Genomic DNA, 121896 nt, shown 5'->3' on the forward strand with positions numbered 1-121896 from the left:
TGATTTTTCAGCATTTATATTTTGTTATTAGAGCGTATTATGCTTAGATTGTTGGTCAGTGTGTTATCAGCTGTCCTGACAGCACTGAAAGCGTGTACCCTGGGTTTTCCCACAATGAAAGCAAACGTTTCTAGGGCATAAGTAAAAGGTGCTTAGTGGTAGTGAAGCATCCAGAATGCACTAAACATTTCTTAAGAAAATCATGTGACAGGATCGAAACAGAATAAGGCATATTGTGCTTTATTCTTCATCTCTGGTGGTTAATACTTACTTGCTGTGCAATCAGTGCCGGGGTCAGGCATTGTGTAGCGACATTGTACAGATTCTAAGTAAAAAATCATTGAATATAATCACTTTTTTGGCATGTTTACTTGTTGACGAAATACTATGTTACAAGAATTTGTTTTCTTGTTTTGACTAACCAGGCACCCGAAAACGTTTTGGACAAACTGTTTGTCTAGGCGATAACCAGGTCGTTCAAATCACTCTGACGTGGCAAACACTATTGCACCTGTCGTAGGGGAGGAGCACAGAATATAAAAAAACAGTTGTTGCACCGGCGAGCGTAAACATTGTGAGTACCACTCTGACGTCATCAAAACACTCGGCGACCATAGAAGCTGTGACGTCAGTTAAAAAAACGGTTCGTTTCATATGTGCGGATCCTTTGAGTAAAAGGTGAGCGCGGAGGTCTGTGAAAAAAAGCGAGGATTCATACAGTGACTTGATCGGCAACTTGGTCTCTCCCTTAAAAGCCACGAACGTGTCAACAACCGGCGAACCGAATAGCTAGTGGCGATGTCGCTGCTTGAGCTGTGCTCGGCAGACCGTATCAAACAGCTGAAAATGAATGCTGCACCTATGCTAAAAGCAAATATCTAAGTTGAAGGAGAGTTCTCTTCTAAAGTGCTTTCAGAATATTTGCTAGCGCAGGACATACGGACAAATGAACAAGTTTCAAACACCAGACACCCCCGTCTTTCCTTTTGTGTGTAGGCATGTGAAATTTCCAGTCCTGTAGTCCTTTTTTAAAAAATCACCGAACTGGTTGAGCTTATTCAAAAACAAGTAAATGTACTTGATGGAGACACGCAGCCAAGCGCATGCAACAACGATTACCGATATTGAGGGCGAAATGAAAGGAATTTTTCTTTCAAATTCATCTGGTGCACTACTTGCCTTTTTGGGGGGTGGGATCAGTCAGTCTTTTGTGGCCAAGGACCCATTTTTAGCATGGTTTTTTTTTTCTTAGTATGTTTTTATGATGAGAATCATTTATAAGTTGAAATCCTATGGTATTCGAAGCAAAACTTGAAAACATCATGTAGGCCACGTCGTCATGACAGCATCAGATACAAGAGAGCACAACGGCTGTCATGAAGTATAACTCCACATACCATTGCTAATCCTTATCAGGTGTGCTTTGTTTTTGTACTGAAAGTAATATTTTCCACAAAAAAAGCGTGCTCCAGGTATGACACCAGCGCCCACTAAAGTCACATGACACTTCCAAACTGTGCATACCAGTGTCAGGACGAGCTGTGAGATTAATGTGTATTTCCACTGGTCGTAAACCATTACTGAACAACCTCTACCAAAAAAAGAACTTAACGTCATCTATAAAACAAAGACTGCTGAATACCAGTAGATATACACCCAAGTAATTGTTATCAAGAAGTGAAATTTCAAAGGGATATGTCGTATAAATCTTCTTTGCATCAAAAACCTGTCAAAATGAAAGAGCTCACGACACGAACCTAACTGCAAGCACTTAAAAAAATTCGCCAGAAATTAAACTGTTTCGAGAATTGTTTTCTTTGTGGGGTGATGCATTTATCTTTTTTAAACTTCAGTGTTTTACAAGTGGTAGTAGCAGTAATGTTGATTTCTATAGCGCCATTGCTCGACATGAAAGAGCACACAAAAAACAACATCACACAATAATAATAACAACAACAAAGTCGTCAGTTCTGGAGTAGAGGAAATATGAGTTATTATAAAGAAGTCGAAAAACATTCCATGGTGGGCAAAGGGGGCAGCTGTTCCCTCAGAAAAAAAAAAGATACTGAGGAGCCAGAATGTGAATGTCGTTGACTGTCAGCTTGAAGTCCTCCCCCTTTAAGCTGAGCATATGGCGGACAGTGTAGAAAAGAAATACAAGTTGTACATCAGAAATACTAGGTTTGTTGCAGAGTTATGGAGACAAGAAACTATACAGCGAAAAACATTTGCACAAGATGGCCCAGACGAACAATAGGCTGTAGAGACTGTTCAGGTAGAAACAACTTGTCGCAGGCATAGAACAATTAAAACATAGGTACACCACACAGCAAAAATGACAATGCAGCAGAAAACACTAACATCGAAGTAGATCCATGGACATGAACAAGAAAGAAAGAAATCCTCTCAAGCCATCTTAGTAACGCACCTGTTTTCACCGTTAGTCCGTAACCACAGGTCTTGCACTGGATATCGCCTCTCCTGGTAAGTCTGTGATTGTGTAGAGAAATGCGATCTTTACTAATGAGAAATTATAAATGAGATCGTTAGCAGCGATTCTGGCAGACACATGAGGTTTAAAGTGGCAACAGCAAGCACAATGTCCTAATTGCACATGATGGTTGCCATACACTGCTCAGGTCACAAAGACAATAGCAGATGCTGACTCATCGTGTTATCTTCTGTATGTAGTTCGACACTGAGTTTGGGGAGAGGGGTGGGCGCATGTTGATGTTGTCTCCGGATCTTCGTGTAGTGTAAACACACGGGCTCCATATTTAATAACTCCTAAGCCTTACTCTGTCCCTTGTCTTACAGGCTTTGGTATCTGAGTGAGTGTAATGCGTGTCAGTGCGTTTTGTGTTTGTCACTGTGTGTGAGAGAGAGAGAGAAAGAGATGGGTATGGGTGTGGGATGTGGGTGAGTGGGTAGGTGTGTGTGGGTGAGTGAGTGGGGATGGTGGATATGTGAGTAAATCGGTTAGTGGTGGCATGCTTTCATATTGCAATTTGCATTGCTGATATTCCATTTCATCTCCATATCTATATAAGATGATAACTATTAGTTATATTTTTACAAATACACACACACGCACGCACGTCCATAGATATAGACACAGATGTATACCACATATCTCCAGTGCTTAGTGAAGGCGCTTGCACAGTCGTGTGTCTTTGCCTAGTGTTTTAGGTGTAAAATCTGAGGTAGGATTGTATTTAGTATATATTAATACCCTACTATTAAGGTAACGGTCATAAAGTGAACGCGTGGGCTAAAGAATGTTTCTACTGGGCGTAACACGTGTTTCAAACAGGAGTTCCCTCTAGAAACATCGAACTGTAAATCTGTTCCATAAACACTCAACGTTGGCAAGGAACTGTTAGGGTTTGGTAGTCGTCAGGGCCTGTAGTTCACTAGCCCACACTACAATCAAATTGCAGATGAAGTTCTAGTACAGAAACATCAAACGTTTGATGTTTGCAGTAGTGACATACAATGACACACGAAGCTTTCTTGTTCTGGTGTTACTTGACTTTTTGTAATTTAAATTTTGTTGGTTTTTTTTTTGTTTTTTTTGCAAAACAAGAGTATGGAATCTCTGAAGGTAAAAGAGGGGAAAAAATGTTCTCTCGCGAATATACCTGTCTCCGCTTGAACCCTTACGCTAACCCTGACACTGATGCTAGAAAGAAATATGAGTATCTACATCCTGAAGTGGACCGGATTTCCGCACGTGTGACGTCAGAAGGTAGCTAACGGCTTGTGCTGGGGCGACCTGAACACTTCTCTGCCTTTCATGTCCTGCCGACGCCAGGTACCCATCCCTTTGACATTCACATGCGATATGTTTCGGACACGGTGGTAGCTCCCAAAAAGCAGGCGATCAAATATCAGCAAGTCTCACTTTCCAACTACACTCCTTCATCTGGGTGTGCTGCATAAGATTCATAGTATAACAAAGAATACGAAGAAGAATTGATGGGTATGATGGTTGGTGGGGTTAGCAACGAAGTTCTAAGAAACTTCGAGAGATCCCAGTACTGTTGATTATTACGGGTGCCCCTTCAGACGGCTAGAGACATTTCGCTGAAGTCGTTTGGGGGAAGGTGTGGCGTTTTGGGGCTTAGCGCCCAATAATCAAAACAGGTTGCTATATTTAGGCGGGTATATAAACAGCTGTCACCACCTACTGAGGTGTCTGTGTGACGGAACTAACCAGAAGGAACCGTTCTTACTCTCACTTACATTTGTGACTGAAGCCTTCAGCTAAATTATTTTCATGGCATCAATTGTACTGAAGCTTTCAGTCCATCTGAGATTTTTATGACGATACTGAATACTTAAACTTTCAGTCGTCCTGACAGATTTTCATGTCTTTTGTGGCTGGCTAGCCAAAATTTACCGTGAGAAATTTAGATATTTTTGTCTAAGCTACGTTGAATAATTCCCATAAACCATATCCTTTTTTATGTCTAAAAAAATTAAACTTTATTTTTTTAAGTCATGCTTTTTACTGCGACTAATGAAATAATACTATTGGTTAATTCAATGTATTATCTGGCGCTATGTATATTTAACATAATGAAAGATAAGAGGAATTGTTTATCGTTAGTATAAAACTGTAATGGTCGATTGTGAGGAAAGCAATGTCCTCAGAAGATATTTGTGTTTAGCAGTTTAGCCTCAGTTGTTGTAGCTATAGCCAAAGCCTTGCTGTAGATGTAACTCAAAGCTTTTCTGTAGCTCAGACCAAGCTGCACCCCTGGCATTTTCATTGATGTACCCGAACCGAGATCCTTGTAGCCAGATTCTTGTTGCAGCCAAAGTCTTGCTGAAACTTTGTTGTAATACCAGTACCTCTCTGTAGATGTCACCCAAGCTTTGCTGTAGTACAGTCTCACTGTAGATGTCACTCAAGCTTTGTTGTAGTACAGTCTCACTGTAGATGTCACTTAAGCTTTGTTGTAGTACAGTCTTTCTGTAGATGTCACCCAAGCTTTGTTGTAGTACAGCCTCACTGTAGATGTCCCCCAAGCTTTGTTGTAGTACGAGTCTCACTGTAGATGTCACCCAAGCTTTGTTGTAGTACAGTCTTTCTGTAGATGTCACCCAAGCTTTGCTTTAGTACGAGTCTCACTGTAGATGTCACACAAGCTTTGTTGTAGTACGAGTCTCACTGTAGATGTCACCCAAGCTTTGTTGTAGTACAGCCTCACTGTAGATGTCACCCAAGCTTTGCTGTAGTACAGTCTCACTGTAGATGTCACCCAAGCAATGTAAGTTCTATCGTGCATTGCACAGTGCTGTCTATACATTCAAAGATTCAAGCAGTGTGGGTCCAATTATTGGAGCTATTGTCGGCAGTATTGGTTGAAGTGTTGCTGTTTTTTTTTTCAGGGTGTGAGGTGAATTTTATTCATGAGATATCGACAACCCCAAGCACCCTGTAAACAACCCACAACTACTGGCTTGTCACACCCGTTACAAACAGTATCTAATCCAGACCCTCCTTCAGGCTCGAGTTGCCCCAGAACCTGTGGAGCTCCTTCTTGAAGCGTTGCCTGTCATTGTACATGTATTATTTTTGTGTTTCTGGAACTTTTGTCTTGCAATACTGTATTCCACAACTGCGACCCTAAAGAAATATGTGAACTAGATTGCGTGCTGTAATATATTTTATTTTTTGTGCAGCGCTTTGAGCTTGCTCATAGGGCAGAGATAAGGAGCTAAAGAAACTTTTTAAATTTATTTTTTATTTAAATTTATTATTATTATTATTATTTGAAACAAAGTGCTCACGTCTGCCAGTTGACGTCACTGTTATTGTTTTGTTGTTTCTGGAGTGAATTGAAGAATATACAGGATATAGGTAGACAATACAATATATATATATAGTATATTGTGTGATTAACGTGACATGAACTTATTGTCTACGTGCCTCTGAGCGTACTTGTCATCTTGAACATCTCTTTTCTGCTGAAGTTTATTGAGGAGGATGGGTCGTGTTAAGAATGTATAACTTACTGTTGCACATTCCATAATTCGAAAGAAGGTTTTTTGGTTGGGGGAGGAGAGGGAGAGGGAAATCCTCTCACTCCATTTGCTGCTGTATGTTCTCTTGGTTTTGATAGTAGTTTTACTTGCACACTTCGATCGAACTAAGTGGACATCAAATGACAAATTAAGTGAACGAAAACCCAGAAAACATTTTACATTCCGATGTAAGAAGACGAAAACAGCTAAAATACGATATTATTTGTGCTAATGGGTTTTGGTCCTGTTCTTCGCCTATATTTTGTAAACTAAATTTTATGAACTTTTTGTTATTGTTTGCAATTTGAATAACACCAAATACCATTCTAATTGTTTTTTTTTTAAATTCAGATTATGACTATTTTATTTTTAAGAATGATTTGGTAATTGATACAGTATGTTTGAAACAGTTTCAGCGTTCAAATTTTTTGTCTCATTATAATTTATTTTGTCTTTTGTACTTATTACATTATGATCAGTGAAGCAGCTTTCACAAACTTTTTCTCAGAGGTTCGTTGAAAATAGAACTCCATAATTATTTTGTCAAGTCGTCTCTTTAGATTGTTGGAGAAAAATTAATCATCTCTCGATCCCCTCCCCCCTCCACGCCAAATTTCTAGCACTTACATCTGTCACGTGATTATTGTTACCATAGACAAGCGATTCTTATTGAGCAAGAAAGTTTTTCCCGGCCATGAGTCAGTAAATAAACATCCTTCTTTAGAGAGAAATGTTAAACCTGATCTTGTAGAAAATGTTACCTCTGTGTAACGGAGGCCTGTTTTCAGTAGAATATGAAATAGAAGTCTGACGTTCCTTCAATGAGGAAAGTAATATGCATGCGACACCAAATGTCGAATAAAACATTATGCTTTTTCACACAAATAATTAATGCAGTCTGATTCTATGATGTTGTACGACACGACAGTTAAATATTGTTCATTCAAGTGGAAGACGTCTCTGATGATATGTTAACCTCGACACCTTCCTAATTCATGAAGGTTTCTTTATAGAATCTTGTGAAACAAAAGAAAAAGAACGTATGGGAGGTTTCTTCTTCTTCTCTCTCTCTCTTACGAGAAGTATATGTCTGTAGGTTGGCATGCATATATGTACCTTTCTTAACCTGCTAAAACATTGCAGGGAGAAAAGACATTAAAAAGATAAGCACAAGTAAGTCGATCGCATTAAAATCCTTGTTATCCAAAGAAAAACTATCTTCATTTCTTCCCGAGAAACGGATTTTGCAGTGAAGAAAAGCGTTTATAAATACATAGCGGGATGGACACACCCGCAGCTGAATGGAGGGGTCAAGGGTCGCTTGATGGGTGTCGTTCATCACGGTCTGGCTTTTAACTTAACTTTGTTGACCGATGTCTTCCTTTCTTTAGCCAACGCGAAAGTAAACGTTCGCGAGCCCCACCCTGTGTGAGCCATGACGCGAGCGTGGCCATGCCTGACAACCGCGAGGTGACAGACGTTGGCGGGCCTGGCGACAGCAACAAGCGAAACAGCGCGAGTAGGTTAACAGGGGGAGTGGGAGGGGATCCTTTTGAGACCGCAAAAAATTATTTATGGAGGCTGTCAGTAGAGCAGACACGAAAAAAGCCCTCTCTCCCCCCTAACGCTGCGTGTTTACATTGTTTGCGCATGCGTTCAGCACACGCGCTGGTTCCTCCGGCTGTTTTGTAGCCGTTGACACGTCCACTAAGTACACCAAGACATCTCTTACATCGTATATCTGTTGTGACCACCGGTAAACAACCTGTGTCGGCGTTTGTTGTGGGCACCGATCAACACACCTGTTTGCCAGGGCGATGTATGGCAACGGTAGCCAGTACACAAACATGGTCTCAGGGGGTAGTGGCGTGGCCTAGCCTGTCTCACATATTAACTCTTTTTTGGCAAGCTCGTTTACATATTTTTAAATACATCTGATCAGCCTCGGGACTTTGAAGTGCACGAGTCGCGCGATTAGCGGACTGTACTTCATGACCGGGTCTCACATTCAGGGTAGAAAATTACTTACTATAAGACACCAGCTCCTCCCTTTCACACCTCCTCTTTACCGTTATCGGGATGCAAATATTGGGATTCGGTCTCCATAATCATTATTTCAGTTCAGTTGAGCAACATATTCTAATTATTGATACTTCGCTGTTATTAACTCTGATTATCACTATAATACCGATAACTGTTTTTTTTTTTTTTTTCTGAAAGACTGTTGTCAAGGGGAGTAGTTTTCTACCTCGGCCACCACTGGGAGACTGGACAGCCTGCAGACGACAACATCACTCACGGACGAGTTATTGCCGGCGTGCATCTCATGTCACGTGTCTGCGTGTCGGGCGGGATGCTGTAAATATAGTGAAGCAGTGTCGGGTCCGGCACGGACGTCTATTAATACAAGTTTGGTGCCAGTCTCTTGGATTTATAGAGGCTGGGCTCAAATAAAGTAGTCCAACAGAGTGGGAAACAGTGTAGACGGTGTGCTCAACCCCATAGCATCTCGCTTCTAGGCTCTCAGTCAAGCAGTCCTTCTCTCGGGGATCTCGGCAATTCCAAATTTTTGTTTATTCTTTTCAAAAATGTTCATCTTAGTTTTGGAATAGCAATTTCATGATATCTTATTTCGCTTTTTTGTAAATCAAGTAACGAAGTCGCCTGGAAATAGATTGAGAATTCACATCTGTGTTATTTGAAACACGTGGTTATTTTCCTATGATGAGAAAATTTGTCAGCTCTGTCTTCAATTAACAACTATATGCAGTGGCTACACAAATGTTTGAAGGCTAGTTCATTCCTACTTAAATCCATATGTACAATGCTGCTCAAGCAGCATGTCTGAAAACGTGTAATTGAAAAGTTAAATATGCCGAACGACACATTCAAGTAACATTGGGAAGTTCAATAAAATGTTCAAAGTGGCCATGGTTTAGCAAGAAATAGTAAAGGATCTTCTATCGTCTAAGTAAAAAAAAAATCCCAATGATAATAATTCATGTACACTGTGTATTAAAGTTGATCTCGCTCTCTCTTTCTCTCCCCACCCCCCAACACGCACGCACGTGCTCACGTACACGCGCACATACAGAGACTTCGTTCCCCGACTGTGAAAATAACACATGGTTTGAGCACTTTTAACTGAAAATGTAGAGGCTTCGACCCTTTCTGTAATGCTTATGCAACAATACACTGTTGTAAATAGAAGTGACAGACAGAAAAACATGCTGAAATCTAGGTAAACATAGCAGGCAAGCAGTCAGACAGGCAGACAAGAAGACAGATTGAGTGTGATGTGTTTTACTCAGTTCAGTCTATCATATAAGAAAAGACTACTACATCGATAGACGCAGTGCATGATGTGACTGACTACTATAAATTAGCATATTAAAATGGCGCACCTCTCTCAGCCACACGTGCTTAATCAGAGGGCGTTGTCAGTCCTGTCACTCACACCAACCCGGGGTCATCATAAATAGCTTCTATATAAGGACCGACGGAGCATCTGGATCTCTACTAGTGCCAAGCTGAAACTTCCGTCAGGTGTCCTGTCGGTCACACATCTGCACCATTTCGGTCTATGCATACACCTGTCACACGATTGTAGTTTCTATAATTGTTAATGAATTTAGAGAATGCTGAAACGAAAACAATAATACTTCTTGCGTGCGTCCATAATGTCCATAATACTGTCACAAAAAACAGTTGTGCAGAACATACATAGTGGCCTGCGTAGAGGAAAAAATCAATACTATATCAATCAATAGATTAATAACTCTCTTTGTATAAGAAGTGTGTGTAGACATGCTATTTATTCTATTTGTGATTAAACAAGAAAGAGATATGGGGACGATAGAACTAAGAGCACAAATTAAATTACAGTAAATACAGATAACAGCGAGCTGTCAAGTAGTCCACATCAAATTACTGATGTGAGAATGTGAGAAGAAGTTTAATGACAGGAAAGAAGACTTCATAGAATTAATAATGTTATGTAGACATTATAAAAAACTGATTTAAATTAGGCGTGTGTTGATTGTAGATGTGGATTTTCTCTACAAAAAATAATTATTTGAACTAAAAATTCTAAAGTTCAGACAATATTGATGTGACGTAGACGTTACATGAATACTGAAGTCAGGTGTAGTTTCAGGAATACTGATATAAAATAATGTTGTGCTATAAAAACAGATAAGCGGACTGGAAGCCACAGAAAAGCCCGGATGTGGACAGCACGCTGGACCACCAACCAGATGATCGTGAGGTTGAAGTTCGTCCTGCCAGTGAGCGGGAAAGGGCTGAAAGAGAGTTTGGCTCCTCCTTGCCCGCCATCAGGATCTGAGGCTAGTACACCAGTCAGGGCGTAAACAGAAACGCTTGTATGACAGATGCCAATGGTGTCCCGAATAAAGACCAGCTAACCATCAGAGCGGGGAAATAGAATTACTGACAAGCCCAAAGTTGACGGACAAGTTCATCATGTGGGTATCACAATAATCCCGGACTCAGCAGATCCTGTTACTTATATTTCATTATAAAGACTAACAAAACAGACTCGCCTTCACACCTTAGCAGGTGTCCTCTCGCTCTTGGTGATAGGTTTTTGTGATAAATGTTTACATACTGCGTGGCTGGTATATCTTTTAGGTGCTATTTGCACATCGGGAATACTCAGTCATCACTAGCTGTGGGAATACTCAATCATTCCTAGTTTTAGCAGCCGCTCAAAGTCGCCTTCGATGCTTCAGCTAATCCCCGCCATGACGATTGGCTGATGCCCTGACATGAAGATTACAAAAAGGAAAAAACAAAACACATTTTATGACACTTCTTATTATTGTAACATGCTTTGAGTGGACTATGAGAACACTCGAATGCTTGGTGTGTTGCAGGTCTAGTGGAGTGAGTAATGGAAACACTCAAACACTTCGGGAGTCACAGATCTATTGAGATATTTTTTAATGAGAGGATAAAGCTGAAATATAATAAATAAAGTCTACTAACATCACTATAGATATATATATATATTATCACAACAACATATAAATGTCTTCCATCACTCAGTCATCCATCCCTTGACAAGCGCAACCTCTGTCACAACTTCGCAGACTTTAAAAAGGCTTTCGACCGAGTCTGGCACGACGGGAAATGCTATCTGATGAGAAAGTTTCCCATCAAAGAAGGCCTTCCAACATCACAATATATTTTATGGATACGTGTACAAACAATACTATATATATATATGTGTGTTGACTAGCAGTACTATCTCTGACAACATCACGCCATGTAGCATGCACACCAGCACACGTCGACCAACATCAACATGTACAGAAAAGAAACGTGATGTTATACTTGTTCACTAATTAATACGATAATATCATAATATGATCTATCAAAATTACAATAACGTTTGTTTATAGATATGTCTAATCAACACATGGTCTCAGCTCCAGAGTTAACAGAGTTTAGTGTATGTATGCTAGGTTAGGTGGCGCTCTACACGAAAGAAACAAATGCTATTCCCTCCACCATCTCTCCCCACTCCGCGAAAAAAACATGAAATACAGCCAATTATATAATCGTCAAAGTTAATTTATATGGCTCTAAAACATTTGGACATAAACATGTCCATAGAGTTATCCCCCCCCCCTCCAACTAAAGAAGTATATTAGTCTTAATATACATGAGCCCTTAACTAGCTAATTTCGGTATTTTGCCAATAAAATCAAAACAAATAAACACCACGTTTTGACAATTAAGCATAATACACCCACTGAACAAAGAATGTTAATAAATGTGCAAACAATTTCTTTACGATAGTGAGTCACAACAGTAAATGCAAATTGAAGGATGTCAATCATGATGAAGGTAAACGATGTGATGCTTGTCACTATTTTCTTTAATATCAACTGAACCTACCTTAATATTTGTTTTTTATAACTTTAAAGCTCTTATTAACTAATAATGCGGTTGATGTCATTCACTGTGTACTCAGGATCAAAGTTTATTATTTAAAAATATAAGCATAAACTGACATAACCAAGCAGATAAAGGAGTAATAAAACTGTGTCGGTGTGTTGTTGAAGACTGCTGATGGTTTCCTTTGCATGAGGCACGAAACTGCTTCTGACTGAGTGAAAACGTGCGAAAGAAGAGGCAGGCACGTGGTCCGACTACGTGAGGGGTCAGGGTCAACCTCTACCTCCCCCGCCTCCATTTCCTCCTCCCTTACCCTCTGGCATGGAAATGTGGAACCTTAAGGTACCTTGACGTCCACAGATTCTGTCAGACTGAAAAGCTCGCATGTGAAGTTAATGTGCAAGCAGCGGCAATCCTTCCTGCAAGTGTAATGCAATGAGAAAAATAGTTTTCCCTAATATTATTCATGGATTAAAAAAAGTATCCCTGCACCCTACTCAGTGTTTGTGCTCTCGGCAACCACCTCGCCTGCCTCTTGGTGGAGCTAGGTCCGAGTGTCACCTGTTGTGTCACTAGTGTCAGCAAAGTTTCCTTGACGTATTCAGTCTGAGGAAACACCAAGAGCACAGCCTCGCCCAGTCCAAGTCAGATGATCACCGTTGATACACGTGTCACTTCACCTAAACGGGTGTTTAAAATGGCATCAGCGGCTTTGCAAGTTACCGAAGGTGGCTTGGTGTCTGTCGTCCGATGTACATTTTTAGCAGAATACTGTCGTCCACAACACTAAATCGGAACAATACTTATAGACTGCAGCCACCTGCATCTCGACACCGTTGACTTACATGTCACACTGTCAACAGAAAGTGCCGCGGCATATTTGAAGTGACACACTCATTAATCAAGCGTTTCTCCAGTCGACTGAATTCGTTTTAAAAGCTGACGTGCCTTGAAGAGATATAAGATTTTAATGCAAAACATTCTAAGTGTAAGCTAGGTATACTATACCATGGCGACTCAATCTCAGCAAGCTCAAATAAAGTCTGATGAGCGATGGGATACTGGAACTTTTCCACTTGTTGATTGTAGCCTCTTTCTCTTTCGTCGACTGTGGAACTTGAGAGGGTTCCACAAAATAGTTACACGCTCTGCTTCCTATCCGTGGGTGGTCAAATACCGGATCTCCTTTTCTGCCCACTACACTTTTGATTCTTATAATTTCAGCCACTTTAATTTTGCAAGTGAGGTTTTTTGTCAAAAGATTTACAAGCCATTGCGCATAAAGTACAACAGAGTTTCCTGCCTTTTGTCAAGAGGACGCGAAGGGAGGCAACGCCTGAAGGAGGGTGGCAGAGAGGTGAATCAAAGGTCGCGGGTCAGAGTGTAACTTTGCCTTCATAGGACGAACATTGCTTTTAAAGAAGTGGATGATAGTGTCAGGGAAACATTACTTAGAGATAAAGAGAATATTTACCTTTTTAAGTCAATCACCTGCCCAATACTAAGTTTTCAGACTCTGAACGAGCCACTGATTTTCTAAAAATGTGTCTGACACTGCTATAGGACCAGGAGGACAGTCTTTGGCGGGTAGGAGAGCACTAACTTCAATAAATAAAAGATAAATATTGTTTATTGATATACTGCCTTACTCCAACATCTAAGGCTTTTCAACCGCGCTTTTCATACATGCACGAAGGCTTGTGAGAATCGACCTTTGAGTTCATCTATATATATACACACTTAAGAATTACGTCAGACACACTCATGATACTATATATATACACAGTTATTACGTCAGACGCACTTATGACACTATACACACAAAGTTTTTAAGTCAGACACACTCATGAGACTTTATCGTGTTACTGACAGCAGAAAGATGTAAGTCTGTGAGTAGACTAAACATACAAAGCTACTTACTCAGTACTGCCTTCATTCACACCAGCACTTTGATTAAAATACAAAATGTCACCGCGTGGTGAACAATCTGTTTTATACTCGGTGGATCCTACACGAAATAGCTATGTAACATGTAAAAATTCTTATTATTATAAACAGAGCTATTCTTGTGAGTAGCTGTGAGTAATCAATACCACCATGAAAGGACGTAACCGTACTTAAAACATGTTATATTTACAAGTAAAAAACAGGCTTTGGCACGATTTCTAAGGATACACATTAAAAAGATGTTTTACATGAAAGGCACTACTCTTTGCTTTAGGAGGGACATAAACATTTTATGATCGTTTGAGTGTTTGAAACTTGCCTGGTGAAAACCCACAGACCAGCCTTACTCTCACAGAGTGCACACAGGTTTACAGATGTTTATAGACTATTTATTTCACAGAATGCCATTGTATATAAGCACTCATATTTCAGCAAACGATCTGCGGAATCAAATAGTTTAAAACAGATTTATCTTGTAAATTTTATCAATCTGTTTCAATGCTTGTCTAAAAACAACGTGGTTATCTTTCTCTTATTTGCCAACTCTTTGGCTCCTGAGAAGAACTCTGTGGAGCGGTGACCAAGGAGCGAAGTCATCTGTCACAAAACATTGATGTACAGATTTCTTCAGGAGTTTTGTTCGCGGAGATATCCTCCATAAAACATTCGTAGTGGTGACCAAAGAAAATCCACTTGGAATGCTATGTGCAAATAACTGAATTTTTAAAAAAAAAGTAATTTAGATTGCTTGAAAAATATGTGTTTGTATATGAATGCGCATTTTACCAACTGTTTCTCGATGGCAACTGGACACTGCTTATATACTTATATATATATACTTAAATAAGTCCTTATATACACTGTGTCCCCTTTACAATTCCTTGTTATTATAAAACAAAATCGTGGTGTTGAATAGCATGTGATTCGTGATACACTTAAGATCATAAACAAGCGTAATTGTCAGACTAAGTAAAGGCCCAGAGTTAACGAAAGAAACAGTGCTCTTGATATGATACCCTTGAGGGTCTGGCGAACCTTTCACCTCCAAAGCAGGTCAGCGGGTTGCCGAGGTACGTGCGGCCATTCAACAGTCTGACGATAAGTCGCAAACTGCACTCGATAACCTGCAGTGGATGCCTGCCGGTCCGTGAAGAAATGGCGCCACTCAGTTTACAGAATTACAGACGGTCGGTATGTACCTGTAAGGCGACATCTACTGCCATCAGCCAACACATCATACAAGAGCAAACATGAAAGGGGAGCCGACCTTTCTTGAAAGCACAGGTAACTAGCCGTGCTTGCCTGACAGCTATGAGTGATGTTGACGAACGACTGACCTCTGGCACAGCTGCTAGTCACGCCATCACACGGCAGACTATAGCGTGTACGTCACCCGTAGTATAGCGTGTACGTCATCCGTAGTATAGCGTTTACGTCATCCATACTACTGCGTGAACGTCACCCGTACTATAGCGTGTACGTCCCGCGTGTGTGTGTGGAGCTGTAGGAGGACTGTGGCATGTACACACTGCGTGGTGGACACATGGATCAGCGCCGTGCCCCTAATTTCGAAAACTTCTCAAGTGGCCCTACCACAGGGTGACTTTAAGTGAATCTTTGTCATATTAGAGGTAGCACACAGTAAAAGTCAGGTAAGGTAGAGTATCAAGTCTGGCATAACAAATACGTTGCGACTACAGCGACTCACAAACTAGCATTACTGGACTGCTGGCAGAGGATTTTTTTTTTCCGGTTAACTACTAAAACGAGGAAGGTGTGTACAAAGTTTCCGGTTTGGTCATATTTCAGATTAACTACTAAAACGAGGCTGGTGTATACAAAGCTTCCGGTTTAGTCACATTCATGGTTTGGGCTCGCCGAGACTAACAGTGGACAACTTCGCAAGAGGCTAAGCCGTAGTCTCGGCAGACAGACAGCAGTCCACCTACACACGTCCGTGAGCTGACTGTGTCGGATGGTTTCACCTGTTGAGTATTACAGTCAGCAGGAAATCTAACCTGTCTGTGACCGTTTCTCCTTCTTCGCACTGGCGATCACAATCGAAATATGTATTTTGTTACATAGTTAATATAATCACAGAGTTAAGCGAAAGCTACAAAGCTTGAATTTCGTATAAAGACTGCAAGGGAACTTGACACGACGAGACTATTTGGTCTGGGGAGTTCCTTGTCACCTTACTCGTGCTTTCCGTTTATCTTCCACGTCGATAAAGATTTATTTGGTTCGTCAGTAAGTCAGTTGGTTGGCCATAAATATTTCATATCCATCGTTTTTACGAATGCGTTTGTCGCGAGTATTCTTGTGGAGGGCTAATAAAGCTATAGCCCGGTATTCACTTATGGCTGTGAAATGTGGACACCTGGAAAAGATACGGGCTTTGATCTACATCTAAAATTACAACATTAACAAGTTAATATTACATCCATAACGGGGACCTCTGTGTATCATCCCCACCAACTATTTTTAATGGGGGCTGCTCCGTTGTTCTGGGATTGGTCCCCAAGATATCCACCGCCCAAAATATCTGGGAGCCGCTCGACCTGAACAAGAAAGATGGCACCTCGACATCCCACATACAGGGTCGCTCCCTTTTCCCCGAAATGCCATGTGAGCCACGGGCTTTTGTTACAAATGACAGAGTGAAGACACAAAAGCCAGAAGACAGCAGCGGATAAATAACACAAGACTACACTTTACAATCTGCAACACTACTTTATTAACATTATTACAAACAATTAACACGCAAGTCCGCTCCTCAACTTTAACCTAAATACCTGCATCTACAATGTGGATATCTTTCAAAAGCTGACATCCTCCCTGCAGCTCTCATCCCTCCGCAACGCGCATGACTGTCGTCGCCACATCTCTGTGTCTCTCAAGCGTAAGAGTAAAAACGAGAGAAAGTGGGCCGAGTGCTTCCTGTGTTTTTTAATTACTATTTACACGTCCAGGATGCCCTTCCTTCCTCACAAAATGTGTTTTGTACAACTCAAGCTATATTGGGATTTGCTTTTGAACTGTCTGTAGTTTAAATTGCACACAGAAGTAAAAGAAGCATACACTAAATAAAACGGTCTAAAATTATAAAATATTATTACTGCAATTTAAAAAATAGAATTTACATTACCAAAATTAGTGTCAGTGAAGTATTAAATCATTTCTTTTCTTTAATTGATATTATAGCTGAAAATTGCTGACGCAGTGTTGAGCACTGAAATGCAGGTGTAGATGGTTGTTCTCTTTATTCATGAATGCTTTCAAAATCACGACCATCATTTTGACCGCTGTTCTTCGAGTTTTTTGGCCGGATCATGCCATTTTACATGACTGCGCATTTCTTTATCAAGTTTCGTTTTTCAGAAACGAAAAAAAAAATCGGGTAGCGGGTGTGTCAACCCGCCGCACAGTATATTTCAGACACTGCAATGCTTGCTCTTCGTCTGCTCCTATCCTAAGTAGTCACAGAGTAAATATGTCCAGAGATCTGTGGACATGGCTGTAGCTGATTTTTTAACAAATAATGATGTACCTTTCCTCACAAAAAAACTATGTCATCATTTAACTTTGAGTTTTTAGCTTCGAGAAGAACATTTGTAAACTCTGAAATTATATCAATGACAAATCATGGACAAACTGAATTTGAAAAGATTGAAATCTCCCAACTATCGGAAGATATCTTTCTAAGTAAACACAAAAGATTGTCGAGCAAAATTTGATCCACCAGGAGTTTTGCACTTTAGTTGCTTTGTGGATAGTGGGAACGGTTCCTTGGCGACAGAGTCAAGAGTACACAGTCTTATCAGGCGAGGTTGTGAACGCAGGCCCTGAGTGAAAGACAAATATCGCGCACACACACACACACCTCCATAGAAAGGTGATCCATTTATCAACAAAAGTATTGTAATAATTATCTTTTTAGGCTTAACTTTAATTTCTTAACGGAACGTTTAAACAATAAATCTTGGCTTATATATTACCAGTAATGACTGTTCTTGGTCTGTCTCCGACCTCATCAGATTTGTGCGACAATACTAAACAATTCTTAAAGAACGATTTGGTGACAAATTAGCGCCTATAATCTAGCTGATTGTGATACAGTCGGACCTCGATAAGTCGAACTCAAAGGGACCCGACAAAAAATTCGACTTACGGAGTTTTCGAGTTAGGGAAAATGGCATAATAGACGCAGGTATTTGACCGGGAACTAATAATTAATTCGATATAGGGAGGTCGACTTAACGAGGTCAGATTGTATTTCTTTTCCACACAATAGCACTAGCCAGAATATCCACCCACACTTAGTTTTTTTCTCTTGCCCTCCCACCTACATACCACACCAAACCTGATTGTCACCTGACAGAGGTCTAGACTGAGACGGATGTTGGCCCAATGGAATGATATTCAATGAGTTAAAACACCGTAACTCAACCACTTGCGTCCATGAAAGGTAGTGTAAGAAATAAGGAAATCAAATTTAGGTAAAGAGACAAATAGTGTTAATAAAATATACACAGCTATATGACTTCGTGTATAAAAATCACTCAAACTTATTTTTACAAACTCTCATGGCGGTGTGACTGTAGGACCACGGATGTGTATCCACTGTTAAATCTTGATTCATTCACTTTTCTCTTTGGGACACAGTCTAGTCGACAAATATATTTGTACCTCACAAACTACTCCACATTTATACTTTTACAGAGTAAAAGCTCAGTTCAGTTCACATACATTTTCTTATAGCACAGTTAAGTACACAAATCTTCTGAAAGACCTGTAAGGACGCAGTCTTGCAAGGACAATAGCTCCAAGCGCCCTGTAATTGATGTATCAGTACCTTTCCCGCTAAACTATTCGCTTTAATCTTTCTCTACTCTTTTTCTCATCTTACAGACGAACAATCAGAGCACCTCGGTATCCGGCCTGATGCGCATGATAGCGTTTGTCGTGCCCCTTGTACCCACCCTACTACTCCCACTTGGGAATAACCTACCCTAATACCCATTCCACCAAGAATATTTACAATAAGAAAGTGACCTTTTCAAGATCATAAGTAACTAGAGTAAGAACGGAACTATATGGGCGTCAAATCTCCATCCCTAGTCAAGTCCGCTGTGCACAGCCCTGACGAGAGAACAAGTTCGTGACAAAGTATTGAATAAATTGATCTAAAATTTGTCCAGAAAAATAGTATATTATTTTAATTCAAGTTACTATTTAGGTATTTGTTTCTTGAATACTTTACTACTCTAATTAACTGACAATGCGATCGCGAATTAACAAAGTGCTCATCTCTGGCTCAAACTTCGTAAGTTAACCAAATGAGTATAAAACAGTTGACATAACAGAAGAAAAAATTTGTGTAACAAAATTGTGAGGTTGTCCCTGAATTCTGCTGTAGTTTTCCCTATGACTAAGTGTGGAGCTTCTTCCGACTTCCGGAAAGAGGAGCGAAAGGTCAGGTCGTCAGGAGTTTCCGTCCATTCTAGGGGTCCGCCCTCGACCTGCCACCTAACGCCGCTCCTCCCCACCCTCCTCCCCTTCGCACACCACGGCCTACACTTCCTCACTGGTTACTTTGTCACTTCAAATGCGATTTCTTAACTAACCTCGCCTAGACACCCTCACATGATGGCGCTTTCCTGCAATATACTACTGAGACTCGAGTGGTGAAGTCAACCTAAAGTAGAGGAAAGGTTTCCTGCAAATGTCATATTATGAAAATGACTGTTTTCCCTAACATCACTCATCGCTTTAAAAAATAATACAGCAGGCCATCCTTATCGTAGGCGACGGCCAAGTTCGTCCAGTCAGTCTAATGATAGAAAAGGCCCTGGTTCTTGTACACAAAATCGTCACAGCAGTTCAGCGTTGACCACCCACTTGAGTCTGTGTTTGCAACGGAAGGCCACACAGTGTGCCAACATTTTGCTAAGAAAAAGGTTTAACCGAAAGTTAACAGCAACAATAACAGCAGCAGTAGCAACATGTAGCAACAGGTATCAGCAATATACTTCATGGTGTGAACATTGACATCAGCTCATTCAACATTCATCTAGAAAAAAATATTGCCTTAAGGATAATTTGTACAAGACACCCGTTCAACACAGCCTACATGGAACTAAGACGGTTTTGTTTATAGCCTTCTGATTGAAACGGAGCAAATTCATGCCATTTCTGTACTTAGTTACCCGGGAATAAACGCATCTCGCGATAACATCATAAAAGCCTTCATAGCAAAGAAGGGTAAACCATGAAACGGGTGTCTAACAGTCACACCAACTGTTGATACAAAGGCCACAACACGAGTGCGTGAGAATCTTTGGGTACGACTTGAATACTGTATTTGAACAGATGCTTTTACTGCCCTCGGCAGTAGAGTCTCGGACAGGAGATTTCAGTTTCATTAAATTTGGAATGTCTTTAACTTTAATTTTCTATCATTCTCATACAAACAAATAAATAAATAAGTGGTGTGTAAAGTTTGGCTGAAGAGGATGGGGGCCAGCCAGCGGTAAGCGCAGTAAGTTTCGACGTTGTGTTTGTTGCGACCTTTGAACCTGTCGTGAATTATAGACAAAAATAACCATGTAATCACGATAATGACATGATGACATGTTACAAGGTGTTCTCGCGACTCTCCATGCTGCCATCCCATTGTCTGATGAGAGAAACACAAAGCTAATGTAAGTAGCTTTTATTTGTAATATCCATAAAGCTGGGAAAATGAAAATAATAAGAATAGTGACAAACCTCGGCACCTATTGTTTTCTTATTATTGTGACACACAATTTCGCCTCGGTGGAACTGTCAGGAGGCTGAGAAGATGGCTGACAAACGTCTGTACCTACTGCTGTCTTTCCAGCCCCTTGGCGGATGATGGTGTGTCACTAATCTTGTCAACCCCTGACACCAACCGACTGAATGTGTTAGCAGTTCTGTCAACTCCTGGCAGCTGCCCTCTCTGGTTGTGATGTATTGTAAGTCTTGCCAGCTACTGACTGACAGATTCCATCTCAGGCTGAAGGTGTCTTGCCAGTCCCTGACAGCTGCTGTCTCTGGGACTTGCTGATGATGCTGTGAAAACTGTCATGGTTCCTGCGTTCTCCTTTCTGGTTTTCTGCTTGAAGTCTCTTGATCCTCTCTCCTTTATTTTTCCCCTCTCTTTATTTGCGCCTTCTTCCCTCGAGCCTTTTCCTTTCTCCCAGCCCGTACGATCTGCTGAACCGGACCCGAAGCCTACACTCTTTCGTTCGTGCTTGTGTGTGTGTGGGTTTGTGTGTGCGATTTATGAAATGTCTAGTGATTAATTTATGAAGTGTCCTTCTATTAAGTAACTTCAAAATTTTTGTAATCATTTGACCCTTGTGAATTTCAAGCTAGAAACTTGGACGTCATTTAATCTGTTTAAAGCAGGACAGTTGATTCCAGCTTGTCAGGTGTCTCAAATTATAAATAATATCATACATAAATATATATACCACACATATTTTTTCTTATCACGAAAGGGCGGAAAACCCAACATTTCACATTGCAGCTCTTGGGAAGGCAGTATGAAGTTCTGCAACCTTATAAGTTTGAGATTTATTTAATTTCAAAGCTTCCTGAGTTTTCTGTGTCACTGCCTTGTTATGGTATACTTTTATGGAGAAGGTAAGAAGGTAACAAGATTGACTCTCGATATTCCAAAGAGCTAACTCTCCTGGGTCTCGCCCCATTGTATGCAAAGACTTCATTGATATTTTTCTTGTTTTTCTACGGAGAGGTGCGACAACCTGGTTCATATACCTGCTCGCTCTTTTGAAAAGGAACCGTGGGAACTGTACATTTTGTACGCGCACGACAATCGCCGTCAATCCCGTTCTTTTGTTCACGTGGCAGGGCTCCCCTCGTTCGCTGGCGTATAACCTTTTCAAGGCAAATACATGTTCTCGCTGCTTAGAAAATAAAAAAGTGGAGTGGCCGGTCATATTCAACGGGACTGTGTCAACACCACACAGTTCGAACAGGACAACCTCCACTGTGTGCCAGTTTAGAGCCACTACCACCCCTCCGTCTGTCCGTTTTCTTGACTGAAGTAGAAAACTGGGCCCGTTAATACGTCAACATTTTTATCGTCTACGAATCAACCTGTTTTGCAAAGAGCATTTTGACAACACGAGAAAAAAATATACTGAAACAGCAATCTTCTTCCTGTCTGGGTATAAAAATTGTGTTTGTGTAATAATGATATCAGCAAGCATAGAATTTACACTTTACATGTTTGAGAACACTTTTTGGTGATTCGTGAAGAGCTTATGTCACTTCGTTCGGTTTTAAGACTTCAATAAAACATTGCATTAACTATGAAATTTAATGAGTTATTAATGATAAAACTTATCGCAGTCACAATAGCTATATCCCCCAAAAATGTGTCTTTATCATAGATCTGAGTGTCTTAATTAAGATAACAATTATCACTCGGCTCTCTTCCTGTGAAATATTAGGGTTAGGTGAGATAGTTGAGAAAGACGGTGACAGGTGTGGAGACAACGCTGCGTGAACAACAATAATGTCCCTCCCAAGATGTTAGGTCTGTTTTCCTGCCCTGACGTGGGTGTCGTCGCTGGTGTCGTGGATTAACGCCGTAGGAGAGTTTCCCACGCAACACGGGCTCCGCCCTGCGGGCCTTCATAATTTGTCGTGATTCCATGGTGACCAGGTTCTTTATCAATCTTCAGCAAACAGGTGACACTCTAGAACCTGTGTCAACCTGCAACAGAAATGTATCGAGTGATCACATCAGACTCGTCCTTACTTAGCTTTCTGGTGATAGAACATAACTGTGTTTCCGTGCTTGCGTACTTTCGTATGCGTCATCATGTTTCTGCCTGACATATGTTTATTACACGCTTGACTAACTCCGTCTGTTTATTACACGCTTGGCTGACGCCTGTTCTTTGTGCATGTTCGGACCTCGCCTGTTTGTGTGTCATAGTTGTGAAGCGTCAAGGCGTTCTCCGAGTGTTGAGGTCAGTGTCGAAGGTGGAAAACAACACACAATGCGCGTGCAGAAAAACAGTTGTGGAATATTTCTTTCACCTCAACCTGTTTGTACAGCACAGGAAATTCCAATAAACTCTCCACGTCTCCTAGAATTTCCTTCCCTAAGGAATGCAAACCCTGATCCTTCCACATATTAGTTCAATGTTCAATAGCTATATAGTGTAACATTTTCGTTTCTTCATTAAATGCCTCTTGTAATGTATTTTACACAGTAAGCCGTACTGCAATGTATTCTGGGATTGTTTTACTTAACTCAGCAGGCGTTCAAGTGATAAGTTTCATAACTCATGAAGTAATGAGCCCAACACTTCGGGTATTTTTGACGTCATTGTAATGCTTTTCCGTCACTCAGAATCTCTTGCCCAATCGTGACGTCAAACTGTAATGCTTTTTCTTCTCAGAATGGCCTGCTAATTCGTGACGTCAAAGTGTAATGGTTTCCTTCGCTCAGAATGTCCTGCTCAATCGTGACGTCAAATTGTTTTTTTTTTCATCACTCAGAATGTTCCGCTCAATCGTGACGTCAAATTGTATTTTTTTTCATCACTCAGAATGTCCTGCTCAATCGTGACGTCAAATTGTAATTTATTCATCACTCAGAATGTCCTGCAGCAATACACCTTATGCGCAAGCAAGTTCAGCTCCAACGTTCATCGCCGCTATACTGTCGATGTCGGATGTTATGATCATGTCTTTGATATGCTGATAGTTACATTATTTTACGATTGTTGTGTTTATACCTGGTCGTAATTATTTATTGCTTTGAATAAATTTGCATTTTTGAGTGACCCTGTTTATCATACAGCTTTAGGCTATCGCAAGTATGTTTGTCAATGCACGGTGATGTTCGCTGTTATTCTTTTTCCCCTGCCTTCTCTCTCCGTTCTCTCTCTCTCTCTGTGTTCTGTCTCTATTTCTCTCTGTTTCTTCTTATCAGAAATGTTCCTGTGTATTTTAAATGCACGCGTGTGTTCGTAGTTCTTCGCATTTACGAGCGCATTTATATGCGTTTTGATGCGTGCATGTAGTTGTGCTTGATTTGGCACGCGCTTTGTGTACAAATGTCCGCATCTTTGTGCATTCTTGTGCTTATTTGCATAATGAGATGACGATCCTCATCAGTACCTTTCCCTGAGGAGAGAGCTCTTACAAATGAAAAACAATACGGCCCTTATACATCTCCGACTGCCTACTGATATATATCATATATACACTATGCACCTCTTTCCTACCGACCAGCTGACTCACCTGTGTGTGCGTGGGCAGGTGATTGTGTGTGTGTAAAGAGAGTTTGCTGTGTGCATGCTGAGTTTTCTTGTTGATTTTTTATGTTTGCATGTTTTCTCTGTCCTTCAGGATGTAAAAGAGTGGCAGTAGCGACATGTTTACATGTTTGTGGGCGTCGTTTTGCTTCATGTCTGTCATGTTACTTCTTAATAATGGGATGCTAGGACTGGGTGCCCCTGGCTGCGCGAATTTCGTAACTTCTCTTCCAAATTTATTCTCTTTTCTTTTCACCTCTGTGCAAAAAATACTGTGCAATATTTACTTTCAGAAAAACTCCCTTTGAACTGTCTGCAACATGGACATACCCGCACCAACATTTACACCAGTACCTAGTAATACACCCCCACATTGTGCACTAGTACCCTATGATACACCTCCACAATTACACCAGTACCTTGTAACACACACACACAAGTACACTAGTATCCTGTAACATGCTGCTACATTTACACCCATACCCAGTAACATTTTCCTAAATTTACACAGTCATCTTGTCGTGACGTATTGTTTCGTGTGTGTGCGCGCCCCCAAGCGTTCTTCTGTTTCTGCTCGCTGTGTGAGACTATACATCACACGTCACATGAGTGTCATTTAAAAGCTGATCCTTCTGACTCCAGTCCCACCCTCAATGCACGTTATCAGTTGCTGGCGCAGGGCCTCGCCTCCTTCACTACAGTATCCGGTGCTGCTATATAGTGCAATGCAGGCGAAAGGTCTGATTTCTTACATTGAACCGAGAGGACTGGCTAAGCGGGTGCTGCTACCCCGCCAGCGTCACTGCTCGCGCACGGTGTTATTGCCCTGCTCCACCCTTTTGCCCTACCCTTCTATCGCCGTCGTATTTGGAGTGACGTCACGCACCTTTGTCATGTAAAAAACGGCGATTTGAAAAGACTTCAAATTTGGAATGCTATATAAAAGGTGGTAGGCCCCATCATGGTTCCCCGGGTGGGACATGTTTTAGCAACTTGCAGTGGCATGGTGAGACTCATTTGACTGTGGCCTGCCCTGCTGATCACATGTGTTATGGATAGGTAGTTAGTATCTTAGACTGCTGCAGTGTACCCACGTGTGGATTAAAGGCTTGTGTGGATTACTTGGATGTCATTCTCTTCCATGTATCTGAGGATTATCATTATTTCTGCGCTTATTTCTTTGAGCCGTGCAGGTAGGTTTTATGTCTGAAAAATTCCCGAGTTTTTAATTAGTTGTTTTTTGTTTGGTTTTTGTTTGTTTTTGTTTGTTTTTTTTTTTTTTTTTTGTTTTGTTTTTTTTTTTTTTTTTTTTTTTTTGTTTTTTTTTTTTTTTAGTGTCCTATGTTTAAATGCTGAAAATTTTCTTCTTACGAAACATTTTTACGGACTAGTGTTTAACAACTCGTGTTCTTTATTTTAAACAGTAGTAATATATTTTTGTTTGTTGTCTGTTCTATCGTTACTCGCCACTTTCTCAGTTTTGCTGTGATAGAAGTACTCACAGTTTTATTTAAGTGGACAGTTTTATTATACTTGTGGTTTTATTATGGTACAAGCATAGTTTTCAGTTTGGTATGAGTATTGTTTTATTAATATACAGGTATAGTTTGATTATGAAATAAGTAAACATTTTCTAATTGAGGAAAAAAAGTCTTAACATTGTTACACATAGCGATCAACAATAGTGTTAAGCTTAAGTAGTTATGATAATTGTATAAGCAAACACAATGTTATAATTTAACCAAATTTTATTAACTTTAGAAGATTCAGATATAGCGAGTACTTTTATTGTTATGTCAAGCTGGTTTGAGAACTAGAAAGTAGGAGCGAGAAAGCAGGAGAGCAGGAAAGCAGGGTGGAGAAAGAGAAAAGACGGTGTAAGCAGTAAATCGCGATATGTCTCCTTCGTGAAATTATAATCATCAGACCCTCGTAGCTACACTAATTTTATTTCTTTTGCACACATTGAATTATCATTCAAAGCTCGCAAGCTAACCTCAAAGACAGTTGAAGCTCTCATGCTTTTGTTGCCCTGACAAGTGTATCTGTGTTGATTAATTAGCGCACGCACAACCATAATTATTCGCATTCTCTCCGCTACACTTTTCGTTGTCGAGAGTGATAACTACGGTATGCGAGTTAATATACTCAGCTGATATGCCACAAAAGTTAAGTTGCAAACAAGAGGTATGGAAACATACAGAGAGAGAAAGTAGGAGAGAGAGGTGTATCTCCATCCCCTCCTACACACACAAGCTTGCTAGCCTTGTAGGATTCCTATTCCCATTTCTATTCCGCACTTGAATGGCGGAGACAAGCCACTCGGCTTACATAAGAGCCACTCGTAGGTTTCTATCTCCCTTCCCCTCCCTCTCGCCTGCCAAGTGGAAATTACCATGGTGCCCACATGGACGTTTGGCCTCATAAAAAGGCAGACGACCAGGACAGGCAAGGGCGTTGTGCGAGAACAACAATTTATGAGAACAGTGCCGCATTGTCTCTGGCAACGGGAACGACGGTAGACCATGAGACGGCCTGTGACCTGACACTACAGGTACAATGGTGTCCTCATCTCCACCCTGCCTTTCACAGCCAGCTGCACCAGCTGCACCTCTGCTGTGTGGGAGGCAGACGTGCAACACCTTCGAGAAAATTGTTAACGTGGGATGGTTCTCGTCGTACAATTCTAGCCTGCAAGGGTGGCATTTAAGGTCTCAGGGGAAAGCTAATTGAGGACAATGTAACTAAAAGGATCATTATTTATTTGTTAGTTACCGATCTGACTCGCACCGGTCGCCAGTCGGAAACCATAGCATGTTTTGATTTGTATGCTAGCAAGTACTTCATTATAAACCTGACACTTTGTGGTTCTCATGGGCAGCGGCCGACACGACAGGATGGGAGATCATTAATGGAGACAAGCCCTGGGATGATAGGGGGAACACCGAGTCGCTCTTGTCGGAGGAGCACCTCCTGCCCTACAAGCCACAGCAAAAGAGTGACGTCAGAACGGTCATTGGTCGCCCCAAGCCTCAAGAACACTCCAGTACGAGATTTCTCAACCTCCTCTCTCTTTGAACATTTTTTCGCTTTAATTTTATGGGATTTTTATCGTTTTGTTCTTTCTTATCAGTTTTCTCAATATTGTCCCAAACTTAAAGCATAATTCTTTTCTTCCTTTTATCATTTGCTTCCCTTTACAATCACGATTCTCTTCCCTTCTCTTTTATCATCTACCCAGTTTTGTTAAAGCTGCTATTGTTGTATTAGAAACATCTTTTCTACTTGATAATTATTTGTCTCTGACATTGCTTAAAGATTAAAAGTCTCTTTCTGTCCTGTATATATGTTTATCGCTTTCGTTAAAGAAATCGAAAACAAAATTACATGAATGGATTTTCTTTCAGAAACAAATGCTCTACCCGTCAAGGAGGCCACCAAGACTGTCAGAGACATTAAAACACAAGAGATGAGTCACGGCACTCAGAGGCATCTGTTGCAGCTTGACCACGAAGGACTGGTCCAGTCTCAGTCATCGATACACATGCGACAATCAGTGCAATCCCCGGATGTAAAAGGTGAACAGCAACACTTTATTATCAATTTTAAGGGTTCGAAGTCTCAGAAGTCACCCACTGTAGAAAATGTACATGGTCCAACTAAGAACAGGATGAAGATGCTGCATATTAATCGAGTTAAACAACTCACCCACCCACTCACTCACGCATGATGACGATGATGATTAACAACTTCTCCATGCTTATTTTCAGTCAAATTATCAAGAGCCTGTAAAGAAAATGACGAAGATGACTGTCTATACGATGTTGAAGATTATGTGGCCAAGGCTGAAAATGAGGACGATGAAGGTAGGCATCCGCTTGCGTGTAAGTTGTCAAGCTATTAGTAGGAAAATGATAAGACTCGGATAACTGTTCGATGTTTGTAGGGGCTGATGTTTGAATGAAGAAAGAAATACATACAATGTTTGCTCAACTCTTGATGAGTACAGTGATCATTAAGAAGTCTGTGTGCGTTTTGAGGTTCTTAGTAAAACTACGTTTACGATTAAGTTTCTATAAAACTGAGTAAGCAGAAGTAAATGGTTCCAGAATCAGCAAAGATATGTCAATCCTCGTGTCAATCATTCTTTCAGCCAAATTTCAATCCATTCATCTAGAAATAAGTTATGCAAGCAACTTCTTTGTCGTAAACCATAAGTGATCTTTGTTCAATAGGTATCAATGCCCTGGATGAGATAATCGACAACGACGGTGATGATGACGATGGTGATGACGACGGTGATGATGACGTCAATGCCAACCATGTGTCGCGTCACAAGCGCCAAGCGACAGAAGGGTCTGGAACAGGTGAGTTGTGTTGACATGGTCTGGTGAAACAGAAAACAAACAGCTTCTCTGTCGCAGGCACGCACCTCTGCAATATCTTTCTGACTGTCGATGACATTGCAAGTGTAATCAAAAAGACTGTCGATGTCACATTGTATATGTCACACAAACAGTCGATGTCTGTGTCATTGACAGTCTGTGTGACAAGTGCAGAGACAAACGGCTCATTGTCCGTTGACTTTTGCATTACTTTGGTGATTATTTTGTTGCCAGATTTGCTGTACAATCCCGATGAAGAACACGCACTAAAGGGCACGTACGAGTTCTCCCCATCCACAGAGTTGTCAGTGACGTACAATGGGTCAAACACCGAGCTGACCAGCGCAGAAGTGCAGATGGTGAAGGAAGCGGTAAGAATATGAACAATTTCTTTTATTGTAGGCTAAAAATAAAATAAAATGCAGACAGTGAGATTACCCATCTCTGTGGTGAGAATGCTTTTAGCGATAGGCGAGCCATTCGAACGCTAATATTTGATCAGTTGAGAGCGCTAGTCCGCGGTGATTGAAGACAGGACTCAGCACGGTACATCAGACCCTCCAATAGTTTACTTATTAGTAACTACTGCAAATGCAGATTTTTTTTGTTTGTTTCTTTGTATGAATGTTTGTAGACGTGCGAGATAAGGGAGAGAGGAGTTATCATTACCTTCGTGTCGCATCTAGAAGCGGTATTCACTGTGATCGGTTCTTGCTTATACCAGCCTTGTTTTGATTTATGTTGCAGATAACAGCATCTTTTAACAGTACCCGGGCTTCCTTAAGGTTGTGATCAGAGGCACACGCATTGTGTGAGTTTTTACTATCAACTTGCATTTGCTTCATGATGTGTGTATCTGAATGTGATAGTAGTACTAGTGGAAATGTGTTTTTTCTGGTCCTTTTACATCATATCAGAACCACTCCAACCCATAGGACATTGCTAATGAGACCTGGTAGCTAGCTATATCATCTTGACACTTCACTGCGATGAAAATAACTTTTGGCAATTGAAATCTTTTGCAGTAACGGAAAACTGCTGGTGAACTTCACGCTTGTATTTGACGGACAGTCGGCAGCCAGCAGCACAAACAATCAGAGGGTTGAAGAAGCTGTCATCACCAGTCTCAACAAAACCAGCATTCCAAACTTTTACAAAATGACGATTTTTGGACAGCCAATAGACGCTGCATCTTTTCTGACACAAGAAGATTTCTTGCATCGCCGTAAGCAACTCTGATCTTCTTTATTCCCCCTCCACCCTAAGAAACTAGTTACATTTAGAAACGTTACAAAGGGTTACAGATAAAGCCGTTACAAAGACTAGTTACATTTAAAATAGTTATGCAGAGTTACGAGCACACGTGGGTAGCTACAAGACAAAGCAAGAAAGGAATTCACTCGGATGTTCTCGACCCTAGTTCGCAATATTTCTAGAATTGATTGAATTCACGCAAACTACCAAGCTGTTTATGAAATCCATGTAATGGTAGCTATTTTTCTGTTCGATTTCTTAAACAACCCACCTTAATTGTGTGTCTGTGTCTGTTTTCAGTGACCCTAATCTTCTACGATTACTGCAAGGCTGTCAAAGACCCCTGCGGGCCTGAGTACGATGACTCTACGTGCACCGGAAGTGGCTTCATGGCCGGCTACTGCAAACACAAGTGTGCGACCTATGGACCATGCAGCAACAACGCCGAGTGTGAGCTCGACAAGAATTACAAACCCTTTTGCAAGTGAGTAACACAGCAGGCCCAAGCAAAAACTTATTTCGTGCCAGTAATTCTCAATCGAGTATTCTTTGCAACACAAGAAAGTCTACTTGATTTTTTTTTTTTTTGCTTGATTGGGTTGTCTGCATGCTTGGGAGGTTTTTCTTTTTCGTGGGATTTTCGTTAAAAATTTTATACTAGGGACATAGATAAAATACCATGAACAAATCGGTCACTCGCAGAGCAGACAGTTTCAATGCCTTATCAATTTTGAATTAAAGTGAATGTGCGCTGTATTGAGAAATCATTGTCCTTTGTGACAGCTGCGGCCAGCGGTATGAAGGTCCGTTGTGTCAGTACAAGAAGGAGGCCAAGAAATCCCTTTCGGAGCCAGAGACGGTGGGCGTAGCTTTAGGCGCCGCGCTGGTGGGACTGGGTCTCCTGTCCTGCTGCATCTTCGTCTTCTTCTGTCGCAAGTCTAAGAAGAACGTCAAGTTCACCTACTACCAGGACGAGGAACAGTTGGACCGAACCAGCTCAGACCCCACCATCCCAGACTACGTAAGTATCCGAGATTAATAGGTTGTTCTGTTAGCTTTCTGTCAGTATCCAATCTCAAGAGTTTGTTTCGTTAATTATTCTGTAAGTATCCAGTCTCAAGAGGTTATGTTAGTTGTTCTGTTCGCTTGATAGCGGAGATACCTTCTTGGTTTTTCTGTTTGTACTACAGATGAAGCGTACAGACATTACAGACAACTCAACATTTGTTTTTCACTGTTTGTATATTTTTGAATGGGGCGGTCAAAGAGACAATGACTTGATGATATATATTTTTTTAACAGTACATCGACAGGCCGCAAGTGAGCAGAGAGCCTATACGTATATTCGAGCCGAACCTAGGATTTGAAGCTTGATATGATTGTAAGTATTTCTGTTCAGGGCAATATTTTGAATTCTCTCCCCTGCCTGTGTGTCGCTCTTCCTTTTTACACCACCCCACCCGCCGACACATGTACATATATATATCATGCACGCACAACAAAACTGAATACGCATTTCATGTGTGCAGTTATATTAGGAATATACATATAACTAGCCTACAAGTTACAAGCCTACACACATATAACTATGAATGTAAGCATATACATTAAAACTACAAATGTACAAACATTTTACATTACACATATACCTTTGAACACACATAACTGTGTAATTGTAGATATACACAAACACATAACTATAAATATACACACCTGTAAATGTACGCATATACCCTAACCCTAACCCATCCAGCATGAACAAAGCGCAAGCACAAAAACTTACAAATTAAAAAAAGATTTTGTGATTAAAAATTGTGTTCATTCTGATTTCAGGTTGATAATGTATTTCCGGGAACTTGCAATGGTTGGCTGATTATAGCCTTCACAAAGTCACTGCCTCCCGAGCCAAACCTGATGGTTGTTCTTCAATGCAAAGGAAGCACCTTTCGATTCGTTGTTTGGCTCCTTTTATAAGGGATGATACCTGGCAACTGCTTCAAGTGACTGCACCTGTCTGCATCCAAGGCACCTTGGATCATCACGATCTGACCTTTCTGTTGACAGTCGAAGCTGATGTACAGACTAGCTGCAACGATGAACACCTTTCGCCTCACCTGCCAGCAGATTTTCGACAGCAGATGACCCATCGGTCACTGTACACAGGTGTAACGGGACAAGAACGACTGCTTAGGTCAGAAAGAGCATCCCCCCGATACACACACCATTCCATGGGGGGCGGCTTAACGTGTGTCTTGGAAAGCAGACGCCACCTACAGCCTATGCTTGACCTCCCTTTCATTGTCAAAGAGAGAAAGTTGCTTTTGGACTCCTAAGTCATCTGCTCCGGACAGTACCCGCCGGGGCTAAGGTCACGAAAAATACAGACTGAGAGCGTAAATGACAGAGTTGTGCTTTACAGCGCTTTAGACCTAGTCTGAAAAACAACACTTTGTGTTCAAGATTTTTTTGTATCTCAACTATTTTAACAAAAACCAACAAGTTGATAGGTGGTTCACACTGCTTCCTGCTCTACAGATGCACGTCTCAGGAACTCGCTAAGACGGTTTATAATTCACTGTTAGTTAGAATGGGGCAAGCTTTCTGTCAGTGTCTAGCAGGTGGTTCAGTATTACCAAATGCAGATTTGCTCACCAGCATATAATTAGTGAGTTTGGCGCACGCTAGGAAACATTCGGGTGTATAACACAGGCCACAAAAGACCAGAATGTTCGTGTGAATAATTCCTCATTTCATAACGCCCAGAAATGCCTCGTATATTGTTGTCCTTGTCGAGCAATGAATGCTGATAATGTCTTTCATCACTCGGACACTGGCGAGATCGTGACAGTGCGGGTCGCTTGTTCACGCGCCAGTCGTCTAATTGTTTCATACTGTATACTGGCGGTGAAGTCCAAAGTGGCATGTTGCTAGCCTGTTCATCCTGTTCAAGGGTCTCTGTTTTGTATGCACTGTTGTTACTGCATTACGAATCTTGTCTCAATGTCTTCTCCTGCTTACAGCCGTGCATGGTCCTGTTTATAAATGACATTTTCTTCCAGGAGACATTATAACGGGTTAATTTTACTTTAACCGCTGTTATTATACAATGTTCCCACGTATGCAATGGTTTATGTAATATGGTTTATTATGGTGCTTATGACAAAAGAAACGAAGCCAAATGTTGAAACTTTCAGCCGTTAATATTATAACTATAGATACCATATATGTGATGGATATAATATTTAAGACTTACATAAGATTATTTTTATATTATTTAAGATAAGATTTTACACTGTGAGACTACTGCAGAAATCCTGATGCATCTTTTGTTATCTCTAGTAATCCACTTGACTTGATATTCGCTTTCATCTGTCGTGAGAATGCCGCTACAGAGGAACCTTGTTCACCAGACATTGCTACGTCACTCCAACTGTTCTAATCCGGGGCACTGCGAACGATTTTACCTTAAGATTAGAGAGCTGCATGGAGTGCCGTACATGTTCTTTCTTACAAGCCAATTTTGTGCTTAGAAACTTACACTTGTTGTGTTGTTGTCGTAGCCTACTCTCTGTCGAGGGCCTGTGTCAGCAATTTACCACTGTCTTTCAATGCAAACTTACTTGTTCTCCTCGTGCATGGCCGTCGGCTGATGGAGAAAGCTTTGTATAACTGATGTCAGTTCCTTCGTGCGAGAAACAAGTTGTGTCCGTGCTGTCAGCCAAAGTGACAGTCTCACCTGTCTTTAGCACACTTCCACGAGGTTATTATTTGTACAAAAAGCACATGTGTATACATATATATATATAATTTTATATAAGCAAAGATGGCGCTGGTCGCCACATATTGACTGACGGGGTGTAACGGTATTTTTTGGTGGCTAGCCCAACCTGTGATAGTTTAAGCTATTTAATCCCTTACTGCGGATTTCCAAAGCAAAAATCCAAAGAAAACGAAACAGAGTAATAAATATTGTAATAAAATAAAACTTCGTCTTGTGCATGACGTGTTACAGCTGGTGTGAGATATCTTGCTACTGATGTGGAACGTGCGATAGGTGTGTGGCTGAGGGAGGGGCTGCTGACATGTTGTGACTAAAGCTGATGCTTGTCCAGGAGTGGAGGCACCCCCTCTTACTAAAATAGTTTACAGGCATACCAACGATAACGATGCCAACAGGGACTGGCAGGAGTGGCGCCGGTGCAGTATGGTTCCCTTCACCGTGACGTATGAGGAGTATAGGAGGGAGTAGAACGTGCCAGACATTCTTGTCTCATACAACTCTTCTTCCTGTCTTTACGCCTCCCTCGAGTGACACATATCGTCCATTTGCCTACTTCATTAGTATTTTCGCAAGTACGCTAGCATACTGAGGTGACAGGCCTCAATCTATCAGTCGCCATTGTGATCAACGCTTCCGGCAAAATGCCCAAACCGTTGGGAAGGCGGGGAATGATACATTCTCGTTGGTAAAATAATTCACACACAACCATGTGAGCACATGGCCATGTAAATGTGTTGGTGTGGACGGATGGCCTGTAAATGGCTTTTGGACAGCTTCTCTAAACCTCTGCCTATGATGGACGCCAATGGGCCTTTAAACGCCCGGCACCGTCTTTTACAAATGGTCCTGAGCATGACCCTCATGTCTGTCGTGCACACCGGATATAGTGAGGCACGATATAGAGATGCTTAACATCATAAGCAATCAAACAGTTCTTTATATGATCCTGCAGCACAGTCTAGAGATAATTTCACATGCACATCAAATATTTCATTCCATGCCCCTGGCTCACAGTATAAAGATACTTACCGTCACATGCACATCAACTATTTCATAACCACACCTGAGCAAACACCAACCAAATGGTGTCCCATTGAGCTATGTGGGTGCAGTGACGATATCAATGATTCATCCACGACGTTTCAGTTTGCTGAAAGGTACATCTTTGTTTACCGAATAAATCAAAAGATCAAAGACAAGCCCATATCACACATGTTTCTTTCATCCACATTAATAGAAAATACAAAGTGGCATAGCCATGTTACCCATATCAGGTGTGAATCTATCATATTCAAGTTCAACTAGGACTTAGCAGCGAAAAGGTTCGACACAAGAAGTCCTTGTCATTCTATTCTTGTCGCAGTGTAACGACTTACGAAATGTTTACATGCTCATAATTGTCAGGACCAAAAAAACCTTAATATTGACAGAGAGGACAACAGGGCAACACAAAAAGCGAGAATTTTTTGTTGAGTGTTTTTATGTCTTAAGCTGCAAAATATTCAGTATTAAGAGGCCATCCTATAAACATTCTGTTCGTGTTTTTTGTTTGTAATTTTTGAAAAACTAACTTTATTTTATAGAATAATTAGAGAAAAAAACCCACGGCATTCATAATTACACTCACACACACACACACTTGTACAGTTGTGCAGTGTACACTTGTGTGCGTGCACGCCCATTCATTTAGCTTACTTGTGATGTTTACTGATGTTTAAAGACACATTCGTTGCTCGTTGTAAACGAACAAAAAACACAACATTTTCTATACAGATTAGTCACGTGATATATGGATGTCATCCATCATTATTGTCAAATGAAAAGTATCAAATGAAACTGGTGTATAGATGCCTGTATTATGAGCGAGGAAGAAAACATTACTTGCTTAGTTTAGTTTATGCCATTGCATGGCGCTCCCGTTCGGCTCATGACCACGCTTTAAAAAAACGTGTAACCCGTTAATAATGTTAATAAGTTGGAATATGTAGAAAATCTGATTTTTATTTTATATTTATAATTTGTTAGCACAGGTTTTTTGGCTAGTATTCTTTATTTCGATGAAATAGAAATAAGTGTCTGTTTCCAATCTTATCTCGCACGTCAGGTGCAGTAAGTAAGACAAATACACTACGTCCTCAGAGGAATGTTATTTATTGAGGCTACTTAACTTGACTGTGTCTCTTTCTCCCACCATTCCTCTACACTGAAGAACGTCGACATCAGACGAATATTTCCGAAGCTTTGGGTGTAAACGCACCAAGCCCTTGTTTTGTACGAGTGGATTATTAGAGTGTGTCTGGAGTGGGTGTGGAGAGCCGCTTGGTGAGCAGAGGTTGACTGGTCGCCCCCTTTCTTGGTGTTAAAGCGGCTTTAAGGTGTCTACATCATGTTGTCGGATGGCAGGTTATTGGATGCGTGCTGGGTGTGGTGCAAGGCGGAGGCGGGAAGTGTATGTATTATATGCCTAGCACAGTGACACGCCTGTTTATAGCGGTTCATCCTAGCACGGTGACATGCCTGTTTATAGACTAGGACAGAAACTTTGCAAGCTGTCTGCCCCGTCCAACCCACTTACATCTGTACGTTTGCCAAGTAAAGTGCTAAATCACTGAGGCATTCTACATGTAAACCAGTTTCATAATTTTTTTTTTTTTGAGTGTTTGGAGAGTTTTTTTATTGTTTGTTTGTTTGTTTGTTTGTTTGTTTGTTTGTTTGTTTGTTTGTTTGTTTGTTTGTTTGTTTGTTTGTTTGTTTCTTTCTTTGTTTGCTTGCTTGCTTTTGCTATCATTAAATGGTATTTGCATGAATGTATAAAAATGTTACACATTGGCAGAAACTGAAATATTAGTGGAAGTGGGACAGGTTTTCTGTCTTCATAAAGCACACATGAGATCCCCAACCGATGTGTAACAGAAGAACAAACATGTCAAACAAGTACACAAGTACAAAATAAAGCACCCCGAGACGCATGCCACTTCTCACCTCACTGTCCTCTTCCTCATCAAATGTGCGATCAGTTATCTGAGCAATGCGGTCCCAGTGGCAAGCCTGCATAGCCTTGTTGGACATCATCTCCAGTAATGGACAGGTTTTAATGAAGTCATTGATGGTTTTACTCAAATCCAGGAAAGCCTGCCACTCCTATAGAGCCATGGACAGCTTACAATATCAAGTTAGGAGAAGAGAAAGATGACTATTATCAATTTAGCAGCCATCTGCCTTATCCAGCAGTTTGTCATAAATGTCTTGACATGTATGCATTCATTAAATATATAAATTGTATTTTAACTAGAATTACGCGTTGATATTTTTAAGCTAGTTAACACGTATTGCGAAATCTCATTAAGAACTGTTTTTGTTTTGTTTTTTTAAATAGTGAATGTATTATTTTCTCTACATTTACAAATTTATTATTATGTATGATAGTATTTCCGTCTATCTTACATTTTCCTTTTGTGCGCACCCGCAGTCTAACTTTCATGTTGTGAATAATTAATGACTGTAATTAATTATATTCACAGCTCACCACGTTTATTGTGCAACCAAAGTTTATAAATTCACTATGCTAATGCTGCAGTCACCGTTTCCATTTATATTCCATTAATCTTTGACGTGGGAGTGACCTTATAGCTTTGCTGGTCGGTCTGGTCATATATGTTATTTTGATTGTTGCCGTCTGTCCGACATGAATTGGTGTTTGTAACCGCTGCTGCACTAAGAGGCATAGCTACGGTATCAAACCTTCTTGATCTGATCAGTCGCCCTTTGAAGAAAATACTCTCTTTAAAAGAAAGACGACGACGACGACGACGACGACGACGACGACGATATGATGATGATTTGTATAGCGCCTTTCCAAAATTTTGTTCAGAGCGCTTTACATAAGTCAGATAAAGACTAAATCATCAACAACCATGTATCCCATATTCGCATATAAGAGACTCGCGCACTTCTACAACATGCACTTACTCGATGAACGTTATGTACGCTCATGTGGTCAGGACAGGGTCACAGTGAAGGCGTCGTTCTGAAACAAAGGCGTCTTCAGTTTGGACTTGTAGGTGATAAAAGAATCAGAGTGCCAAAGGCCGACTAGTAATCCGTTCCAAGTTGATGGGGCATGGTAGGAGAAAGACCTCTGTCCATATGTCTTTATCTTAGTGGGACTCGCACAAGCTTACTTGGTGTCAGAAGATGAGGGAAGAAGTCGTGCTTAAATGGTGTATAGATGAGAGTTCGGAGAGGTACTGATCCTCGAGGACCATGCAGTGCCAGAAATGGCAAAGTCAAAGTGGAAAGTTTGAAGGCTAATACGGTCTACGACTGGCAGCCAGTGAAGAGGGTGTATGATAGGTGATATATATATATGTGTGTTCATATCTAGATGGTCTGCAAATGAGGTGAGCAGCGTTTTTGTGAAATAGTAAAATCAGTCCGTGTACATATGATATTGTTTATTCCACTTGATATCATATGTTTCGCTCGATGTCTGTTCATCTGCTGCTAATGTGAATGTTTATATAACCGGGTAACCTCCCAGACTCCACACGCTCGCTCATACTCAGTGAAGATAACGCGTAGTCGTAGATTGTTGATACATGTATCTTTATTACGGCGACCGCTTGCTGACCCCATGTGCAACCTGCACCGCCTAACAGGGCAAGTACCAATACCCCCAAAAATGCGTGGAATTGAAACTGACTTTCAAATCAATAATAATCAACAGAACATGCCAAAACTATACTAAATCTGACAAGAAATTCTAAGGTGTTTTCGAAGTAACACGCTTCGTCTCCTAACCGGAAGTTTGGACAGCGGATGTGCTCGATGCGCATGTCTACGAGGTGTTGTCACTGGATACAGGTTGGGAGAGATGTTCGTGAGTTCCCATCGTTTTGGCATTAATTTCACAATTATTCAAATAAGTAACAGTTTAAATTATCCCCAATAAAAGACATAAAGCAATCAAAAGGTAATATTTAATAAGTTTTAAATAAGAGTTGTTCTCTTTTTCATTTAACAATTTATATTGTCTTTATCGGCGGATCTCGATGGCCTGTCGATCATCTTTCACAGTGTCAGCTTTTGGTTCAAAACAGCTTGCGCAATAACTTCGAGAAACTGTTTAAACAAAGCCTTTAAATTACAATGTAATTACATTATTGCAATGAATTATCCGTTTTATATCTATTTCAAATATTATAATCAAAAGAATAACATTGAAAACGCTACGTAAGAAGGCCTTGGATCATATTGTTCCTGTATTGTGCTCCATGTGTATGCATCCAGTGGCTATTCATTAATGATTGTTTCGATCTTCTTTGGGGGGGTTTAATTGGTGTTATTTAGCGCAAATTTATGTAAATCATTGTGCAAGTGTGTAAACTTATCTGGCTTGTACTTCATTTCATTTATTGACGACATGTGACCAGCCATTGTAGAAAATGATCAAGTAGCTTAAAGCCAGCAGCATTTAAAAGAGGGTGCTCTGTGGAAAACTGGATGCAGAAGAAACAGAAGAACGGGATGGAGAAATATGAGAACCTTGGCCTTGTAGGTGAAGGGAGCTATGGCATGGTCCTCAAATGCAGGCATAAAGACACTGGTCAGCTTGTGGCCATTAAAAAATTTCTGGAGAATGAGGATGACAAATTGGTAAAAAAAATAGCCATGCGTGAGGTTAAAATGCTGAAGGTGAGCTTTGCGTGCTTGCATTGTTTTTCTGTTTACAATGAAAACTGCAATCACACCAGTATTGAACAGTCAATAGCAGTAATTTTATGACATGAATTATGTCATCACATTTATCTAGTCTTAAAGCATGTTATTCCTTATGTACAGATATTTGAAAGAGCATATTTCCATTAGTAAATTCTCAAACATAGAAGACTTTATGTAAAACATAAAGCAAAAGCTATGATCAAACTTTTGGATGGAGTAAAGTAACATGAAAACAGTGTCAATAAGAGCAAAATTTTACTGGGCTCTAATAAAAGACAGAACATTTAGAATAGACTGAAGCTGAAAGTTTGATTTAACTTAGATATTATCTTCAAACAATAATATTTATGTTAATGGTAATCACTTGCATTTTCCTTACATTTATTTTCACTTGATGCTGTAAATCCCATGCACTTCTAGCATATTTATGAAGAATACACATCAACATAAAGGGCGCTTATTTATACTTCAAATAATATTAATATTACTGTATATTGGTATCTCTATGTTCCTGACAATGTTGACTTTACAAACGTGTGCGTGCGCTTGCCTGATTGTATGGCATCAGTACCTGCTACATATTGTCTCTTGTAAGGATGCACATTGAGTTTGCCTACAAACTTTTGTGGGAAAATATACTACGTATACAGGTAGTCCTCGGGTTACGACGGTCTCGAGTTACATCGTTTCGTGGTTACGACGCTCATTCCGACTTACGAGGTCAGTGCATCAAAGAAAAGGAAGGCCATCACCATGAAGGTGAAAGTGGATAAAATAAGGCAGTCTAAGAAGGGGAAACAGCAACAGAAATTGGCAGGTCATTAGGACTTAGTCGTTCGACTGTTGCTACGATTATCAAGGATAAAGATAGCATCCTTGAACATCTGAAAGCATCTGCTCCTATGAGAGTGACAGTGATAACAAAGCGTACTGTACTGCACAATATTTTACTGTACTTATGTTGATTGATAATTATGTAGGGTACTGTGTTAGGATAGGTGTTTGGATAGGCTAAGTGTTTGCAGTACTGTATTGCTATTATGGTACAGTACTGTATGAACGTATGATCCGACTTACGTCGAAATTCGGTTTACGACGCCGTGTTAAGAACGGATCCCCGTCGTAAGTCGAGGACTACCTGTATATATAATCAAAATCAAAATCAAAATCAAAACAGACTTTATTGTCTGCCCAGGAGGACAGAAATTTGTCTTTGCTCACATACCCATACAGACATTTAACAAACAGTTAGGAGTAAAAGTGAGGAGTAAAATAGTGTTGATTGCACCAGTCCATCAAGGCAGTGTATGTTTATCCTAACAACAAACCTTGGGTGACCAAGGGCCTAAAAGCACTGCTGAACAAAAAGAAACATTTGTTCATCACGGGCAGAAGCCCACGACAGAAGATTAGTACATAGAGAGGACCATGATGCTATCCGTTGGGTGGGCAGAGGCTCTACACACATATATTATTATTATAGGATATCAAAATATTTTCTTGTGGGAACAGCTCCCAGAATTTATTTATGCTTCCAAAATGTTAATTTACATTTACAAGACAATTTTCAAGAAATAGTTATCATATGGGGAAGACATACAAATATTTTCTTATATTTCAGCAACTTCGACATGACAACCTTGTCAACTTGATAGAAGTATTTCGGCGCAAGAAGAGACTGTACCTTGTGTTTGAATTTGTGGATCACACTGTTTTAGATGAACTTGAAAAATGCCCAAATGGACTGGATGAAAATACTTGTCGTAAAATTTTGTGGCAAGTGTTAAAAGGAACAGAATTTTGTCACTTGCACAATGTAAGTCCTGAGTGCCTAATATTTTACATTTTTAGTTAGCCATTTGGCAGCTGGTATGAATGGGTAACATTTAAAGGTGACTATTCCAAGCACAAAAAATCCCAGTGGCCGAAGTTCCCCATTTAGAAAACAATAAACTGTTGGATAAATCACGTGAACCAAACATTAATATTTTATGATTTCTTCTTGCCTGATAGGTGGTACATAAAAAATAATTTTCTCGCATCACAATGCAATCTAGATGAATACTATAGTATAATGTATTTGCAGATAATTCACAGAGACATCAAGCCAGAGAACATTCTTGTCAGCAAATCAGGAATTGTGAAAATTTGTGATTTTGGTTTTGCACGTACTTTGGCCCAGCCTGGTGAGACCTATACAGATTATGTAGCCACTCGTTGGTATCGAGCTCCAGAACTGCTGGTCGGAGATACCAAATATGGCAAGTAAGCTAAAACTTGCTTTTATATATGATTCTCTCATTTTCACTTTGAAAACTTTTACACTGTAATATGTATACTATGATGCTATGCGTTATCCTCAGAAGAAGCCAGAAGCTTTAAAATGGTTTCTAACTTCCATTCTCTGTTTCCTTTTGCAAATTACAGAACTTTTCTCTATATTGACAAAAACGATGAGATAAATACTTTTAAACTAGTAATGAAAATGTAGATAAAAACAGACTCTAATTCCATTTGCAAAGTTCACAACTCAAAAGTTCTCAGCCACCAAAGTACCAAGTATCATACACAAATAGAGTTTACTGTAAGGTAAGGCAGGGCTTCTGCTTACGCAAAAAATTGCGTACAGTACGCATTAAAAGTTCGGAGGACCCCTTCAATTTTCGTCAATGGGGTCCCCTTCAAATTTGGGTGAAGAACAGGGACCCCTTAAAAATCTGAAGAAGGGGTCCCTGAGACCCCAAAGAATTTAGCCTTAGCAGAAGCCCTGGTAAGGAATGCACAATATAGATATACTAATTCTCCTGAATGACATCTAGGTAGGAAAGCTAAGGCGAAAACAACTGCTTTTCTTGCTAGCTGATGAGCTGCTATCTTACTGCTTTTTACTGATTGATTGATTTTTTTTTTTTTTTTTTTTGTCAGGGCAGTGGACATTTGGGCTGTGGGGTGTCTTTTTGCAGAAATGTTGACAGGAGAACCACTCTTTCCAGGCGACTCAGATATTGATCAGCTTTATCATATTATCAAGTGCTTTGGCAAGTTTCAGTATCATATATTAATAATAATTATAAAAGTGCAATTTATATAGCACAGAATTGCGCTCATGTAGAAGCATGCACTGAACATGTGATACAAAAGCTAAGTTAATCAGTAACACTGTAGGCGACATGAAGACTGTCAATAATGAGGATGAAGAACCAAAGACAGTGAAAGATAATAGACAGTAAGGACAAAAAATAACAAAGGAATATCAGCAGGACAGACTAATCAAGGGAGATAAAAGTGGGAGATGGTGGGTAGATTTGAAAGTCAATAATTTGGTTGTAACTGTTATTCTGCCATTTTACACTGGTTTCCATTGTATCTTGTATCACTGGTATCATAAAATAGATATTGAGGTGAAGGGGCAAAAGTATGCTCTCTTCTAATAAATGGTGACTTTATTCTTGTCTGAAATTTTCTTAGTGTTGGATCAGGTATGTTCAAGTATGGTTTCAAGTCTGAAATATGTTAAATAGGTAATTTGACGGCACGCCACAGAGAAATTTTCTTGCGCAATCCTTTATTTGTGGGTATGAGGATACCAGAAGTACGGGAGGTCCAGCCTTTAGAAAAGAAATTTACGAAGATCTCCAGTGAGGCACTTGACTTTTTGAAAGTATGTCATTTTTTTGTCTTGCTACCTTTACCCTAGCTGTTATCCATCACTGAATTCTTTATAGAATAAGACTACTTGCTATTCTTTCTTCTTGTTCCTATTCTCCCCCAGTGGAGCATAGGGCCTCACAAGACCACTTGCTGTATTTATCTTTTATTTTACCTATGTATTTGTACATGGGACAAACAGTGTGATAATTACCAACTCCTTTAAGAGTGTTTAAATTGTTAGGTCTTATAATAATGGTTGTGCCTTTGCTATATTTTTTTAATTCTCTTTAAGGCATTTTCCTGGTTGCTTTGGTGTATTAAATTTTATTGTCTTCTCTTTGCTATGCTTAAGTTATAACCAACAAAATTATAACTTCAAGCCCATCATTTACCTTGTTCTCTGGTCTCTCACCTGAATGTAGGTTTAGCAATCACATGAGCTAACAAAAGTTGTCTAATTTTTATGCCTATATTCAGCAAAGTCTGCGGTTAGATCCTGACAACCGTCCCACCAGTTCAGAATTTTTGAAGCATTCATTGTTCACCAGAGATGGATTCAGTGCCCGCTATCAGACTGAGCTCAGGCAGAAGCTTCAGAAAGACTCTTTGGAGAACTACCGAGGAGCAGCTAGCAGCACGTCTTCCTTTCTTGATTCTTCCACTAACATAGAAAGTACAAGCAAAACATTACAGACGCCAGCAACAAAGAAGAAAAAACCTGAAATCAAAGATTCTTTGGCACCAAAAGACTCAAAAAAGGTAGAGGGAGATATCACTGGATTGTTTGGTGAAAGTGCACTAACAGTAATTGAATGTAACTTGTCACTGGCTCTAGCTCTAGCTATCAACTAAAGTCAGCATGCAACTTTTGATTATTGCTGGCTGATATAATAATGGTCAGTGTTATGCTGTAAAAACCCTGGGTTCACTGCATTCACTTAAGAAGCTACCTTCCACCACCTTAACTATTTCTCATGCTAGTTACATATCATTGTATCCTGCTGGAAACCTAGATTTCTGAAACCTAGATTTATGTAGGATGTGCAGAGAGTGCTTCAGGCAACAGTACAGAAGAATAAAATAGGCAGAAATGGTCAGACAACATCCAAGAGTGAATAGCAAATTCCAAAGAACAGCAGAAAGGTGGCAAGAGCTGGTGGGAATATACGTAGAATGTCTATCCTAAGGAACCGATGATAGTGATAATATACCCAGTTTCCAACTATCACCGCATGGAGGCACTGCACAGGACTTGTTATAGAGAGGTTAATTATGCTGGCAGGACAGACTTAATGTAGACTGATCTCTTTTTGTGTGCTGCAGAGACAGTGATGCTAGCCAGCAGTGATGACTGCCATCAAGAAGTGGCAAGCACCTAGACACTTTGCCAACAGGCTACATGTTTTACAAAACTATTTGACAAACATATCTTTGCAGTTTTAGTCTTGGTCATTTTCTGTCTTTTTGATTGATCATTTTTTTACAAACCTATTTAAAAACAGCTGAAATAACATTTTTCTACAGGAAACAGATGAAAAAGTGAAAAAGAAGAAAAGTGTGGTAATAAGCACTCCAGGAGCAGCCTCATCATCCACCCCAGTCTGTGACAACAATGAAAAGCCAGCACTCATCAAGAACCCCACACCTTCTCCAAATAACACCAGTGTCCTCTCGCTGCCACCTGCCTCCATCAATAGCACAGTGCTTGTGACAGGAGGCAGCTCAGACCAGGAAAACAATGAAAAGGAGAAGGATAGAGAAAAGGATGAGAAAAAGAACCAGCAACAGTCAGTGCCCTCACTGCTGCTGGGCAACTCAAGCATTCCACTAATACACCAGCCAATGCCAATCCACACCCTAAACGTTGCACAAGGGTCAAGGTAAGGCAAACTAGTCAGAAAAAGTGTAGAAAAGTGTGTACTTTACTAATGACCATTTTTGATAGCTTCAAGGCTATGCGCTTACTTGGCACCATTTTTCTCCTTTCAATAGAAAAGTTATCAGTGATTAACACAAAATTCTATAACATATCGATCACTTAGGGATCAATATAAAATTACTGTATCCACTTCAGGATTTCATTGTTTTAGAGTGGCATATTGCACTTTGAATAGTCCATTTGTAGCACTAATTAACACTCCAAACTGCAAGAAAAATAAAGTTTTTGAGAAATTTAATAAAAGCACAGTGGCTTACCTGTTTATAAGGCACCACAGCTGAAGTATAGGCACTGACGTCAGTCTGGCATGCAGCCAATCACCTTAGTTTTATGTTATAGCATTCATATTTGACCAAGGAGGCTCACAAAAAAGTCAGCTGTGGAAAACACATATAAGGAACATTGTTATGCTGTGGCTGAATGCTGTTGCTGAATACCGAATGCAGACAAACTCAGCTAATCATATACACATTTTTTTGCACCTTACCAGCAGGAGAGGGTGATTCCTTACCCTGTTCTTTTCTTTTTTAGTTCTTTCTTGTAGCATTCTTGGAATTTTCATCTTCTGTGTCTGCTGAAAACTGTTGGTCTGTGCTTTTAGTTGTGTCACCTGCAACTGTTCTGGACTGTTTTCCCAAGTCTGTGCCCCTTTAATTTGTTGCCTTCTTCATCATCCTACAGTCTCCAGTTCCATGTTATCTTGAATCCAGTTTTTGTTTGCTGGATAAATTCTTCACTACGGTTGTTCAATATTTTACGGTCCATTTTCCTTGCAAGATTTCTTACCCTCCAACCCCTGCTGCTTTAGGTTCTGAATCTACATGAGTCAGCAAGTGTGGACTTTTTCCTCTGATGTATTGTCTACAAACGTACCTTCTGCTTTATTTGTCTTTCTCACTGCTATTGTGTTCAGGCAACCTCCATGACAATCATGTGTGCGCTAAAATGTGAACAACCGTGCGCATTATTTTGTTGAGCACACATTGATGGAGGGAAAGGCATTCTAAAAATCACTTTCTTCTTCATATATTCTGTGCATTACAGTAGCTATAAAATATTTCTGCCCCAAATTCTCTCACACACAATTGGCCGCTAAGTAATTTAAGGCATGAGAAAACACATACATAGCTTGTTGACAGAATTATTCCGAGATATTTATGACTACTAACTATTTCTAGCTTTGCACCATCAAAATACCTTTCCTACAGCAACGTGACCCCCATTCCTGGAAATAATCACATTAGATTTCTTTATATTTACAACTAGGTCCAAATGTTTTGCTGTTCTATATAAAATATTTAATTGGAGCAAGTAGCCCTAAACTCCAAAGAGTTCAAATGCATTAAAACGGGCATAATACATAAAAACATATATGTATATATATCCACATGTTAAAACAGTTGTCTGCTTGAGAGGGTTCTGCTTTTAATGGGTGAGTTTGTTTTTTCTCTCTGTAATGAACTGATTATTTAAAATGGTGCTGCTTTGGTTATGCAGAATGCCAAGCAATCATACAAATTTTTCATCAAGATATGTTTATGTCACTAGTTCTTTCACTTTTAAAATCAGTTTTTTTATGTCCCTATTTACAGTTCAGGCAATGGCACCTCCTCCCATTTGGCAGCAAGTTCCTTCCCACACAGCATGTCCACCTCTGTGCCCACTTATGGTTCACATCAGCAGTTGAGGTAAGAAGTTATAGGTACTGATTTTCCCATTATAAAGTTACCCTTGTGCTGCTTAAAATGAGGAGACTAGTTGGACTGCCTGTTTGGTTTGCCTTCTACAAGAGTGGCTGCAGTGTTCTCTGAAACATAATTCACTTTCTTTTTTCAAACTTTAACTTGATGTTAGACTAAAGAAATCTTGTCTAATAACAACACTAGTAAGGAGGATGTGTGTGTGCATGTGCATATGGATGCATGAATGTGTGTGTGTGCATGCATCTGCTCATGTCTGTTTGTGCATATGCATGTGTTTTTGTTATATACTTTTCATGCATGAGAGATTTTGTGTATGTTTATATTTTTTACATGCACATATGAGTGCATGTATGATGTATTTATTTATTCTTTTATAGTCACTGAGCTGAAGGCCTGATCCAATTTGTATTATAAAAGGCCTTTTAGATATTTGTCAAGATTTTTTTGTGTATTAGCCTTTCAAAAAAAGTATTATTGAATTATTATATTCTAAAGCTTACCAGAAAAGTTTGCTGGTGCCATATGAAATAATTTTGTTCAGAATGTTTGCACTGCATGCTTATAAAATGTTTTGTGTTGTTTTGTTTGTTTATAGTTCTGTGTGCAAGCTTTTGGAGTGTAAGTCTTAACAACCAGTACTGTTTGTAGTGCTCAAGAATAAGCAGTATTTTCTGTTAGAAATTTGCTTTGAATATTGCTTTTTTTTTCATAGTCATTCCTGTAGCTGATCAGCCAGAATGCTGTAGCTGCTTTGTAGTTATCAAGCTCATTGTCAGAAGCAGACACTATAGTGCCTTCAGTCATGTAAACCTTCAAGTACTATTCTTTAATAAGTATGCATTAGCCATGTTGAATTACTCAGAAAATTAATTTACAAAAGAGGAAAAATATAACAAAATATTTTTTGTAAGAACATCACAGAATTCACAAAAACCTCTACTGGATATTTATATCTCTCTTGTTTCAATTAATGAAGTTAATAGCTTTTTTTTACAAAAACTAACACTGATCATTTCTTCTTTTATTTTGTTTCTAAGTCATATATAGTTGAAAAGGGATTAACTTTTGTAATGTGAAAAAGGATATGAAGATCTTGTTTCCCATTTACAATCTGTTTAGTATTTTACTATTGCAAGATGTATTGCTTTTACAGGCACATCTCCTACTAGACTTACATTCTGTTTCAAATATGCTAAAAACCAGGATCTTTGAACCAGAACGTCATGTATTTTTTTAATCCATGGTACTTAATTAAAATTTTTAAAGATTATAATTCAAGCTATTTTAACTTTTTCTCAGAAATTGAAATGTGGTCAGACATGATATATAGGTATATTTATATTTGTTTTTCTCTTAGTACACTACCTCACGCCCAAGAATATTTTTACTTCTAGTCCATCTTATTATAGGAACAACTTGCCATATCTTATTATTGAGCCACAGTCAATTTTTAAAGTCATTTATGAAGTACTGTGTTTCAGAATCTTAGTGAACCAAATTTTAATACTTCTCACAAGCCTCTAAGATTTTCTGTTTTTGCAGTTCTTTAACAGTGCTGGAATTTTTAAAAATAAAACATTGTAAAATGAGCTATCTCTGCAAAATTATTTATTCTTTCTTAATACAGAAATTGGATGCTGAATAACTTAAAGAACATTATTTATGAATCTGCTACCTGTTAGTATAATAATTGGTTTTACATAGATGTCCCTTTTCTCTCCAGCTTCTCCCCTCTTCCCACAACTTCCTTTCTGTGCTGTGCTAGTCTTTGGATTCCAGTCTCATTTTGTCAAACAATTAAATCAGGCAGGATACAAAAATCTTTTGCTATTTATGTAACATTATATAATTATTAAATGGTTGCAGATGTGGCAGGATAGAATTTATTATTTTTGTTGCTCTGTGCTCATGCGAGTACAAGATACGACACTTTTGACAGACTGGCTGCAGACAAAGGGATGAAGAAGGTCAGCACTTTCCCAAAGAAAGTCAGTCAGAATCATCAGCCCACCATTGTCCCACAACAGGGCATTCAGGGGGAGAAAACTTCTGTCTTTGAGAAGCCAGTAACCATGGAAAAAGTTAAATTCCGCTCACCAGACCGTGTCAAAGAAGACAGAGCCCTGAGCTTACCAGAGGTCAAGGGTGCAACTGATGGTGGGTCTCATTTTATCAAATTATTTGAAACTGTGTAAACAATATGTACACAATGAAACTACAGTCGAATTCTTACCAGCAACTCTTGTCATTAAGATGAGGATACTAGCTGCTGAGTGGTGTGTTTAATAAGCATCAGCTACCATATTTTCCCATTTTTGCAACAACAAATAAGTAGTGATATTCATGAAATGTCTTAAGGCATCTGCTTGATGTGTATAAACCCTTGTTGCTTACTTGTTGTCACGGGAGTTTATTTCCCGAAAGAGTAGATGCTTAGCAACAATCAGTTGCTGTTAGTCTGATGTGTAACATCACCTTTCCAGCTTGATACAATAATTATCTTGCTGTTGTGTCCTGTGAATGCTGAGTAAACAGTCTTCATGGCTAACTTTTTCCACTTTCCCTTTGAGGCACAATACACTTCATATCATGATCACCTAGTGTCATCAAGAACAAGTACTCCCAGTCCCAGGTTAGCAGTCTTTCACCAATGTTTGGGAATCAGATGTTAACCAGACTTGTGCCACATTAAACCAAATTAGTAGTGAACTGGTGTTTCTGAGGTAAAAAGGGTCATTGTCGTTATCAACAACTTTTGTGAGCAGTAATTAAGGCAAAGAACAAGAAACTCTATAATTACTTCAAGATATGGAATGCTTTAGCCACCCACTTCCACCTTTTTTAATGGTATATATTCTAAATGGTTACAATGAAACACTCCAAGATCCCCGTCGCTTGTGATTCCCTGTCTAGCAGTTTTACTTTTTCTACACTCAACACTTTCACAGGCATTTTACATGCTGGTCCAACCAAGGCTTTCACAAACAGACTGATACCTAACTCCACCAACACTACACCTGAGGTCAGTAAGGAAGATTTTTGTGTACAAGCACCATGTACTACCTGTGATCCACCGCTATTCTTCTCCAAATTCTATTTCACAGTTTTCAAACCCTGTGGCAACTGGTTATTTCCTCATGAATGTATCTTGATCTTCTCTATAACATTGTCTCCTTGCGCATTGTCTTAAAATATTTGACCAGCTTAGATACTACAGTCTCACTGGCTTTAATATCGGTTACCTACTCTCTAAAACTTCTATGCCAATGCTTTTAGGACAGTGTTGATCAGGTGGCAGTCATCATCTACACACTTCCAGTGATGACTGCTCTCAATTTCCCTGATTTTTATTCAGAGCCTTCTTGCAATGGTGAGCCAGAAATTCTTCCTGTGGGAAAAACTTCTTGCCAGGATGAGACACCTTATAGCTTGGGAGTTTTCAGTTTGAGAAAGCAAGGATGCAAGCACTTTACTGCAACCTCTACAGTTTGCTCCATCAGTCACTCAGCACTGAGCACTCATATTATGCAACAGGTTCAACACATCAGGTGACTGCCAAGGACTTCATTTGATGTTGTGCCCCTCGCCCTTTAATTAACTGTATGTACAATTTGTACTTCAGCTGTTTCATCCAGCTTAATGACAGAGTTCATGAACTCTTTTCTATCTGGTTCTGATCTGAGCACATAGGTTGACAGGTTCATTCTTCTGGATCATTTATTCAAGTAACTTTTTAAGAAGGTCCACATTCACAACAGTGATAAAGTTATTGAACACCAAGTCCCAGGTCAGGGAGATCATAAACTATTCCAAGAAATTTTGCTCACTCAACTTGATTCCAATTTTGCTTAAAATCAAAAAATCATTCTCAATGTTAAAAAGTGTGATTGTACTGTATTGAATGCAGAACTTAATTAGCAAAACACAGTCTTCCATATGCATATGCTTTGGCTTTTCCAGAGACTCTTTGTTGAATTTAATTTTTATTGGTGCTGTAAAGTCTACATTATTACTGCTTGTCTGCTAGTAATTAGCGGTGAAAAAGCACACAGCAGGTATACAGAATACAACGTGCTTGAACTTGAGAAATGAAAGTTCTCATGTGCAATTTGTTATCATTCATGTTAAAAATATACATTGGAAATGTTTTTCAGATTTGTCACTAAAATTATTAGTTAAGATTGACTTCAGGACAGTTGCTACATGCTTAGTTTCTTAAAGGCTAATCCTTGGTTATGTCAAATCATAAACTACTGCACACATTAATTATTCAAAATATGATATTTTCTGTAAAACTTCACCTCAGTAAACCAGAAAATCAGAAAATCCTTTACACGGTGTGTTTTTGATAAAGAGGTCTTTATATATAACTTTGCTGTCCTTCCTGATTTTTCAACAGGATTAGCACTATCTAAAACATGTAACAAGCAATCACCATCCTAAGAAGCACAATAAAATAACAAATTTTGAACAAAATAAGATATACAAAGTAAGCCAAGCCAAGATACCCACACATACAGATTTTATATAAGAGGGACCAATTGGTGAAGCATGTCAAAACTTCAGTGATCTTACACTGTTTGGGCTTATACCATTTTTTATTCCTTTAGTAATATTTCACACTTAAAATCTTTGTTTTATTTATATATATCTGTGCAAACAATAACTGCTTGGTTTGTTGATCCATTCAACAAATGCTGCTTCTTCAGTGGTGATTGAAGTAAAGCCAGGGAATACTTGCAATCAAGGATGAGGTAGCTCACAAACATGCTTTTAAAAGTTTTTAATTTATAAACTTAATATGGAACAAAACATAAGGATAAGTTTCACTCAAAATCAACTGTTGCCCCATACTGGGATAATGTAATGTGTCTGGTGTGAGGGGCAGGTAAACAGTTTTCTCAAACATAGATCTGAAACAAAAATCTATTCTTCTTTCCTTCTATACTTATACCTTTCGAAAGAAAGAAAAACAAATGTCGAAGTGTAGGCAGTGGCTTGCCCACCTGGACAACAGTATTATTTCCAGTTTCACTAAATTCTCTACAAATTATAAATTTAATAGTTATTAATGTGAACTTCACCAGGATTGTTGACAGATCTGAAACAATAACCGCAAAGAATAGGCCAAAATATACTCAAATACTCCAGTTTTCATCTTAAACACCCTCACAGATATTATCAGCTATCACCACACCAAACTCAGTGTCTTTCATGAATTACACAAGAATCTTACCCATGTCATGGCCATTTCATTCTCTTACTCCTAAAGCAAATAAAGCAGTTCTGGATCAGGTAATTAAGTCAAATACCACTAACAAAGATGAATACTACAGTATTTTTTGGTTTCTGTTCAGTTGAATAACACAATTGACCAGATTACATTCACACCCTAACCACCCAATACCATCGTCATCTTTAATTACTTTCCCATCATCCCCTTTATATGCACTGCCATACAATGTACTAACAATTTGATGTTAACATCAATACAATTGGAATAAGTCTTATAACATTAATGATCAGATCAGTATACCCGAGTTAGGAATGTTTGTCTACAAACCAGAGATTCACTTTTCTCTCGGTGATGCGGCTGCAACTGTTTTGTGTGCAAAATAATGTGGCACCTTCCATACTCTCTTCCAGCATCTCAATGGCTTCTTTAAAATTAATAAGCTAGTTTATTTCAATGGCTTGACCCATCAAATTACAAGCCAACACTAGCTATTAAAAACATCAGTACAATCTGATTGAGGATTCATCTGACATTCCAGATTTGTTGGAGGACTCTCGGAAGGCTTCTGAAATGAACCTTGGGCAGTTGAGAGACACCTAGGAACCCTGTTTACCTCCAAGGTTCAGGGTCCTGATGGCATACCCCCATTTGTATTTAAAGAATTGGCTAGTAAACTGGCAGAACAATCATGTTCACTCTTTAATAAAATCTATCCTCACAGGCTTTGTTCCTCATGGTTGGGCAGATTGAAAGAGCAAATATCATTGGTATATTTAAAAAAGGGAAATAAATCAGAGCCTAGTAATTGTAGATCTGTAAGCCTGACTTGTGTTGCATGCAAAATTCTGGAAATTTTCGTCAGAGTTGCAACTTACTCCATTTAACTGACAACAAATTATAGGTTACCAATTTTTAATTTTTTTTTTTTTTAGGAAGGTCATGTGTGAGTCAGCTTGTGGAAGTGATAGAGGATGTAACAACATTATTAGATGAAGGCCATTCAGTGGAGATAATGTATTTTGACTTCATTGGGGCCTATGACACAACCCACACTTATGTTTACATAAGATACAAGATACGAGCATACAGAATAACAGACAATATAAACCACTGGATTCAAACGGAATGTAAACATGTCATATAGTGAGAGATTGAAGTATTGAAAATTACACTCCCTAAAGAGAAGACAAAGTGAAGTGCACTAATTTAAACTATTTAATGAAACTGTTAACTTGGGATGGGATCATTTTTTTTCACTGTCATACAGTATACTTCAAGGTGTAGAAGGGGAAGATTTACGTCATATGGAGCAAACAAAATTTAAAAAGGTATGTTTTTATTAATAGTTTCCCATCAATTAAATAACCTGGAATTCCGAATTAAAAGGTTTATCAAGTACTAATGCCTTCAAATATCAGCTGCATGTGATTCCAAAGTTTGTGGAATTATTTTGAAGTTTTGATGTATAGTAATGCCATTTAAAATCTGTGTTAATGAGCAAGATACTAACAGACCTGTGGGCAACTCTAGTCTCAAGTTACTACTACTACTAATACATTTGACTCAGCACAACCTTTTTATTTTAACTCAACACAACCTTTATTCATAGATTATGAAACCAGTGACTTGGATATGCATGGGGGATCTTGTGTACCAACCATGAATTACATCCAAGGGCCACAGTCACATGTACAAACTAGGTGTTTGGTTTTTTTTCTTATTGTTAGTGGTGGCATCATTGTATCACCTTGTCTTGTTTTCTACCCTTTTAACATAGTGCTACCTTTTTTCACTGTGATATAGTGTTAGTTGCTGGCACGATGTAAAACTCAACCAATCAACCAATCCTGATAGCCACAACAAGCATCTTCAACCCATCTTGTGGATTGATGCTCCATGTCTGTGGAACTTCCTGCCATCTTGCTAGCCTTGCGGCACGTTTCCCAATCTTTGGGTCAGATTTTAATTGTTTTACACTTGCTGTCAGCTATCCAAGCACTTCTTTCCTGTTGATTTGACAAAGATATTGCCTGGGATGCCAGCATGGCCAGAGAAGTCCAAATGAAGACAATGTTCATGGATCAGACCACCAATACTGCTTGCCACTCTTCTGGTCAATGGCAATTGCTGATGGTATCCTCATGGCCTATGTTTTGTGCCTGTGGCAACACCACCAGACACTCTGGGCTAGAAAAAGTTATATACCATTTTACCCTTTCCTTTGTGACTGTCCACCTCCTGGCCATTCTTTGTAGGTGTAGGAGACAGACTTACGAAGGGACACACTTATGCCATGCATTCCCAGCTTTTACAAGCCAAACCCCAACCATTGTCCCTGATGTCAGAGACTTTTACATTTTGACATGTGCTAATTACTTCTCCCTGCATCTAGAGTGTTTGTCAGTATTTTTTAATAGCTGGCTTATTGTTTTTCTTGTCCACTCCACTGGCAGCTATTTTTTTCATTTTACAGATTCAAGGTTTAATTTTTAATTACAGTCTCTGTTTTAATGGTAGCTTTTTAGGAGGCCACAAAACACTTATTTTAACATATTACTTAGCTTTTTTATTGATCTTTTTCCTTTTTGTTAGTTTATATTATTAGTGGTATGTTACTGTATCACCTGGAAGTCTTGTTTTACTTTTAAATGAAGGGTGACTCTTTCTCTTGCCATAAAATAGCCTTAGTTGCTGGCACCATGGAAAACACAACCAACCAACCACTAAATCCATAAATGTTATTGCAGTGTAGAAGTATTTGCTGGGCTTGGTGGGTTAAGCTAGGACACCGCAATAACCGCTGATTTCCCCTCTACTAGCGATAACATGTGGGACTGGAAGGAGCAAACCAGAACTTCTGCACAATAACACAAGACTTATAATCATATGTTAAACCTCAAAAGCAGTTATTGACAGTGACCAGTGTTTGTTGTAGTAAACTTTTAAGCAGTCAGCATTAAAAGCAGAAAAAATTTTGTATTTGTGAGGGAATCTGTTAAGTCAATGCTTCTTACTGATCACAGTACAGAATTCTGGTTGCTTCAAGGTGAGTAAACAAATTCAATCAGGTATTGATTAGGAAAATTCAGATTGTTCTCATACTGTTGATACTTATTTAATATATTGTAGATGATATTTAAAGTTTCAGAAGTTGAAATCTCTCTGTGTACACTTATTAGTTTAAATAAGCCATTTTTTATGCTTCTCCTTCTATAATGTAAAATCTGCGTTTTATGTTTTCAGTCTTAAAGCCAAAAGAAAAAGTGTCAACCAAAAAATCTACAGTTGCAACTATCCCTCAAATTTCAAATGTGGATCCTCCTTTAATCAGCAGTAGTATTCAGGTGAACATCATTTAATGGTCTTTTGTGAAGGGCATTTAAAAATAATTTTTACTAAAATTTGAATAAAATATAAAGCAACATGATAAAGCTTTAATGAGTGGAATTACATAGGAGATGATTTTATGAAAATTTACCAGTTCTTTATCATATTCTATATTTTTAATTGGTATATCAGTTGTAAACCCTACGGTAACAGCAGACAAAAGGCCCTGTAAGCTAAGGTGGCAGACACAAGCAATGCAGAATTGTAGCTGAAGAAATTTACATAAATTTGAAAGTAGAGGCAGATGTGTATGTGTCATTGTCATTGTCATTTTACACACACATACTTGCAAGTGCTTGCAGGACATGGATATTACATATTCTAAACACACACACACACACAGAGACTCTGCTAACTAGTATTAAGTTAATGTGCCCTGTAAACCCTGAAAGCTGCAAGGATTTCTGCATGGCTTTGTTTGTGTGTCTGTAGTTATGTGTGTGCACTTGGATATAAGAACACACATATGTATATGCATATGTATATGCATATGTATTCCATTTATTTGTAGGAGGATAACCATCCAGATAACAGTGGACTCCCAACTGTCTCCTGAAAAAAGAAAATAAGCAATGTAGAATCATCAAATGGGAGACAATTCAGCTATTCCTCTGTGCCCTTGGTGCATGTGCAGAAACTGACTTTGCAAATGTCTCTAATGATGTCTTTGAAATATCAGCATACTTCAAATTGGCCTGCAGGCTAATGTTAAAGTTTCTAATAAAACAGTAGTAGTTTAATGAAGCAGTATTCCAATTATTCACTGTAATCATGACTTTTTCTGTCTTCCATTGCTTGTTCTTAATCTTCTGTCTTCTTTGGAGGACTTAAATTTAGAACTAAACATTGATGAATATTTCAAAGATTCTGATGGTTCAGCATATTTACTTTTTACGTAAGTGCAAAAGATCTTGCCACCATTAATAGTTGCTTTGTATAAATGTTTTCTTCGACAAATTCTTGTCTAATTGTCTACATAGCATTCTATCATACAAAAGATTATAGGCAAGTGAGTTAAACTTACACACATTGTCTTCTGTTGCAAAAAGAATGTTTTATAACCTGTAGACTGCTTCTTGTTAATTGGTAGTTGTTGATGTGAGCCTTTTTTGTGGTGATTATATATTTTACTAATTTTCTTTCCAGAAATGTATTTGCAATCCCTCGTCAAGAATGTTCATCATTTACATGCATTTTTAGTGCATTTTTAAAATCAAGAGGCTACAGGAGCACTATCTTTAAGAAAGACCTTATAAACAGCTTCTGACATTAAAATATTTTAGACATTGACTTACCTTGAAGTCTGAGTGGAGTGGAAACCTGAAAGTTTCTAAACGGAATTTTAAAAAGCAAATTGCTGTGTCTGAAATACTCCTGACCTGAAACATTTATGCTGCCCATAAATGTTTAATATCCTGTCAGGGTTTGGTATAAGCCGAGTCTTATTTCAGGGTACACATTAAATTATGGGCATGGAGAGTGCTTTGAAAAAGGGAATTTTTTTTTTCTTTCTTTAAATGTAGTGGATTTGCAGCTGATTTATCTAGTTTTCAGACTTCAAGAGTTATTCACCTCTTTTCACCCCATTCCTCATTTAGTGATTTAACTAATACAGGTTGATTCAGATACAGTTGTTATGAATGTGCACACAAGTGCCGAAATTGATGGAGGCTATTCTGTAATTTTGTATTCCGTTTATATAGGTAGATTAAAGGAGGTAACTGATGTCACAGAATCATTTTTCTGCAGTTACTGTTTTGTTATTGTTTAGTAGGTTTGTTTCCAGAGGGTAACTTAATTTTCTAGACCTAGTTACTCTTTAGAAAATGGCAAATCAGACATAAGATGTACCACTTAAATTCTCCGCACAGAAAGCACTCAAACTTTATTTTGAGAAGCAGATCTAGTTGTTGAATGATAATATAACGAGGATTATATTCTGTGGCTTAAAGAACAAAGCGAGTGAAATGGTATGCTGGGCATAAATGATGGATATTGACATTCTGAATCATTTTCGCTCAAAATATCTGGTTGCAAAACATGAATTGTTTACTTAGAAACATCTAAAATAAAGCGGTTGGAGCTACCCTGTCTCTTCTTACCTGAAATTTTGAGTGGAAACAATTTAGAATGTTAATCTTTATAATTTAAGTCCAACATTGCTTCACTTGCCTTTTTGATAAAAAAAAAAAAAAAATTCTTTAGGTATTAGCTTTATTCATGGTCCCAACTAGAAAGGGACGCCCAGAACCGAGTGCGATGGTGGGGTGTGGTTGCGGCCTTATGCTCCACTGGGGGCGATTAGGAACAAGAAGATTAGCTATATTATGCAGATCGAGCAGATGTGGGATATGCTTCCATTTGGAAGAATGAAAAAATCATTCAAATATTTTGTTCGTTTGGGCATAAGAAAAATTAAAAAAAACAAGCCATTTAGGTCTTCAGTAGCTTTTACTTATGTGCTCTTAGAGATAAAAGTATCTGCACAATCTGCTAGTCCCTAGCAGTAATTGATTTTTGATACCTTTATTTGTGTATCTGTTGTTATTTCATATAGAGTTGGGCTCTGTGCAGCAAGATTTAGGTATTTTGGTATTGATGTAACAGATGGCTCTATGAATTTTTTCTGTTCATACCAGTATTTTGTCATTATCTCACCACTGATGCAACCATAATACTAGTGTATGCTCTTAAGGATTGACCATTGTAATTTTCGGTAGGCTAGCATCCCAAAGTACATTTTGATAGACATGAAGAATTCTGTTTCTGTGACTGGCCCTTTGATACCTTTCTCTCGCACATCCCATTCTTTGCTTTGCAACAGTCATTGCTATATTTTTCTGTTGCCAGGCCTCTTCAAGTGCATGGAAAGAAGAATGGTCTATATTTTCCCTGCCTTGAATTTTGTCTTCAAATTACCATTCAGCTAATGTCATTCAGACTCTTTGACCTCTAAAAAATTAAGGCATTTTTCAAAATCGTTGGTTTCACCATATCATGTTCAGGCTGTATGCTTACATAATATGTCTATTTTCTATATTTTTAAGTTTTTATAGGATTAGGTTTGTTCTCTATTTATGAAGCACTCTAAGCATATCTTTTGGAATAGTATAAAAATGTTCATTATTCTTAACAAGCAGATTTAAATTTATAAGTTATTATCAGAACTGCATGCGCTTTGTGTTTTACAGTAAGATATGCATCAATGTGACAAAATAATTTCTACACATAAGATATGTAAGGGTCTGATAAGCATAACCATCAACATATGGCAATATGGTGTTGTTGGCTTGAAAATCATATTTGAGATATGACAGTATCATTCATTTATGTGCAATATCATATTAAGTAAGCCATATCAGTATTTCTTCTGACTTCAATAAGTGTTGTTTGGGCAACAGACCATATGATTTAATGTAGATATCAGTAAATGAATGCATAGATATGTACATCATACTCGTACTACTTTTATTATTCACAGTTATGACGTTTAGTGCAAAGTTTCATTGCTGATGGTTGAAACAGTAGCCAATGATTGATGCTTCTTTTAGTTTTTTCTGCCATCTTTATCAAAGCATAATGTACTGTGTAGGAATTTAGCAAGTCTTTAGTCTGTGAGAGAAAGCTGTTCTACCAATCGTTGTGTTTATTATATATGCATGTTTTTGTTTACTATTTTGTGCAAACATAATGAATGCAGTATCCATTGTCTGTTTAATAATTGGTCATGTCATTGCATTCCTACATCAGTATTATACAGATTTTTGTCATTTTCAGGTTCAGATAACCTTGTTGTGCAGCCAAATAAGCAGTACAATGCTGTTTTTTGAGTGTGTGTGAGAAGATAGGTAAGAGAATAGCTTCATTAATCCCTTTTGTTTAGCGTCTAACCTCTCAATTTATTTGAGACAATTTTACCCCTCCCCCAAAAAATAATTTAATCTCTTAAGGTTTTTTTTTTCTTAATTTCTTTCACAAATAATAACAAATGATCACATCCAATTTGTGCTCTGCATGGTTTGTCTTGGGGAAATTTTCTCCATAAACATACTAAATAGAGGACCTAATTTACTTCTAGTCCAGGCATCAAATAACATTGTTTTTTTAATAAAGAGGTGCTTAGTAGGTCAAAGTGTGTGTATATAAACTTTGGCATACACATTTGCTTATGCCACTCACATGGTTTTTTAGCTCATTAACAGATTGTTCATGCTAAGTACTTTTTAGAGCACATGTTCCCTTAACAGCATGTTAGTGACAATTTTGTAATTGATATCTATTTTTATCAGAGATTTTAAACCTTCCTCATCTTGTGCTCAAGAGTCTCACCATAACACCATTTTGTTTGCACAGATCCTGAATGTTCTTATTTTGTGATTGAATGGTGTCTCCATAAAAGTTGAATGTGCATTTACTAAATGCCAATATAGAAGCAATGTTACTGATATAATATTTTACCCATCAATTTAGACATGCAACAGTTCAGTTTAACTGTTAGATTTTTTTTTAAAGTTTACCTTCACCCAAATGGTCTGTTACATTTCTATTCTACAAGGAGATACTAGTCTTCACATTTTTCATCCTTGTCAAAAGCACTGGGTTTAATTGGAACAAAGATATTAAAGATGTTTTGGATTATTCACTGCTTTGCTTAAGTGTGGTCTAAACATTGTATCTGTCCATATTCATATGTCCCTTTATTTCCACGTGAATATGGCAGAGTAGTAGGTCATAATAAGAACTACATAGACTATAACTTGTTTTATATGCCAGAAGGTGTTACTTAGCATAGGGTGATTGGCCACTACAGAAATTAATTTTCGATACAGTTATCAACAGCACTACATCTGTACTTCCAAAATACTATGCATGGACTGAAAATGTATATATATTACACACATGCACACACACACACACACGTTTTTGGTTGCACTTCTTTAAAGGACTGACTGTAAAAGAGAATATGTCCCAAGTTTTGCATGTTTGTTTGTGCATGAGAATGAATAAGAGAATGCTCTAAGGTTTGCTGTGCCTTTTTGTTTTAATATGTGAAATGGCATACTTTATAGAGACAGCTGCAATCTGCATACTTTGTGACTTTTTGGTTATATTTTTTTGTCTAATTATTATCAAGGAAAATTTCAGCAATGTCTGGCACCCCGTCAAAAGCATTTTCTCAGAAACATTTTTAAGGTACAGCTATTGAATAATGGAATGTTGCAACTGAACAATGCTGAATAACAGAAATGGCACAAATTGTTGATGTAAACAAGGGTCTCTTTTTGCATTCATGATGTACAAATGTATAGGAGTTTTGTGCATGATTTTGTATGCAATCTATGCTGTCAATTATATATTTGTTCACAAACAAAAAATAATGTATGTACTTTATTGATAGAAAAACAATATATTCCCAGACATGCATTTAACAACAAAGGCAAGAAATGTTGCTTGCATGTGTGTGTATGCACACTCATCTCCTGGATTTTCATCTTGTACTTTTTCGATCTCTAGATCTGAGCTGTAGACATACATGTGATATGAAAATTATATCCACAAGAAACCATCCATCTATATTTGGTAACAAAAGGCTGTTTATCAAGTGACCAAAACCAATTACAGCCCAGATATATGGTTTACAATACAGTGGTAAGTATATTCTTCTGGTATAAACACAGATATATCCCTTTGTCACTTGACAGTTCTTTTACAAAATCCAGTCTTTCAGCACAACAATGTTGTTACTTTCAGCACATGTAATTCAGCACTGGACTAGCTTGCTGTAATGTACCTTCAGATGCTGACTTGGTGTAAGACATCAATGACCAATCATAATGGCTTTTATCTTTTGAAGTGAATAATTTTGTGTTTAAATTAAAGTTCATAATACGGAAAATTTCACCCCTCACCTCCCCCCACTACAAAAAGGTAAAAGCTATACAGGTGCAAGAAAAATTATTTTGATGGTGCTACATACAATGTTTCTTTTTAGATTAGTTATTCATTTTTCTTTTGCTTCAGTATGTTGCACAGTTTTAAGCACTTTCAAGAAAATATTAATGCTAATAATTCAAAAAATTTGGTAATACATCCAACTATAATGATCTCATGAAAGGTATATTCAGAACTGGTATTTGAAGTGTTTATATCAATCCAAAATGATGGATTATAAAGTGAATTACAAAGATATTGTTTTAGCAGCATGCATCTTCTTGCATCTCCAGTTTTCAGGTCTGTTAATGTTGAGATAGAAATCCTTGGTAAAAATGTAGAATATCACTATATCTCACAACATGATTCATCTGAAAAAGTCTGTGCTTCTCCAAGTGTTGCTGAATCCTGAACTGATCTAATATTTGTTGCAAAGCTAAGAATTGCACACAAGGTTTCACAGCTTGGTATACTGTATAAAAAACAAATCAAAACCCTCAAACTCAGTCCTAAAGTATATGGAGTGATAAATATGGTTGTTTTCGTAGGGTTCAAATACTTAAGAAATAATCTTGAAAGCGTGCAAAAATTTATCAAGAGGCCAGATATTAGAGATATGAAAGGCACAGCATATAATCTACAGTCGTGTAATCACCTTGGTCATCTTGGCTAACTTTCCTGCTGCAGAGGATCAATCTGTATGGAAACTGATTATAGTATATCCAAAATAGATGGTAAAGAAATTGTGAGGCCAAAATAATAAAAACGGGTGGTAAAATACCTGTCTTACTTAGGACAACGCACGGCTCTGTGACAGTGCTTCAAGACTAAAGGCAATGAAGGTCATTTGTTCAGCTTTATGAAAGGGTTCCTTGACACCATTCTTTACACTTTCACTCTCAAGATATTCTATCACGTTCTCATCAAAGGGTGTACATATATAAAAAAAGGAATTTGCTGTGGAGTCTCAAGATCATTTCTTCAGCATATTACTTCCCTTTAAAAACTCACACCATCTGTGAGATCATGGACGTGTATAGGTGGACTGCTGTCTGTCTGCGAAGACCAATGCTTAGCCTCTTGCGGAGTTCTCTGCTATCAGTCTCGTGAGCCTAAACAATGAATGTGACTAAACCGGAAGCTTTGTATACACCAGCCTCGTTTTAGTAGTTAAATGGAAAAAAAAAATCGTCTGCAAGCAGTCCAGTAACACAAGTTCATGGAGAGATCTTATCACCAACAATGATGGAATATCAGACTAATAACTCATAAGCAGATAATACTTTCACCAAACATCTCACAGAAAATGGCAGTGACATGTTGTCAGACATGAAGAAATCTTTTTCATTAATTCATCATTGTGGAAGAAACTTTTTGTAAATAGAAATGGATTCCTGAGATATAATTCTTGAGTTAAGTGGCAATAATAACTGGTTTCTTTGAATCACTAGAACAGTGACAATGGATTTCTTGGGAATAATGGTACAAGCTTTATACTTTCTTTTGGACTTCAGAAACACTGAAATGCAAAAAAGCAATACTATTTTAGTTTTATAGTAGCTGTGATTAACCAAATAGGTTGTTTCTTTTTTTATTTTTAATTCCAAACCATGAAATATTGGGTTGTCAGAAAAGTCATGATGCATTTTTGAGACAGATGGCGCTATTTCATTTTTGGAAGTACTAGAGTTATTTGCATCAGTGTTATTGCTAGGTCATTTGACAGCTGAAAGTTATAGCTTCATTCTTTTAAACAACAAAAAAAAAAATAACGATTTGGTTGAGGTTTGGAGATTTTGAAGTTGAAGATAAGAAAACTAAACTGTGTATTTTTGCCTTATTTTAATGTTTTACTTCCATAAAGTGAAGAACGCATATCAAGCTTGTGAAAAGTTGGGTAAAGTTTACTGTGACTATGCTCTACAAGAACTTCAGTGCCAACGATGGTTCACGAAATTCTGTGCTGGTGATTTTGATCTCAGTGTTGCTCCTTGGTCAGAGTGCCCCACTGACGTTGATGACAACAAAGGCATTGATCAAGTCAAACCCACGATACATGACACAAGAGATTGCAGAAACATTGAAAATCCATCATTCAAGTGTTCACAACCACCTGAATAACCAAGGATATGTAAGCAAACTTGATATTTCGATTCCTTGTGACCTCACATGCTCCTTAAATGTTAGGAGAGCGATCTTTTTTGGGGGGTATTGTTTACAACAATATGGTGTACAAACGTCTTGGTCCTGGCCTGATGATTATATTCATCAGAGGAAAGGTTATGCTCTTAGAGTGGTGGGATTTTAAAGCTGTCTTGTTTTTGAGGTCCCACCAAAAAAAAATACAAACAAAAAAACCAAAAAAAAAACAATCATTCCAATAAGCACTCCAGAGCTCGTTGATCATAAAGGAGTTGTGTTCTATCCGGACAACATGAGACCACAAACATTTGAAATGGTGTTCTAAAAAATTATTGGTGCTTGGATGGGATGTGTTGCCACACCCACAATACTTGGCTGACCTTGCACCATCTGACTTCTACTTGTTATACTCTCTTCAAAACTCCTTGCATGGTATAACTTTCAGTTTAAGATGAGGCGTAAATCAGCACCTTGTTCAGTTTATCGATAAAGACATCCTTCTATGAACAAGTTCACTAAAAGATGGCAGAAGGTTATCGAACAAAACCAGACAATGTATCATCGATTGATCTTTGTTCTTTATATAAATAAATGACCTTTGAAAAACAGAAAAAAAACACATCATGACTTTTCCAATAATCCAATAGCTACATAAAAAAGTAAGATTTTACATTACAAACAGGCAATAATTTTGAACTACTTTTAATTCAAGACACAACAAATTTGTATTGTTTTCATGATTCTTTCCCTGTTTTGTGCAATGAATTTTAAACTACAAAATAGTCTCCAGTAAGATGCCAAGACTTTAACCTCAGGACTTCATAAGTTATGTGCACATTTAGTCCCTATTCACCAACCCACTTCCTTTACCATCACATGGAAAATAGCTCCTCTTGAAACAATCTAGAAGCCCATGACTAGAATCTCTTCTTTTAGATAAGCTAGAAAGACAAGCCTGCTGTCAGGAACAAGCTTTAATGCTTCTCTTATTTTTGACGCCACTAGTGGTTTCATGAATTGCAATTATTTCTCTGACAGTACTTCTGTAATGTTAAAAGGATCAAAAGCTATTAAATATTGCTAGAATGCTACTCCTCAGTAAAACTTCTGAAGTCAGCTCTTTGTACCTCTGCACGAAAATTTTTTGAAAGAACTCTGATCCTTTGCCAGGTTAAAACTGCATGTTTCATATGGCCTGCATGATAAACTGATCAGAAACTGCCACGTAGTTAAATGCACATCCTTAGCAAAGTTTGATCTTTATGTATCTGTATTACCCTTTTTAATTATATTATCACATGAAAAGTTTGTGTTCCATTTTGCCTCCATGACTAAACAGGACCACATATTTTGATGGCAGTGTGAGTACATAGATATATATCCACACAATAAGTAGACAGTAGATACCATTTTAAGCGCTAAGAGCATACTCCTTAGGAGTGGGCTTTACAAATTTTGCACTTATTATTATTTGTTTCCTTGGGTTACAGAGTAGTAGATTCTGCCTGCTGGTTCTGGAACAACTCCCAGTAATCAGGTGGGTCAGAAGTTTGTCCACATGGATACAAAAGTTTTTCTGATCCTGATACTGTAATAGGTGTTTCCTAGAGAATAAAGTTAAATGCTTAAGTTGCACCAATATTAAATGCAGGAATATTACTAGTGATACATTAAAAAAAGAGCAAAGCGTGGTTAATTTCATTTCAAAATAGAATGTGAGATTTTTTTGATACTATAAATTACAGAAAATTTCTCTAAATTGTTTTAATAATTAATTTAAACAAAAATTCCTTTCAAGAATCCAATGCTGATTTATTTCACAATGCAAGTAAAACTGACACTTTAAGTTAGCTCATCTTGAAATGTTTCACATATTCATATCAAATATTCAAGTCCCATGATTTATAGCAAGAACCAGCTTTCAGCTATGCAACACCTACCTTATGAAACTGAACCAGCTCAGCCAAAGACTTGTGTAATGCTTGATCAACACCAAAGAATTGATATCCTTGTTCTGTGGAATCAATCAAGAAATGTTTACATCGATGTCTTTCTTTATATGAGATGGTGTAGCCCCAGACTCTTTCACTTACTCGTACTAAGAAGAAGCCATCATCCTTATCAGCAAGAAGTTGTTCAGCTTCTTGGCGACTTATAACACCTGTATTAACATAAAGCAAATACAGTTAGGTATACATAACCCACACCACTGCAGTACAACAGTTATAAAATCTATTCAAATTTTGTAAAGTAAAAAGTTTTACTTATCAAGCTGAAAGTAAATCCTTTATTCTGCCTGATACATCGAAGTTACAGTAAACAGCTGAGTGAGAAATGTTATCTGGTGCAATAAACTGTTGCGATGTTTCCAATAGTCCTTTGAGCAGCTTCTAGTCAACTGATGTCTATGTTTCCTGTCTCACTTCTAGGGAGGTTTTTTCCTCCTTTTTTTATTGTGATGAATTTTATTTGGCACTTGAAGGATAATCAGCGCACTGGACACAGTCAACTGTGTGCACACATGTATTGACTGGGCCTGTCATATACCTGTAGCACTCTAGTAGTGTACTAAGTTATTTATTTATGTAGGGGGTAGAGGTCGAAGGACTCCCAGGACTGTCCCTTCCCACATCTGCTGCATGCATAATAGCCAAACTTGAACTGTTCCGTTGAGCTATGTCCACTTTTTGGACAATTACGCTTGTACACACAGTCATTACACGTGTACAAATATGAACACACACACACACACATGCTTGTGTACCCACCTTCACACAACCGCCACATGCATATGCATGCATGCACACATTTACAGTGTCAAACACAATCACATTTCACACATGGGCACACAATCAGCAAAACCAGGAAGTCTGGCCTTGGACTTGGGGGTAGAGGGTCAGAACTTCTGCAGGGCAGAGAAATGTTCGGCTGAGCAACCAGAGCATGGGAAAGGTGTAGGATGGATTCTGAAATGTTTGACAGGGATGGGATAAGTAGCATGGGTTTGGAGTTAAGAAAGACTGATCTGGAAATGAGAGATTACAGATTACAAGCTATAATCAGATCCTGGTAGCCAGCAGGCCTGACTTATAACCGTCACTGAGCACCGCTCCATATCATGAATTAGGGTCAGTTTGTTTTCTTCCACGAAAGAGTTTAGAAGCATGGTCACTTTGATGAATTCTCCTGAATCCGTGCTTTAGAAGCAACTAGAAGTAAAAACATTTCTTTTGCAATCAAAATCATGAGGAAAAAAAATCAATTTAGAATATTGGTATTTATTAAAGCCTAACATGCTTGATTGCTTTCCTTTCATTTCTCCTTTTAAAGTCTTGTGATCTTGTGTGATTTCACTGATACAGTATTTTAATTAGGTCTTTAGGTAATAGATAAATACTTATAATGCAACTACTATGTTTTTTTATTACTTTAACAAGATAATATGCGAAAACTTTTGTCTGTATAAATACTAAAATACAGAACCTTATGATATTGGCCCAATAATATAATACTGATCCACTACAACAAGATTTTATGAAGAAAAAGGGTTCAAAATGGAGAATGTTTCCTAGATACACACCATGAAACCATTTTGCCACCTTTTCAGTGCATGGGTCCAGCCCAACACCTTTTGCTTTTTCTTCCCGTATAAACCAATCTATCACCATGCTGCGATTCCGGGGACGAAGTGGCCTTGGTTTTGTTCTGCCCCCTCCAGACGAGCTGTTGCTTTGCAGATGTTTCCTATCTCACAATTTAAAAAAATGTTTACAAATGCTGAAATGAAAATAGCTTCTTTTTGTGTATTCAGCAGTTTGTTTAAAATCCAATCAAAATTTAGGAAACATATTTTTAATTTTATATAGTGATGCATACTTTTAATCTGCCTAGTGCAGAAAACTGAGCACTCAAGAAAAAGTCTGCTTCAAACTTTCTGAGTACCAATAAATAAGAATGTCATAAGCAAATGAACAAAGACTCACTTTGGTGGTATGGCAGGTTTACACTCAGACAAAGGCCTTGCACCATTAAATGCTTTTGAAGCTCCCACAATTATCTTTGACCTTCGAAGAGATTCCATGTAGTCTGTGCGGGCTCTCTGAGCAAGTTCCCTAAATTCTTTGTCCGCTTCCTTTGCCTTTTGTTCTATTAGATTTCAAGACAGTTGAAAATAAAAACAAATATACATCCATGCACAGATAAAGAATAAAATGAACTGAACAATACATAAGAAAACAAATTCCACTACATTTTGGAGAAACCAAATAAAAATCACTTAAATCCATATAAACAAATAAATAATTCTAATTATAAAATCTAAGGAAACTTATTTAAAGCTTGTTTAGATAAAATATTTAAAAGACTTTTTCATAGTAATTCTTATCTGTTTTAGAGAACCCCTTCTCACTGATCATTCAAATAAGATGTTGTTAAAGACTTCCATTCTAGTACCTTGCAGTTTCCATGATGCCTCTACTTCTTTGCTGTTTTCTTCTGCCTGCTTTTCCAGTTTCTGCCGCGTTTCTTTCCACTGCGAGTATATTTCTGTGCTTCGCCTTTTCTTTACTGTGTCTAACATTTCCATCGATCTTCGCCTCAGACGCTTCTGTTCTTCCTAAAGTGCAGTCATAAAAAAAAAACAATATCGTTTCACCAGGATAGAAAAATCTATAAGTTGTTAATTAACAATTATTTAATTTGAATGATACCTTAATATTAATCCTCAATGTCACTTTATTTTTGCAACAACCAATATCAAGCTGCTTCTTGAGATAAAAATCATAAAAATGATAACAACAGCACACACATTTTCCAACAAATTCCCATAACTTTGTTCTAATCTGGAATGGGAATTGCTGCTTCAAGCCTCACCTAGATTTGGAGCTGGAATACTTTCCCTCCTCACCCATCAGATGTTAAAAAGGTAGGGAAGGTAAAAGATAAAGAGTGTTGGGCTCTGCCTCCACACACCATACCCTAAATGTGGTGAACCTTTTATGTTTGTGACTATGGGGCATTTACCTTCTAGTCACCACTCCCCAATATTATTTAACATTTATTACAAAAAGCTCAGAATTTAACTCCTTGCAGAGATGAGATGAACTCAAACCTTTTACTGATTAGGCCCAGACACCTTTCAAGGGTATCAAGTGAGCAACAACAACAGCAAACATCCTGATTGTAATATAAAAATTGTTAATACAGTATTGTTAAATATACCACAACACTATCATTATACATTAAAGCAACACCAGTTGAGAATAGTAACTGGCTGTGATGTAGAGGGCATCCATCTATAAAAGTATGTGAGGGTTAAAAAAGGATAAGATGTGCCTGTCAAATAGGGATGTGAAGTTCAATTACTAATTGGCTAATAGTCGAAGCATGTATTTCTAACACATATTACATAAAGAAAAATGCTGTGGTATTTGTGCTTTTAAAGGCTTGCTTCTGACATCAGGTACTTCCAATACATAGTTATGATTAAATTTACATCACTAGTGCTATACAAGATATACAACATCAATATTAATAGTAATTATCTCCATGACTTTTATTTTAGCTTAAATTTGTTTTGTCTGTCATCAAATAAAGTGCAATGGTAAACATAGTTTATAGCATAGCATTATAGCACAGTTATGTAAGGATGGAAAGTGGAAAAAGTAGAGTCACAGAAATATACAATGTCCTTATTAAAACAAGTTCCCATATTCTCCTGCAAGCACACATTTAGATCACACACCCACACACACCCTCTTTAGTGCAGTATATCTTTCTCTTTGTAAGTTGTTTGTAAAGAAAACATACAAATCCATGTACACTGTATCAAATTTGAGTTACTGTCTTATATAAGGATAGAAAGCCTTAGGTAAATATACAGTGAACTGAAAGGATTATTCCAAGGTATTTATGCATTTTTTATTTCAATTTCTTTGCCATCGTAGAACCATTTCTCTAACTGAGGCAGATCCAAGGGAATTTTCTTTATTTTCATAAATTAAATCTGAAAAAGCTTTTGTCTTATTTGCTTTCAATTTTATCAGGAAAATCTCATTGTGCATAACAGGTCATAAGCTTCTTTCATTATGTACCATTTAAGACATCATTTTTGCAGTGAAAGGAGAGTTATAAATAGAAATTTGGAAAATTCCCTTTAGAATGAAAAAAAAAACAACTACAGCACAGGTATTGAGTTTAGGTCATACCTGTGAAAAGAATTTAGAATGAGTTAAGTATATGACTGCTGATTTTACACTGCTTCTTTTGGGAGCTACTCTAGTCTGTGGTTTATGCTCAACATGACTGGCACACAGTGTTACCATTGCCACTAAAGTCTTGGCCTGTTCTACCTGTCTGAATTGGTAGATCCCTTCACATTTCTATCTTCCCTGTTTTACCTATTTAACTTCAAAATTACAGGCACAATGAAATGAGAACTCCCAAATCTCTACAATCACATAAACACACCCTATCATTAATTTTAAAAATAGTCCTGACTACCACAGGCCTGTACCTATTGCTAACTAGGTTTTTTTTCCTATGATAATATGTGTGATACACAAAATACACAAATTATGGGCCCCTGTCACCAACCAGGATCATTTTCAAATGATTAGTCAGGTCTCCTACTAGTAATGTCCTCAAATTCTCAAAAGTTTACCATCTGGTCTAATGCAATGAGGTTTCACAATTTCTTGTGACACTAGAGAGTGATTCCAATAACATGAATCATTTCACTGGAGCTCACACTTACTGCACACACCTATAAACTTTTGAGATACAAAAAAAAGCTCATGACATACACTAAGTTCTGCCAGCCTCTGCTGTTCTTTCTGCCGACGTTGCTGCTTCTCCTCCTCCATCTTAGCTACCATGACCTTGGCCTCATGAATAGATTGATAAAGGACTGACTCTTCTTTCTTTTTCCTGTAAGGGAGTAAAAGTGTCAGAACACCCTTCCTTTCCACTTTCTGAAGCCTTATTTTAGCAAACTGAAAGGACAGTCATCCAGAACCAGCTCAAAAAACATTTGCTCATGATATATATTCATGCCTTTAACTCAAGGCAGGTAACTTGTACAATAATTTCATACTTTAAGGGCCATGAATACCATTTTTTCAATTCTATCTAAAAAGCACAAAACTGGTAATTCCCCAAAAAAAAAAAAAACTGTCAGACTTTCTGGGTTTTTCTGATTTTGCCATGATCATGTATTGTCTGTACAACTCAATAATACATACAGTTACTTGAAGATTGCTCAAGCACACTAAAAGCAACCCAAAAAACTATTGTTTATATTGGTAACTCCCAAAGTAAAGCTGACTGTACATGTACTATGATCACAACACACGTCGGTCCCAGTGCTGACAAACAAATGTGAATACACTGGAACAGCCTCCTGGAATGGAACCTGTTCGTAAGTTGGGGACATACTGTATTATAAGAATACAAGGTAATATTATGTTTTGGAGTATCATTTAATATAATACACAGCACTCAAATAGTTCATTAATGACAGACAATGATTATTAAGAAGCAATTGACAGCATTTTCATGTCAGCCACTACCAACATGCTCCAATTTGGAAGAAAAGCACTTTTAAAAAACCCCAAAAACTATGTGCATATGCCAAGACAGTTAAAAGCAAGCTGGATTTTGCAAGCATGCATATGGTAAACTCCCACCACCATTACCTACACACAACTGTTCCCCAAAGATTTCAGAAGCTGTGGGAAGGTTGTTACAGGGTTAGCAATTACATTTTTATAATTCTGTCCTTTCCTCTTTACATTAGCTACATATTCAGATTATGGTAATGGGAGGTTGTGGGGGGAGGGGGTGGTAACTTGTTTTCATACAACAGTAACTCTAGGGATAGTAATGAATCATTCATATAAAAATAAGTGGTTGAATAGTTTCCAGTGGCTGCTCAATACGGAACCTCTCATGTCTCTCAGACCAGGATATATCTCATCAGTTCTTTCACACTATTATAATCTTCCATTTGTGACAGCTCTTCTAAGTATTTGGAGCTAAAGCCCTATCACTTTTAGCTCCCAACAGGTGGAAGACTGGAAAATAAAACATGCTGGAGAATACTTCCCACCCACCACAGACATGAAAGGAAGAAAAACTCACACTAGCTCACAACAATACATCCCTTGATACAAAGTATTATCAAATGGCCATGCTTATTCAAAGCCATGCTTCAATGTTCATTTCTCTTTTTTAGACTGCCTCTGCAGAAATTTAAATATTGTTTGAGGATTTAAACTTGCAAAATATACTACTGATTGCTGTTACAAAGCACTTTCATCACTAAAATAGTGCTCTAGCTTTTGACAGATTTTAAATTTAAGATATGTGCAGACTTCACTTCTACAAGACACAGTTTACACACATACACACACAAATCCAAACCACTTGTGAACAAGGCATGTACAATTTTTGTTTAAAGAAATGTAGATGATGAAGACAGAAAATTACATTATTTTATGCACTGAAAATTTGGCGTTACAACTAATACTTGTGACGTCTTACTTTATTTCCTTCTCTAGGCGCTCATTTTCCTCTTGCATGCGGCGCCTTTCTTCCTCAATCTTTTGCTTCAGTTCTCTCTCTTCCTTCTCCCTGTAAAATGTCAACCCATGAAGAAAACCCCTTTCTACTGCACTTTTGATGATGCTAACAAAAATGCCACTGAAGTCATAACAATGCAGACAACATTGTACCAGTAAGCCCCTAAATCGACCAACAAATAATTCCAGTATGTCTGAAAATAACATATGACTGCACTTAGAAAACCAGTTGGGGTATAACTTCCTGACAGCCTTTGGTTCTGATAAAGCAGTTTTGCTGTAAAAATAAAAATGGCTGAGTCATTTTAGAACAACTCAGACAAAAATAGGAGGTTGGTCACAAAATGGCATGCTGAAGCAACACATCTTACTTCTACAACCAGCTAAAAGGAAAAAAGCTTCATCCACTCCTGCACATTAGTTAATGCAAGTTCAATCTATTCTTTTGTTTCATTCAGAACATGTGTGACAACCAGCAGTTAATAATGCAAAGACTCTGCATTCATCAATTCCAGGCTCTAACATATATTTACTTTCATGAAATATATCATGCACTAGCATTTTTTTAATGTGCAGGACAGACTTTTAGAAGTGAAAATTTGCTAAGTAAAAGCAAAATAAATTATATTTAAATACTTTTTTAAGCAAATCATATTCTTGTGCACTTGCTTGTCTGCACTATCAATACCATGCTTACACAACAAGAAACACTAGCACTCATATTGTTACACATGCTCTCGGCAACATAGTTAACCCAACAGCAGAGCTGCCTGTTATAAACATGTTATACATGCAGATTCATACACTTTGAATGTCATGTCTGAAGTTTATCGTTATTTTGTTAAAAACCAGTACCTGCTGACATTTCATTTTCACTTTCGTGAAAGTGACATGAGAGAAATTTGAAGGCCCATCTTAAAGCACTTTCTGCAAGCCTAAATATGTTTTGTTTTCATTTCAAAAGCACTGTATGTGCTTTATCATTTAGGTATACTGACTCTAACACGTCAGACTGCTTCAGACCTCATGTGGTCCAGTCCATCCTTACACAGAGTGCCAGTCAAAAGCCCGTCTACCAATCTCTGGGGACAACCTTAGCTTTTAAATAGAGAAGGAATATTCGTGGAGTCAGTAGCCTAGCTGTCAAACAGTATTCCTTTAACAGTCCATCAAAAGACAACTGGTGAATTAAACACTAATTTTCACCATTCTCGGGTTGTTGTAAAGATCTAATATCATCAAAAACAAACTTGAAAAGGTAACTGTTCAGAAACATATACATTCTATATGGTCAACAAGCAAGAGATGACAGTGGCCAAGTTGAGAGAAACTAGCAACCCACAAATCAACCTAATCCTTGCTGTTTCACACTAGGCAACCAAAGCTACTTTTGCTTTACTTACACAATTTCAATTACACAATTGATAACATTGATTACCTTTGTTCAGCTGCTTCTTCCTCTGCCTGAAAAAGGGCCTTCCGCTGAGCCTCCCGCTCCAAAATCTGTTCTATAGAAAGATCATCTTTGTGTTCACCCATCACCCACACCCATTCACTTCCATCTCGCCCCTTCAGAAAGTCAACCTTCTTGGCTCCTGTAACACAAGCAAGACTCAATTACTATTATAATAATGATAACAATGTACATTTCTATAGAACTTTCACCCACCATCAAAGGTTAGCTCAAAGCGCTTTACAAAAAATAAAAACACTGATATAATAATCATAAAGGAAGCTGGTCTCAAAGCAGAGTTCAATGCGTTTCCAATTAATGTGCCAGCATGTTGAGAAGGTGAATGCCATCAGTATAGATGTGGCCTGCAGCCTTGCCACTGCATGGAATCTTCAATGTGTCAATAAAGTTGTTAATGGTTATTGTAAACTCGATCAGCTTTCTGGAGATACACAATGTCAGACATAACAGACCTGCTTTTATTATGCAAAGCTTGCTTATATTTTCTGGAGCTATTGCACAAATCAAATCAAGAGTCTGAAGTCAACACTGCTGATGCACAGATTTACAATCTAAGTTATGGCAAGATAAGCAGATGTGGCAGTAGAAATAAAATGGTCCAGAAAAGAAGAAAGTGGCACAGAAAAATCAATCTGGAACATAACAGATGCACAGATAAAGATGAAAAATAAAACTTAATACAGATCAAACGGGCAAATGCAAAAAGTGAGGGACTGCAGTCATCCTGTAGCCAGTTAGGTGAAGGGACATCATTCTGGGCTACAAAGGTATGTTACAGCATTAGACCTTTTACAGTCACTAATTATATTTTACCATCACTGTATTAATTATCAGACATGCACAATATGAAACTTTGTAAGAAAAGTACTTATTATAATAAAATTGTATATAAAAATTGTATAATCCAATGTACAAGTTAGAAGTGTTTTCTGGAAAAAAATTTAAATGCTGCACACACACAAAAACCCAGCAAATTAACCCCAACCATAATCAAGAAATAATACTGACCTAAAATCTATTATCTCTATATAAAGTCTGAGATCAAATAAGCTTCTAAACTGATTTCTAAAGTGACTTTCACAAATAAATGTCATCTTTCAAAACATTTATCAATTCTAATAATGTAATTTCTATATGTGTGTGTTTGGGTGAAAGAGAGAAACTGGGTCAGCACATCAATACAGTTCTTTATGCCACATGCCTTAGAATAAGATTAAGAGAATTCCATATCACACCAAAAGCATATAACTTTTATAATTCCTATATCAAGTAGCTGAAATTTCATAAGCTCATAAAACGGTTTTTAAAGTTAACTAAAATTAATGATGCTTGGTGCCTGTCAGAGCTTGCTCCAAGAAGACTTTGTCACTTAAAAACCAGCAATTTACTCCACTCATTCAAACTAAAAATTATCAGTTATTGCTCATGTATTGTTATATGTCCTTTTCTCACGTCTTGTTAACATACCTACATGTACTGAAATAATGATGAAAAAGGTGTTTTTATACATTGCTAATCCCTAAAAAAAATCATGGTGCTTTACAAGTAATTACAAACACAAAATACACATAGCATGCATTCATATCTAGACCAAATCATATTAACATACAAAAACATTGTGTATATCCTCTTCTCGTTCTTCTATTTCACTGCACAATATATGTCATTGGTGGCAATCAGTTCAGTGATTATTATATTGTTGTACTGTGTCAGTGTTAAACTTGTAAAAGGAAAAACATGTTGCTATCATGAGTTCCAACATTTTATAATAAGAAATACCACTAAGTCAAATGCTACTCTGTCTGAACAATACCTGAATACTACACAAAACCTAGAAAGAATGGTGTAGTGCTAGCATAGAAGTCCACAAGACATTAAAGATGGAGTTGCAAAAGCAATGTTTGTCAGAAGACTTTATACAACAATTATGCAAACTGGTTGTAATTGCTTGTACAGTACACCTCCAAACAGTCACTACTAGAGAATGTTTCACCAGGAAGAATTGTTATATTTTACAGAAATACTGCACTGCAGACATTACCTTTATATTCTGTATCAGCACCTGATCCAGGAATGTCAGCACCTAGCTGGACCAAAGTGTGATACTAAAGGCAAGCCATTACCAATGTACATATGCTACATTTCTGTATTTATTCCCTTGGTCTGAATCATCAAATAAATGTTTAGGGAGTGTATAGTGTAGTATATTACATAGAAAGTTACATCTATTGGTGACTTAAAGTCAGAACTTGTTCATCATCTTTTTATTAAATATATAGAGAACTTGGCATGTTCATGAAGTTAATGTGTAAGTGTACGTCTTGAACAGATTAATTCCAACATTGTAGAGCTGAACTATGAGCTGTAGCGCTAAAATTCCTAAATATCTGAATCTGTGACTAGATGCTGCATTAGACATTTTTGACTATTGTGATCAGTTGAATTTGATTTGGTGAACTTGCATTAAAAAAAAAAAATCTGTCTTCTGTAATATCACTTTCTGCAGAAGATCATAGCAGTGTTGCAACAATTTATAGAGCACTAGACTAAAACGATGCATGAAAGTATTTGGATTTGCAGCTCATTAAAAATAACAAACAGTTGAATGTGTAGTACAAAAAAAAACAGACTTCAAAAAAAAAAGATCTGTTTTATAACTGGAACTGTGGTATGGAAAAGAGCACTTGCAGCCTGCATTACAGTTTTTCAAATGAATTGTGCAAGGTGGGAGCAATTTCTGGCTATATATATTTCCTCCCATATGGCATTTGCATACTATGTTGCAAGGGTTAGGGGTTTTTTTTTTGTCTTTTTTTTTTTTTTTGGTAAAGCGCCATGAGCTTGCTCGTTGGGTAAAGACATGGTACTACCTTAACTTGATTAGTAAACTTTATTATGGCTATTACTGGTATTATTGAAGAAAACTACTACCATCACCTTGCTACTATACATTTATTTTCGCCAGTCTGTGCTTAAAAGACTACCTTAAGATAATAACTACTATTTCTTTAATTCAGTGATGCTTCAAACTCAAAAGCAAGGGTGGAGTAAACAGAATATGGTTACTAGGCAAGGCCCCAACCTTACTGGTTGATCATCACAATGGAGTCTGTTAAATGCCACTTACCATCTCAGCTATAAAAGGTGCACATATGCTATAGTGCATTGATAATAAATGTACACAAACATCAAAAACTATGTTGCAGAAAGAAAGCAAGTGTAAGCACACACATACATATAAAATTAGTACCTGGATTTCCCAATTTTGCTGAACAGACCTTCACACACATACACACAGAGTAGTGGTGACAAGACTTGCACTACTTCCAGTTAAATATATGAGATATAAAAGGATTTTCAACAGACACGATTAGTGAACAAATTCTATCTCAAGCTAACATGCACTCTTACCATCTGCACACGTGAACACACATTTTCACATGTGTACTGTCTGTCTTTTGGTTGGTCTCTATCTTTTAGTCACAAAAAGTAGGCCCTGAGAAAAGTGCGGTCTCTAACATCTCACTCTCTAGTCACTGGTGTAGAACTCTTTTACCATATCCAAAATAAGCAAATTCTAACAATAAAACTTGCACTGGATTAGCAAAAGAAAGGAATGCCATAAAACTATTTCATCACTCCAAGAACATCTTGTAAATATGTATATATTTTACCTACCCTGTTATCTTATGTCTCACTTTTTGTTAATGTAGTAGTCTAGGAGTTCAGTTTTTATGTCTCACTCTGTTATTGTAATAGTCTAGCATTTTTGCATACTTTATCACCTTTTAGGTAGATTAGCTAGATATAAAAAAGAAAACAAGTCATGCTTACCACTCAATAAAGAATTGTCATTCTCTCTTTCACACCCACACACTCATATATACATCTATAAAGACATGCAGACATGCAGAAGCACCTTGTTTGGGATGTTTCTTGGGTTTGCTCACATTTTCCTTCTCATACTCTTCTTCTCTTTGTTTCCATCGTCTCACCTGCTCCTACACAAAAAAGAATTTTTGATATGTTAAAGAGATTCAAACAGGATGGCAGGGTAGGTCATGCTCTAATAACCTTAAAAGTACAAAATCAAAACATACACCTATGTATCCATGTATAACCATCTTATCTTATACTCGGAAGATAAATACTGACTAGACATGCTCATCTACTCTCAATGCAAATAGTAAATTCTACACTGAATTAAGTCCTACTGCATAAAAAAAATTGGAAACTATCCATCTCACTAACGAATGTGCCATCATGGTTTCAAACTATTAATGGAACACACAACAGAGGAATCATTACATTAACCTTTGTTCTGTACTAACAGACAAGAGTTTACCTCACGAATCTTCACAAACAAAATCTGTTTTTGTTCTTCATCAAGCTCAGCCAGGAGGTCAGGGTCAATGTACATATCACGAAGAATCTGCTGCAGCATGTTTCCTTCTTGTAACACTCACCTGCCAATGACAATGGCTACAAATATTCCAAGAACAATTTAAAAAAACAACAACTACAAGGCAAGTAACACAGTATTAACCCTCTCCTTCTATTTTCTCTCTCCTGTCTTCACAGCTCATCATAAGAAACTACAACAGCATTGATTAGTTCTCCTTTTTTATGATTCTGCTTCAAAGGCAACTATGATAGTTTGCAGGCATGTATCCCCTACGAAATGGGAACAAGGTATATGTTCTTATATTGTCATCGCAGCCAGTGGGTGTGTCTTACAGCTCTCGTTACAAGTCATTCCTTCGCATGTCAAGTAGCCACTTATGCCATTTAACACTTTAAAAGAAATTACATAAATATGATGTGTGCATTTTATTCTATTTCTTCTGAATACAGACAATGAACCAATAATAGTTACAGAGTTCTACACCACTATCACAGCCAGGCAATATATTGGCATTCTATATCATAAAAGTACATAATCAAATGCCCTTGCAAAATCAAATAAACTATCATGTCTCCTATGTTGGATACATCTGCCATTATTTCATTAAAAAGTCTACAAAAATCATGAACAGGACTGGTGTACTCATCAGTATCTGTCATCTGTTCACTGTATACATTTTCCTTCAGTAGATATAAATGTGTTGTGTGCATGAATTAGAATATGCACAATATGTGCATGTGATAGCTACAGGGTGTGCCTTTGCCCCTTGTTCCCTATAGAAAACATGGCTAACATTACAGGAGTATCAGACAGTCGAAGGCAATGTGAAAGCACAAATATTTATTAATTACAGTGTTGTCAAAGGGAACAGAGTGCCCTTAAATGGTAGATCTTGGAGTCTTGCAAATGAGTTTGTTTGCTTGGCAGAAAAGTGCCTCATGGTTATTCTGCATTGAAAGTACTTGAAAAAAAAGTCCCTTAAGTGTCATATCTAAAAAGTACTTGTGTCTCAAGTATGTGATGTGATTTCAGAATCCTCACTGCAGTGGAAACAAGCAACCAGATCACCCAGCCTGTGAATGTTTCGCTGATAAATAAATGCTACCTTCTTCCCTGTTTGCCACATGCATACTGTTCACAATGTACTTCCTTACATCCACTCCCAGACCAAGCAGGCTGCTGTTTCACGGAGTTAAGTGGCAGCTAGTCTTCAATACTGGTTAATTGCTGTCACTGCCTTGTTGTATGATAAGGCCCTGCCTATACTTATGTTTTGGAACTATACTTTACAGACAAGCACAATAAAACTCCAATATTCACCTGTGGGCACATGTGAACACAAACTTCTACAACCAGTCATCACGTCACTGCTGCCAACACAAATGTAGTCACAGCCTTTCTGGAAGCCATGCCATCTACAAGTTTTAAGAAGAAGCTGCAGCATGTACGTTATTTTAAGTGTAACAGTGCTCGTTTTACCGAGCATAACTTTTAACAAAACTTGCGGGATGGAGGAGGATGGCAACCAGCCATCAGACTTGCTTGGCAGCACTGTCATAAGCACAAGACAATGGCACCGCTTGACAGAGGTATGTGTTAGTTGGAGTTTTACACCATATCAGCAACTGAGGCTGTCTCATGGCAAAAGCAAAGTACAGGATGATTTCAAGGTTCACATAAAGATATTTGAAGAAGATAGACATTAGACATTATTCTTTTCTCAGTAATATATACAATAAGAAGCTTCTTAATGAACAAAGTATGTTATCTTAGGTGAAACACTTGGATAGACTTAAGATAAATTATGATTGATTGGGACGAAGACTTTACAAAAAGTTCATTGAGAGTCTGGGTTGTGAAATAGTTTTGCTGAACTGTTAAGAGTTTGGAACAGGTAAGGAGTAAATGTTTTATAGTTAATATGTCATGACACCAAGGACAGAGTGGGGAGTTTTCTATGAGTAAAAAACAATGAGTGATAAAAGTGTGGCCAGTTTTTAGCCTATTTAAGACCACCTCTTCTCATTGATTCAGAAATTGCTGGGTTATGCAGACAGTTTTTGAAAAATTGAGAGGAGTTTGTTGTGCTCCATGGAATGCCATTGGAGTTGCCAAAGCTGTGAAACATACTTTTTGAGACATACCATTTTCTGTTCATAATGAATGGAGAAGTTCAAAGCACTGCACTAATAGTGGGTGATCCAAACGTTGGGAGGGAAATGCAAGTAAGAATGATAAAAGAGTCGGAAATGATCAAGAAGTTTTTATATCTAGATGTGCTAATGTACTGCAAAGCAAGTAGTAGGGCTTTTAACTCCGCAGAGAAGATAGAGCCATGGCCCTCCAAGCAAGCTGTCAGAGGTGTAGAGGTGTTCATGGGGACTGCTGGGGCTGCCACAGTTCCTTTTTCAGGACTTTTTTTAACCATCAGTGTATATTTGATGAAAACCTTGTCTGTGATTATTTCTCTAAAATGCTGTATATAGACTATATCAGGGGTTTCAGATTTCTTTGGTTTGGAATGGTCAAAACGAATTTCCCTAACCTGACTTTTTAAAGGGTTATGTTACCCATTTTATACCTGTGAGTTCTTCAAAAACATTGATGGTGATAACCTATTAATATCAGCAGATTTGATAAATATGAGATTTCTATTTCCACTTCGGCATATAAACACTGGTCATGGCGATTGCCACAGGGGGGATTCATATTTTTATTATACTAGTTGTTGGGGGCCAGGAACTAAATCGATTTAAGTCAATGTTACAAAGATTCATGGGTTATGACAACATATATCTACACTTCTTCTGAGAAGGTGTAATTATGCATAGTGTGCTCAGCGTGCACTGTCTGTTTTGCCTATTATACAGCATGTGACAATATGTGATTTGATCTTCACCTGGTTATAGAATTACAACGCTTTGCTTTGTTCCCTCATTACAGCCAACAAAATACACTCCGAGAAATGCTGTTTAAACATCCAGGGGAACCCATCAAGCAGAAACAAACATAATACCTATCAAAATATGTTATATCAAATTCTTAAGCAGAGATAACTGAAAAATCGAGAAAGCACTCCAACCATTAGAACTTATACAAATTCTAGAAACTAGAAACAATGTATCGTTTGTATCAAAGTATTTGGTTCTTGTGAAGCACATCGTGCTCGCCTTCATGAAGGCAAATGCGCCATACAAATCCTATTATTATTATGTACCCAGTCCGTATATGCCGTACTAAAAAAATCTGGAAAAACCCTGGTTAAGGGGGAGGGGGGGTAGCTAAGGTGATGTCGCAGGATCTATATTGCCCGAAGGACCTTTAAAGGTCGTCAAAATATGGACAAAATATATACTGTGACTGACATCAAACTCATACATGAACGCCAATTCAATTACATGCAATTAAAAGCCCCAACCGTTCCTTTTAAGAACTTCCTTTGTGAGGTGTCAAGGGTCACAGCATACCCACACACCCATCTCCCTTAATTGCACAAGACAAACATTATATGCAAGGAAAGGGACGTCAGAAGGAGTGGAAAAGAAGGGAGGAACACGAAATGATGTCGGTTTCAAGGCAGTTTGCATTCATTAAGGAAAAGGCGCACAGTCGTAACACACTAACTGCTGTGACGATATAAGGACCGGACTTTGCGACCTAATCGCTTAAGTTGTCAAAATGGATATTGGTCCGCCCAAAAGGTCCACCCCACCCCCTAAAAAAAAATAAATAAGTGCTCACTGTAACCGTGACAAATGCCTGCATGTTGGGGAAAAAAACCGCTCAAACTAGCAACACGTCATCTGGCCCTCAAAGCGGTACGGACGAGAAAACGATATCAGGTTGTGTTTTGTTTGGGGTTGTTTTTGTTTTGTTTGGTGTTGTTTTTTTTTGGAGGGTCTTCCGCTTGCTTTCTAATTTATTTTGCCGCTCATTAAGCTTCTGCGGTTGAAACGATGTCAACAATCTACACTACAGTACTGCAAAAACAAAGGCAACCTCTTACAAGCTGGGCGACGGATGTTTACAGCAGTCACTCTAATGCATAATGTGCTTCGTTGGTATCATTTGGTTCGGTTTAGGGAAACGGCTGGTGTGTCTTACTCTAATTCCTATCTTCTTGCGGAAACAGCCAATGTATCTTACTCTAATTCCGTCCTTTAGGAGGAAACTGCCATGTGTCGTACTCTATAATTTCACTCCACTACTTTTTCGTCTGCACGTGCTATTTGTACAAGACATACAGTAAGAATTTGCACAGTTAATTCAAATATGAATGGTTCAACTTAAAATAATTTGAGACTTTTGTTCGGTTTTTGGAAATAATGACCATTCCTTGCTATAGCGTGTCCCCATCATGCTGGTGCCAAGTAAACTTACGTGTGTGCCCCCTGACTTGATTAGCGCAACGACAGATGCGACCTCAAGGTCTGTCAGATGGCGGTGGTTTGCAGAGTATGTATATTCTCTCCGGCCAACGCCTCATTATTGTTTTCACACTCATGACTCTTGATATCCGACTTCCTAAGCGCACCTACACATGATGTCTGAGCCTTTTCATCATACCACTGTGCGCGTCCACAGGATCAGTGGAGCACCCGGAAGGTAAACGTTTCCCTGCTGACTTCGCAACAAAAATGTATTTCTGTCTGTCGGTGATAATGACGACTACAAACAAAAAAAAAAGAAACTTCATACTGTCCATAGTGTGCCAGTGTCAGACATGGTATGCCACGTACCGTGCACAAACTGCCGTGAAATCAATATACTACCGTACAGAGACAACGCATTCTCTACAAGGACTGGGCCCACACGCCTTACGTCGGTCACGTGACGCTCGAGGTTAGCAACTACAGCGTTGCTCACCGCCACCAGCAGCTGCTATTGTCACTGCCATTACTAACACTAACACGCTCACATCATTTAGGTACAGATTCTGTGGCCATGACCCACATTATGCGCTGGGGTGTTAAATATAAGGCGATAAATATGATTAATGTCAGTATTGTTAATATATAAGGCGATAAATATGATTAATGTCAGTATTGTTCACAATGAGCAAATGAAACCCCAAAAAGCCATGTTTACATCAACTACATAAGCATAAAATTTCATAGCATCCTTCACAAAAATATGGAGGTTATGAAGGAAATCTTGTATTAGTCCATATAGTAGGTGAAACATCATGAAAAAAATGATCAACCCAAATAATGTAGCTAACTTTCCTTAAGCTCGGCTGAGGCAAGTCATTTCACCGCACTTTTTATGCAGTCAGGTATTATTTGGCCTGCATGTCAAAATATTGCTGACTCTGACATTTATCTGTGTCCAAGTTTATATTCTACAAGTCCTTGCAGTGTGAGGTTTTAAGCAGGAGTTATTCTGTTGTTCATGTCAGACACATCATTGGAAACACCCAACAAATGTCAGACTAGAGTTGTTAAAAGCTGTTAAAGTTAGCAATACACTCTTCTGGAATAAATCAATGCCAAACATTTATATCTCTGTTAATCAGTACATGCTAAGCTGTCTGTACTGTAGAATATAGAAGAGTTGCTACGAAGATACGAGTTCAAACACTGTGTGTGGTACACACCTTATCTGCATGAGATCTTATTGTAAAAAATTCAGACATGAAAAACTCATAATTGGCATACAAATCACAAGAGCCACAGATGACTTTCATTTATTCTCATTTTGTTTATCTTTCATAAAGCAATGTGAAATCCGTCTCACAAATTTAATTCCTATCATCAAACCATAAATTAATACAGTGAGGACAAGTCATTCTAGTGCAATGTTCACCTCCAAAGCATATGATTATGAACATAATGTAAATAGCATGCACAAAAGTAAAACTGAAATTGGTGTTTCAAAGCACCAATGTTATGTTTTAATAACTGCAGTCTCAACCTACAGATAAAAGTGCAGAAAAAGCCAGTGAAATATGTTTGCACATATCAATTAATTTAACCATTACAACAAAAAAAAAAAAGAGGAAAGAATTTGGACTTAATCCCCCTCCCCATCGTCATTAAATTAAAAATGATAAATGCTTGTCTGGTTGTATATCTAGACTTTATTATATTTTCCAGTAGTTCAATACCCTCACTTACGCATTTATATTTCTATAACAAAACAAGGTTTGGCTACTTCCAGTGATGATAATAATAACAGAATTTACATAGTGCAATTCCCTATGTGGAGGTGTATTCAACATACCTTACAAGATGTAAAGGGCAGTAGGTAGTGATGCTGTTTGACAGAGAAAGGCATCACAATCAGGCAATCATCCCAACACAAATTCACAGTGAATGTTGCTAGGAACATAAAGAAACACAGAGAAGAAGGTGGGGAAAGTAACAGTCACAGTAAACCAATTACACTAGGCGTTTCCAAAAGAGATAGGTTTAAGTCCAGACCAGAAAGTAAGCCATGTATTCGCTGTAATGACTGCCTTTAAATTCATCAGCAAAAAAAATTGTAGCCTGTTACTTAAGCACATAATTTTTTTTCAGTACAATCAACAAGACCTTTAAGGCCTATTTCCTTTAATTAACTTCATTCTTGACTATATCACTCTTGCACGAAACTTGCATTATCCTTTTATGTGCTTTACAAATAAAACATGCTTTCCTGGATGAGCCATCCCCTAACTGTAGTTATTGGCACCCACTTTATTTACAGGAACTGAGTCAAAGTGTTGCATATGATAAGTGGTGTGGATGCCAAGAGGCAGCATGGGCCCCAGGCAGACAACTTCTCCAGGTCCCTTGTCATTGTAGTCATAAAGTATTTTCCCAGTATATATAATAATATGCTTACAATTTGATTGTCAATATCTACATTTCATTCAGCAACATAGTATAGACTGCAAACATTAGGACAAGTGCACTGGTGTAGATCACTACTTGAACAAAGAGTTGTTTACACATGAGTGATTATTAAATGAGGAAAAATAATGTTAAAGGATCAAACTTGTAGTACTCCGCTCCATAGAAAAAAATCCCCAGAATGAGGAATGTTACGTCAACCTTTCTTTAAAAGAAAAAGAAAGGAAAAAGAAAAAGTCCACTAAGGCCAGGCTGCTTTCAAAGCTGTGGGCCAAAGTACAGGAGACCCCACCTGTCCTCGACCCCTCTTGTCAGGCCTGTGTGGATGACCATGCATAAGGTCATAAAAAAAATGGTTAAAAAAATCCATCTAAACTTTAGCTTTTATTTTGCATTTTTTATTACACTTGCAAATGTAACTATTCATCCAATCTATTTTTTAGACCAATCTATATTGTGTCAGAACACAATTTTATTTTCCTGCCAACTTTCAAATGGGAAAAAATATGATGATTAATTGGTAATAAAACAGCTGAATGATGAATACCGATAGCCATAGTTATAGATAAATGTATCTAAAAGAATAACGCCAAAGAATTTCTGACCTGACTCCAGATACACACATAACTGCCACAAATCAGCGGTGTACACTATATTCTGCAAGACAGCGAAAAAATCAGTGCCTTAAATTTATTACAGACTTATACTTTAATAAATGATTTTGAAATGAACGATGAACTGGTACAAACGTGTAACAAATGGAACAAAAAAAGTATTTTATCTACAATGAACATCCCTGTCACTCTTAATTTGTGCTCCAGAAACGACAAATTGTTGGAAATTATTATTATTTTATACGACCCATCCATGCCAACTACGAATACTTCATACTATGAAAATAGTTAATATAAGAGAACATTAGGAAGAAGAAACAGTTGCCCGGGAAGTAAATACTATGACTCGATAGTAAATTATATCTGCGGTCGACAGTGATTTTTTTTTTCCGCTTGTTTCGTTGTTTCAGACTTTCAAAGTTTAATCGACGCAATCGAGTCATGAATGTTTGTCTTGCTGCATACTGTTTGTATTACTTTATAAACATGCTGAAATATTTTGACAAAGAATCCTCGAAACATACCAACTGCGGTCAGCTTCCGTGTTCCATACCTTCCGCTCCTACACATTACCCACACATATCTTGCGAAACGCTTGAGTTCGTCTGCCACAGGAAAAAAAAATAATAGGCAAAGTCATTTCTGGAGTGACCTCCCTTGAAACATTGTATGCTTGTTTTTCCGTGTTCGACAGAGATAATAAGTTTGCCTGTTTAGTTATACCTGAAGAAGCTATTTGTGTGTTTTACGTCTATTTCTTGTTTTGTTGTTGTTGTATAGTTAACTGACGTGTAGATTGTAGCCTTCAGTGCACAGCGCATTGCCCTCGCTATCACACTGTGAAACGTACAACTTTTACCAAATGTATTTATTTCATGGCTTTTTTCCTTTTAAGAAATGATAATTTCTTATTGTGCTTTAGCATTCCCCCTATTCATTGCTTTTAAGACGAGCAATGCGTGATACACAAACTGTCGGCCGCCATTTTGCGCTCTAAGCAGACGATGATGGCTACAGTTTCTTTAGTGTTTCTAAGCGTCGGCGAGGATTATTTTCGACAGAATGGATCTTAAAGATCGTTATAAAATCAAAACTTCTGTGATGGGCGTATGCCCTTACGACATTCGTCTCAAAATTATTGCGCTGTTGGTAAATGAGGTAAAAAAAATATCAAACTATTTGCACCCCTGCTATAGAAAAATGTCACCATTGAATAAAATAATCGACAGATTAAAGAAACTAAGATTAAAGACAATACAAGGTTTATAAACTATACTATGTACCATATGTACGTGTGATGTCAAAGTCATTACAGATTTGAGTACAACTTTTGAAGGTATTAACTCTAATAGTGATGAAGCCTAGCTACACTTAGTGGCTACCTTTGAAGTCAAGCTTTATTTTTGTCATCGTGATGCGTTTTCTTTTCTTTTTTGTTTAAAAGAAATTACTGATCAAGGACGTGCCTCCTCCACATCTGCTGGCCTTGGTATTAACCAGCCCTCCTTCTCGTTAGGCCTGTTGATTAGTTTAACGTGCCTGAGCTAAGAACATTAGTGGTTCTGCTTCTTCTACATTTTTTTCGAACGGATATGCTTACACCTTTTCTTTTCCTCACCAATAGATAACTTGCTTTTTTTTCTTGAATTTTGTGAAGTATTTGTCAAAAGGCTTTACCGTCGCTTTTGTCATTTCAAAGGCTTACACTTGCCCTCAGAATCATTTAAAGATATCAAAGATGGGATACAGCATATAGTGTCTAAGAAGACCTTATAAAATGTATTTCATCCTAGATGTTAGGGATTATTTTTTTTCAGTCAGAAAAATAAACAAAATTTAGACTGATAGCAAACAAAAATGCATGTGAACTAGAGTGAGAATTTTAGCATGTACAAGATGTTTTACACACGTTAAGTTTTATTCATGACATGGCTCTAGACATGAACATTTGTAAACTGTATACTCTCACTCACTTTCTCACATTAACGCACCAGAAATTACAGTTCTGTGAATAATCAACTACTTATTCTCAACTATTAAACTACAACTGTGTATACCCTGGTATTTTGATTTTGTTTTTAGTTTCTGAAAATACTATTTCATTATTATTTTTATTGATAAGATAATGGCTTTATTAATGTTTTTACACTGAACTTCAAAGAAGTTAAAACTTCCTTGTTTATTATCCTTGAAACACTGGCTTGTAGGCAGGTGTAAATGCATGTTTATGCAATGGCATACAGTCAAATATTTTGGATCATTCACATATATTTGCATGGATATGCATATATGTGCAAGGGTGCACAACCATAAAGACGTTCTCTTTAAAAGGGTTGTTGACCTATCAGACAAGCAGTTCAGTTCTCTCTTTTTCTCAAATATACAGACATGCCAAAAAAAGTGAAAAAAGCATGCAAAGGAATGTTCTGTTTTCATAATAAAATCAGAAAGAGTTACAACTTACAAATATTAGATATCATCGTATCAGCTAAATGCATAACAAATTTTCAGTTGAGCTGAAATTTTCTTGACTGAAATGTTTTAATTTTTATTCTTCCAAAGAACCTTAGTTCTCCTAACCTTCGCCAACCACCACCACCTACACATGGTATTTCTAATATTCTAACTGCACATATAAATCTCAAACTTTAACTACTTAATGTGATTCAAAAGTGTTGTTTAGTCTTCTAAAACAAATAGCATCAATTTTTTATGCTGCAGCATACATGCAACATAAGATTTTCTAGTCATTAGATGTTTCCATAAAGATACAAGAAATTTTAAGTGTCTGTATGCATGAGTGATTAACTCATTCAATACAGTTGTTATGACATAACTGAGCTATAGAATAGCTCATTAATTATGGATGTATCAACAGGACTGTGCTATAAAACTTTGAAGACAGTTGCATTCACAGGTTCAAACTGTAGGGGAAGCATTAAGAGAGACTAAAACGTAAAAACTGGTCTCGTATATTGCCATCAGTGATAAATAAAAGGTGCACTTTGGGGAAAAAAAAATTTGTTCAAAGTAAAATACTTGTTAAGGTTATTAGTTTGTAAATTCCTTTTCTGCAACTTTGAACTTAATGTATTTAAAATTTCAGAATTTTTAACATCAGTTTATCACAAAGATGCCTTAGCAAAAAAGTTTCTCAGCGTGTTTTGAATAGATCTGGATCTTCTACAAGCTCTGGAAACAGTTCGGTAATGAATATATCCAAAATGACATAGCTGAGCTGAAACAAAGAAAAGTTCAGTCCTTATTGACATGCCAAAAATTTATCATACATAATTATATAATGTATATATGTTTAGAAGCAGTGAATGAATGAACTAAACAACACCAGCTCATCCCGACAACAGCTGTGAAACATGGAATACTGCACTTGGCTACAGAAACATTTGAAAGATATGAGACAGCTCATTGTGCAATATTCTCTCCAAATTACAATTTTTGCATTGTTTTATATGGATGCATCTGTACCCCCTATTTTGTCATTGAAAAAAAACTGTTTTAACTAGCAGCTCTTACCTGTTTGTTAAGTTTAGGCTTCTGAAATACATCCAGCAAGAACTTGCTTCCAACAACAACCTTTTTGGATCCCACAACTGTTGACACAAAACCTGCTCAAAAAATGGATTACAACACAATGATCATTGCTATAATCAGAGCAAAGAACAAATTACAATATATACAGCATTTTGTACCAAACTAACTTCTCCAAAACTGTAGCACTGTGATCCATTCTAACTACATATAAATGTAGATATGAAGATGGGAATTTATACACACACTTAAATATGCAACATATTTACCAGGTTTGCTGATTGGTTGATTTGATAGGAAAGTGTTTCCATTTTATAGTGATTTTGCGCTTAGTGAAGAGGAGGAATATAAGAGTACAACTATGCTAACATACCAACCTATTTATATACATATTTTTGGAGGTCAGAATATCTAGCTGTAAGATTTCCTGTGTAGAAAATACATCTTGGTTATTTACAGTGGTAATATATTTATTTTAGGACTGTATAACATATTGCAAATTAAAATGATTTAAAAAAGGATGAATTTAAAGTTTTACTCCTAAGATTTACTAAATGCAGAAAATGATACAAAGGTTCCCAAATGAACGCAAGAACAAACAGGGGATGGTATGGATCACCAACACACCTGGAATAAACTCAATGACTCCATTCAATGCCTCTTCATATCTCTGCTTTTTCTGCTCATCTGTCCTGAGAAGGAAACATTAAAAGCTGAAAAACTTAGACAAAATATTTCCAACACATCCTTTTAAAATATCTGTTATGAATCTATAATGGAATAATTATGTACACAGTTTCATACAGGTGTGACCAAACAAAATTCTCGACTTTTCCTCAAAACGTTTTCCATTGTATAACGCTATTTAAGTTCTGTATCATCACACCTTTATGTGGCTAATTCATTTGATTTGGGTCATCTGGGAGGGTTAGGGCATGAAAGATGAGCTTTGTTTTCATATAATTTGTAGATTGTTTTTGTTTAATCGTGCATTGTGTGCCTGACTGGAAGAATGGCTGAAAAGCAGCTGAGAAAGTATTGACTGAATCTTTATCTTTACTTTAATCTATACACTTCAGCGTTTTGTTCTTTCCTCATTGTCACTTCTATTGGTATTTTCGTTTAAATGAATGAATGCAAGTGTGAAATTGTAGATCTTTCTTAATCTTGGCATACAACTAAGAAATGATGATTCACACAGTACCTTGGTGGATCTGTATCAAAAAAGAGCACATCTGAAAAAAAAAAGGCAAAAGTACATTCAAATGCTTTTCTTTTCTATCCATAAACACAACAGAAATATTTTCACAAGAAACAGTTTCATTTTACAGCTAAGAACTAAGGTTTATTTGATTTCTAGCCATCTACATATCTTTTCATCTGGTAAGCACACATTTAAATTTTACCTCGAAGCAGATGAATAAGTGAAACCACTCTATGCTCTTGTGTGACTTGTGCAACTTTGAACTCAATGTAATTCTCCATATATCTGTCAAAGGTGTTTCGGAGTAGCATACGCAGGGTGATCAATACATGGTGCAACCAGGCTGGCACCCCAAACACTTCACGAGCTAATGACATTATTAAAGCATAGAGTCACAGCAAAAACACTGAATTAATATGCTTGTATTCAGCTATATTATATTCAAAGTATTTATTATACGTTTGCCCGGTGTAATTGGAATGAATTCAAATAAAAGATTTATTTACTTTGAAGAGATGCAATTATCACATTGGGTGGGACCAAATGAAGATACATTTGCAAATGCACACAACCTTAACAGTCAAAATTAGTGCTTTTAAATACACGACAAATGCTGCAACTGTATCTCTCTCAAAGTTCATGACTTTGCTCTTCAATTCAGGTTATCAGATATTCAATCACAAATGTTTAACTGGTAAAGTGATTTATTATTTTAGAATATCTAGATCATGTATAATTTTCCAATCCATTTTAACGCCAACCATAAGGCACTAAAATTTAGTCTAAGTGTTCCCATCATTATGCTAACTTCTGAGCCACCTTACACTGTACACAAATCTCAAAAAGTCAGTTTTAAAGACAGATGCAGATTCAAGATAACAATGATTGAAGAAAGAAATTTACCAACAGAGATGATGGAGTCAAAAACTCCATTTGTTTCAATTGTTTCATCAGATAACTCCACCTTGTTTGGTGGGGGTGCAAACCCACTATTGACATTGTTTTCATACAGGCTGCTCACAAGCTGCAGACATAAAGATTAGCAACTATAAATTCTGAATAAAATTTATGAGGTATAGGAAATACAAAGAAGAAACATCAGATTATGCCTTTAAATGTGCATAATGCAATTATCTCGATATTCATAACACAGTACCTTTTCACTTGATGTTGACAGCTGTGAAGCATCTGATCCTCTTCGCTCTGATTTACTGAAGAAAATTTTTCCATAGTGATGATAAGTGATAAAATTTCAGTTTCAAGAACAATCACATTGATTTTAATTACTTTTAAAAAAAAATATATTTACTTTTGTGGTGATAAAGAAAAAAATTATCTTCAGGCACTTTGCTTGCATTGACAAAACAAAATATACCCTCACATTTTAAATTCTTCTTGATTAAGCCACTTAATTCAAGAGCTGTTTGTTGTTGGTTAAAAATGTCAAAAATGATCGAATAGTGTAATGCTCAGGGTTTTTCATCCCTACCAGCATAATCTAAACAGGGAAAGTTATCCCAAACAATAGGAGACATGGACAGCATATGAAGGATGGAAGGAAAAATAACTGTGTAGATAAAAGACAAACACAGACGATGCCAAGAGGAATCAGGGAACAAACACTAAGGATAGAAGTAAACCAAGGAAGACGAGCAGATGGAGTAGTTGATCACAAATATTGACAACTATGTTGATTGGCGTAAGGAGCAATGTTCATGGAACATAAAGTGATTTTACTGCATATCCTTGTAACTTCAAACATCCATAAAAATAGACTACCAAGAAGAAGCTGCTAATAACATATAGTGGAGGCAAGAAGACAACACTCATCACAAGAAACTCGGACACTTGTTATCATCCGTTCAATCTCGTTACACAACTCATAAAATAGTACAATGTACTGACTAAGGTCTAGGTTTGGCTGCTTCAGTTGACTGAGAGAAGTTCACTAAGAATGGATCCAAATGTTGTCCTTTCTGAAACAATCAGCGTAACCTTTAAAATGAAATGTTTAATTGCATTTTGTGATGATCATACATAGTTATTCTACATTAACCAGGACTAAGAAATAGTAACCATCTGCTGGTATCAATCATCATCTGATGCTAAGGTTACACAAAAAGCTAACTTGAAGTGTTTAGGAATAACTAAGTTTACCAAAAATAGAAAATCATAGTTGATTGGAGTAAACCAGGAGTTAGGGTAAATGATCTACCTGTAAAATGTTCATGTTTCTTCTCTTTTGGTGGTCAGGAAGTGCAAGACAAATATAATCTATAATAAATATGATAATATATTTAAATAAAAATAATATTAAATTGCATAATTTTCAAGTAAATATATGCCCAATGAATGTCAAATAATAATTGAAAAACAAACTGCAGTTTGTGAATTTAATGTTCATCATATAAGAAGTAAGAAATAACCAGTGAACCAAAATAGTTGCTGCTGATGAAAAGTTACATATATATATACAGATTTTTTATTAATCATTGTGCAAGTCAAGCAACAGTCAATACAGAGATGAGACTGTATCAAAATTAAAACAAACCTCTTTTACAAGTTTCATTGGAACAGACTTGACAAATCTCCCTGGAAAGGAAAGAAAAGAAATAAATTACATAAGATTTCAGAAACTATTTTAAACATGCTTAGTATGAGCAAAAGAGATTTAAAAATACAAGTGAGACAAAAATGATGAGTTCATTCTCAGGGATAACAGAATACATTTTCTGCAAACTTGTTTTCATGCATATACATACCATAACATACACCAAGTAAACACACTGCTTTACATTTCCTCTCACTAGTCACTTGCTCACATGCATGTACACATGCTTATACATCTCCCATGGCTAACCTACTCACCCAAACCCTCCCACTCCAACTGATATCTATCAAGAATGAAATCATTAAATACACACCATAAATGGAGCTTTTATATCTCAGGTTTTTTTTTCACTAGCACACTTTTCATATCAATTCATAAAATGTTATCTTTGATACTATCACACACCAAATTTGATGTCAGGAAGAAAACTGGTGGTAAACTCATCCTCTGAAGTTAGAAAGTTATACAGTAATTCGCTTCCTTTCAGGTGAGGTATTGTCAGCAGCTTCTGTTAACAGCCACAAAACAAAATAAATTCATCAAACAATCATTCTAAAAATTTTCAGTTTGATTTTCATTCTAGGAAAGGATCTACTACATTAAAAAGCAGAATACATTTTCTATTGAGTTACTTTGAAATATATTTCTTATATAAGATTACATGACTGACATTATACTGACAATACTTTCATTCTTCATTCCTGTTCTGATGTTGAATGGCTAACAAAGTGCCAGCTGACAGTGAAGAATAACATGGCAAAAATACCTGAAGGTACTGTTCAAAGACCTCTTTTTTACTCTCTACAAATTCCTGTGATTTGGTGCCAAACGACTTCTTTGGTGGCAACTGGCAATCCACAAATTCCCCTTTAAATAAAAACAGATCTTTGAGAGGCATTTGACACTTGAATCTCGCAGTTCAATCTAAATAATACAAACAGGCTAGGCCAGACACTCAGCAAAATGAAACAGCTCAATCACTGATGTCAGAATCTGTAAATCCAAATGAAAAGAGTCACTCTATTATCTTTGTTCATTTAGGCTGTGAGAAAAAAGCTCCAAATGCCACTATCTCCTGTAATATTTTTGCATACTCAAAACTTTTCAAAAGGTTTTCAAATCTTCATTAAAAGTGCTGCCAATAAAAATTCAGCTAGATGTCAAAGTTATCTTGCATTTACTTCTGTTATTCAAAGGAAGGGGGTAGGAGGGTGGTTTTGTTAGTATTACTAATACAAGCATATAGTTGTCACTTCTAATAACTCAATTGTTGAAGACATCTCAATATTTTTTTTAATACAAATAAAAAACATAATAATTTTTCTTACAAAAACAGTTCTATTTAAAAGTCAAAATTTTCTCACCATGAAATTCGGTAAGTTTTTGTTCCAAAACATAAAACTCATGATACCTCCTGCACAAACACATCACACCTTGTAAAATTTATTGTTAATTTCCCTCAGTCTACATGCTTTTCCCTAACAACTGCACAGGGAACAGCTACTGAAGTTTATCAGACAATCCCTTCTGAACACCAAGATACCAAATTTACTATATCAAAAGTGTCAATCTATTTTAGGATTTCTCAAGACAACCCTACATGGTAAAGCAAAACACAATTCCAGTGGCCAGGAATGATCTGAACATTAACATCTATTGTAAGGCAAGCTTGACACCAAAAAGTAAAATACAAACAGTTTAAAGCACACAGACTGAAAACTGATAACAATTTCCTCTTTGCTACTCTGCATATAAAACATTACTTCTCTTAATTGGAGTACATTTTTTTCCCTTCACCTTGCAACAGTCCAGCTTGATTTATCACCTGCAGATTACGAAAAATTATCTACTGTAACTTTTCATTTGACGTTACATAGCAAAATATCAAACTTCAAATGTAAGTATCAATACATAGCATGAACGCATGAATATAAAGCAACAACCATGAAAAAAGTAGTTCAACTTATAGTAGTCCAGCTGTCAAAGTTTCAGATTGACATGATGCTACTTTCTGTTATCTTCCATTCAGTAAAACTAGAGATTGGATTTTGAAAGGTCAATTATTTTATCTCAGACCACATTTTTTATTTCTTCTTAAAGTTGTTAGCATGGAAAGATGGTCTTCAGGCTGGCGTAAAAAAAAATTATAATGTAGCAGAACTAACAATTCAGTGGTAAAATGTCGGTCTTCTTCGTATTGTACCAGATGACATGACTATGTGGAGCTACTTCAAATCCAGCTGTCTAAAGGTTTGTTGTTAGGATAAACAATACACTGCTTTGATGTCTGTGCATCACTTTTACTCCTAACTGGTGTTAAATGTCTCAAACAGACAATAAAGTCTGATTTTAAATCTGTTTTAGTCAAACGACCACAGAACAGTAGGACTGAAATCAGTTCAGCCCCTCTAACATCCCCACCTGTCACTATGCTTTCCAAAGAGAAGTTGGTACTCATGGAACAAAATTAGTAGCCTGTACAGCTGCAAGTGTTTTTAAGAAAATTAAGCAAAATCACACCTTCTTGCACATCCACTCTTCGGACATCGATGATAAAAACATAGTACTGCTTGCGGATATTCTCAAGATCAGGCCTAGCTCCTGTTCGAGGAACAGTAACTCGCCATGAACTCAGATCATGCAAGGCATCGTTGTGGGTTCGCTCCTGGTATAGTCCTGATGTGGTCACATCCTCTTCATCCACACGCACCATTGGCTAGAATTCGTAAAGACAGAAATTATTGTATGGATCAATAATGAGGATAAATAAAGGTATGATGAAAGAAAACTGAGATGTGATGAAAACATGGCAAGCATCAGTCAAAACAATGAAATTCTATGGGATAAGGGTTTCCAACTGAGCTATAGAAGCTAGCAACACTATTAGCTGTTTAATCACTAGTTTATTATTGTTACAGCAAGAAATGCCTCCACATTGTCCTTACTGTGGAAAATGCTGAAAGTCCTTCAGGTTCATCACTGTGATCAACACTGCTCCTGTCCTCTGAAAATACAAACCATGTACAGAAGACAAGTCAAGTTATACTTTCTGCCACTCCATATGACCAGACAAAACTGACTATTATTTCTCACTAGCCATGAGACTTTGGATCAAGAACAAAGAATAAGAAATGCAGTACAAATCTAGCTTAGTAAATGCACGAATATAATTTTTTTTTCTAAAAAAATCATTTTAAATCTATCAAATTTCAAAACAACACTTTGGAATGTGCATAGGAAATACAGAAGGCTTAAGGCTATGACTTCAAATCCTTCAAATTAAAACAAATTATGCATCAGATGATCAGTGAATAGTATGGGTACTTAAAACTCTGGTATCACAGACCAAATGAAAATGTACAGTCCACTAAAATAGGTGATCAAGATTACATGTTACTACAAGGGTTATATAACACAAGATTTATTAAAGAGATTTGCTTTTCAAGTATATCAAGTTTCCATATTGCACTCAGTCACACAGTATAGTACCTGATGATGAACGGAATACATCTTTGATTTTGGACCCAATGTTGGAAAATCCAAAATCTTTTTTCTTTAAGACCCTGTTAAAATGAAGAAATAAAATTAATCATATTACTAACATTTTTCCTGATAAGAATACTGCTCTTATCCTGCAAAAATTAATGCACAAACATAGACTTCTTTAGTGAAATATACATGGCATGCATATATCCCAATATCCACCAACCACAACCTCACAAACACATGCACACAAGTACACACTTGTCCCTGAGTACATACAAGCACGCACACAAACACACACACACACTGGCACGCATGTGCGCACGCGCACACACACATGCATACATGCAGCTACAATGAAACATGCTTTCCAGTAAAGTCAAATGCTTTCATTTTCAATGGTTTATCTAACACTACTCCAGCACAACATATACTCACTCTTCTAATAAAGTTATTTATAAATGATCACAAATGCTGCAGCACAACATTCATGCAAGCTGTAATAAAGGTATTTTGAACAGAGAATTTCTTAATTATGCCTGCATTCAGATCTGTAATAAAGTTATTTTGTGCAAAAATCTGGTTCCCATTCAACATTTCCTTCACCACTAACAGTAACAGTTTAAAACCTTTTCCGTATACCATAACTGCACTGAACAAATTCACTATCCAGAATGCCTTTCGATGTAAATTTATTGTACAAGATCTTTAGCCTAGAACCATATGTGCAAGCTTTATTATCAGTTTCTTAATGAATTAATTTACCATCAGTTTATTATGTACCATTTATTTACATTTCACTATGCTGACATTTAGATGTATCCATGTAAAATGTAAAGGGAAGTCATACAGCTGATTCTGATCTCATAAATAATTTGCTTCTGAGTTGGACAAACCAGCTAAACATCCAAGAGGTGGACAGGAAAATGCATTAACAACACAAAACCTTTCATGTTAGCCCCAAACTACAAGTAACGAGAACTGCAAAACAACAGTGTTGGTAAACAAATACTTTAGTCTATCTGCTCCTCCTCCTAATCTTCCGTTATATTCAAACTGTTTCACCAATGTTGCCATCACCCCTTAGCATTCAAATGTTAACAATCAAGTGCAAAAGACTATCATTTTAGAAGCTGACAACTTTAACTAAAAAGCAGGAATGGATATTTAAATAAATGTGACAATCTGATGAGAAGTATCCACATATAAGGCACTATAGCCACTATGTTAACACAAAAGAGAACAGTCAGCAGGATGAATAAAAAGGTTACAAAAAAAAGAAGAAAAAAAAAAGCAAGACATCACAGAGAAAAACAATCAAGACTGGACAAGCTTTTTTAATAAAGCATATGATCAAGTGTTGTTAAAATTTAGAAATGAAGAGATAAATTTTCTGTTTAAAGGGTATTCTTATAAAAACATGTTGCTATAAATTCTATTATCAGAAAGTATTAAGCATTAAAAGGTAATTAGTTTTTAGTTATACAAATAATTATTAAAATATAATATGCTTATTTATAATTCGATCACACTCTTTGCAAGAAGCAGCATACAAATGAAAATGCTTTTGTTCCAACGAAATATTGTCCCTATACTCACTAATCATTTTAACGTTTAGCATCCTGAAAAATATATACTAACCTGCCCTCTCTTTTCCCATTTCTCCTTTTATATCAATTAATCTGTCCTACCTAACATCTCTTTGTCGATCATTTTTTTAAGGTAACACCTCATCATGACTGTTATCTCTGTATCTTTAACTGTCTTTTGTACCTCATCCTCATTGTTGCCCATGTTCTTGTTCATTCTACTATGCATGTAGTATGCATTAACCTAGTTTTTGTATCAACTGCTTGGTGTATGTTCTTGTATGGGCATGATTTTTGTGTGCTTATTAATGCATTTGTAGCCCACCATCTATTAATTTCCATATGTTTCATAACAACTAAATATAAACAATAAAAACAAAAGGTCGAAAGAAATACTCAATTGAAATATTTAGTAAAGGGTAGTTACAATTTTGGATTTTATGTTCCACTAATTGTTCAAAAATGTATTAAATTAAATATGTAAATGAAACAAATGAGATTTACCAGTAGATATGGTGACATTTTAGTTATGAAATTAAATAACATATTCTGTCTGGCTTCTTAAAAAACTGATCCTCATTAATAAACATAACAAAGATTAGTAATAAACAACTTTAAAATGAAACATGAACAAATTTTATAATAACAATAAAAAGTCTACGACTGCTGAGATGTCCATCACAGAAGCAAGAGGATAACTACAGATTTCTACACATATAACAATCAACCACACCTATTCATTTTGATTTACCTAGAATTATTGTTCTTGGGAGCTTGTAGATTACTGTACAGAATGAAAGAGTAGTAACTGCCATCAATATAAAAAATAAATTAAAAAAAATCACAAGCTTCACCAAATTAAGCCTAACATCTGCATATATAGTTCTTAAAAACTTCTCCAGATGATAATAATGACCTAAGTATTCTCCGGCCAACTTAACATCTATGACAAGTGAGCAAGTGTTAATGTAAGCATCAAAAACACCAATAACTAATAACTATAATGTCCTGAGTGTTATGAAACCCATTATCACTTGAAGATAAATTTCTCACCAATGTGTGTACATTTGTGCTTGCGTGTGTGTGTGTGTGTGCGTGCAAACATGCGAACATGCCTGCATGCACATTCATGCATATCAGTGGGTGCATATCCACTTGTATGTACTAATGTCTATGCAATCATGAATATGAGTTTGATGAAAACATATATCTTAACTGGCTCACAACTCCTTTTTGCATGAAATACCTCGATCAAAGCAGTCTTGGTCCTTCATGCTTCAAAATAAAAAGAAACTGAAGAAACACATGTTTTATAAGTGTATGCAATATACACTTCAATATGATCTGAGGAGGGGGTTGGGAATGAGAAATAGCTTACTAACTTTGAATGCTGTCGAGATGTGCTTGAGTTTGGTCTTTCCCCACTGATCATATTATAATACTGCAACAATAAATAATGAAACACTTAAAATACCATTGAAACAGGAGTAACTTAACAACTTCACAAGGACAGAATCAGCAAACATGTCTACAAAGACTTTAGAATACTTCATACCCTGCAATGTAATCTTCCAAATATAAATATAATGTTAAGTTTATCAATATCAGTCATACCTTGGTATATACATCTTAAGTTAAAAAAAACAGTTAATGCTTGCTACTTCATCATTAGTTTTACATAAGGTCATGATAATGATGATGATGTTCTAAGGTGCTTTGTAATTCACCAAAAACAAAATCACTTTTCATTCCCACACTTGCATGCACACACGAAGAAATGTGAAAATACACAATACAACACATAACACAAAGACACAATAAAAGAAGTAGGAGATGACTGTCAAGTAAAGATATTTGATCAGCTTGGCTTCACTTGTTCTACTTTACAGAAAGTAAAATTTGAGTCTTTTAAAAAGTCAGCCTTGCTAAATTTGTCAACAGGAGTTACATTTTAAATTAGTTGTTCACTTAGTTCATCTACTTAGCAGCTGTGCCCAAATGGGGGCTATCATCAATGGTGACAGACAGCTGCATCTGGCTTGTAGTATGCACCTGTATCAATCACTTTCTGTAACCTTGAACACCAGGACATATTTGCTAGGCTTAGGTTGAAACATTAGGACACCAGGAAACACTTGTACAGTTGTTAAGTCATAGATGTTTTAACATTTCTACATATTTATTAACCTTTTATGTGTTTAAATAGCTGATGTTTTCATCCTTTGTACAGAGCATTAAAATTATGAAATATAAAACCACTCTCAAAATGTCCAGCTTTATGAAACATGAAATGTAAACAAGGCATTTATCAATGTTGATGGCTTTCTTTAGTTTTTATATATTTTTATACATTTCATGAACATTGTTTTGTGCCCGTCCATACGGTTACTAGTTGATTTCCAACAAGTTAGCTTATTTCAGCTCAAAAATTAGTTCTAATAATATTTATTTAAAATATGTTTAACACACAAAATCAATAACTAAACTTTTATTCTATAAGTCTTCTTGAAGAATGCAGCAAAAAATCATCCTTGTGAAATGCTTTAAAATAATGACCAAAAAGAACCCCAATAAAGTAATTATGCAAATCAATGAAGTACAAAGCTGTAAAGATGAAATCCCCCAGAAAGAGGGTTGGGCTCTATTTTCTTCATGATGTGCTATAGACATGATCAACCACTTGCACCCACTTGGGTAATCATTTTTTCTTTTAACATTAAGATGGGTATGAATGTTATGATACAAACTGATTTTTATAACATTTAAAGACTTGCAGGATGTTTGCATTGCTAGCACCTATGCTACTCACATCATCGCTCTGGTGAAACAAAGACAGAAATGTGTGTTCCAGCAGGTCATAGGCATGTTCATAAGCCCTGGAATTATGAAAATAACTGAACAATTACTAAGATTATAATGAATCGTCTTCTCTAAATTGTTATAACAAAGAATCTAACAAGAGTTATACTTTATGACAACAGTCTTTGGGTGTGCTGTAAATACAAATCATTCAACATCTTAAGTTTTAAAAACACAAACATAAGGAGCCATAGCCTGGTGATTCACGCAAATGACTTCAGAGTAGACGTTTCAGAAGTTGATGTTATTACGACGTTCTGTGTTTTATGAACATGTGACACTGGTAAACGGGTCATGTGGGTGGAAGGTTACATGCTCAACTCTGCACCCTGGTCTGGCCACCCACGTTAAACATAAAACATAGTGAGAATAAAATGATTACATCAGTTATACTTGAAGTAACATCACAGCTCATAAACCTCCTTTCCAGTTCCAAAAGACTTACATGGCATTGTGAATCAAGGTATTAAAAATTTTTCATTAATGAATATCCAGATTAAATACACACATACACTCCTCTAAAGGAGTCCCAGTACCAGCCATTATTTTCCCTACCTTCTGTTACAGTAGCCCCCCCAACCCTAAATCACACACACAACATCCACTTAACTCTGGTGGTTGTTATGTTGCCCTCATGCTGCAAGTTCACTCCTATTTTCCAGTCTCTACCATGATGCAGGTCTTACAGTTGTTGCATTCTTCCCTAGCGCTTTGTGTCACAGTGCTTCAAAGCCCTCCAATATGAACAGCAGTTTACATAAACAGTAAAAGAACAGTGGCAAACTCTCCAAAGGTAATGCCTTGTCTGGCTATACATCATCACCTTCTCCATCAATTGTTAAGAAGCAACCACTGCTTCACTTGTGAAATGGATATGAATGCACCATCCATTTCCAGGGGCATTTCATGGTTTCTTCTGCGATTGCTTGCTCATTCAATTTAGCTGTTATTGTAGCACTTAGTAGTATGTGCTGTCACATAGGGTTACATGAGTCTAACAGCTTGCACAGCGAGGGAGGCTAAGCCCACCTGTTGAATGAGTAATTGGGGTTCTTTTTTTTAGATAGTGGAACAAGAAAGGGGGAACACAATTGAAATTAACTGTCGCTGGTCAGCACTTCACTTCCCAGAGAGACACGGCAAGTGCCGAGACACTATGTGTGGGGAAGGGAATGCTGCATCTTCCTAGAAAGGTGTGGTATTTATATTTTTGTGCATCTCGGGATTTTTTTAGTATGCTGACTTTTTCATGCATTTTTATGAATAGATATGTATGAGTTGGCTATCTAGTAAAGCTACCCAAAAAAGGCGACCTGACACAATGCAGCAATAGGTGCGGAATTATGCTACTGTCCATTCCCAGCAAGATGCTCATCAGAATCATCCTGGAAAGACTGAAGAATGCCCTAGACAAGAGACTGAGGCAAGAACAAGCAGGCTTTCGACAGGGTAAATCATGCATAGACCATATCGCTACACTGCGAAATTATTATTGAACAGTTCATCAAATGGCAGTCGCCACTCTACATGGCATTTGTGGATTTTGAGAAGGCTTTTGACTATGTAGACAGGGAAATCATATGGAAGTTGATGCAGCACTATGGATTTCCACCAAAGTTCATTGCCATCATCCAGCAGCTGTATGAGGACTTGACATGGCAGGTGATCCACAACGGGAAGCTGACTTTCCCCTTCACAGTGAGGACTGGAGTGAGGCAATGTTGTATGCTCTTGCCAACAATCTTCCTGATCGTCATAGACAGGATCATGAGAAGAACAACCTCTACCAGCAACATGGGCATTCAGTGGACCTTTGGCAGGCAACTTGAGGATCTCGACTTTGTGGATGACATCAGTCTGTTGTCCCACAAGCAGCAACAAACATAGACAAAATTCACTCGACTCTCAGAAGAAGCAACAAAGTCTGACCACTTCACCTACCTTGGCAGCATAGTCACCCAAGATGGAAGTGCAGATGAAGATGTAAGAAGCTGAATAAATAAAGCCAGGCTTGCATTCCACACCCTGTAACTCCAAGGCATTATCTCTAAACACCAAGATCTGCATCTTCAACGCAAATGTAAAGTCAGTCCTTCTATATGGATCTGAGACATGGCGTGTGACAAACACCATCGCTAACAAGATTCAGACATTCGTCAAAAGATGTCTGCGCCACATCCTCAACATCAGATGGCCCGAGATCTCCAGAACAGACCTGTGGGAGAGAACTAACCAAAAACCTCCTAGCCAAGACATCAAGAAGCAGAAGTGGGGCTGGATTGTTCACACCTTGCAAAAGACGGCCGACAATTTAACAAGACAAGCTCTGGGCTGGAACCCACAGGAAAGGCGCAGGGTTGGGAGACCCAGACATGGAGGAGATCGGTCCACAGTGAAGTGGAGGCAGCTTGCATGACATGGTCCCAACTGGGGAGGGATTCCTAGAATCAGATTCCCAGAATCAGATACGATGGCATGGTCTAGTTGCGGCCCTATGCTCCACTGGGGGTCATTAGGAACAAGAAGAAGAATGTTAAGAGTAATTTTGTTGTCACTTTTAACTGCTATAGGCACATTTTTAATTGGTATCCTGTAATACCTGGCCCAGGAAAGTTAAGGTTGCTCGTCCCCATGAGGGGAGTGCCAGTTTGAGCAACGTCTGACCCCAAGAGGCAGCCTCTGATTTATAAGGTTAGGTCACTCCAGTTGTCCACACTCACAATCATCACTACCTCACCTATGAAGGGTGGTTGGGCTGGCTGATTTATGCAACCATAGGAACTAACTTTCAAGTACCCTTTGGCCAGCTGACCACAGTGGCAAGATACCCTCAGGTGCTTCTGATCATGCTTCATATTTATGACTAGGTGACATGGTGCCAGCCTGACAGTGTCATCAAACACAGTTCTGCCTGAATGCTTTCTAACCTGCTACGGCTAGCTACCCTGCATAACATTCTCAGATAGCTCTCCTGAGTGACTCATCTGTTTACATGTCTGATCCTAGATGTTAATGCAAGGTCAGTTAGCCCATATCCAAATTTTGGGTGATTTCCATCACCCACCTACGTATCCAACACTTGACAGACGTGCTATCAAAACTCCATGTGCATATACCAAATGCATGGGCATCTGATCTATCTAAAAGACTTCGGAAATACTATCCCTACAGGTTAAAAATGAGAACTCAAAGAGAAAAAAGAAGACTATCATGTGTGCACATGTACATTTTTCTCTTACTTGTAATTAACTCACTTAAACAATGGAGTGGAAGTACGAAGTCGAATGACCTGGTCTGGAGGACCTTCCACAACTGTCAAAGAAAATAATTTTCAATTCTTGTGAGGGATATAACTGTTATACCATTAAAATTATGTGTTCAAGGAAATAATATATATCCTAGTCTTTTTTTAATTGTGTGGCTATTTCATTTCAAAATGTCATGTCACACATTTAAATATGTAAGATTTGAAAACAAAAGTTTTGAATGCACCAGTTTTCTTAAATTTTAATATATATTCTTATCATACTGATTTTCAAAGTAGTGTAAGTGCTGATCAACAACAACAAAAAAACTTGCCATACAAGAAATGATAAATCAAGAAGTTTTAAAACATTATATATCTATATATATAGCTACTATGAAATTATTTACCTTCTCTGAGTTCAGCCACAACATCTTCATCAAACTTGATTTTATCAAGTGCATCTGGTGAAACATATGTACGGTACAAATCTTTGGCCATGTTATGCAAGTAAACAAACTCACTTTGAGAAACATCAGGACTTAATATCTGTTTGTTGAAGTCCTCTGGAAAAGAAAAATGGTAAATTATTAATTACAAATATGTACTCAAATTAAGTACATTCCAACAAAAATTAAGAACAGATTTATTCTAAACTTACCTTAGTCACAGCAATAAATATCTGATAGAATGAACTTTTTTTTTTTTTGTGTGGGTAAAAGAGAAATTAGAGAGGTGATTAGAAAGAAAAATGACTGTTAAAGATAGTTTACTCACCACATGACAAACAGAACTGGAGAACATTAACAGCAGCCTCACTTTTGAGAAACTGCATAAATGGATACAGATGTCTCACTGCACCTGTGTTCATAACTTCATTCAGCTCCATCCTAAGACACTAACAAAATATTGAGAGATATTCAGACTTTATATGTTTGGCTTGATTAAAATGAATTTCTGCTACTAAAAATTTATCTGAGAATATTTGTTAGCTAAAAAATTCATAAAGGTTAATTTACAGTTCTTATGGTTTTGATTTGCAGGAAACAATACTTTTCCTACTGACCACAAAATTTAAAATGCCCTGTGTAAATTTATCATGTACACAATGCCTTTGTCATTTTTTTCATCTCAAAACATCACTCAAACCACTCCTTTGTTCTTCCAATTTTGCTTTAGTATCTTGTATCCTTGACATAAGATAGGCTTAACATACTCATTATTCATGTGCATGCACACACAGACGCATAAACACACGTGAAGAAAATGGTAATAGACTAGGAAATAAGAACAAATACTCACAGACTGATTTGTAGCCTGGGGTATTGCAAAGTGGGCAAGAAACTGGACCCTTGGTGATGGTGGTTCTTTTGGAGGTGGAGGCTGGGTGAAAAAAGGCAAACTTATTAATGCAGATATTAATGTGAGGGAATGAGAATATATTTTGTCAGTATTCTTAAGCCATCTGTGCAAAATTATCACTCCTACTAATCCTGAGAATAATTATTTTAGTGATACTAACATTTTTGCACTCTCTATAAAATTATGGCACCTCTACCTAAATGAGCACTCATTAAAAATAAAAGTTTCTTGTAAAATTAATTCTGATATTGTGACCTTCAATCAGTTGAAAATAAAAGATATCTGAATAAAGTCTAAACTCTGAATATAGCTCATTTCAAGATCTGTCTCATGTGATGACAATAATACAAGTTGTTACTTAGCAAAAATTTTTAAAAAGTAAAAAGTAGTTTATTCATGCACAAAACTGTTCAATTTTTAACCAAAGGAATGTGTCACTCTCTGCACAGTAAACAAGTCTATCCCACATAATCTGGCCTCCTTTTCTAAAAAAAGAATATCTTACAAATATGCATTTACTTCCTCAACAGATAAAACAAATGGACAAAGCACAGTGTAGAGCTGTCAGACCAAGACTGATGTCAGCAGTATGATATCTTATTTGGAAGAAAAAAAAGCTGCAATTTCTCTATGCATAATATTAATTTTTAACCAAACTCTCCATGCAATAATCAAATCTCTTCCATATAAACTAGAAGATATTTTGCCAGTAATCTTGATCAGAATAGCTTGTATTAGCAACTTACAGGAGTGTCATCTAAAAATATCAGCAACAAATTGTTCAGCATGTCCTGCAAAATATAAAACAATCCCATTAGATTTCCACATCTTTTATTCTCTTGTTAGGAAACTTCAGACAATGTTACTTGACAGCAATATAATAATTACAATATGTTTATTTTTATAATTATATAATTATAATAAGTGATTACTATTTTTCCCTTTTTCTGTTTGTTTGCTTTTGTGTGGTGCAAAAGTATTAAGAAGTGAAGATGTTTCATGCTCACAGAGTTGGCAATGGCATCCATAGCAGGTAGTAATGCAGACCCTGCAATAATCTCACGCAATACAGCACAAGTACATCTGCGAAAAAGAACAAGCAATTTTCACAGAAAATAAAAAATATTCTGTTTAAAAACTTTAAAATGCTAGTTCTGCCCTATAAGGTTGACTAGAACATGTATGACCATGCATGAAAATAATTTGCTCTTATCTTAATAAACAAAATGGCATTTTGATTACAAGCTGAAAGTTGTAGATTTTGAAAGTTTATTAATACTTTCAGCTAATGAAAGTTTCATGCCTACGTAATTGCTTGATCAATGAAACATTACTTGGAGTTGAGAGCCTGGCGGTGTAAGATGTAAGGGAAAAGACTTTCTGTGAGTCGTCGGAGATATTCCAGCTCAGCTTTGCGGCTCCACATGGCACAGTGTACATGCGAGCCCATGTAGTCAAGAGCAGCCTGCTGCAGATCACTATCCTGTGGTACAGCTTTAAGCAGAATGATAGATGAGGAAGGAATAGGGAAACAAGCTTCCCCTTCAGCAACTGAAAACCACTAATTTTATTACTTGGCTTTTACTATCTACACTTAATAACAGTGAATATCATTTGTATCTTCAGATTACATAAAATTTCATAACCATTCTTGATTGCACATCTAAGTTTCACCACTAATTTTGATTTCACTGACTAGGAAGATGGAAGACTATGTCAAAAACATAAATGCCATCTGTAATCTCTGTGTATCTGTAAATGTCAAAATAAAGGACAGTAAACAGGTAACTAACGTTTTGTGTTAACCATACAAATGAGTCTTCCTTGTCAAATGCCTAGTATGATTTATGTTGGTCAGGTCAGGTCAGTCCCATGCCCGGTCCGGGCGTAGGGGGGACCGTCCGGCAGCAGCAACAGACAGAATTTTCCACCCGGTCCTGTCTTGAGCAGATGCGAGCAGGTCTGGCATCTCGCGTTCGGTCCATTCTTTAATGTTGGTGACCCAGCTTTTCCTCGGACGACCACGACGACGGCTCCTTCGAGGTTCCTTGTAGGATCGTCTTGGACAGGGTGTTGTGGCGGGTGACGTGTCCGAACCAGGCGAGCTTGCGCGCTTCACTGTTGCCAGAAGGGGCTCATGTGGGCCCACGAGGGAGGTTACGGTGCTCCGTACGTATGCGTTGTCTTGTGTTCGCGGTACGAGATGCGGAGCAGCTTTCTCAAGCACTTGTTCTCAAAGGCCTGGAGCTTCTTTTCCGTTGCGGCAAGCAGCGTCAAGTCTCGCAGCCGTAGAGTAGGATTGACACTACGAGGGACTTGTACAGCCTGTGCTTGTACTGAAGCTGATTGAGTTGCTTCGCCAGATCCTATCCAGTCTGGACATTGCGGATGTTGCCATACCAATCCTGATACGGATCTCTGCTGTACAGCAACCATCTCTAGTCAGGGTGGCACCCAAATACTTGAAGCTGTTGACCTCCTCCAGTTTCTGGCCGTTCATGACGATGTTGCTGCTGCTGTCGGTGGTGGAAATAATCATTACTTTGCTTTTTTCTGAGCTTATTTCCATGCCATAGGCCCCCGCTCGCCTGGAGAGTCTGTCCGTCAAATCCTGAAGTTCGTTGTTACTGCTGCCATGAGGTCAATGTCATCTGCAAAGCGGAGGTTGCACAGGGGTCTGCCACCAATGGAGATTGAGGTAAGGTGGTTGTGGAGGTGTCTTGCATGATTTTTTCAAGGAAGATGTTAAAAAGGATGGGAGAGAGTAGGCACCCTTGACGGACCCCGATCGTCATCGCGAAGAACTCGCCTAGTTGGTTGTTGAGTAGTACCGCGCTGGAGGCGTTCTTTGTAGAGTGCTGCTACCATCTGGATCAGTCCCTCCTCTATGTTGAATGATTCTCATGACCTGCCAGAGTCCATCGTGCCAGACACGATCAAAAGCTTTTTTGAAATCGATGAAGTTATGGTATAGTTGACGTTGATGCTCCAGGTGTTTTTTCTATCATAACACGGCAGTTAAAAGATCTGTTCTACCGTGCTTCTTCCAGCCCTGAAGCCAGCTGTTCTTCTGCCAGCAGTTCCTCTGCAATAGGTTTTAAGCGGTTTGAGGATGATTCTGAGCATTACTTTGCTTGGGTGACTTATCAGACTGATGGTTCTGTAGTTCTGGCACTGCCTCAGGTTCCCTTTCTTAGGGAGTGGGATGATGATAGACTGAGCCCATTCTTTTGGCCATTTCTTTTCTTCCCATATCTTTTGACACAGTGTGGTGAAGGCCTTGGTTGTTGCGTTCCTCCATGCTTCAGCAGCTCAGCAGGTACGTTGTCCACACCAGGCGACTTTCCTCCCTTCAGACTGTGCATAGCTTCTCTCACCTCATCAGTGAGGACTGGCAGGTCTTCAGCCTCTCTTGTCCCAGTCTGGTGATGCTGGAGAATGCTGGTGTCTGGCTCGATCTTGTAGTTGTACAGTCTTGGCAATATTCAGTCCAACGACGTAGTACAGCAGCGTTTTCCGTAAGGAGCTGTCCGGCGCTGTCTTCGATGACTGTGGCTGGTCGCTGCTGAGTCTTGGTGAGGGCCTTCAGTGTTTCATATGCCTTCTTGCTGTCTCCGCTTGCCATGCCTATTTCCACGCTGCAACACTGGTCTTCGATCCAATCTTCTTTTGCCTCCTTCATCCTTGTTCTGATCTGCTGGTTGACAAGTCTGTACTTGTCTGCTGACGTCGGGTCTCGACCTCTCCCTCTCTTCAAGGCTCTCCTTTCGTCGCAAAGATCAAGGATGTCGTCTGTCACCAGGGTTGTTTGCGCTTCCTCTGCTTCCCCAGCACTTCGTCTGCAGTAGAGAGTAGCACCTCTTTGATACTTCCAGCAAGGGCGTCTATGTCGCAGTCTTATAGTAGCCAGGGCTGCAAATTTGCCCCCACCTGGCCTGGAAGATCCTCTCTGTGTCCGGATTTTGAGCTTCTCAATGTTGAATCGGATGCGAGGGCTCTTATTGTTGTCACGTCTCAACTTCAGTTTCAACTTGAGGCTAGTGAGGACGAGGTTGGTCGCTGCCTATGTCAGCGCCAGGAAAGGACCTCGTTTGTGCTTTGTTGATGCTTGATTTGAAACGCTGAGGCAGCAAGATGAAGTCAATCTGGTTATGGACCAGACCTCCCGACGAATGCCACGTTACAGTTCTTGACTTCTTGTGCGGGTGGAGGGTATTGGCAATGGTGAGACGGTGACTCTGAGCGAATTCTAGTAGCCGTAGGCCTCTTGCGTTGGTGTTGCCTAGGCAAACTTGCCGACTGTTCTGCCCATTGTTGGTAAGCGTCGGGCCGATCGTAGCATTCCAGTCGCCAAGGACAAGCAAGATGTCTTTCTTCGGAGTTTTCTTGATGATGTTGTCCAGCTCCTCGTAGAATTCCTCAACCTCTTCATCTTCGTGTTCTGATGTTGGGGCGTACACTTGTATAATGGTGATGTTGTGCGGTCGAGCAGAGATTCGGATGGAGATAAGTCTGCTAGAGACTGGAGTGCAGCTGATGACAGTTTCCAGCCACCTCCTTCCTGACAATGAAAGCGACACCACGTTCATGCTTGATTTCGTCTCCGCTGAACCAGAGCTTGTGGCCTTCATCTGTAGTTGACTCCCCGAAACCAGTCCATCGGACTTCTGCAGTCCACTATGTCCCAGCGGTAACGCTGTACTCGTGTGTGAGTTCTTTCACTTTGCCGCATTGAAAGAGTTGTGCGAACATTCCATGTTCGATAGTAGTCCCTTGTGTAGGCAGCTTGATTGTAGACTTGGGTGTAGACTTGGTTCCAGTATCACACTTGTCGCCCCCTCCCTGGAGACCACAGAGGGGTGCGCGGTCGTTGGTGATCCGGGCCTCGACCGAATCCGGCATGTTGCTTCTATTCTGTTTTGCTACCATAAGTCCTTTCAGTGGGCTTTGGCGAACTTTGGTGGCGCCCATCTCCTCTCCAAGTATTTGTATTGACGTGCATAAGAACACGTCAGCCCTCACAGCGTTTGGCCCGCCAGCAGAAGCGTTACCGGGGTTGTAGCCAGGTTAAGGACCTGGAGCCAGCTGTTGAGAGTTGATTGCCATGTGGAGGACCAGTGTGCTCCCGCCTGTCCCAAGGGACACTGCTGAGCCGGAAAGTCAAAGGTGCTTCCTCTACATAGACACCCCGGACACTCTCATAAAGGAGAGAAAGTGACACATGACAAAATGACGTAAAATAAAGTGACGTCAGAACTAAATGACGGTCCTCCAGCCAAAGGTCAGCGTCTACATGCAATACAAGCACAGTCCGCAGGCCAAAGATCAAACATGTCAGATAAGCTGGAATGCATTCTATAGCAAACATAGCTGCACATATTACATCCAACAGACGACATCAGTCCTATTGAACGACGAATGACCCCAGCACACACAAAAAGTTCACCGATCCAACGGACATGAAGCTCACTGAACCGCGCCGCCGATCGCCAAGGCTGAAGGTGGACAAAGAATTACGACGAATTGCAGTCATCAAAGCAAAGAGGCACTACACTCTACACACACGATGGCAGGCCCATCAAAAATTATACATAAGCACAAGTCCAACACCAGGAGGATGTTAGATAAAACAAAAAAAGACGACAGAGCTCTTCCCCTTCCAGCCAGTTGGCCAGGGGACATCACTCTTCTTTTTATGTTGATTTATGTTGACCCTGAGCTAATTATCTAGTTTCTTCTAAAAGTTAGTCTGTGTGTGTTTGTGTGGTGTGTGCACAGTTACTTCTAGTTAGAACCCAGAGTAACAGAAGAATAAGAATTATTCTAAATGTTGTTATTAAAACTGTCCTTCATTTACGAATAACTTTAATTTTATATAGCATTCTACCCATTCAATACATTACTAGGCCAGTAACACTGAACTAAATACACCAATCAAGAACAATACAAATAAAGATAATAAATAATAATAAATATCTTGCATTATCCAATTGCACTCTTCTGCTCACTCCTTGTTCATTTTTACCTATCCATTTAGTTCATGTTTGCCAAGGTATCATCTTGTTGTGGATCTATGCCCCTCGAGGAGCTACAAGGATTAAAGTATGATCTACTCGTTAACTTTTGTTTTTTATATGGTTGGCTGTCAGTTCATTTGTGTGCAGCACATCCACATAGGAAAATGTGCATTACAAATTCTATATTATTATTAAAAACAGGAAAATCAAAATTCTCTGCTAGTTATGACTTCACAAAATCATGTATCTGTCTTTTTTTTTAAGAATAACATTTAAAATACTTACCATCTCTGCTGGCTTGAATGACTGCATCAATATGATAGATAGCAGCTTTACACAGCTTTTGTGTCACCAGGCTTGGTATATCAATCTATAAACCCAAACAAACCTGTTAAACAATGTGCTTTAAGGAAGCTATCTCAAAATTAACCAATGATACATTAATCAAGAGAATAAACCTGCTCAGCACTTTGTGTCATGACAAAGAAAAATTCAAAAATAGCCACTGCTTTGGAATTTAAATTTTATGCATATATCATTTGATAAAGTTATGGAACCTTAGTGATCATAAACCACACTTTATTATGTTGAACATTAACTATGCTTTTAAGCAATAAAATTAGATATGATTATGCTTGAAAACTGCAAAGCAACCTTTTTCATGCGGCGTAGAAGTACTGATGCCAGAAATCGCATATTTGTTCTCAGTTCATCCACAAATTCTTCATCCTGGCTCAAGTCTCTAGAATCACAATACAAGACAAAAGAAAACACCTTGTTTTTCTTTCTCTATCTCTCTGCCTGCCTATGTGTGGGTATTTGTGATTATTCAGAAGTGAAATACATTCAAGACTGAAAATCTCTGAAAGTGTAGGAATATTAAGGGTATTAGAAAGATGCAACGAAAAGCCTTTCATGCTTCATGCTTAAGGTAAGTTAGTGTATCTATTTAAAATCTGTACTCACATAGAGAAATAAGAATTAAGTAAAAATCATAATTTTAGGCACAGCTGGCTTATATAAGACAATGTGATAATTTAGGACTCATAGATACAAGCACAGAATGAAGATCCCAACACATTTTATGCTATGTCCCCAGTGAACAAAGATTATTTTAGAAACATCATTACATGCATAGTGCATCTGCTGTTTGTAACATACTTACTTATACCAGATGTAGACAAACTCTTTAAAGATGATGTTAAGAAACTGAAAAATACATAAATTGAGATGTGTCACATTATGTTTGTTACTTTTGCAAATTCTGTTACTTCTTAATGCAAAATGTTCCCACACAAGGAAAATGTGAAATATTATTTATACTGTTTATACTTTACAAAGCTTATTAAAAAAAATTACTGAGAACAGAGAACATCTGTGAACACAAACAATCATAAGAGATTTCACACAATAGTTTGACCTACTGCACCTCTTCCACTGCCTCATCCACACGCTGAGGAACCTCCAAATTGGTCCATGGTTGAAATGCAAGGATGTTCAGCTCTGGTCTAATTATATAAAAATAAACAAAAATTTACTTTAAAAAACACAGAAACCAAAGAAAACATCAATTCAATGGGCAAATAATAATCATCAAAGACCTGGCTAAGAACACAGAAGTGCATAGACAAGAAATTCTTTGTTCAATTCCAGCAGCATGTGTTTCCCAGCACCAAGCTTTCCTACAGCACACAGCAGCAGATGACAAACTTTCAGACTACAGTCTGAAAGATTATGGTCACCTCACTCAAATGGCAGTAACTTTTGAGCTATTTCATCACTTTCAAAAATTCTGTGTTCTTTATTCTGAAAGAATTGTTTTAGCATGCTATTGTAATGATCCCTGATTTCCCTACTGAATAATGTCTTAGATTGGTTAAATTATGTTTGATCTTGCAATATACTTTAAACACAAAACTATATTTTTATTTGGCATGAAAATCAAACCCATTCAGAATTGTTTGCAAGTAAAGATTAAAATGAATTTTTGAAATATAGCACTTTGTTCAAGAGATACCGATATCAAAGAGAGCAACCAAGCAGCCTGGCACTGGTTGCTTGCAGTTTCTGTACTTACTGACAATACAACTAGACAAAAAGTAATCACATTTGTATTGGTAAATTTTTATTTATATTGAAAACACAAACATCTTTTGAGTCACACACAATCCAATGCAAAGCACACTGTTTCAATGCAAAGATCCACAAACACTATATTAACACTAAGACTAGAGACTACAAGAGTTATTCTAGGATTTTAAAAAGAGGAGCCCAGGGGTCTTCTCAAAGGGAAAAGGAGCTCCTTAATTGAAACAAAGGGCCCACTGAAATGAATACATTTTCTCTGCTTTTTCTAATATATATATCTAATACACAACAGAATACAATCTTAATACTTTGTTAATCACAAAAAGCAAAGATTAAATCAAATATACATTTTTTTCCTCTTTTATTGATAGTCATCTGTCTTCATCATTAGTCTAATCACAGTATCCTAAATTTGCAAACCTATTAATCTTTGTATCAGACTTATTGATGCTATTAGCTAATGTTTACACATTTTACATCCATCCCATCAGTGTGGCACAATTTTTTTGCTATATAGTATTTTAATTTTATACAACTTTACAGCATTAAAAAGTGAAAAAGGTAAAGGTTGTCCCCTAACCTTTCAGGTCGATGGGGAGAGAAATGTTAGAGACCTCACTTTTTCCGGGGTCAGCTTTAGGAGAGGGCAGTGCCCATCTCCTCTCCATCACTGCTTTACCTTCCCCAACCCTCTATGAGTCTATGGAGTCATGTACTCATTTATGATAGCTTATTTGTGCAAAAGAAACTTCTTTAAACTTTAAAACTAGGATGTGTCCTATAAAATGATTAACAGTTTACAGACTTGTGGTGAAATTTTTAAGCAAATAAGGGGAAATATGTGGAATTATATTAACTTTAAAACTGGCCTGCTCTGGAAAATGATTGATGGCTGCACATCCGTTCCTGCTATCAACATTTTGTTTTATCTTAGTTTAAAAATGCAATATGGTTGATCATTCTAGAGAAGAAAATTACTCTTAAAAAAATTAAAATTTTCTAAAGAAGGATCAAATACTAAAATGGAAGTGAAGGTATGTGTGTGCATGAATAGATGTGTGTGCATGAATTTCCACACACACTTGTAATAATATTAACATACCATTACTAAATATCAAAGTTTAAAACATTTTTATATAACATATTGGTAAAATGTGTTAAGATATTCATTATGAGAAGAGAAAATTATTCCTGACTAAATATAAAAAGTACAATACCTATGTCTTGGACACTTCTTTTGTCCACAAACTCTGCAAACTGTCTTCATAAGACTTAGCTCATCATCAAGATTTCTTTTCTGCAACAACAGGTGGTAACAATTAATGACTATAAGAATATAGTCATTAATTGTCAGAAGCAATACAACCAAAATCAACCTATGTGAAAATTTTACAGTGCTGGTGCAATATTCGCTCTCTTCTCTTCTCTTTCCTTTTATGCATACATGTACACACACAAACATATGCTGCATTTGTTTGTTTGTTATATCATTCAAAGATTTTGATTTTCTATAAACCAGAAGAACTACTATAGTTTCTGCTTCACCTTCGTTTCTCTTTTTTATATACATAGACTTCAGACTTGATTAACATTGGCGTGCTTTATTTTAAACAATTTACGTTACTTAACAGACACACACACTCACACACAAACATCATCAATTCAAATATTCATGCATAAAATATACCTTTCTGCTTCTTGAATACTTCAGAAGGCTTGGTAAAACTGTGTCATGGCTGAAGTGGCAAATAATAAAACAATTTAATATACTTTAGACGTGCAATAAAACTCAGAGATTTATACTGATTTATTTTTTGAAATGTTCAATTACTTCCTGCATAAGATATAATTTCGACTTGTACCTCTATTAAACTATCTATCTATCTATTCCTCTTCGTGCATCAGGTTGCACATAAGGCCTCAACCAGAGTCCGCCACCGATGTCGATCGGCTGAAACCCGCTCTAGGTGACCCCATGTCCAGCCCTTTCCCTTCATCTCCCTTTCCACTGTTCGCCTCCAAGTTTCCTTTGGGCGGCCTCGTTTTCTTCGGCCGTCTGGAGTCCATCGTAGGGCGACTCTGGAGAGGTCTGCTGTCTGCTGGCGGAACACATGTCCAATCCATCGCCAAAGCCTTCGTTGAACCTGCGTGGTGATGGACTCGGTTTCAGTTCTTCGGTGGAGTTCTTCGTTGGTGATGGTGTTTGGCCAAAAGATGTTAAGTATGCGCCTGAGGCATCTGTTTTGGAAGACGTCAAGCTTGTTACTGATGGTTTTGGTCATCTTCCAAGATTCTGATCCGTAAAGGAGGGTGCTGATCACATTTGACTTGAAGATTCTCAGCTTGATCTTCTGGCTGATGTTTTTTGCCTTCCATGTGCTCCTGAGTGAGGCGAAGGCCTGGCTGGCTTTCGCCAGTCGGGCTCGAATCTCCACCTCCGCATCCCCGGTGTTTGACATTTTGGACCCAAGATATGTGAAACTGTCAACTTCCTCAATCTCTTCTCCATTTAGTTTGATGCTGTCTTGGACTCTGGCGTTCACTCTCATACTTTTCGTTTTCTTTGTGCTGACCTTCAAGCCAAGGTTTCCAGCTGTTTCTGAGAAGGCCTTTGTTTTTTCCTGCATGTCTTGGTGGCGGTGTGACAGCAGGGCAATGTCATCAGCAAAGTCCAAGTCTTCCAGCGCTGTTGTTGCTGTCATAGTCATGGTCCATCTGATCCCTCTCCTCTCACTGTCGGTGGAAGTCTTCATGATCCAGTCCATGGCCAGGATGAAGAGGAACGGCGACAGAATGCAGCCCTGCTTCACCCCGGTACTGACGTTGAAGGGGTCTGTGAGCTCCGTGTCACAGACAACCTGGGATTTGAAATCGCTGTACAGCATTGCAATGACCTGAACAAGATTTGCAGGGACTCCGTAATGCCTCAGGATCTTCCATAAGGACTCGCGGTGGATGCTGTCAAAAGCCTTCTCCAGGTCGATGAAATTGATGTACAGCGGTGTGTTCCATTCGTTGCTCTGCTCCAGAATCTGTCGCAGAATGAAGATGTGTTCGGAGCAGGATCGCCCAGGGCGAAATCCTGCTTGCTGTGGTCGGAGGTCTTTCTCAAGAGTTGCCGTCAGTCTTGACAAAACAATCTTGCTGAAGACCTTGCTGGTGAGGGAAAGAAGTGTTATGCCCTCCAATTATTGCAGTCTCCAAGATCTCCTTTCTTGGGTAACTTGAAGATGAGCCCTGTCTTCCACGCAACAGGGACCTGCCCTGATTCCCAAATTTGCCTGAAGATTTCAGTCAGCTTGGGAGCTGTCACATTTATATCTGCTTTCAACATCTCTGCTGTTATTCCATCTGCCCCTGGTGCTTTGCCGCTCTTCATTGTCTTGACTGCTGCTGTCACTTCTTTCAGGCTTGGTGGGTCTGTGCAGATGTCAAGGTCTATAGCTGCTGGCTGGATGTCTGCAAGCTGAGGGGGATCTGGTCTGTTCAGAACCGACTCAAAATGTTCCCTCCAGCGCTGTAGTTTTCCTGCCTCTCCCTCGATGACATTACCGTTCATGTCTTTCACTGGCACATCACTGTTCTTAAACCCGTTGTTTAGCTGTTTGTTTATCTTGTACAGTGTCTTCAGGTCATTTTTACTTGCAGCATTTTCTGCTTCATCTGCCAGTTTCTCTATATGGTCTCTTTTGTCGGTTCTTGCCATCCTCTTTACCTCTTTGTTTAGTTTTGTATATCTTTGTCTGAGTTGTTCCTTCAGGCGTTCAGAAGAGAGAAAGTCAGCCAAACAAAGAATCAACAGCACCAGATCTGAACCTCTATTAAACAGTGTAGTTTAAAACATGTATACAGGACAAAAAAGTATAACTCTATAAATTTGGCATTTCAAACCTGAAGAAACTGTATGAAACGATGATACCCATCACAAAGCACCAAGCTGCCAGAAGCACATGCAAATGACTGCAACATGCCAAAGACAAACCAAAATAAATCTAATGACAACTGATATAATTTGTAATCCCATTTCTTCTGGTATGCAAAGAATTCATCATCAAGTGTTTATTATAATCCTGTAATATGTGTATCAAGTATATGCATACTTTAATACTAGCGTTGGTAGCACAACTTTTGTAATGTCTAATGCATATTATTTTAAAACTGCACTTGTACAAGTACAGTAATATTCTTACTAACAATAGCTGCTACACTAAACTCTTGCACCTGTAGGCTTCAGAAAGAATGATATATATCACAAAAATATTTTGGTTCAATCTTTCTTGCTGTGTTTTAGATGTTTGTGATATGTTATTTATAGGATACAAACATTTTTGGCAAGCTCAGTGTCAGACATTACAGCCTAAACAAAAGCAAAAACTTATGGCTGCAAATGTATTAAATAAAGGCAGTCAAGAGGCTAGTGTGAATGATGTTTCTTTCTCAAAGAAGTTAACCATACCTCATAAAATTTTACTCATTATAACAAATGAAAATGTTTCAAATATAAGACATTATCACATAATTCTGTTAATGATTTAAATGACATTTTATCACCCTCATTATAAAATTTGAATATACTAATAATAAATGCAAAATTCGTAAAGCACATACTCACACTCCTAAGGAACATGCTCTTTGCACTTAAGAGCAATAACAAAACATGGACACCATATGAGAGACAGGAAAACAAATAACATATAAATTATAAAAGAATAAACAACCATACTAAACGAAGAATAAAATCAAATACAGAAAATACAAAGAGGAACCAAATAACAAGAACAAGAGCTGAGAGTAACATGATGTTGCAAAAGGGTGTGAAAAAGGATTAGCATTATGGGAAAGGGTGGTAGAAGTAATGTTTATGGAAGAGGTGCATTTTCAGTGCACGTTTAAAGGATTCCATAGTGGGTAGGTGGTGGATATGGAAAGGGAGAGAGTTGCATTGTTTTTCTGCACGATAACCAAAACTCCTGTGCCCATATGTTGTTGTTTTGATGACAGGAAAGAGTAAGGAGATGATGTATAACAAAAATAACACTACATAAGAATTTATATCATCATTATAGGGTTTTAGAGGTAAACATTAGGTTTAATCTCCTGAATCACTACTCAGGCTCTGAATTGGTTGTCTCTGAACAGTAAATGGACAGCATGGCTTCTGGGGTTCAAATTAGGTTACCACAAGTGGTATGTGGGGTTAACCTTTTAAACCTAACCAAATAATGTTCATGATTAATACCAAGGATGTTAAACAGAGCATATGCTTAAGTTCTTTTTTACTTCACAATTTAAAAATGGAGCTCTACATTTAAGATAGTTGTGAAACAAAACATTTTTGTGGGGTTTAAATTCTGTTTTGTATCAAAGCAATAAAAAACAAACCCGCATGTAAGATAAAGGCCAGGAACATATAAAGGTAGTCATCAATGTATTTACGTTAATTTTAAATAATAAACCAATTAAAAAAACTATTGTCTTCTTTGTTGCAGTCTAAATTTTTGCTGAAAGTGACGATCATTAATTGTGGCTGCTCACAATTATATCTGTACGGAACAATTACCATCATTCTTCTAGATAAAATCCAAAAACATGTTTCAAGATTATAACCATTAATTTTTCTGGAGAGAGGGAATAATTTTATGGACCATACTTAATTGTATCATTGCATGCACTTTATACTCCGTCGTACTGTCGTTCAACTTTGAAATTAATGCCTACGGACAGCTGGACCATTTGGACACATTATTTTAAGTTAAGATGCTGAATGTCTCAAAACATGAAACAATTATTTAATAAGACAAGAAATGTGCTTAATATTTTTCTGACAAAGAATACAATACAAAGACCAGAATCGATCGGCTATTTGCATTCGCTTTATATATTTTGTACTGCTTATCAGTCCGTGATCAACACATACACTAGAAACTGGGCCACCCACCTATAAAAGATGAGAGTGGCTGAAATCAGTGCTGCTATCCCTGCAGCAAACTTGGTGTGCTGTTGCAGATACATTTTCAATAAATACCAAGGAATCATTATAGCAAAAGATATGGGTCTTGGCAGGTAGAATGCATTTATTAACACTAAGAGCGAAAATGACTGGAAAACGCCTTCATGTTTACAAAGGGAGATCACCGAGTTAAACTTCCGCTTTGTGTCACCATGTACTCGAACTGACCAACGCTCGGCCTCTTGCGAAGTTCTCAGCTGAAAGTCTCGGCGAACAATTGACAGTCAAACTTCCGCTTCAAACAAATCTTGGGTCTCAATAAATTTAGACTTTTGTCTGAACGTCTTATAACCTGAATGAGAGCCGCTCACCACTCGTCTTGCTCTTTCGATATACCTGCCCGCGCAAGCGAAAAAAATTAACTTACACCGAAACATTTGGCACTTGCAAAATGGCATCCTTCCACGCAACAGTATTAACCACTTCGCATACTCTGCTGATATAGCCATTGTCCTCGTTCGCTAAACCGGAGGCTGCTCCTTCTATAGCTTGCTGCAAGGGTTCAGTCTAGGAGTTAATTGAAAGAAAATCATCTGCGAGCCTTCCAGGGGATTCATGGTCGTATCGTTCCAGACATCAGGGCACGCAACACCGCAATGAAGGTGTTCTGGTCCCTTTAGATAGCTGCTCTCATCAACTCGATTCATATCCCCTCCCCATCGATCACTCTGTGTAGATGCTTGTAATTAGTTAAGTTCCTACAGGTTGTCCGAGATAAGGTGTTATGAATTATGGATTAATAGAATATATAGTGTGTTATTAATAATAACTAATACATACATATGTGTGAGTACACGTAGTCTGCATAAATGCTTATATATGTCGAATGTATATACATGTCATTTATCCTTTAACTGAGGCTTGAGTGAATGAAACCTGTACGTGTCGTCACGGTAAGATCTAGAACTTAAGTGGAACACAGAGCACAGTACGTAGATAAGCCTAAAATTCCGATGTTAAATTGACCCATAGACGGTATAAGTATAACGTCTATGGTTGACCGAAAAGAAAGCACTCTATGGAAAAAGCAGGTTTTGTGAATTCCAAGAACAGCTGTAAGTGTGATCGAGTAGATGGAGGCAAGGGGAGATAACAAGCGCGAGACTATAAATAGTAAGAGTTCAATTTTAGTTGAAAAATTTCGGAAAGAACCTTTGTCCTCTTCCCTGAAACAACAAAGAAGAACATATATGTTTCTCGGTGTATGCCAAAAAAAAAAACAACCAAACAACATTTTTTTCTATACAAATTACTTATGTGATATAAGTATAGGTCAGCCGCCATATATTAATTGTTATCAAATGAAAAATAGACGCTGCTTTAAGTACTGTGCTACATGAATACCTACGTCGATTTAAGTACAGATTATCAACGAGAAGCAGCAGACATCAATCATCATCATCATCACTTCGATCAATTGATTTCAGTTCAAATCAATCTCATTCCATCAATCCATTTTTTTGTCACTAGACCCTGATCCCCTTTCCGCCAGAACAGCCTTTCCCCTGCAATGACGTTTAATTTCCATGAGAGAAGACAGACAGCTTGATTGGTGCACAATCCTAGTATATTGAAGTACCACGAACTTGTATTACTGGACTGCTGGCAGACGATTTTTTTCAAGTTAACTACTAAAACTAGGCATGCTACTACAAAGCTTCCGATTTAGTCACATTCTTTATTTCGGCTCGCCGAGACAAACAGTGGAGAATTTCGCAAGAGGCTATATATAAGGGATTATAAGCGTTGGTCTTGGCAGAGAGACAGCAATCCACATATACACATCCATCATGATCCATGTATACTTACCGGTCTATGCGACATCGGCGACTGTATCACTCTTCCAGCAACAAGTTGCCGTATCCTCTTTTCACACCCCATCAGTTATAACCAACAGTTTCTGAAGCATAAAACTCTCCCACAATATAAATCAAACCAAACTTACAAACAAGCCACTCACCATTCGTTCCAATTTTATTTCTGTTCGCTGCAGTACCAAAGACAAGTGTGTCAAAGACTAAACAAAAAGATGTTTTTCTTCTGCCCCATTTGCAACCTAAATGTAAGGTGTAATACCCACTATATAACGCCTCCTGTCTCCCCGTACCCGTTTTTACGTGCTCATATTCCAAGGAGTCATTAATTACTGTCACGCGACGCAGACGTACGTTAATATATTGTTAGCAACGGATGCTTAAAACACATTAAACGAAACTTGCTGTCTGACAGGCATGCATAAAGCAGTGTAGTCTGACCTTGGCACTCTTGGATCATTTAAGATTTGAAAACGACTTACAATATTAGCGAATTACTAATTAATATAGTCAAATCGAAGTCTCATTTTGTGCTTTTAAATAACAATTTTATTAATAATTTCCCATTTTCTTCTAACTCCATATGAAAATAATCAATGCCACATTTGAGCTGCTGAAAACATTAAAATTTGATGCAGCTCGGAAACGATCGAGCAGCGTATATACACTTATAGCCTGATAAAAATCTGCAGAAGAATGTTTTATTAATTTACCTCTACATGTAAAAGCATGACAAAGTGGTTTTCTGTCATCTCATTTGGCCAGCCAGACACGCGAGACCCATTTAACCTGCTGTTAACGATT

The 121896-nt window shown here is 37.8% G+C and overlaps 5 protein-coding genes across 21 annotated transcripts; 3 read left to right on the forward strand and 2 right to left on the reverse strand.

Moving 5' to 3' along the window:
- Window positions 1–24765: 24765 nt before the first annotated feature.
- LOC112572457 (probable WRKY transcription factor protein 1) lies at window positions 24766–29779 on the forward strand. Its single transcript, XM_025252154.1, has 8 exons — window positions 24766–25420; window positions 27109–27273; window positions 27635–27805; window positions 27998–28093; window positions 28463–28594; window positions 28847–28983; window positions 29360–29423; window positions 29638–29779. The coding sequence occupies exons 1-7, from the start codon at window positions 25354–25356 to the stop codon at window positions 29402–29404; spliced, it is 813 nt and encodes a 270-aa protein (XP_025107939.1). The 5' UTR covers window positions 24766–25353; the 3' UTR covers window positions 29405–29423; window positions 29638–29779.
- On the forward strand, window positions 29644–33863 carry LOC112572465. The gene is made up of 5 exons (XM_025252165.1): window positions 29644–29837; window positions 30167–30350; window positions 30650–30887; window positions 31169–31247; window positions 31700–33863. The coding sequence occupies exons 1-4, from the start codon at window positions 29771–29773 to the stop codon at window positions 31238–31240; spliced, it is 561 nt and encodes a 186-aa protein (XP_025107950.1). The 5' UTR covers window positions 29644–29770; the 3' UTR covers window positions 31241–31247; window positions 31700–33863.
- A 3860-nt stretch (window positions 33864–37723) lies between these two features.
- LOC112572959 (cyclin-dependent kinase-like 4) lies at window positions 37724–60662 on the forward strand. 9 transcript variants are annotated; one of them, XM_025252995.1, is made up of 13 exons: window positions 37724–37941; window positions 39080–39341; window positions 40990–41184; window positions 41455–41633; window positions 42294–42406; window positions 42890–43029; window positions 43497–43778; window positions 44544–44899; window positions 46551–46646; window positions 48601–48818; window positions 50017–50209; window positions 55141–55241; window positions 55796–60662. In XM_025252995.1, the coding sequence occupies exons 2-12, from the start codon at window positions 39150–39152 to the stop codon at window positions 55232–55234; spliced, it is 2058 nt and encodes a 685-aa protein (XP_025108780.1). In that variant the 5' UTR covers window positions 37724–37941; window positions 39080–39149; the 3' UTR covers window positions 55235–55241; window positions 55796–60662. The 9 variants fall into 9 exon arrangements, with proteins under 9 accessions (XP_025108780.1, XP_025108790.1, XP_025108765.1 ...); XM_025253005.1 differs by lacking the exon at window positions 37724–37941 and adding an exon at window positions 38440–38510; XM_025252980.1 differs by lacking the exon at window positions 37724–37941 and adding an exon at window positions 38457–38619.
- Window positions 60660–85925, reverse strand: LOC112573020 (SH2 domain-containing protein 4B-like). 5 transcript variants are annotated; one of them, XM_025253041.1, is made up of 13 exons: window positions 85787–85925; window positions 85254–85305; window positions 84038–84070; window positions 77756–77876; window positions 77330–77411; window positions 73375–73531; window positions 71899–71988; window positions 70161–70284; window positions 67810–67972; window positions 67341–67503; window positions 66938–67101; window positions 65298–65518; window positions 60660–64961 (listed from the first exon to the last, which is right to left on the reverse strand). In XM_025253041.1, exons 4-13 carry the CDS (start codon window positions 77852–77854, stop codon window positions 64842–64844), a joined length of 1383 nt encoding a protein of 460 aa, XP_025108826.1. In that variant the 5' UTR covers window positions 77855–77876; window positions 84038–84070; window positions 85254–85305; window positions 85787–85925; the 3' UTR covers window positions 60660–64841. The 5 variants fall into 5 exon arrangements, with proteins under 5 accessions (XP_025108826.1, XP_025108828.1, XP_025108827.1 ...); XM_025253043.1 differs by having other exon boundaries at window positions 84038–84135; XM_025253042.1 differs by lacking the exon at window positions 84038–84070.
- Window positions 85926–87681: 1756 nt separating this feature from the next.
- On the reverse strand, window positions 87682–121325 carry LOC112572934 (sorting nexin-14-like). Of its 5 annotated transcripts, none has more exons than XM_025252959.1 (34): window positions 121239–121325; window positions 117160–117228; window positions 114956–115004; window positions 114486–114565; window positions 112610–112688; window positions 112346–112389; window positions 111835–111922; window positions 111466–111550; window positions 106498–106657; window positions 106171–106246; window positions 105910–105954; window positions 105104–105184; window positions 104579–104699; window positions 104212–104367; window positions 103812–103869; window positions 100508–100574; window positions 99081–99139; window positions 98450–98482; window positions 96116–96189; window positions 95572–95630; window positions 95147–95342; window positions 94424–94451; window positions 93991–94040; window positions 93393–93493; window positions 93032–93134; window positions 92567–92607; window positions 91921–91991; window positions 91172–91226; window positions 90919–91039; window positions 90218–90382; window positions 90016–90046; window positions 89439–89503; window positions 88797–88888; window positions 87682–88500 (listed from the first exon to the last, which is right to left on the reverse strand). In XM_025252959.1, the coding sequence occupies exons 2-34, from the start codon at window positions 117189–117191 to the stop codon at window positions 88417–88419; spliced, it is 2649 nt and encodes an 882-aa protein (XP_025108744.1). In that variant the 5' UTR covers window positions 117192–117228; window positions 121239–121325; the 3' UTR covers window positions 87682–88416. The 5 variants fall into 5 exon arrangements, with proteins under 5 accessions (XP_025108744.1, XP_025108736.1, XP_025108753.1 ...); XM_025252951.1 differs by lacking the exon at window positions 121239–121325 and adding an exon at window positions 121088–121133; XM_025252968.1 differs by lacking the exon at window positions 121239–121325 and adding an exon at window positions 119646–119784.
- Between the last annotated feature and the right edge of the window lie 571 nt (window positions 121326–121896).

This window comes from Pomacea canaliculata, linkage group LG1 (genome assembly GCF_003073045.1).
Source record: "Pomacea canaliculata isolate SZHN2017 linkage group LG1, ASM307304v1, whole genome shotgun sequence".
NCBI lineage: Eukaryota > Metazoa > Mollusca > Gastropoda > Architaenioglossa > Ampullariidae > Pomacea > Pomacea canaliculata.

Bases quoted from the DNA above. Each gene is read 5' to 3' on its own strand.
- LOC112572934 (XM_025252937.1), bottom strand. From the start codon at position 119,304: ATGATTCCTTGGTATTTATTGAAAATGTATCTGCAACAGCACACCAAG. The intron at 96,190-98,449 runs GTAAATCAAAAT...TCATTTTAACAG, and splicing joins CCCAAGAACAATAATTCTAG to GGTCTTAAAGAAAAAAGATT. The intron at 88,501-88,796 runs GTAAGAGCTGCT...TCTTTGTTTCAG, and splicing joins AGCCTAAACTTAACAAACAG to CTCAGCTATGTCATTTTGGA.
- LOC112572465 (XM_025252165.1), top strand. From the start codon at position 29,771: ATGACGATTTTTGGACAGCCAATAGACGCTGCATCTTTTCTGACACAA. The intron at 30,351-30,649 runs GTGAGTAACACA...CCTTTGTGACAG, and splicing joins AATTACAAACCCTTTTGCAA to CTGCGGCCAGCGGTATGAAG. The intron at 30,888-31,168 runs GTAAGTATCCGA...TTTTTTTAACAG, and splicing joins ACCCCACCATCCCAGACTAC to TACATCGACAGGCCGCAAGT.
- LOC112572457 (XM_025252154.1), top strand. From the start codon at position 25,354: ATGTCATTCTCTTCCATGTATCTGAGGATTATCATTATTTCTGCGCTT. The intron at 28,094-28,462 runs GTAGGCATCCGC...TTTGTTCAATAG, and splicing joins TGAAAATGAGGACGATGAAG to GTATCAATGCCCTGGATGAG. The intron at 28,984-29,359 runs GTAAGAATATGA...TTTATGTTGCAG, and splicing joins TGCAGATGGTGAAGGAAGCG to ATAACAGCATCTTTTAACAG.
- LOC112572959 (XM_025252995.1), top strand. From the start codon at position 39,150: ATGCAGAAGAAACAGAAGAACGGGATGGAGAAATATGAGAACCTTGGC. The intron at 41,634-42,293 runs GTAAGCTAAAAC...TTTTTTTGTCAG, and splicing joins GGAGATACCAAATATGGCAA to GGCAGTGGACATTTGGGCTG. The intron at 50,210-55,140 runs GTGACTGCCAAG...TTATGTTTTCAG, and splicing joins CAACAGGTTCAACACATCAG to TCTTAAAGCCAAAAGAAAAA.
- LOC112573020 (XM_025253042.1), bottom strand. From the start codon at position 77,854: ATGCTGCAGCAGATTCTTCGTGATATGTACATTGACCCTGACCTCCTG. The intron at 67,973-70,160 runs GTATGTCATGAG...ACTGCACTTTAG, and splicing joins AGAGGCTGGCAGAACTTAGT to GAAGAACAGAAGCGTCTGAG. The intron at 64,962-65,297 runs GTAGGTGTTGCA...TTTATTCTCTAG, and splicing joins AGCTGGTTCAGTTTCATAAG to GAAACACCTATTACAGTATC.